Genomic DNA, 144,179 nt, shown 5'->3' on the forward strand with positions numbered 1-144,179 from the left:
AGGAGCAAGTGCCAGGATCCCTTTTCTGCATGCATCTCCCTGGTGCTGCTCCAGCCACAAGCCTATTAAACCTTGCCTGAGAAGACTTCCGCTTGGCCTGGTGTTAATTTACTACTTACACGCGAGCCAAAGAGCTCGGGACTCAGGGTATGGTGACAGAAGAACTCCAAACCCAGCATCCAGCAGTCATATTCTGGGAGAGAAGAGATCATTTACTTTTAAATGAAGCCATTTAGCTTTCAGGATGTGAAGAAAGGAAAACAAAACAATAAATTAAAAGCTTTAATATCTTAGGGAAATGCTCAAATAAACAGTTGCAGGGAAAAAAAAGGCAAATGAAAGGTAGAAAGGAAGAAAAGAAGGGAGAGTGAAAGGGTGGTAGAAATGGGAAAAAAAGAAAAAGATGAACGGAGAGAGAAAAGAAGGGAAGGAGAAATAATGGAATGAAAGAAAAAAAAGAAGTTTAAAGCACATGTGATCCACCACAAACTAGAACTTCTAGCAGTGAAACCGTAGACAACTGTGACTAAAGATTATTTTCAGATAATGAAATTAAATGCACTAATCTTCTGCGCCCATGAGGATCATACGTTCTGGGAGACCTTGGTCTATAGTGTATATAATTTTGATAATTGCCGAAAAACTTAAAGAGCAATGCTGTGCATACAGTGGGTGTTACATAAATAAAAGGTTGACATTGATTGATAGTCCCTTCCCGAAAGGAAATTGATCTCCAATTCAAATCTCTACATAACACCAAGTAAGGTTAATCTTCATATCCCCACAGATGGAGACTAATGGGATGGGTCTAAATAGGCAGAAATGCATCAGGAAACCAAATTGGGAAGTGATAGCTATTGTCATCCAGGGAATTGCCAAAGGTGGATGTCACTTGTGGCTCTCAACCTTAGTAACTGACCTTTTTTTCCCCAGAGTTATGAATAGACCAGTGAAAGAAGACTGATAATGAAAAATATGTGTAAATAAAGTTTCAATAAATTATTGAAAAATGGTCATGAGCAACTCTTAATTAATCGCTTTTTAAAAAGAGTAGCTGCTTCCATGCTTAAGGTAGGGGAAGGACAGATACTTCTCTACGTCCTCAGACCAAGTCTCAGACAAAATGTTGCCATATATGCAGGTCTGCCTTAAACCAACATGCCCTAGCAAAATGGCCCAGGTACTTAGCAACCAAACGTCCAGTAGCAAGCTGACGCTATGCAGTTACACAACCTGTTCTGTAAAACTGAAGGAGTCCCAGCTTTCTGGCCTTTGAAGTACTCCTGAATATTTTAACCAGCCCACATCTCCTAAATAGCATTAATTTTACCAGTGACAGCCCATTTTGAATGCCAATTATGCTGATTAGAAGTTACCAGTTTCTACAATAAAATTTATTTCCAATATTCATTATGCCGGTTAACAAAACTACTGGTGTAAATAAGAAATACAGATTAAAAAACATGCCTTTAAGAGTTACCTCTGAAGAGTGGTCGTTCTCATATAATGCTGGATGATTACTCCCCAAGTGTGAATTTCTATGTACAACAACTAACTGCTGCTAAGTAGTAAAACCAGCACATGCATTCACCTTACACTCGTTATGTGTATCATAAAGTATGTAACAAGCATCACAGCGTGAATGATGAACCATATTTAAATACTTTTCTCTTTTAAAATAATGATTTTAACAGTTGACAAATAAATGCATTTGTATATATAGAGAAAACATATTCAATATCCTCTTTTTACTGAATGTGAGAGAATGTAAAAAACATAGTTGCTGATTTTTCACATAAACTTAAGAAAAACCAGCCACTCTGAGATAACTTCATACCCTGAAATATGATTGATATACTATTTTGAGCTGCAACTATCATGCTTGTCTTTTCATTCAAGAGAACACATCAGCTGGTCACCCTGCTCTCTAGTTTCTAGGTGTTTGGCTCAAACTCCAATTCCTTAAGCCTTTTGTTCTCCAGATGACTGCTAGCAGTTCCCAGAGGGTCTAAGAGTCACATGTCCACTCAGGTAGAAGGCACATGAAGCTCTAATCCTGGGCTCATCATAGTAGTTTATGGTCTTACCTTCCCATGTGCCCCAAAGCTTTCTCTCATCTTCTTAACCTCAATCTGGAATTTATTTCCTTTCACTGATTTTTCAGAACATGCACACACACTCACTCACTCACCCATTCACTCACTCACTCACTCACTCACTCATTCAAGGTGTGGCAAAATTGAGCACTTTATATTTCCAAATACAAGAATAAAAAAACTAAAATTTAACAGAAAATGAGTTATTTTGTCCATTCTGCCTCACAGTCAGTGGTCCTCCTGGCTGCTTGGTCGCCTCTGCCACACGGAGTTATTAGCTTCTTGTCATATTAGTCACATTACTTTGTAGAGCAGTGTTAGTTCCTTTCCTCCAGCATCTCTTCTTCCTTATCCCTGGTGCTTTCGAAAACTGCACAATTGAATGATTTCATTTTTCCAGCTACAAAGGCGTTTCAGAATTGGGAGGAACAATAAATGGCAAAGATAATCAATATAATGACCACTTTAAAGCCATACTGTGTGAAAGAAAGAAAGAGCAAAAGCACTTAGATCCCAGCACCATTACCTAAAAATTTCTAACACTCCTTTTCCAACTTTTGATTTCTGAGTCATTAACATATAAGAACTATTATCAGCAAGGGTTATTTCTCCATTCTTCTCTTCTAATGAAACAGTATATTATTTTTTTCCTACATCTAGTTTTGTGATATATGATCTTTCTTCAGTTTTCTAGAGAAGAAAACATGGTTTTATTTCCTCTATGATGGAGATCCTATTCTCCGAGAGACAACTTTTCTCATTCTATTTGACTCTCTGAAGATGAAAAACTGACCCTTTGAGATTATAAAAATAATCCATGGATATGTTTATGTTCCCCCTGAGGTCTGAATTGTAAGGTGCCAGAGAAAGAGGCTGGCATATTTATTACCAATAAGCTTCCCATGTTTGTTCCCTTTATTATTATAACAAAGATAAATCTGGAGTCCTTTTTGCCCATGCAAATGCAAATTAAGGAAATGTGGACCCCAGAGTCTCCTGATGCCTTACTACTGCAGAAGCCAAAGAGTTTTAACCAAAGTGGTCACATATATTCGCCTTCAGAGCAGTCCTGCGCAAGTGACATGAGGAGTTTGGGGAGGGTGGATTACAAAGACTTGCATTTTGGATGATATAAGTATGTATAAGGTCTGTGAAGGACAAGAAGCAGTGATACAGCAAATCCATACATATTTAATGTGTAAAGGAATTGCCTGGAATTTTATTAAAATGCAGTTTCTAATTCAACACATCTGGGATAGGACTGAGATTCCTCGTTTCCAACAAGTTCCCAGTTGATGTCAATGTTGTTGGCGCAAGGTAAGTAGCAAATCATTAGAGACAAGCAGAGGTTATTGTATGGATTCTACAGGATATTTCAAATACAGGATATTTTGAGTTTTAGATTCAATGTTACTTAAGAGTTCTAAATTATATATTTCTATAGTGCTGAATAAAGTCATATTGTTTTAAATTTCTTTTTGTTGAAGTATACAGTATATGTGAAAACTGAGAAAATCATGCTTCATAGATTTTTTTTTACAAAGCCATTTAGCCACCACATAGACTAAGAAGTAGAATATTACCAGCATCACAGAAGCCTTCTCACTCCTGGTCTAAATTGCTATGCATTTCTGTCACTTTCTTAAAGGCAACCACTATACAGACTCCTGAAAGCAGAGATTAGTTTTTCCTGTTAAAAATTGCACTTGTTTTGTTTCTGGTTTCCTTTGTTATTATGTTTTCTGATATTCAACCACATTATTGTGGGTCCCAGTTGTTTGTTTTTCACTCCTCCATAGCAAAGGTTGCCAAACTTTTTCTTTAAGGAGTTAGACAGCAAATATTTCCAGCTTTGGATGCCATAGGGACTTGATGGCAACTACTCAACTCAGCTCACATAGTTGAAAGCAGCCACAGACAATACATAAATGAATCGTCATAGCTCTGTTCCAATAAAACTTTATTTACAAAAGCAAATGTGGGTCAAAGTTGACCTGTGAGCCATAGTTTGCTGACCTCTGTTCTATAGTAATGCATTGTAAAGATGTACCATAATTTACTTATCCATTTTGTTTTTAATAAGCATATTTGTTTTATATTACTGCCATAACAAATTACTACAAATTTAATAGCTACAAACAACATAAATCTATTATCTCACAGCTATGTAGTTCAGAAGGCTGGGTAGGCTCACTAGTTTCTCTAGTCTGAGTCTCACAAGGCTGAAATCATCATCAGCTATCCTGGGATTTTATCCAGAGGCTTTGGGAAAGAAAACTGCTTTCTAGCCCATTCTGGTAATTGGCAGAAGTTAGTTCCTTGTGGTTGTGGGACTGAAAACTCTATTTCCTTGCTGGCTGCCAGCTGGAGGGTGCCTTTAGCTCACAGAGGTCTCGCTTGGTTCTTACATATGGTTTCTTCCATCTCAGGGTCAGCAAAGGCACATCAAATCCTTCTCACGCTTGGAATCTCTCTTCTAGAAGTGCCATTGTTTTATATTTAAATATACACTCCTCCTCAAGTGATTTAGGATATGGTTGGAGAGAATGATGATACATCATTCTTTTTTTATTTTCTTTTGAAATAGAGCCTCACTCTATTGCCCCAGCTGGAGTGCAATGGCATAAATGGCTCACTGAAACCTCTGCCTCCCAGGTTCAAGAGATTCACCTACCTCAGCCTCCCAAGTAGCTGGGATTACAAGTGCACACCACCCACCACCACACTCAGCTAATTTTTGTATTTTTAGTAGAGACAGGGTCTCATCATGTTGTCCAGGCTGGTCTTGAACTCCTGACCTCAGGTGATCCACCTACCTCGGTCTCCCAAAGTGCTGGGATTACAGGCGGGCACCACTGCTCCTGGCCCATTTTTTTTTCCATGCAAATATTCAATTGACCCAGCACTGCTCATTAAGATTAGTTTTTCTCTACTATGCAGTGTCAAATTGTCACCAATCAGTGGGAGATACATATGTGCGTATACACTCACACACGGACATGCACAAACACACACACATATGAAATCATGTTTGGACTCTGCTTATTCCATTGGCCTAGTTCTCTATTTTTACACTAATAATTTCTATAGCTCTATTATAAGCCATCGGATAGTGTAAGTCTTTGAATTTTGCACTTTACGATTGTGAGTCTGGCAGAGTTTGACCTGAGATAGATTTTGAATAATGTACCACATGGTAGGGAGGTTGCAAGAATGGAAAAATATAGCTTCCATCTGCCTCTAATTACTGAAACTACCAATGCTCTTTAAAAAAAAAAATCCAGGGCTCACTGAATGACTCAATTGGCTAAGGTCAGTTTACTATGCATTGCTAAATAATTTTGAACTTTATTTTGAAGGGAAATAGGAGACTTTGAAACAATTTAAGCAAGCAACTAAATTTTTGTATCCCTTTTCAGTAAAGAAACCAGGTGGAAGCAATATAAACAAGTTTTATGGTTAAGTCTTGTTTTAAACTGACATCACCATCATGAAGAAATGGATTGTGAATCTAGAGTTTATTGAAGTGGTCGAGGCTAGAGATGGCAGAGCCTTGAGATACACCTGTGATGATGGAGTTACAGAGCAGACAGTAGATTTTAGAAAGATTTAAAGGACGCTACTTGGAGATTAAGACACCTGGCGTGTTGACTCCCAATGATGAGTGGCTTAATATCTAGCAATACTACTGACGAAGAATACAGGAGGAGTTAAGTATAAAGATGATGAGTTCAATATTGAGATTAAGGTACCTGCAACTAATTGGAAATGTTTATCAGAAAGACAGAGGTAGAGGCTGGTGCTCAGCAGAGTAATCGGTGGTAGAGAGAGATCTGGAGGAGTTTTCTGTATATAGGAGCTATGACTGGATCTGGTCATTCAGGGAATGTGTACAATGCAAAAAGAAAAGAGTTCTAGTGACAGAATCTTGGTGAATTTCACCAAGGGATATTAAGAGAGAGAAAGAGAGAGAGAGAGAGAGAGACAGAGACAGAGAGAGACAGAGACAGAGACAGAGACAGAGACAGAATGACTTGTTGTAGCAATAGGAAAGGAACCAGCAACAAAAAATATTATCTCTTAGATGTACCTTATGTAATAGTTTACTCTGCAATAATAGAATTATCACCATCCTCAAATAGCAACTACTCTACTTAAAATATATAATGTTTCACAGAAAAAAATGTTAACCTTGTCTTTGCCCTTTTCTGTAAGAATCCATCAAAATTGTCTTTTCTATAGTTGAAGCATTACTTATAATGTTAATCAAATTATATGGCCACACCAGAGATTAAAGTAATAAGAAAGGCCTTCATAAATGATAATAATTTTCATGATGCAGTGAGGTAGCCTCATTTTACTTTAATTAAAAACAGGTAATGATAGAGAAATGGAAAGGAAAACGTCTCAGCTAGAATCATGTGCTCAGGATTACAAAGAATAAAGGGAACTTTCCTTGCATCGTGGAGATGCCTATGGTGACGTAGTTAGACCGAGAGGAAACTGGTGTATCTTGATCTTTAATCCAGGGTTCCATTGGCAGTTGTCAGATATTACCAGTTTCTGATTGCAAGGTTGGGAATTCCTAGTGATCTCCCTGCAATTTTCTAGCAGGATCCATACAGTGAAATGCCTTCAATATGGATAAAAGTGAAAAGCAAGGCATACTGGGACAAGAAGGCTTGGATCCAGTGTCAACCCAGCTGTCCTCAACCGGTGAAGAGCCTGTTGCCCTCTAGGCTCTTGAACACAGCAACCAAAAGCCATCAGTTCACTGATTCCATGTTCATTTTATCCAGTAAAAGAGTTGCTTCATCCACAGGGCAGCAAAACAATATAAAATTAGAGGAGGTAATCAAATCAATAGCTAGTCCAGCAGGAGACAGTGTGTGTTCTCCTTTGAGCTGTTAGCAGGTGCACTGGGTGAATACAGATACGGTGATAAATGGCTGATCCGATAGACTGGTAGCAAACACATGCTTTGCCAGAGATGACTTTTTAAGTCACCATACATCAAACAGACAGTGTCAGCCTTTGAGGATAAACCTATGAAGCCTTGTTGTGCTCTTTGAACTACCTCTGAGACCCAGAGACTGAAAAGGGGCCCGAGTGTTCCTCTGAATCCATTGGGAGGACTGAAAGCTTCAAAGAGGAGTGCTATCATATCCAAGGGGAAATACATTGATTGAAGGAACCAGTGTGAAATAGTCTTTAATAATTACCAGAAAGCTGGAATCGACTGGTGTTTTGCTGAGCTATATTTTATCTTTATTGGATTAACTGTGACACAGTAGGTTATGTCAAAAGGAATCTGCATGAATATTAAAAGTAAATGTGGTGTGAATAATAGATAACTAACATTAGATGCACCAGCATGCAGTAATTTTTATTCACCTACATAATTAGATTAAAACAAATCTGCTGAATAAAATACATTGTCTTATTATAATCTGGTTTGAAAACACCCAAAAGTTATGGCCATGAGGGTGTTTGCTAGTGCTTTACATATAAATACTTAATTCACCCTAAGAAATGTTTTCCGATAGGTTTCTGGTATACAAGAGAGGATGATTATGAATATTAACAGCCGAGAGCCAATAGGAAATAGCCTTAAGGTCAAATAAGACCGTACAATGTTGATACCATCAACATGTAAGTTTTATGCTCAACTCATGGAAATTACAAGGGACAGTAAATGACCTAGGGAAAACTTACCCACAACCTGAAAGCACACTGCGATTCTTTTCATTTATCTATTTTCTTTTGTCTATTTCAGTGCTGCAAAATAAATTTCACTTTTAAGATAAGCTACATTGCTCCTTTAGGCTGGGTAGATCTCAAAGCCTCTCTGTCTTTATCTTCCCACCTCCCACCATCACCTCCCCAGCTGCTGCTGTTTCCCATTGCTGAAGAAATTCAGCTAGAATCTGTTATAACAGGAGGTGGGTTCCAACACAGTCTAAATCCATCCAAGTATGGATGCTGGGGACTCCCCCATCCATATGTCTCTCTTCTCCTGGAGGCTTCTGAATGTTCTGGCCATTGACAGAATGTCCATGTGGGGAAATTTGAATGTGGCTCAGCAAAGTCTATGGGACGAGTGGCCACCACGGCTGCTGGATGCTGCACAGGCAATATGCTGGCAGATACAGGTGGAAGGCTCTCCTCAGAGGGCTACATGGCTCATCAGGCAGGTGACAAGTGGGGTTGACTCTAGTGTTGATGGATGCCCTGCTGATCCTTTGTGGTCTCCCACAGCCCTCTGGGGCTGGCAAGAGATGGTGCTGGGCTCTTTCTACTGATCCTGCTTTCCTCCAAGTCATGATCCAGGTTTCATTCCTCTCCCACATCCAGCTCCTGTTCCCTTTTCCCAGCCCAATGCACCTTGACTAGAGGGCCACATGTTCTAATTTACCCAGGTCAGTCCTATTCTACCTGTTAGGACCCAGTAAAATGATGTATGATGCTTCCTTTCACTCTCAATATGACCCATTTGTACCTTAGGCTATGTGGTCACCCTAATCCCGTCTATTCTTGGCAGGAAGGGCACTGTCTGAATCTCCCAGTCTTCTTTTGTGATCTGTTGCTACAGCACAAAATTGCTGCCTTCTCTCCTAGAGGGCTTTATGCTTGGATTCTTAAGAGCACTTCCCTTTTTTTCTCCTGATGTCACTCTTGCAAATGAAAAGTTTTGGCTATCAAAGCTGGTTTGCTAGTTTCTGAGGCTGGCATCCCAACATTATTTTGGAGGCCCCAGATGGAACATTAGCTGCTTTGCTCTCTCGCCTTATGTCCCTGCCTCTCCTCAAGACAGTGTAGATGACAGAACTATGGAAGGCGTCCTGTACAGCGATGTCTAGAAAGTAACCCCAAGGATTTGTATTCAATGCTATTTCCTCCGCATTCTCTCACTTCCAAGCCCCCATTTGCAACTTGCAAATCTCAAGGCATGCTCCTCACACCTTCTGTGCCTAGTGTAAGTTTTGAAGAAAAAAAAACCATGATTGTTATTAATCATTACTATTTAGTGGCATACAGGTCATCTCCTATACCCACTCATCCTCCCCAGTTAGCAGATATAGTGCTGGATGCGTAGAGAAGTTAACTCACCTGTACAAGATTACAAAAAGTGCCTGAGCCAGAATTTGACTCCAGAGCTCATGCATGTAAAACAAAAAGAGCTCCTAAAGGCACAAAACTTGAAGATCTGTAATTTGGCAGATTAATCAAAATGCAGTAGAAATTTTTGTTCCTGAGAGAGTGGAGGGATGGTAAATCCAATCAGAAATGGCTTATCATTTGTGTAGTTTTCCTCAAATGACTCCAGATCTTCCCAAAAGCAGCTTCCAAAGCACCTTTGCAGCGCTTCTACTGACAGGATGGGCATAAAGCCTCCTCTCAAGAATTGCTCTCTCTCCACACTTACTCACATCTGTATGAGTTTCAACTCTGAGGCAAGTTCTCTGCATAGAAAGAATCACCTAAAAGCACCCCTACGTCCTTCTGAACAGCAGTGTGAAGTGGTACCTGAGCTCCACCTACTGTGCTCCTCGAGGTTGCTTTAAACCCGGGAGCCCAGCTGTCCCAGAACCCAGATGGCTCTCCACTCTACTCCCTGTGTGCCAGACGTCAGCTCTGAGACCCCAGCTCAGTGACCGGGCCATCAGAGAGGCTGCCAAGATCAGACAGACTGTCTTCTTTCACTGCTCTTCCCAGGAAGCAAAGGAGTTAAAGGGAATAATGACAGGTAACCTGCAAATGTAACTAGAGGTATGTATTTTAAAGGATGAATAAAAACAAATGACTATGTTATAGAAATCTATTTCAGCATGTATGTGCATCAGAGTAGAAATCATTTATTTTTCTGGATCTCTCATGAGAGTTGATATTACAGTGCATACATAGAATAACTAGCCATTATAAATGTAGAGTGCTTTAGGACTGTCAAAGCAATCACGCCGAAATTACCCCAGTGATATCTAATCTCCATCATGCACTCAATATGTGCGTGGACCTATACTGATAAGATGGAATTAATATCTCAAAGGCAAGAATTTTTTCCCCTGATGGAGTCAGGTGTTTTGCAGTGATGGATGAGGTCAAACAGAATTTGTCAGAATTAACACAGATGTTTCCGCATGTGGTGTTTGGGTTGCAGTTCTCATTCGTGGCTTTTATTGTTCTCTTCTCCACATTTCAGCACAATGGCAGATGTTTTCTAAGTGTATACCCCTCGTATTACTTTATATCCCTTGCAGGATGATACTTGGCCACGGCCTCCCATGGGGTGACAGCTAGTGAATCTTGTATAAAATATTTTTCCTTGATCAATGTAATGTGTGTGTGTAGTAGAAAATAAAATACAATAGACTGGCTTATAAAATAAAGTGAGAGTCTGTCACCTCCCCACTTTCTACTCTCCAAGGGCAATCATGTTTAACTATTTCTGTGTCTAGTTTTTTTGAGTGTTACATACGGAGCTGGGTGATCTATTTTTAGGGCTAATTCTTGATGTACAGACTTTAGCTATTCTCAGTTTAATGTCTTGATTGAAAGAATACTTTTTAATATCTTCTTCCCCTCTTCTTAATTTTTGATGGCTATACCACTATGTTGTGCCTCAGATCATTACTTTTATAGCTAAAAATGAAATCCATAAGCCCTCATTTTGTATTCCGTACTTTTGAAAATATAGACTGAAATCCCAACTTGTAAAACAAGAATTTTAAATGCATCTTTCCTTCCATCTCTCTCCCATCTCCCAATCTATTTTAAACATTTAAGTGTAGCTCTTGTTTAAACTACATGTTGATGATAAAAGTTGACAGGCACTAAATATCTTAGCAGGATTATAACTATATAAATATTGCTCATTAAGAGGTCAAAGAGTATGTCACAGTCACATTTCATTGTCCATGGTTCCCATACCATCTCCCTTCCTTCTGCCATTTAAATCACAATGCTCCTAGTATCAGTTACTGTCTCTAGTAAAAATTACAGTCCCTGGTGAAATCCCTTTTTCCTTTCCCTGTACTTGCATTAAAATCATTCCATATTTTGGTTTGGTTTGTATTTGGGCCATGATCGAATATTTGTGTCCTGGAATTTCTTACTGCCTTTCTTTTATTATGGTTGAAAGAGTTATAACCTAGCATGGTGTACCTAATGCTTTTGCAGGCTCTTCTCACGCTCTTTTACTTTATAAACATCTCCATCTTTTAAAGATATTTTGCTTGCATTCCAGTAACCCCACATTGTAATTTGGACAAGCCATTTTGTGAACCTGCTGCTTAGCTGCTGTCTCGGGTTTCATTTTATTGGATTCATAATTGCCACTTTTCCCCCATTGGTGCTGGACTATATGCTTGAGTAATATCCTCAGAAAGAGTGAATAAAAAGTAAACTTTCAAAGTTTTTTAAATTTTGGTTTGCTTAAAATATGACTCTGTGTGCTTATGTGTGTGTTTTGTGTGCATGTGTGTATGTTTCTTAAATTCATCCTTATAGTTTTTTTTTTTTTTTTTTTTAGATGGAGTCTTATTCTGTCGCCCAAGCTCTGGAGTGCAGTGGCATGATCTCGACTCACTGCAACCTCTGCTTCTAGGGTTCAAGTAATTCTCCTGCCTCAGCCTCCTAAGTAGCTGGAATTACAGGCATGCCAACACACTCAGCTGATTTTTTTTTTTTTTTTAGTAGAGATGGGGGTTTCATCATGTTGGTCAGGCTGGTCTTAAACTCCAGATCTCATAATTTGCCCACTTCAGCCTCCCAAACTGCTGAGATTACAGGATTGAGCCACCGCGTCCAGCGTTTTGTTTTGTTGTTGTTGTTGTTGTTGTTGTTGTTGTTTGAGACAGAGTTTTGCTTTGCTCTTGTTGCCCAGGCTAGAGTACAATGGTGTGATCTCAGCTCACTGCAACCTCCACCTCACAGGTTCAAGTGATTCTCCTGCCTCAACCTCCTGAGTAGCTGGGATTGCAGGCGTGTGCCACCACACCCAGCTATTTTTTTGTTTTTAGTAGAGACAGGGCTTCACCATGGCCAGGCCAATTTCGAACTCCTGACGTCAAGTGATCCACCTGCCTAGGCCTCCCAAAGGGCTGGGATTACAGGAGTGAGCCACTGTCAAGCATTGGGGTTTTTGACCTGTTATTTCTCTAATAGTTTTCTCCTCTACATTCTCTCTGTTTGCTCTCTCTCTGGACTGATCTTCTGTATCTTTTCATTTTTTTTCCCTAGTATTCTCTTTCCATTTATTTTTGCTTCACATTCTGAAATTTATCAAACCTTTAAATATTGTTATACCAATCATGTTTTCAAATTCTATGAATATTTATATCTTCTCTGTTCATTTCTTAACAATCTATTCTTGTTTTATAGGTGACATACCCTTTTGGCTTTCTGAGAATCCCAATCACATTTTTTTTCAAGAATATTTAAAAATTAAAATCTTCCAAAATAATTTGGATTAATCTGCAATTGTAAGAAATGAAACAAAGAGATCCCAAGCACACTTCATGCAGTTTCACCCCAAAATATTTGCAAAACTATAGTTTAATATCACAACCAGGACACTGACGATTCACTCATCTTGCTCATATTTTCCCAATTTTACGCGAATGTGTGTGTGTATCTTTAGTGTGCCTTTAGTTCTGTGCAATTTTAGCACATGTGTGGGTTTGTGTGTCCACTACTACAGTCATGGTACTGAATCGCCACAAGGATCCCTCATAGTACCTTTTTCAATCTCCTGCCTTTTTCCCAATCCCCTCCACCCCTACCTGACAACCACTGATCTGTTCTCCACTCTATAACTTTGTCATTTTTAAATGTTATATGAATGAAAATTGCACATTTGTATATTATGTTACATTTTTGGATTTGTTGTCTTTTTCCCCACTTAGTATAAATTTTGGGGAAATTCATTCAAATTATGTATATTAATATTTTGTTCCTTTTTGTTGTCAAGTGATATTCCATGGTATGTATGTAACAGTGTGTTCCTTTTTATTGTTGAGTACTATTCCACAATACGTATGTAGCACAGCTTATTTAACCATTCACCAGCTGAAGAACATCTAGGGTGTTTCCCATTTTTATTATTGTGAGTAAAACTGGCACAAACATTCATGTACAGGTTTTGTGTGAGCATGTTTATTTCTTGCATAAACACCTAAGAGTGCAATTGGTAGGTCATGTGGTACTTGCACTTTTAGTTCTGTAAGAAACTGCCAAACTGTTATGAGTGATCTCATCAGCATTCTGTCTTGTCACTCTTTTCTTATAGATGTGTAGTAATATCTCACTGTACTTTTATTTTGCATTTCCTTCATGGCGAAAATGATGTGGAACACTATTTTCTTGTGCATATCTGACATGTGCATATCCTCTTTGGTAAAATATCTCTACATGATTTTTGCTCATTTTCTAATTGGATTGTTGGTTTTTTTCCTGCTGAGTTTGAGAGTTCTTTAGATTTTCCAGATATTAGTCTTTTATTGGATAGATGATTTGCAAATATTTTCTCCCAGTTGGTAGCTTCCCTTTTAGCCTCTTTGTAGGGACTTGAGAGAGCAAAAGTTTAAATACTGATAAGGTCCAATTTATTAGTTTTTTTCTTTTTCCCTTTTTTTAAAATGCTCTTGGTGTCAAGCTTAAGAAATTACTGCTAGCCCTAGATCTGGAAGATTCTCTCTTATGTTTTCATTTTTTTAAAGTTGTATATGTCTACATTTTACATGTAAATCCACCATCCATTTCGAGTTAATTTTTTTTTAACACGTGAGGTTTCATTTGAGGCTTTTGAGGTAGGGGGAGGCCTGGGGGGAAGACCATACTTCTTTTAGTGCATTGCTTTTGAACCTTTGCCAAAATCAGTTGGACATATTTGTGTGGGCCTGTTTCTGGATACGCTATTCTGTCTCACTCACCTCTTTCAATGTAATACTATCTTGATTACTGTAACTATATAGTAAGCCTTAACATGTGACAGAGTGACTCCTCCTACTTTATTCTTCTTTGTCAAGGTTGATTTAATTATTCTAGGGCTTTTACCTTTCCATATAAATTTTGGAATAAGCTCGTCTATATCCATAGAAACACTTGCTTGGATTTTGCTAGGAATTACATTAAATGTATAGATCACTTCAGGGGAGAACTGACATCTTTACTATATCTAGTCTACCAATTCATGGGCACCGCATGTATCTCCAATTTTGTAGATCTTCCTTGATTTATCAACATTTTATAATTGTCAGCGTACAGAGCCCGTATATGATTTGTTAAGTGTATTTCATTTTCTTTGGAGTGATTGTAAATGATATTGTACTCTCTATTTTGATTCCTACATGATCATTGTTAGAATATAGAAATACCATTGGTTTTTTGTGTTTATTTTGTATACTGTGACTTTACTGAACTTAGTTGTACGTATTCTTTTGCATATTCCTTAGAATTTTATATATAGACAGTCATGTCACCTGCAAATAAAGACAGTTTTACCTCTTCCTTTCCATTCTGTATGTGTTTTGCTTCATTTTCTTGATCCACTTCAGTATCAAGAACTGTCAGCACTATTTTGAATAAGAGTGGTAGAAATGAACATTTCACCCTATACGTGAACTTGTGGGAAAGCATTTATTCTCTTGACATTAAGTCGCATGTCAGTTGTAGGATTTTATTAGTTGTTCTTGATAAGGTAATTCCCCTCTGCTTTTTAACTTACTGAATATTTTTATATCATTGCTCTGTGTTGGATTTTGTCTAATAATTTTCTTCCTCAATTGGTATGATCATAGGCCTTTTCTTATCTAGCTTATTGATATGATATATTACATTGATTAATTTTTGAATGTTGACCAAGCTATACATACCTTCAATTGAAGGTATTAGAATAAATTCAATATTCAATTGAATAAGTTCAATTTGGTCATGATATGCAAGTCTTATTTCATATATATAGTTGGATTCAGTTTGTTAAGTTTTTCTCTTTATAGAGAGATTAAGAAACACCTTCCTGGCCGGATGCGGTGGCTCAAGCCTGTAATCCCAGCACTTTGGGAGGCTGACCCGGGTGGATCACAAAGTCAAGAGATAGAGCCCATCCTGGCCAACATGGTGAAACCCCGTCTCTACTAAAAATACAAGAAAAAAAAAAGAAACACCTTCCTTCTTTTGAAAAATTTCTTCTTATTATTATTTAAATAGCTATGTGGTCTTGCTATATTGCCCAGACTAGTCTCAAACTCCTGGACCAAGTAGTCCTCTCATCTTGGTCTCCCAAAGTACTAGGATTACAAGTGTGAGCTACTGCTACAGCCTTCCTTCTTTTTAAAGCACTAATTGGTAAACTCTTCTATTACTTCATTTATAAATCACATGACACTTAAAACTTTACCTTTATCTCTGTTATTAAGGTCCTCCCTTCCACTCTACCCATGGGAATCTAGTGCCATAAGCCTGTGTAGTGGCTGTGTTGGACAGCTAAGTCAGTCCAGCCTCAGCCAAAGGTAAAATGAGACTCAGATGAGGAATGTGATGAAACTCGAAAAGGGCCCGCAGCAAGGTTTTCAAATGCCAAAAACCTCATCCATCAGATAGGCTCACAGGGCAGGCAGGACACAAAGAAGCAATGCCATTTTCCTTTTCATATCAAAAGGCTTTCTATAGTAGGCCAGGCAAGTACCTACTGTGTAAATCTCAGGAAGGAATCTACCTTGTGTAATGGAGTGTCAGGTCAAATTTCCTTAAAGCATATCCCACAACAGGGATTTAAATGCATGTGATGAACTGAGGGAGTGCTCCTAAGGAAAACTCCTGCAAAGCGGAGGTGAAGCAGGATGAAGAAGGGGCAATGACTGAGGACGGATGTGGTCTCACATCCACAAGGGCTCTGGGGCATAAATTTTACAACAGAGCCATATTTCCTAATGCCAAGGCTGACCTTGTGTGTGTACTGTCATGTCACTCAGCCATTGGTTCTGACTTTCTTTGGGCTAGAGGATGATACTTAAGACCTTGTCAAATAAAATCCATTTTGATAGAGTAGAAGGCTATCTGTGAGTTGTTACAGCTGACATTCACAGCAGCCTGCTGGAGGACGTTGCGTGGGCACCAAACAATGTCTAACATAGTCCACCCCTTGTACTGCTCGGATCTGCTTCTTTCCTTCAATCCGTTCTCTCCAGCCAGCATCCAGGCACAACTGTTCCAAGATTCTGTGTTCACAATTCCTAGGGTAATTGACAGCAGGGGGATTTGTGGGTTAAAACTACCGGACTTGATGGTCCAAACAGGTCCTTATTAAACTACTAGGACCCAAGACCCAAAACCATAGTTGGACTCAACACCAATAATAGTTGATATTATTATTTCCATTCCCTATCACCTATTCTAGGTTTTTCTCTCAGCTCAGACTTCAGCCGTTCCAGTTCACTTTATTTGGTGGGAAGATCCAGATAATCATCACTGAAAGGGTCTGAGGCATTTAAAGTCCATGGTTTCTGCACTTGACCATTTACAGTTAACAGTGAGCATAGTAGTACCAAGAGATGTCTTAGTAGACTATTTTAATGCCAAACATATTCTCTGCCCCGTTATTTATCAGCATTTCTGCTACTTATGCTAATCAGAGCCAATTACCCCTGCCTGTGTGATAAATCTTTTCTGTGCCTTGTAGCACCATGTGCTCATAGTGAACAAGCAGCAGATTTCATTTTAAATTGATTTAGACTCCGTGTCCTCTGGTAGAAGTGTCTCCCCATCTGGGAACTGGCACCATCAGACTGACAGTCTATAAGTTCTAAGAATGAGAAACACAGATTCCCCCAAAAAAGGTCTCTGGAAATCATGAAGAGCAAGATGACTTCTACTTCTGCTCTTTGGTTCACAAACCTGCGTAATCTATCTACTTGGGACTCAGTTCCACACAGGAGCCCCCTCCGTCTGTGCCTTGACATTCTGAGAGGCAATGGAACTCAGATTCAGTGCTGGGGAAATTGTGAGCGGGAGTGTCTTAGGCTGGTCCCTGAGATAAGGATCTGAATGTAAGAGGTTTATGTGGGTGGCGAATATAGGAAGCTCGCATAGAGGAGTGGGGAAATTAAACAGGGAAAAAGGAAGCCAGTACACAGGCATTAATGAACATGTTCATTCTGTGGGCAACTTTCAACCAATCCCAATAAGGACCTGTGGATAAAGTGGGGGTATACGATGGTGTTTCCAACCTGCGGGATCAGCAAACTGGAGTATGAAGTGTACAATTCCAACCCAAAATTGGTTGAGAGCTACTCTTTAGCACCTCCATTTTGCCCTGCATGAAGGTGAGAGAGAGAAAGCCCTCAGGTAGAGTTGTAGAAGTTGGCCATAAGACACTGTTGGTATACCTAGGAATGGTGAATGGCAAGGGGATGTGGTGGGGGCACTTACAGTACCTACTATAGGTAGTTACTCTAAATACAATGAAATTATGTTTCTGTCACGCTATGCAACAGGAGCTCGTAAGATATTTTGCTTGGGAGAAAGAAAGTTACATATCTTATATACTGAATTTTGTGGATGGACATTTATATACCTTACAATTGCATTCATAGTTCACTTCCCATTTTCATTTGGGAAAATCAGTTCAGAACGTTGCTATGTACACTGCCGGAGCCATGCAGAGAATGACTGGTCTGGAGCTGAGGAGTCACAATACAGCTCCCATTGGACCCTGTTTTCTTTCTTGATAAAAAGGCAAATACATAATTCCAAGTTCAGTTTCTTTAAAAAGCATTAAAGTTCTAGGGTAAGAGGAACCATAAAATGACACCATAAAAGTTGACAGATCTCAGTTTACCGGTGAAGAAGGACAAATGGCAAATACCAAAACAGTATTAGACAGGATCATGTAATTACAGATATTTAATAAAATTAATTTAATGACCAATAATTTAAAATTTTAAAAACACCTGTGAGGATCAAATAAAATGGTATGCATTCAAAGAGTGTTTCAAACTTTTAAGAAAATTATGGGTAAATGATTTCTGCAGCAACCATACAACAAGCAACCCCAGACCTCATAAACACTCTGAACAGAGTCTGAAACTCTAAGGCAAACTAGACACAGAATATTCCATGTTTAAGGGCACATTAATAATTTTAGTTTGCTTATTGTAGAGGAATAAGCACAAAGAGCTCCAACAAAGACAGCGATATGGTATAATGGAATGAATATAATACTTAGAAGATCTGGGTTTTTGATCCTATCTTCAGCACTTACATAGCTAGGATAACTTGAGGTGGTTTCTAAATCACTGAACCTATTTCCTAGAAATAACAATGATACCTTTCTATAAACACGTATTCTCCCATTCTCACATTTCTATAAAGAAATACCCAAGCCTGGCACAGTGGTTCATGTCTGTAATCCCAGCACTTTGGGAGGTCTAGGTGGGCAGATCACCTGAGGTCAGCAGTTTAAGATCAGCCTGGCCAGCAAAGTGAGATCCCATCTCTACAAAAAAAATATAAAAATTAGCTGAACATGGTGATGGGTGCCTATAGTCTCAGCTACTTGGCAGGCTGAAGCAGGAGAGTTGCTTGAGCCTGAGAGACGGAGGTTACAGAGGTCGCACCATTGCACTCCAGCCCAGGTGATAGAGCAAGACTCCATCTCAAAGGAAAAAAAGAGGTTTAATCGGCTCACGGGTCTGTAGGCTTTACAGGAAGGAAGCATAGCAGCATCTGCTCCTGGAGGGCCCCAGGGGGCTTACAATCATGACAGAAGGTGAACAGGGAGCAGGCATGTCACATGGAAAAAGCAACAGCAAGAGAACAAGGGAAGAGGTGCTACACACTCTTAAAAGACCAGATCTCATGAGAACTCACTCACTATCATGAAGATGGTACCAAGTAGGATGGTGCTAAATCATTCATGAGAAATTCACCTCCATAATCTGATCACCTCCCACCAGGCCCCACCTCCAACATTGAGGATTACATTTCAGTATGAGATTTGGGCTGGGACACACATCCAAACTGTATCAATGCATATTGAAGAGTTATATAAACTCAGATAATAGATGTAAAAGTACTTCATCAACCATGTATGTTCAATATTACTAAGGCCTCAGTTTATGTTTCAATGATGAAAGTACAGTGTGGGGATAATTCCCCAGAAACAACAAATAAAATTTTATAACATGCAATTAGAAAGCAAAGATGAGTTCTGAGTAGTAAAGGTAATTTTGTGTAGACTCTTAATAAAAGGAAGTTTGGTTTGAATCACTGAGGTAGAGACTTCCAGTGCTTACATCTATCCCTTCTCCTCCTCTCCCAGTCACGTAGGAAGATTACCTTTCCCTGATGTTTTGGATTGAACAGAGATTTGTGGCCAGTTATAGGCCAATACGCTGTTAGCGATATGACATCTAACACAACTAGGCTGCAGTTTGAAATACCAGTGCACAGCCTCCAGAATTCCTTCCCTGCTAAGGTGACTGAGAAGACCTCAGTTAAAATGGAGGGAAAATAAAAAGATTCAGGCCACTTGGATAACTGAGTTCCTATATGGAAGAACATTGTCCTAGAGAGTCACTTGGACCCACGATAGATTTACATGATCAAACAAGAAACCTCTATGACACCCTGACTTTATTTTGTTTTTGGATTTTGTTACTGTAGCATAACTCAACCTGTCCTGACTAGTATATTCATGGAGATTATCATCAGGATCTCCTATGCTTCTACATATGACACAGTTACAGAGTTTTGCAGACTTTGGGCATCTAAATATCATAAATGCTGCTAATCAGCACGACTTTTGCTATATTATTTCATTCAATCAATTAATTAACTTGTCTTTAGGCTACGTCTTCACTATGCTAGAAAAATTGGTTTGTTTAGTCAAGTCATTAAACAAGAGAAAAAGTTACTTTTCTTCACTCCCACGTGTGCTTCCACAGATGCAATCACAGTCACTACCAAATGTTTCCACTTTCCAAAATTTATTCTAAATTATTTATTAAATATGTATGTGGTAAAATGCACCTGGCTAAATTGCAGTGTGGTTTTCCAAGACAAGAAGATGGCAATGACTTTGTCATTATTTATTTATGATCCCATGTTCTTCCAAAAGAATTTGGAACACAAATGATGAATTTTTCTCCAATTTCCTTAACTGGTCTTATTCCACAGCAAACCACATTGCTATGAAGCTATCACAAAAATATTGGAGTTTAGTATAGTGCATTGAATTTGTCCTTTCATAAATAATATAAAATAATGAATTATATGTCAGTGAAATAAGTACCCAGAAAGATATCTCCACCATTATCACAAAACATCAATGACTTTGGGCAGATAATTTACATTCAATTAACATTTCTGTATCTTTATAATTGGGAATGTGTAGGTCATTTCAAACATACTATATTGGGAAAAATAGCATTGGGAAAGGGGAATTTATTTAGGGAATAAGAAACTCTGAAAGGCATTAAGCTCACTGGAAAAAAGAAAATAGAGATGCAAAATAAAATAAAGAATATAAATTAAATTGCACTAGTGCATCAAAAATCTACATTTGATTTTTAACATATTATGTTTTTAAAGAACTGACTCAGAAAGAATAACCACCACGTGGAGAGAATTCACTTGGTTGGTTTCTAAAGGGGACACTTTCCTGTGTGGCTTTGGATCCCCTCTTATAAATAAAAAGCACTGTCACTAATTTTCAAGACACAGTTCTGTTGCTTGGAGTTTGTTTTTGATCTTTGTTCACAGTAAAGACTAAAGGAGTTGTTGTCAAAATGTGGTACCCATACCACCAGCAGCAGCATCACCTGGGAATGTTTTAGAAACATAAACTCAGCCCTCTCCAGCCTATTGAATCAGAAACTTGGGGTTGGGTGGGGCAAGGCACAAGGCCATCTGTTAGAACCAGCCCTGCCTGCTGTCCTAACACATGCTAAAGTTTGAGAAATACTAGACAAAACTCTTGCTTTAGAAATACACACACACACACACACACACACACACACACACACACACACGAAACAACGAAAAAAAACAACACTTTGATCCATTAAATGTAAACTTAACATTCAAGGACCAGATATAAACAGAACACCTGTAAGACCTTTCCTAACATTGAAAATCTATATTTTCGGACTCTCTTAGATCAGATATGACACCCTAAGTTTCCAAATGGAGCCAGTTTTTATATTCAAGTAATAAACCCTTGAAAATATGCAATTTATATTGAAAATCTGGCACAATCTTAACGATAGCATTGCAAATGGCGATGCTATAATTAAGCTTCGATCTCCTTTGGAAAAAAGGGAGAGAGAACGTGAAGAAGGAGGTTACTGTTCAATGAACTGCTCTGTCATTTGCCGCGGTGATTCTTAATTGTGTCTCATTACAGCAAGATGATCATTACTCTACTTGTCTGTCTGATTTAGAGACCACTAAAAGTGTCTTGTAACACACAGCCGTCTCCCTTGCAACAGTCCTTTGGCTCTCACCCTCATTACTCAGAATCTGTCCAATTATTTGTCATTAAAGTAATAAAAAGGACTGCAGCAGAAAATGTGGGAGGTAACTGTTGGAGGTCTGCCCAGAGAGGAAAAAAAATGCAAACTGTTTTCAAGGCACTGGGAAGGTGACATCGTTAATTAAGTGTTAGGGAATATGCAAATCAGTCCCACTCTCAAGAGACTGTAATAAAACTGAGAAAACATTATTATCAGTGCAAGTAAAAGAAGGCCGCATTACCCCATCTGCAAGGCTGTGTCATTTTCTGGTGGTGACTTCAGCAAGGAGGGAAGGGAGCTGGGAAAGAGATAAAGAAGGTGGAGTTTTTCAGGGCCATTGAGTGTGCTCAGGCTGTTAAGAGTTCAGAATTAAGGTGTCAACATGGAGGGCCAATGGATTACAACTTTTAATGAGGGATGTTTGTCTGATCTCAGGATTTGCACACCCAATTTCCTCTGCAAAATGACTTACAACTTATCGGCAGTCAGTGTTTTTGTAGGTTACAGAAAGGGGAGAGGAAGTAAGGGGGAGGCTGGCAGCTGGCGTAGTAGGCATCTTGAGTGTTGTTTTAAAGGTGGTAATGAAGCAAAGCACTTAGAGGGACATGGACGCTTGTTTATTGATTACAAATATCCCGAGCACAGAGACCTCTAGGCCTTTGCTCAAGCTGAAACTTCTGCATGGAATGCCTTTCCCCACTCCTCCATCTTCTTAACCTGACCAACTCATTTCTCATCTTTTGAGGTTGATAGTGTCAATTCCTCATTAAAACTATCACCGATTCCCACCCCAGATAAGTATACCAGAATAAAAAATCATGTGCTTTCTATACAAACTCAGCTTCAAAGCAAGTTCTCTTGCTTTCTTTTTTTTTTTTTTAATTGTATTTGAGCTCTGGGGTACATGTGCACATCTTGCATCCTGCAGGATTGTTGCACAGGTACATACATGACATGGTGAAAAGGAACGCTTTTACACTGTTGGTGGGAGTGTCAATTAGTTCAACCATTGTGGAAGACAGTGTGGCGATTCCTCAAGGATCTAGAAATAGAAATTCCATTTAACCCAGCAATCCCATTACTGGGTATATATCTAAAGTTCTCTTGCTTTCTTATTCCATCTAGGTTACAGATATTTATATATAACCTTTCTACATAAAAATATTGAAGCCAGCTGGGCATGGTGGCCACACCTGTAATCCCAGCACTTTGGGAGGCCAAGGCGGGCAGATCACCTGAGATCAGGAGATTGAGACCAGCCTGCCCAACATGGCAAAACCCTGTCCCGACTAAATATACAAAAAATTAGCCGGGCTTGGTGGCGCATTACTGTAGTCCCAGCTACTCAGGAGGCTGAGGCAGGAAAATCACTTGAATCTTGGAGGCAGGGGTTGAATTGAGTTGAGACTGTGCCACTACACTCCAGCCTGAACAACAAGAGTGAAACTCCATCTCAAACAAATAAACAAACAAACAAAAAACATACTGAGGCCATAACCAACCCTGAAGTTTCTCAGACTTTTTTTTTGGTCACAAGAAAATTACTCTTCCTCAATAACCTGCAGAAAAAGTCATCTTGCATACTGCATCAGCTAATAATTAGTGCTAAACAAACCTCCCAAAAGTTAGATCCTTAAAATAATAGCGATTTATTATTACCCTCGAGTCTGTATGTTTACTGGGCTTACTTATGAACTTTGATCACCTGGAGGTTGACGTTAAGTAACTCTGCTGTTGGGTAGACTGGGCTTGGGCACATACTTGGGTGTCTATTGCCTCAAAGTTGGCCTGGGAAGGCTTTGGTTTGTACATCTTGGCTTTCCTTCATGGGGTCTGAAGCTCTCCAGTAGGCTATCATAGGCTTGTGCATGGGCTGGTGACAGGGTTCTCAGAGAGAATGGAATCATGCAAATCCTCTTAAGACAACTTTTACAACCAGGATATGCTGAGAATTTCTCAAACCATTGAGTGTTGTTTGCTTTTTGTCTAACAGTTTCTTCCTCAATTCTTTTCCCTCTTGTAATTTACTATAAGAAGTGAGATGAAGCCAGGCCACACTTCTTGGAAACCTCCTCAGCCAAGTATCCAAGTTCTATTGCTTTAAAGTTCTATATTCCACACAACTCTAGAAACCTCCTCAGATAAGTATCCAAGTTCTATTGCGTAAAAGTTCTATATTCCACACAACTGTAGAACATAATTCAGCCATGTTTTCTGTTGCATGTTTTCTGTTACTATGCAACAAGCATTGCCTTTCTTCCAGTTTCTAGTAACACATTTCTCATTTCCCTCTGAGACCTCACTAGCAGAGTCTTAACAACCAGATTTCAACCAATAGTCTATTCAGGACAATCTAGACATTTTATATCATGCATCTCAAAATTCTCCCAGCCTCTACCCATTATCCAATTCCAAAGTCACTTTTGCAGTTTTTGGTATTTCCTATAGTCGCACCCCACTTCTAGTACCAAAATCTGTATTAGTTTTCTGAGGCTGCTCTAACAAATCAGTACTAACTCCATGACTTAAAACAACAGAAATTTATTCTCTCATTGTTCTGGAAATTAGAAGTTCAAAATCTAGCAGGGCCATGCTCCCTATGTGGTTTTTGGGGAAGAATTCATTCTTTGTGTCTTCTAGCTTCTGTGGTTCCAGGCATTTCTTAGCTTGTGGTCATATCACTCCAATCTCTGCCTCCATGACCACAATGCTTCCTCTTCTGTAGCTTATAAGGACACTTATCACTGGATTTAGGGCCTACCTAGATAATCCAGGATGAAATCTTCATCCCAAGATTTTAGCTTCATTACGTTTGCAAAGACCTTTTTTCTTTTTTTTCCAAATAAGATCACATTCACGAGTTCTGGGGATCAGAATGTGGAAATACCTTTTTTAGGGCCACCATTTATCCCAAAATACTCGCCATCACCTCATGGTTGTAGCTGACTCAGCTGTAATGCTGGTAATAGCTGCGTTCCTCCTTTTATGCAGATGGAAAAGCGTAAGTCTGGGAAAATGGTAAATGGCAGGATTCCAAACCAGGACTGCAACGCATAGCAGCTTGGTTGCTCATTTCATGTTCTCTCCCATTCCTGCCCTACTTCATTCAATGGCTTGAACTGGGAAAGGATATAAGGAAGCTGAACTTTACTGCAGTGTTCTGAGAACTCAAAAACCATGGGCAGTGAGTGACTTTGAAATAATTAAATCTTGTCCCACATGGCCCAGCCCACACTAATTCATGTAACATCCATTTTTGTTCTCTTTTGTTGCATAACAAAGCAATGAAAAACTTAATGACTTAAACAACAATTTATTATTTCCCATAAATTGTTGACTATACATTCTTGTATTTCACTTGGTGTCAGTTGGTTGGCTGTTGACACTGTCTGGGAGCTCAACTAGGGCTATGGCTAGTGGCCATGGTTCTTCATTTGGTCGACTTCTTCTCATAGCTGTTGGCCTTCCTTACAGCATAGTGACTTGGTTGCAAGAAGAAACATCTCAAAAGGAAGAAAGCAGAAGCTGATGGGTCCGGTAAGGCCTGGGCTTAGATATGTTGGACTATTAGTTCACATATTAGACTAATTCACAGCATTCTACTGGTCAAAATAGTCAGAAGACCAACCCAGATTTAAAGGGAGGAGAAGTAAACTCCAATTCTCAATAGAAGAACAATATGAATATACAGAGATTGGAAGAATTGCTGACAGCTACCTTTGAAGGCCATTTTCCACAGACCTCCTATCTCTACTCTACCAGCAGAGCTACTGTGATGGCTGCCCAAGGACCTATGGCTGGCTGAAATCCAGTTCATGTTCTGCTTACCAAGCCCTTATTTGGCTGGGGCAGGCTGGTTCCATTCAGGAAAAAGAATGCCTTTTCCGTATTTTTCCTGTGGAGTCATTGTAGTTCTGTCTACCAGCAGATCCATAAGTTGGCACTGTAGCATCCACTATTATCATTTGATAAAAACAAGATAGCTAGTGCAAGGAATCTGTAAAAGAGATGCTGGCCTTGAGTCCAGAAGTCCTTTGTTTCAGACCTTCATGTATTACTTAATAGCCAAGGAAATCTAGATAACTCACTTAACTCTTTGCAGTGGAATTTATTCAACTATAGAACAGAGAATAATTCTCGCCCTTTATCACTCCCACAGTGTGGTGATGGTCAGATTAAATACATGTAAGACTACTGTGTAAAATATAGGGTACCATAGAAATGTGAGTATTTATCTATAAAATATGCTCACTCCTACCTTCTTTTGCTGATGCCAGCTTCTATCTTCACTTGGGAACTGAAGCACAGATCAAGGGCCATGTCACATGGGCCCAAAGAAATCTTCCTACCAGGAACTACTCTACTAGAGAAAATTAGTAAGAATAAGGCATATTTTTGTGATGACAAGAACTTCAAGTTGAAACAAAGATCATAAGATACTATTGCTTCTTTACCACATGTACTGGGTCCTCTTAACTATCAAAAATGAGGAGTTAAGAATCTGTTCTTGTTCCTACACTGTTCTATATTTATTTTCCAAAGCTCTCCAGGAAAAAGAATATCACCTGCCCACTCCAAATGAGTGCAATGCATGTTGAAAACACAAGGCACAGGGTAAATGACAGATAGTTACCAAGTGCACATTGGCATTCTGGCATTTTTTGGTTCTACACTCTGATATTTTTTTGTGCTACAGCCTATTGAACTGCATCACTCTGATGACCAAATAATGAATTACAGTCCATTTATGAAATTTTAATGCTAACCTCCTGTATCTCCTTAGCACCTTGACCATGACAACTTGTGCAAGCACAAGGTGGGGCTGAATAAATACAGTTTCCCATTTTTATAGCTAATAAATATGCTTTGTAGAATGATGCCTCCAAGAATAGTTTTATAATATTTTTTCAATGCAAAAAGAATTTATCACAGAGTGGCCTTGTCATGCATTCGTGTGGTAGAGAATGAATATAGGTGCCAACAGAGAGCTACATTTACCCTTGTGGAGTAGAGATAGAATCTGTTGTTCAGCATCACATTAATGCAACATGACAGGACCTGAAATACTGCAGTGTTGTGCTTATTGTCTTTTGTTATTAATAATAAGCTGCTACTTACTATTTACCAAAACCTGTGCCCTCTATTTATTTATTTATTTATTTAATCCTCACCTTAACCCCTGCAAGGTAGCTGTTTTATAGATGAGGAGTTTAAGGCTAGAGAGGTCACCTAGCCTGTCCAATGTAACTCAGAAAATAAGTGCTGGAACTGGGGTTTGAATCCAGGTCTCCCAATCACATGTCCTTATATAGCTCATTCTATAGTATTGGCTTCTGGAAAATAATGTTAGTTATCCCAGTAAACTTTTTTTATGGATTGGTAAACTCCATGATCTTTGGACCAAAGGAAGTAGTAAATCCCATTGGTCCTATCACTCCACACCCCATCTCCAGAGGAGTTCTGGCTTTTACCTTTCATATGAATTTCAGAAAGTAAGCACCTGTGACTTAGACTTTACAGTCCAAAAGTACAGAAAATTTTTCAGAGAAGTAGTGAATGTCTAAAATGTGCCAGCCTATTGGAGTTGTCTTTGTTTAGGCTACTCAAGCCCACTTTCAAGCCAGATTCTGTAGTATGTAATATACCAGAACAAGCAAATCTAAGTCCTAAAGTATTAGCAAGTTGATGTTAATTTTACTAATTTTTATGGTGATGGAAAATTCACATTTCACGTCAGAGGGCAATAACACAAAAATTATTAGACATCTTTGTTTCCTCCTTATCATCCAATTTATGCCTACCTTCTCTTTTCTCCTCTGTAATCTCTTCAAATCCCCTTTGTCAAATTGGTTCTTCTCACAGTTTGAATACCCAGCTCAGGAAAATAAGACTTTATTGGAAAGGGGAGCTGGCAAATAAATAACAATTTTGATTTGGTCTCTCTCATGTAAGTTAGTGACAGTCTCAAGGCATTCCAGAAGGCACATTCACATTTATTGAGTGCGTGCTATATGTTTAGGTGTTTTTGTGTAAATCAACAACTAAAAACTAAGATACAAGATCAATACTGTATTGCTAGCCTCATTTTTACATGCGATGGAATTGAATCTCAGAGAAGTTAATTTGTTCGTGTTCACACAGTTAATCAGTTGAAAAACCAGACTAGGCTCCATCAGCATACATTTTTGACTTAACACAAAGTCCCCTATAGAAAATCAAAATATTTACTAACTAAACTCATACTTGGTACAAATGAACTTAAAACCTGTGCTAGAGTATTACAATCAAGACCATCACTTAAGTAAGTAGGTGAGTACTTAAGGATAATAAGAAAAACTGCATTTGGGCTGGACACAGTGGTTTATGCCTGTAATCCCAGCAACTTGGGAGGCTGAGGTAGGCAGATCACCTGAAGTCAGGAGTTCTAGACCAGCCTGGCCAACATGGCAAAACCTTGTCTCTCCAGAAATTAAAAAAAAAAAAAAATTAGCCAGGCGTGGTGGCAAACACCTATAATCCCCGTTACTCAGGAAGCTGAGACATGAGAATCACTTGACCTTGGGAGGCAGAGGTTGCAGTGAGCTGAGATTGTGCCACTGTACTCCAGCCTGGGTGATGGAGCAAGACTCTGTGTCAATAAGTGAATGATAAATACATAAACAAACAGAAAAAGAAAAACTGCAATTATAGGGATAAGTTGTGTAATATTTGGTAAATGCAAACTCCTTTAAGAGAATTTGAAGGCCAAAACTTCAAAGGGAAAGAAGTACAGCAAGTTTTAAATGTGCAAATAAAGTAAAAAACATAGCCCTCATTTTGAACACTTCGAGTAACAGTAGTTATCTCTGGCCTTTCTCCATCACGGACAAAAGGGGTAAGTTCTGTTTCCCTCCTGAAGATACTGCTATGAAGAACAGCCTGAAACTGGGTAATTTATAAAGAAAAGAGCTTTAATTGACTCACAGTTCTGCATGGCTGGGGAGGCCTCAGGAAACATTCAATCATGGCAGAAGGGGAAGCAGGCATGTCTTACATGGTGACAAGTGAGAGAGAAAGAGTGCATGAAGAAGGAAGAGCTCCGCACTCATCAAACAAGCAGATCTCATGAAAATTCACTCACTATCAAGAGAACAACATGGGAGAACTGCCGCCATTATCCAATCCCCTCCCACCAAGTCCCTCCCTCTACACATGAGGATTATGGGGATTACAATTTGAGATGAGATTTGGGTGGGGACACAGAGCCAAACCATATCCCTTCTCCATCCCTGTTTCTTTTTCTTTACGGCTGTACAGCTAGGCAGTAGTTCTCAGATTCCCACGTGATTGGGAGGGGGAGGCAGTGATATCTGCCACTTCCAGGTCTGCCCATTGACATCTCCCGTACCGTTCTCCACACTTACATCTTCTCATGGAGGATTTAGAGGATAGAAAAGCTGTAAGATGGAGTGAACCTGTATCTCTGGATGTCTTAGCTTGGGTTTCCTGGAAGTGTAGCCTCTGAAAGGGACTTCGGTACAGGTTATTTAACCAGTGATTTCAGCCAACAGAATGAGGAAGCAGAGATGATAACATGTGGATGAAGGAAGCTACTATAAGGGTGAGTTATTCAGGTTGCTGCTCTGAGCAAGGAGCGCATAGTACCTGAAATCCTCTGAAAGGCACACTGAATATCCCGGGAGGGTCTTCCTAAAGATGGAGGTCAGAGCATCTGTGCATCAGCTCTCATCAGCAAAGGGCTGCTTTCAAGGGTGTTAATCCTCCTGTCCTTCTAAACTGCACAAGCACTAGGATTGCATGGACACCACCCATGCCTCCTTGGGGAACTATGGAGTCCAAGGTGACCCAGGGAGAGAAAGAGGAAGAGAAGCATTGTGTGGCAGAAGGTGAGATGCTGCCAGCAAGAATTGTTCATACATGTCATAGCTGGAAATCAGAGGCCAGGTCCAAAGGATTTAAATTGGGGCTCACAATGTATCTGCTGAGAAACAGTGTGAGCAGAGCTCTCCACCGAACCGCTACTTGTCAACCCAACCCACAATGGACCATGACATGAGTGAAAAACAAGCTTTTATAGCAGCAAGTCGGAATTTTAGGGCTTTTGTTTTGTCGTGTTCTGTTGAAATGTCTAAGTTAGCCTGATTAACGTTAATGGAAGACTGGACAGCGCAGAACCTATAAAGTTTTTTGTTTTTGTCTTAACCATGAAAAATGTTTATTCATCATTATTAGACATTAGATATTCAGAACCTTAGAGGTAAACTTAATAAAGTAAAAATTATTTTTCTAAACTCGTTGGCAAATTCTAAATATAATATAAATTTCAATTACATGGAAATTTTTATTTTCCAAATAACCAAGATTTTTAAAGAACAATAATATTCACGATACTGAAAGAAGGATGACAAAGTAGTTGTATACAACAAATGTTGTGGGAAGGATAAACTGGTAAACTTTTCCATAAATTAATTTGGAAATACATGTCAAAAAATTATAAAAAATCATGTTGATATTCTTAGATTCTGAAGGTACTTAACTAACTAAGTCTTGCCTTACCGAGGAAAGTATTCAAAATTACTCCTTTGAGCCTTCCAGTAAGCATTTCCTAAGAAAATAGTCATAAATTCAGACAAAGATTAAGGCATAAAGAAATAATGCACCATTATTTATAACAGTATACAATTGGAAATGAACTAAATGTCCCACAATTGGAGATTCATTAAATTGTAGCACACCCATATAACAGACTATTATGGGCTCATCATAATTCATGACTTCAAAAATACTTAATGTCCTTGGGAAGCGTTCATGCATAATGTTAAATGAAAAAAGATACAATTTGCATATGCAATACAGTATGTAATGCAAAATATATATATATAAATTAACAATTGGAGAAAATGTATTAAAACATTAATAATATATCAACATTTTAACAATATACCTGCTAGCAATAGAATTAGACTAATTTTAATTGTATTGCTTTGCTTTATTTTCTAAATTTACTATTTATTAGTATATATTTCCATTACTATTATAAAATTTTTTAAATGCCTTAAATTGCATTTCTGAAGTATATTTTATATGTAATGATGGGTCTACTTTGGGTACAGGTTAGGTGTGTTAAAAGAGTTACCCTGAGACAGCTGGAGCTTTTTGCTAGCAAAGTTTGCCACTGGTGGACAAGGTTGTTTAGGCCTGCTCTCCAGCCACAATGATTCTCTGGCAGCTTTATGCACACGTAGCACTACCTCAATGCCCTCAGATAGCTGTTTGCTGTGCTTAGAAGAGAACAGGAGTGAGTGAACAGGAAGCATGAGACAAAGGAGGAAGAACAGCCAATATTTGGGTGCGTCATCATTGTTACTGTCCTCAGCCACGACACTTATTACCCGGGTACCTCCTGAGAAGCCTACAGAAGGTCTCCCATATTTTTCTACCCAAAGGACAAGAGCAAAAGCATTTAGCCTTCACTCTCCATCTTCTTTTGGTTAAGGGTGACCCCGGGGATGATAACTCCCTTGCATGTCTAAAGTGCACACCCACTGGAGCTGCTTCCTTTCCCTCTGAATCCTCTGAACTTATTCCTGCTTACCATTTAGGATTCACTTCATAGTTTGTTTAGGAAGATTCTGCTGATCATCCTTCACTCAACTCTCCAACACTTTTTAGGTACCCCTGTACCAAGCACCCTTACCATAATGCCTTCCTGTAATAAAAATAGCATTGACTGCCCATCCTGTAAGTACTGGTCTCCTAAGCTTTCTCTCCCACTATCAGCACTACAAAGGAAGGAAATAGGTTTTTGGTGTTTGTTTGTTTGTTTGTTTCCATTTCTGTATTCATGACTGTATTCTGTATCTACATAGGACCTGGCAATGATAGGCACTAAATAGATAAATGTCAGTTGAATGAATGTAACAGACAGTGATATTCTTTTAACTAAGTGTAAATATTATGGCAGTGTCTCTTATATTGTCTTCAGATGGCTGAGTCATTGCTGACTTCCTGAGCCACCATGTCTTTACAATCTCTACTCTTATAGAACATCTCACTGAAGTCTTAGATAAGCAGAAAGCAGAACTATATGAAAACCTGTGTCACCTTTTATTTGTGTCCCAAGATGAACCAAATCCTAAAGAGAACTTAAGCAGTAGAGTATGTAATTATTATAAATTCATTCCAAATCTGCCCCTCTTCTTAGCTTTACAATTGTATACACACACACTCACACACATCTTCTTTCTACCAGCTTAAATTTGTTATCTCAGTCAGTCCTGCTCTTTGACTTCATCAGTAATAATCCTTTTAGATCCCTAACTCTTCAATTCCAAATTTTAAAAGCTACTTTTTTTCTTTTCTTTTTTATTTTTTTTCTGAAACGGAACCTCACACTGTTGCCAGGGCTGGAGTGCAATGGCACGATCTTGGCTCACTGCAACCTCTGCCTCTCAGGTTCACGTGATTCTCCTACCCCAGCCTCCCGAGTAGATGGGATTATAGGCTCGCACCACCGTGACTAGCTAATTTTTTTGTATTTTTAGTGGAGATGGGGTTTCACTATATTGGCCAGACTGGTTTCAAACTTCTGACCTCGTGATCTACCCACCTCAGCCTCCCAAAGTGCTGGGATTACAGGCGTGAGCCACCACACCTGGCCTACTCTTTTCTTTTCTTTTTTTTTTTTTGACCTCCTGGTGCTCTATAAGGGCCTCTGCTCAAAACAGTCTGAGATTCACTTTAACTTTCTCAATATGCTTTACATATTTTGTTTATTAAAAATCCAAAAAGATATTTTTCAATGTCATATCAATTTTTATTTGTAAAATGAGAAAAGGCAATGCTATGTTCCGGATTTTTACCCAGAGTTATTCAGTCATATTCTTAGCAAAATCTGTTAAGTTTCTGTCAAGAATTCTTAACAGGGACCTATTCTCCTCCTCCACCACATAGCACTCAATCTTTCTTCACAAAACATATTAAAAGCATAGTTAAAGAAGATTAATTTGAAAAGACAACAAGTTCTTAGCTTTTTCAGAGTACCCACAGTTGTAGTTCTGACTGAGCACTCTAGCTATACTATGTTTTGGTTTTCAGTTAGTTTCTACTTTCTGTACATAGAGGCATGACAAACTATCCTTGCAATCTCATACATCTTATAGGTCATTGATGACTTATAGAAAGACAATTGCAAGTATCCAATGGCTTTTGATCTTTGAGAAAATGAGATCAAAATTGGAACCATTGAATGCCAATGATTTTCTTAATCCATTAAACATTCTTTGCTCATAAACACACTGCTACAAATGACATTTTGTCATCTGGACCAGGGGTCAGCAAAATTTTTCTGTGAAGCCTCAGATAGTAAATATTTCAGGCTTTGTGGAGCATATAGTCTGTTGTAACTACTCAACTTTGCTGTTGTACAAAAGCTACAACAACAAATGAAAGGGGCTGTGTTTCAATAAAACTTTATCTATAAAATCAGATGGTGGGCTGGATTTGGCTATAGACTGCAGTTTGCCAATCCCTAGTCTAGACAAATAGCTACTATTCTAAAAAAATCTAAAAAGTTAAAAGCAAGACTACTATTTTCAATAATTAAACTTATTTACAAGGATGACATTAGCATGACTATTTCTTTCATCAAAGCCACTGCATAAAATTAACTTGACCTCCTGCTGTAATATAGAGTGGCCATTGAAATGCATACAGTATTCAGGCTGCTTGGCTCTTTTGCAGTTCTACTGATTGAGCTCCAGGTTAGAGTGTGTGTGTTTGTGTGTGTGTGTGTGTGTGTGTGTGTGTGTGTGTGTGTGTGTGTGTTTTCCAGAAATACCCAGCAACCCACAGCAAAATTTATGCTAAGTAAGGAAATCTAATTATGTTCAAATAATCAGAATATGTATATTTTGATTAAAAGTAACAGGAAAAACTAATTTTATTTCCTAATGTGATACACAAAGACAAACTTCCTGTGTCAGGGACTCTCTAGTAATCCTGCTGAAAGGCTGCGCCACTCCAATTTGACATCTGCTTAAAGTAGAAGGAAATGATCCTCCTGAAAAATACAGCCAGCAGATTGTATAAGTATCTGCCCACCTCTACCTTTCCTTGTTCAGGTCATTTCTTGCTGAAACTGGATTTGTACTGATTAGAGGATTATAGGATTATATGTTATAGTTTTCAGAGAAACCAGGATAGAGGCTACCATGCAACCTTACAAGGAATAAAGCTATTTCCTATTCAGAGTTTGGTTTCACTTGAAGAAAAGCAAATTAAACTATGACTCAGAGAAACTTGAGTGCATGAAAAAATTATACCAAAGGATGGTAGATTGGGGTAACAGAGTATTTGAAGACTTAGTTACTCAGAAGTACACTCAATCATGACAGGTGGGTTCCTCTAGGCCAGATGCTTTCACTTGTCAAAATTCACTGGAATCAGTCCGATTTACAATCTTTTCCAGACAATGGTAAGGAAGAATTAATCTTTTATATCAACTGACACTGAAAACCAGTTTGCAAATGTAGTTTACTTTAAACAGAAGTAATGCATCTGATTCTATTAGAGTAATTCAATTTTAGATTTGCTCTCTAAGTTAGAGGTTTTTAACCTTGTTAGTAGTCTGATGATGACTATGGATCCTTATCAAAATAAGGTTTTTAAATTCATAAAGTAAAATACATTTAAAAAATACATGTGAATGCAAAGGGAATCAAATTTATTGAAATTCTATTGTTGAAGTGTGTTAGCATCTTTCTCCCCTGCTGTCTCCACTTCTTCATCTCTACTTTTTCACCACCTTGCCATTCATTGTTCCCTGATTAAATAGAGACTGGATAGCTAAAATTAATCTTTTAAAGAAACCAAGAGCTTCTGCCTTTCTATGATCCCAAGTAGCTTTGAAGTGAAACTTCCAGTAACAGAAGAATGCTAATGAGGTGAGTCCATGTTTTACCTAGAACTAGATTAGGTGAAAGCCATTTAGCATGTTCTCACCTAACATTCTTGGCACAGAATGCATCCTGTTAGTGTAGACTGTAGGCATTATTTTCTGATTCTTCCAGCCAACACACCGTATCTGAGGACCCCTGCCCACAATCTGCATCTCAGCTCAGATAATGCAACACTTCTGGGAACTGTCACTGGCTCCCAGGATTTTGGGCAAGATTGCCATCCTCTGTATGCCAATTGTACATTGAACATCAGAGTGCTCTTCAAGCTTTATAATAATTCCCTATATACATGTAAACATGTCTATCCCATACATTGGTTTTCTCTCAATTCCTTAACATGTGCCAAAAACTTGAACAAATAAAAACTATTTGTTGAAAAAAATCCTAAAAAGGCAGCCCCCAGCCTTAGCCACCTCTTCATTATCATTCCTTGCTGTTATACCAAATGGATATTCCCCAAAAAAACTCTACAAGGTGGGTGGTGTAAGATGTCTTTTTTAGGATAAGAAAGAATTCACATTAATGACTAAGTTGCAAAATTACTGCTTGAAGCTCCAAGGTTTTCTTTTATAGTATATTATCACCAGTAGTTGGCCTTATACTAAAGCTGGAGTATAAGATAGATTTCAGTCGCCCAACAATTAATGACTCAATGAATATTCATGCCAGGAGAACTCATAATACCTCCAAACTAGACACTACCTAAATGCCCAGTGAAGGTAGAATGTGTGAATAGATTATATAGATTACAATACATTAATTTAGCAGAATACTAGAGAGCCATGAGAAAAAAGAAGTTGCTTGCAAAGATATGGATGGATCTCACAATACAATTTGAGTGTAAAAAGCCAGCAAAATATGTACATACTAGATGAGTTAACTAAAAAGAAGATAAGTGGAAAAGAATAGATTTTCCAACAAATGGTGCTCAGATTACTACATATTTACATGCAAAAAAGTAAAATAAAATAAATTTGGAATGGAACCAGCTCCTCTTTGTACATCTGGTAGAATTTGGCTGTGAATCCGTCTGGACCTGGATTTCTTTTGGTTGATAGGCTATTGATTGCTGCCTCAACTCCAACCCTTGTATTGGTATATTCAGGGTTTCAACTTCTTGCTGGTTTAGCCTTGGTAGAGCGCAAGTGTCCAGGAATGTATCCATTTCTTTCAGCTTTACTGGTTTGTGTGCATAGATTCATTTGTAATAATCTCTAGTGGCAGTTTGTATTTCTGTGGAATCAGTGGTGATATCCTGTTTATCATTTTTTATTGCATCTATTTTATTCTTCTCTCTTTTCTTTTTTATCAGTCCGGCTAGCAGTCTATTTTGTTGATCTTTTCAAAAAAACCACCTCCTGGATTTCTTGTTTTTTGAAGGGTTTTGTGTGTCTCCATCTCCTTCAGTTCAGCTCTGATCTTAGTTATTTCTTGTCTTCTGCTAGCTTTTGAGTTTCTTTGATATTGGTCCTCTAGCTCTTTCAATTTTGACGATAGGGTGTCGATTTTAGATCTTTCCTCTCTTCTATGCTGGGCATTTGTTACTATAAATTTCCCTCTCGACACTGCTTTAAAGGTGTCCCAGAGATTCTGGCAGGTTGTGTCTTCATTCTGATTGGTTTCCAAGAACATTTTTATTTCTGCCTTCATTTCATTGTTTATCCAGTTGACACTCAGAAGCAAGTTGTTCAGTTTCCAAGTAGTTGTGCAGATTTGAGTAAGTTTCTTAATCCTGAGTTCTAATCTGATTGTGTTGTGGTCTGACAGACTGTTTGTTATGGTTTCTGTTCTTTCGCATTTGGTGAGGAGTGATTTGCTTCCAATGATGTGGTCAATTTTAGAGTAAGTGCAATGTGGTGCTGAGAAGAATGCATATTCTGTGGATTTGGGGTGAATCGTTCTGTATATGTTTATTAGGTCTACTCAGTCCAGCTCTGCATTCAAGTCCTGGATGTCCTTGTTAATTTTCTGTCTCATTGATCTGTCTAATATTGACAGTGGAGTGTTGAAGTCTCCCACTATTATTGCATGGGAGTCTAAATCTCCTTTTAGGTCATTAAGAACTTGCTTTATGTATCTGGGTGATCCTGTATTGGGTGCATATATGTTTAGGATTAACTCTTCTTATTGCATTGATCCTTTTACCATTATACAATGCCTTTCTTTGTCTCTTTTGATCTTTGTAGATTTGAAGTCCATTTTATCAGAGACTAGGATTGCAACCCCTGCTTTTTTTTTGTTCTCCATTTGCTTGGTAAATCTTCTTCCATCCCTTTATTTTGAATCTATGTGTGTCTTTGTATGTGAGATGGGTTTCCTGAATACAGCACACCAATGGATCTTGACTTTTTATCCAATTTGCCAGTCTGTGTCTTTTGATTGGGGCATTTAGGCAGTTTACATTCAATGTTAATATTGTTATGTGTGAAATTGATCCTGCCATTTTGTTACTGGCTAGTTTTCTTGCCCATTAGTTGACTCAGTTTCTTCATTGCATTTTTGGTCTTTGCCATTTGGTGTGCTTTTGCAGTGACTGGTACTTGTTCCTTTCATGTTTAATGTTTCTTTCAGGAGCTCTCGTAAGACAGGTCTAGTGTTAAAGAAATCTCTCAGTAATTGTTTATCCATAAAGGATTTTATTTCTCCTTCACTTATGAAGCTTACTTTGGCTGGATATGAGATTCTAGGTTGAAAATTCTTTTCTTTAAGGTTGTTGGATATTAGTCCCCACTCTCTTCTGGCTTGTGGGGTTTCTGCTGAGAGATCTCTGTGAGTCTAATTGGCTTCCTTCTGTGGGTGACCTGACCTCTCTCTCTGGCTGCCCTTAGCATTTTTTCCTTCATTTCAACCCTGGTGAATCTGATGATTATGTGCCTTGGGGTTACTTTTCTTGAGGAATATCTTTGTGGAGTTCTTTGTATTTCTTGGATTCAAATGTTGTGCTTCCTTGCTAGGCTGGGGGAGTTCTTCTGGGTAATATGCTGGAGCATGTTTTCCAGCTTGGATTCATTTTCTCCATCATATTCACATACACCCATCAAGCATAGACTAGATCTTTTCACATAATCCAATATTTCTTGGAGGCCTTGCTCATTTCTTTTCACTCTTTTTCCTCTTGTCTTGCCTTCACTTTTTATTTCATTGAGTTGATCTTCAATCTCTGATATCCTTTCTTCTGCTTGATTGATTCAGCTATTAAAACTTGTGTTTGCTTCACATAGTTCTCAAGCTATGTTTTTCCAACTACTTCAAGTCATTTGTGTTCTTCTCTAAGCTGGTTATTCTCATTAGCATTTCCACTAACCTTTTTTCAAGGTTCTTAGTTTCTTTGCATTGGGTTAGAACGTGTTCCTTTAGCTCAGAAAGGTTTGTTATTATCCACCTTCTGAAGCCTGTTTCTGTCAATTCGTCGCACTCCTCAATCATGTTGTGTTCCGGTGTTGATGAGGAGTTATGATCTCCTGAAAGGGAAGAGGCATTCTGGTCTTTGATGGTTTCACCTTTTTTGCACTGGTTTTTGCCCATCTTTGTGGATTTATCTAGCTCTCATCTCAGGGAGCTGCTTGATGAGGTCGCTTGTTTGCCTGTGGAGACACTACTGAGTTTCTAGGGACTACTTCAGGTTGCTAGGTAGGCTTCCTGTGTCTTTTTTGTTTACACTGGGAGGTTAGGCCCACCTCTTCCACTGACGTGGAGGCACTGCTGGGTGGTCAAGAACACTGTCCCATTGCTACCTAGGCTTCCTGTGTTTTTTGTTAAAACATGGAGCCTTGTCCCACCTCCTTAATGGTGGGTTGCACCTTTCCTCCATGCGGAGCTGGATCATTCAGCATTCAGCTCAGACTGAGGCACTGGCTGCAGAATCCGGTAGAGTTACTGCTTCAGCCCTCTAGGGTTTGTGGGGGAGGGTAGAGACCCACACTGCCCCATGGTCTGTCTCCCCGCTTTCAGCTCCCTTTCTCTCCAGTCATGGGGGAAGGGCCTGTCCAGCTGCTCAGACTGTCTTCCCTCTTTCAGCTCCCTCTCATTCCAGGCAGAGGGAGGCAGCCATAGCTCTGTCGGCACCCTCTCTCAGGCAGCTTATGGGCTTATGCTTTTGCTTAGATCTGTGCAACAATCCAAGACACCATCCTGGATTGTTATTCAACTCTGCACTTGTCATTCCCAGCACTTGACTGGCAAAGATCCCCTGTTCTGTAGACTGCTGAGGCTTTGGGTGAAGTGCTGTATCTGGAACTGGGTACTGGAGGGGGAGCCTCCAATCCACCAGTTAGATGCACTTTCTGGGTGAAGCAGCACCCCTACCTGCTTTGGTTTCCCCTGTCTGGGTTGCTCACCATCCAACCAGACCCATTGAAATGCACCTGGTACCACAGTTAGAGCTAGGAGATCTCTCAATTTCTGCATCTCTCTCACTGGATGCTGTGCCCCAGCGTTGTAGCTATTTGGCCATCTTGTTTCCTCCTGTTTCACAGTTTTTTGAAATCTAAATTTTTATACACTGTTGCTTGCAATATAAAATGGTGTCACTACTTTGGAAAACATTTTGGCAGTTCTTCAAACATTTACACATATAGTTACTACATGATCAGCAATTCTTCTCCTAGGAATATGCCCAAGAGAAATGAAGACAATGAGAAAACACATGTACACAAAACCTATTAATGAATATTTATAGCAGCACTATTCATAAAATTCAAAATGTAAAAAGAGCCCAAATATTCATTTATAGATTAATGTATAAATAAAAATGTGATATCCACATACAACCGAATATTATTCAGCAACAAAAAGAACTGAAGCATACTATGACATGAATGAACCTTGAAAATATTATGCTAAGTAAAAGAAGGCAGTAATAAACAGCATATATTTTATTATTTTATGTATATGAATTGTCCAGAATAGGCAACTCTATAGAAAATGGATAATAGATAAGCAGTAACCTAGGGCTGAGGGTAGGGTGGAAGAAGGGGTTGAAGGCTGATGGTTAAGAGGTATAATGTTTAAGGTTTTAATGGAGATAATGAAAATGTAAAATTGATTGCATAACTCTTTGACTGTACTAAAAGCCATTGGATTGTACACTTTAAATTGTTGAATTGCATAGTTTGCAAATTATATCTCAATAAAGCTGTTTTTTAAAATGGTTGAAACTAATTCATGATGTTAAAAGTCACGAATGGTTACCTTTTGAGGAAGCCAGTGGTGACTTGAAGGAAGCTCAAAAGAGATTTCTGGGATGACAGTGATGTTCTGTTTCTTGATCTGAGTCCTTGTTTAAAAGTACATGAGTATGTTCACTTTGTGAAAATCCATTGGTCTGTACCCTTACCACTGTGTGCCTTTCAGTATGTATGTTTTCATTCAATATTGTTTTAATCTGAAAAACCCTGGCCAGATGTGACAGGCAACAAAATAGTTCCCAAAACTGTCCACCTCTTAATCTCAGGAAGATGTGACTCTGTTACCTTATATGGCAAAGGAAAATTAAGGTCGCTGATGGAATTAAGGTTGTTAATGAGCTGATATTAAAACAGAAAAAAGGTCCTGGATTATTTGTGTGATGCCTATGTGATCACAAGATTCGTGAAAGTAAAAGAGGGAATCAAAAGAGAGATAAGAGTGATGTGATGTGATGTGATGTGATGTGATGTGATGTGATGTGATGTGAGAAGTACTCAACCTACCACTGCTGGCTTTGAGGATGGAAGAAGGTGCCACAAGAGAGGAACATGGCAGCCTCTGGATGCTGAAAAGGCAGGGAATATATCCTCTCCAGAGCCTACAGAAAAACAATGCATTCCTGCCAACACCTGACACCTTGATTGTAGCCCAAAGAGACCCATATTAGACTTCTGACCTGCAGAACTGTAAACAAATAAGCTTGTGTTATTAAAGCCATTAAGTTTGCGGTAATGTGTAAGGGCAGTCATAGAAAATGTACATACTGGTAGACATCAATTTCTGAATACCTATTAAACCAGAATGGGGTAGAATTAAAAAAAAGAAAGAAAGAAAGAAAAAGATAGACTTTAAGCAATATAGAAGAATTGCAGACAAAAATCATATCCCCTAACTATGCAGAATAAACATGCAAATGGGCACAGCCCAGCACTGATGCAGAAGTCTCATGTGTCCCATCCATGATCAGTGACAGCAGACCCCACTAAAGCAGAGAGGCAATGGCTAATGTGTCCCCAGGTGACCCAAACCTTGGCAGGTGGCCAGCTTAACGAGATGTTAATAAGTAGGCAGATAAATCTGGAGAGCTATAAAAGGAAGGAATGGCAGCCAGAAAGGCAAATGAATGCAAAAGTCTTGAAAGTTCTTGAACTCACAGCTTATGACAATGGGTTTAGTTGTTTTCTCCAACTTTATTCAAAACTGAAAAGCTGAAATCCTTGACGTAATCTTTAATAGCCAGACTCTGGTCCACAACACCAAGGAAAATTAGAGGGACAATTCTTCGAGTATAAGTATACTGAAAACTTGACTCTGGTTCCACTTTACATATGCAAAGATAGTGACTTGAATACAAAATAAGCCTGAATAAATGGTAAGAAAAGATAGTAAAAGGACAGTCATGAGAAATGAAAATGATTCGGTGACCACAATTATTCAAACAATGCTCCTAAAATCCTAAGACTCACCTCTGCATCATTTTCCTTTCTCTTTAAATAAGAAATATTCAAATTATCCAATAAGGTAGAACTCCTCTCATTCTCTCCCATTCACGAGACTCAAAAAGGAAATGTGTGAATGCATTCATGGGCACAGTCTCCTCCTTGATTTTAATGTGTAACATTTTACCTAGAAATTAAACAGGATCCCCTATCATATACTCACTATTAGGAGTAAGTAACATTGCTGTTTCTCCCCTCAAATTAGAATACTCCTCTTCACATTATGAAAGTGCTCCTCTGATTCAGAACATAATATTTCATGGTAAAATGAATTTCTAGATCCAATGTGTAAAGTTATTTCTTATTGCTACCACTCTGTATTCCACAAGAGAATGACTCAGTTTCATCTTGAGACATTTGTGGATACCAGAGCAAAGCCCTGGAACCATAAACTTTCCATCAAGGTCAAACCACAAAACTACAAGGGATTTGTAAAAACTACAAGAAAGAAAGGCCTCTGTGTTTTTTTCTTCTTGGTTGGAGATATAAATTACCTCCCTCTGTGCCCTCTTTAATTTTCTATCCTCATATATTCAGCATGAGGAGGGACCTGAAAAGGTTAACTGAAGAAGGTTAACCCACACACAATATGCATTACCCGTTGCCCTTTTCTGGTTTCAAATTAAGTATATAATTAGTAAAAAAGGAAATCCATGCCTTCTGGTGATGAAAAATTAGGAAATCAATAGGTGGTTGCCTCAGTGGAGACTCCAGGGAATTTGGGGTCGTCATTTGGGGATGCCAGTTATAATATCTAAAATGGCAACACGGGCATCTTCTTCAGGCCTCAAAGCACTGAGCACATGCCCCAGTTCTAGGCTGGCTGGCTCTGAAGATTTGCAAACAGAAATGCAAAGATGACATTGATCTGTTAAAATGTTGGTAACCATGCAGAAGAAATAAAATTGCCTTTTTTACTGCCAAAAGTTTGGAAAACAGAAGATTTTTATACATTTTTTAAAGATTCCAATTAAGTGTTTTTCTCTGATTTTTTCTCCAACCACTACAGATGATGCATTTCTGCAGTTGTCTCTGCTTCATACACCACAAGGCATGTCTAGGAAGTTGCTATGTGGCTGCCCTCTTAGGTGTTGGAGGATATATGGCAGTTTTTACCCTTAATTGTGTGTTGCATTGATTTTATGACCTGCTTGCACAACCCAGCATTCTTTTAGTGCTGTTTGGGGGATGGATGCATTTATTGATGTGCAGAGCTTTCTGTGTTCATAAACTCCTACATATGGGGACTTGAATCAACCTTTTTGTGTAAATTTCTTCAGTGACACTATTCTTTTCTAAACACTGGAAACCCACAGCCAACTGAAGAAATAAACAGTTGGGTTCATGTGTTTGTATTCAGTCCATCCCCTGTGTTGTAGGTTATGTGTAGTGTACGGTTTCAGCTCTACATAAATAAACCATTGTTGTATTCATTCTCTTAGGTTTATGAACAGCAGAATTCTAGAATTGTTTTGTTTCAATCCAAGCCTCAATTATTGCTTTTAGAGAAATACACTGTTTAATTAGCACCATTGGATTTCCTCCCCAAGATAGATGTAACGTCTCATGTAGCAATTAGTATTTTGGAATTGTGTTGTAATTTGTGCTATACGAAATTAACCTAGATTGAGATCACAGGTGTTCTCTTGAGGTATTTTTAACCTGATTTCTTTAAAGTTAAACATAACTGCTATTCTTTTCAAAAAGCCTACCAAGAAATGCTCCCCCTTTAGCTCTAGCTGAGCATTTAAAAGCAGGAGTTTTGGAGGAAGCAGGGCTTGGATTCTACTCATAGTTCACTCTGTGTAACTCTGAGTGGCAATTTCACCATGTATAAAAGAGGATTATTTTTCCTACACTTTAGGGTAGTTGTGAGGATTAAGTATAGTATACTTTGCCAATAGACTGACTTATACTATCCCTCACATTTCAGATTTATCTAGAAGCCTTTCCATGACGCCATCCCTAGGCAAGGTCCCCACCTATATGCTCCCATTAAACATTCTGTTTCCTTCATCATACTGCTCTGTATTGTTTGTACACATCTGAATCTATTGCCCACCACTTTCCCTTCCCTTCCCCTCACCCCTCCACACTCTACTGACTGTAAACTTGCTGAGAACAGAATGAGATCTAGATCTAGTTTGTGATAGTCATTTAAGCAAGTGACCAAATGGGTCCATTTATTCACCCTTCTGACCACATGGTGGAATAACATTTCTTGACACTTTGCGGGTGTGGTGGACCATGTGGCCATTGGACTAATGAATTGTCAACATAAATAACAGGTACTGCTGTCAGGGCAGAGTATGACATTGCTGGTTTGGTATATTACAAGGTCTTTTTCTTTCCATGACTGGAAACTCTCAAGATGGCAACCACTCAGCCTGAAAGATGACAATGAGCAGAGCCCTCCATGTGTCTCTGATAAACATATAAAATGAATGAGAAATACACCTATGTTGATTGAGCTACCTTAATTTTAAGCTTGTTTGTTATTGTAGCATATCTCAGCCCATCCTGACATAAATAGATGTATATCCGGTCCTTAACATAGTGACTAGTTATAGTAGATTCCTCATAAACTATTAGTACACATTGTTCCTCATCAAACATGGTGATACTAAGCAGGGTGCACATTCATTAGCATGGTTCATGATACAACATCCTTGCTTTCCTTGCATTGCAAGTTCTCTGGAATTTAGGAGGCTCTTATAGCTTCAAGAATGAATGGTCCATCCTCATTTAGAATATGGCCAGTTCTCCAGGAATCATTGTCTATAGAAAATGTCTTGTGGGTCCTGCCTTCAACATTGCAGCAGCAAATCAAATTAGGCAAAAAGTGGTGAGATGAGATGAATATCCAATTACCTCTTGTAAAATAAACTAATATTGCCTAAACTTTATGCACCAAAAGGGAAAAACCTGACAAAAGTTAAGAAACAAATTCACTAATGTCACCACCAAAATCTGAATAATGCATTTTCTTCAAAAACCCAACCTATCAGCCAGGCATGGTGGCTCACACCTGTAATCTCAGCGTTTTGGGAAGCAGAGGCAGGAGGATTGCTTGAAGCCAGGAGTTTGAGACCAGCCTGGACAACATAGGGAGGCCCTCTCTTTACAACAACAACAACAAAAAATTTTAATTAAAAAAAAATTAGCCAGGCCTGATGGCACATACCTGTAGTTTCAGCTACTTGGGAGGCTGAGTGAAGAACGGCTCTTGAGCTGCAGAAGTTTAGGCTGCAGTGAGCCATGATTTCAGCACTGCAATCCATGCTGGGTGACGGAGCTAGACTGTCTCAAAAACAAAACAAAACTAACCCCTCATGACGCGTGTAAAAGTATTTTTTTTTCTTGATTGCCTGTTGTTTTGAGGATCTTCATGGGTCTTTAAGCTGCTTAAACACTTGATATACTCAAGTATATTATTGCTAATGATAGAGACTTTAATTAACTATAGTGATTTTTCTTTATTTTATTTCAAAGGTTTTATAAACCAATAGGCATACAGATAGATGGAGCACTAAATCCATGCAAGAGGCTTTGGGACTGTCATCCTGGTGGTCCTGTATACATGACCAAAGGAAAAAATTTCAGGAAGAAGAAAAGAGGGAAAGAAAAAGAAAATAATATTATAGAAGAAAAAGTAATGGCTTTGGGAAACCAAAGCAGAAAACAGGAAATCTGGTGATGAAATTATTAAACAAGTGAGCAATGAGATGGAGCAGGAAATGAGCCATATCCCTTGGATTCTTAAAGTGAACTCTGTTGAAGGTATCAGTTTATGGTGGTCAAATAGGTCAGGTAAGTACAGAAAAAAAAAAAAAAAAAAAAAAAAAAGCTCTATTACTGAAGGCCAAAGCTCAATGATAAAGAATAAAAAGAAGGTAAGTATTACATCCCAGTTAGAATGGTAATTAAGGCAAGAGAGGAGAGAATTTTTGCATGAGTTGTACTGAGAGTTTGCTTAATTGTTTGGTTTTACCCGTGTAAATCTATCCCAGAATATAGTTATCCCCTCCTCTCTCTCTCCCCCAATGCCCACGCTCATGGAATTATATTAATACATCTTTGTCATCTTCTACTGGGGATATGCTCTTTGCCTTTGAGCTTGGACTTCTGAAGCTCAATGTCTGTTGACAGACCCAAACTATAACTCAGTGAAAGAATCAATTGAGAAAAAAGAGGAAAAAAGATAGCAGGGTGCAAGGAGGACCACATACATTTCTGGCTGCAAGATCTTGCCTCCCACTTCCCCGCTTTTGAAGATTCACAAGCAGTTTTAGAAAAATAAGCTGCCAGGATATTTTGGAAATTCCCAAACCCATGAACTTCACCAGGAGAGTGAGATGAAAGAAGAGAAACAAGACAAATCAAGGATGGTGTGAGTTAAACAGGTTTTCCTTGAGGTGCTCCAGGAGGGAATGCTGTTTGGCCATAAAACAAAGACAGTTCATCTTTATGTATGACTACTCCTGAGCAGAGCAGAGTGTTTTTCAAAATCTTTTGAAAGAATCTTCAAAAAAAGAAAGAAAAATTTTTAGAAAACTCAGTCACATTGACTCTAAATGGTAGAAGATTAGGTTAGCTCAACCATCCCCACATTTTGGTACTTTAACAAGAAATTATGACAAAATCCAGTTCTGTTTCTTTTTTTTTTTTAATAATAGTGTATGTATGTGTTTGCATGTGTATGAGTGTGTGCACACATGTATGTGTGTGTATATGTGTATGTGTGTGTATACATATACATATACATATACATATGCATATACTTTTTTTCCCAGAATAGATGAACCATTTTGAAGAACTGTTCCTCTCGGACCTTGAATAACATATTTCACCCAGAAAGAAGCACACATAAAAAGTTTACATTTACAATTCACAAAAATAAACTTGCTAAAGTGAGCTTCATGCAATCAAGGACATTTAAAACAGTACCCAATAAGTGCACAATAATAATTTGTTGACTAAATAACTGGATTACAAGTTTATGAAGGGAGGTAGTGGTTAGTTATCAGCTGCTTACGCAGTGAAGGACTTAGGTGTCTTCAGCAGTCTTTATTTGCTATTTTCATGATCTTCTATTGAAAAGTCATTGTTATAATTTCCAAATTAAAAATTTTAAAAAAATTGAAAAGACAGGTTGAAGAGAAAAATCATGGATTCAAAATTATCTAGTAGTGATAAAGCCCAGAGGTGTGTGATATTTGAATATTTGTCCCTGGCCAAATCTTATGTTGAACTGTAATCCCCAGTGCTGGAGGTGGGGCCTGGTGGAAGGTGTTTGGATCATAGGGGCAGATCCCTCATGGCTTGGTGTCTTTCTGATAGTGAGTTCCTGTGAGATACGGTTATTTAAAGGCGTTGTGGCACCTCCCCCTCTACTGGCTCTCTTGCTCCTGCTTCCACCATGTGACATATCGGCTCCCCCTTCACCTTCTGTCATGACTGTAAGCTTCCTGAGGCTTCCCTAAAGCTGAGCAGATGTCAATATCATGCTTCTTGTAAAGCCTGCAGAACTGTGAGCCAATTAAACCTCTTTTCTTTCTTTTCTTTTCTTTTTTCTTTTCTTTTTTTTTTTTTTTTGAGACAGAGTCTTTCTCTGTTGCCCGGGCTGGAGTGCAGTGGCACTATCTTGGCTCACTGCAACCTCTGCCTCCCCAGTTCAAGTGATTCTAATACCTCAGCCTCCAGAATAGCTGGAACTACAGGTGTGTGTCACCACATCCAATTAATTTTTGTATTTTTACTAGAGACGGGGTTTCACCATGTTGGCCAGGATGGTCTCAATCTCTTGACCTCATGATCTGCCCGCCTCAGCATCCCAAAGTGCTGGGATTACAGGTGTGAACCACCGCACCCAGCCAAACCTCTTTTCTTATAAATTACCCAGTCTTGGGTATTTCTTTAGAGCAATGCAAGAATGGCCTAATAGAGTGTGATTTCTGATGCCTGTAAGTATATTCTTTGTTCTATTCTTCTGATTCTTGTTTGGCACAAGAGCAGCTTGTAACCTCACTGAACTTGACTTCTTATCTGCAAAGTAAAATCGATGACTCCTTTTCACTTTCACCCGAGCCACCTGATAGAAATGTCAGAAGAGGGAATTAGAGGGATTGGAGCTCAGAACACAGGGACTGAGCAAGCCAATTCTATGCCATTTCCTCAAAGCAAAACCTTCTAACTGTGACTCTCCAACAGGCTATTAATGGTTACAGTATCCCATCACACACCAGATATTGAGGAGTAGACACAAACTCATGGAGAAAGCAAAAGAAGGACTTCATAGAAATACCAAATGAAAGCTCCTTATTCCATCCTTTTGGGTGGAAAGCAGAGTATTTCTGCTTTAAAGAAACAAATCAATGGGTCTAGTATCATCTCTGAATAAAATGATAAGGGACATCAGAAATATTTGTGAATGAAGCATTGGGGCTGTTTGTCCTCAATAATTAAAGACAATGTGTCCCTAGCATTCTTGTTAGAGAGAGCTCACAGCATGGAGGATGGGCAGGGAAAAATGAGAACAAGAATCAGGGGATCTGGGATACATCCTGCACCTTGAAAAGGAGCCAGGCTTCTAAGATGCAGATAGGGGCTAAGGATGATATTCCAGACAGAATAGTCAGACTAAGAAAAGGTAATAAAGTGTGAGATGCCTTTGCCATGTGTCAAAAGTGGTATTTGAATTATCCACCTGGTTAGAACTCATGGACCTTCTGAGAATGGAGTAGGCAGAGACAAGGCTACAAAAGCAGGGTCTTATAGGGATGATACGAATGCTAAGGTGATTAATTTATTTTTAATTGGCAGAGAGAAAGTCAAGCCATGCAAAGCTCTCACAGACAAACTCCTAGTCCTGATGGCAATGACTAGACTGCAAGTAATATAGCCAGGATCCAGCTAAATTAGTTTTACCTATATCATTACCTTGAACTACTCTCTCCCCTAAAAGTGTGAAATTTGGAATTAACCGAAGATATTGTGTGATGGCTCGATCCTGAGCAATGAAAGTAAATCCATGGACTATAACACATAGACACACAGTTTTTTTTGTTTTTGTTTTTGTTTTTGTTTTTGTTTTTTTTTGAGATGGAGTTTCGCTCTTGTTACCCAGCTGGAGTGCAATGGCGCGATCTCGGCTCACCGCAACCTCCGCCTCCTGGGTTCAAGCAATTCTCCTGCCTCAGCCTCCTGAGTAGCTGGGATTACAGGCACGTGCCACCATGCCCAGCTAATTTTTTTGTATTTTTAGTAGAGACGGGGTTTCACCATGTTGACCAGGATGGTCTCGATCTCTTGACCTCGTGATCCACCCGCCTCGGCCTCCCAAAGTGCTGGGATTACAGACACACAGTTTTTTTAATGGATTAATTTTCATTGCAAGTGCACATGTGTTACAGTACTACCGCTCATCAAAATTCTACAAGTCATTTTAATATAACAGAAACTAATTGACCCTAGAAGACTGTGCAGGTAGAAATGGGCACAGGAAGTGGCAATGACACAGACGTGTCATCTTCTCTTCCCCCTTGGAAGAAGGTATCATTTACACTGTCAAATGAATGATAGGAAAGAATGAATGGCTTCTCAAGGAAGATAAACCAAATGTTAATTTTATATAGTCTAAGATGTATGAGGCTTGTAAAGTGTCTTCGTTTTCTCAAAAATAGAGCTCTTAAAGTCAAACCCAGGGAGGATGAGCTCTAAGGCTGCTTAGAGTGCTGATGCCCTCATGTGGGAAAAAAAACACAGTTAACACAGATCTCAAGCTCTAAGAGGTATGTAACACCAGGGGAAATTCTACATGCTAACACTAGAGAAATAAAGGGATAGTTTATGAAATGATTATCAAATGTGCATCTGGAGTTTTCCTTTTTCATTAATGTTCTGTAAGCATCTTGGTTGAACAGTAGAGACTGCTAGGAAGTACATGCTTTGGTGATACATCCTTCTTATAATCATATGTATAAGAAAGTTTCAGCTAACTTCCAGTTAACAAAAAGTGTAATATTTAAAGGTTTGGAAAAATGGTATTAAATGTGTACTGTAAGGTACTGTATTCATTTATACCTGTCTAATAACATCAGTTCCAAAATACTGATTTATTAACGCAGGACTGTACATAATCTCAAAAGCTTTGCAAACCTCAAGCTATGTTACAGCCTGACGTGTCTATAGCCTAATGACCTGAAAGAAAATCCGTCTGTAATTAAGCAAATTGACCCTAAAATTCAACCTGTTCCTTTCACTGTGCAAAAGTACTATCACAATTTGCTTCATTGGTGAATATTCACATTTAGGGAGGCTGGAAAAAAAATGAGGTGGCAACAAAGTCAAAAAGGGAAGGTTGGAGGAGTAGAGGGAAATCCAGACTATTTCTAGTAATCCTGTTTAGTTATAGACACCCCCACCTAGTAATATACCCCAGTGTGGAAGGACCCAGAATGTCATACTGATGTTGCAGGCAGACACTACCTTCCCTAGGCCTGCCTTCACACATGCAGACAAAACTTTGGAAGTGTCATGAGAGAGGGAGTACAGCAACTGAATGTTCTCTACCCAAAGCCCAGTGGCAGCCTCTGCCAGAATGCATGTTTGTTTTATCAGAGTTGTTCTAAAACCACACCTTGAATTGTCATTTATGAGTGCTGTCAGTTTTTCTGTCTTGAATCACCTTCTCAGCTTTGTCATCTCCTGTTCTAAGAGCCTCTTTCAGTTACGTATGCCCCTCACCATGTAAAACATACTATTCATCAATGATAAACTGTATTTTTGCTGTAGACAGTTCTATATGGTCTCTTTGTTATTTTCTGATTAGCCATCTTTGAAGGAATCGTATTTTTCTGGACCTGCTATTTGCTATCAAAAGCTTTAAGAAAATAGGAAAGTAGGAATATTTATTTAAGGAGGTATAACCCAACCAGGGCCCACTAACAGCAAAAATAAGGGAAGAATGTTTGTTACCACCATTATTATTTCACCTTTTTGCAATTGCTAACTAGTTAAGAAAAATAAAACACTATTTAATTTTTTAAAAGGCAAGGCAAACATTGTGTTATTTTTAAATTACTTTATTATACACCTATAAAATCCCAAAAGAATCATCTGAAAAAGCGACACAAATAGAAATAATTTGATAAGACGTCTAATGTTAAAGAGACTATGGAATCACTATATATAGCTTCCCAGTATGTGGAAAATATCCAACTAACACATTTAAGGAATTGTGCAAATAATGTTCATTATTTCAATGTAAAGAGAGCAGAGGGTTTTATTTCACAGTGCAACCAATAGTCAACTAGGAACAGATGTCAGTGGCCCTGTGTTGAGAAGGATTCTGAGGTTACATCCAGTCTCATTTGAAAAATATACCGGAACTGGATAATAATGCCTCTTATGAGTATATGTGTGTGTGGCTGTGTAGGGTAGGCCAGGGTAGAGCCTGTAGCACTAATGCAGTTCAGATTTTGTTCCTCCGCAATATACATGCAAGGCTGCACCATTCTCTGATGTTGCCTTAGTCTTTCTGTTTCCTAGTATCTTCTCTTCCTTTCTTTAGCTGATTTTTCACCCTTTGAGACTCAACCCTAATGCCCCTGCATCAGTTATTCCCTCCTCTTTATTCTCATAACATGCTGTTTATATAAGTATACTTTTGCTCAAAATTATAACTTTTGACATATTTGTATTTATATGTCTTATGAAAGTTTTTATCTCTAGAGGTTAAAACAGTGTCCGTTGAATAAAAGGCACCAAATCTTCCAGGAAGAAAGGAACAGAAAGAATGAAGAAGATAGAGGTGTTCTCTCTCCCAGGAGTATGTGCTACTATGCTTGGTATATGAGGAACCAAACTTCTATTTCCCATGAAATGAATTTCAAACATCAGAGAAAATGGGATAGTTCAAGAAAGAAGCACTTTCTCACCATGGGGTATATTACACTCAAATCCCTTGATCAAAGTGATATGGTCTGGCTTTGTGTTCCCAACAAAATCTCATCTTGAATTGTAATCTAAACTGTAATACCCACAAGTTGGGGGAGGGACCTCGTGGGAGGTGATTAGATCATGGGGGCAGTTCCCCCATGCTGTTCTCGTGATAGTGAGTGAGTTCTCTTGAGATCTGATGGTTTTATAAGGGGCTTTCCCCTCTTCGCTCTGCACGTCTCTCTCCTTCCATCTTGTGAAGAAGGACATGTTTGCTTCCCTTTTTCCACGATCATAAATTTCCTAAGGCCTCCCCAGCCATGCTGAACTGTGAGTAAATTAAACCTCTTTCCTTTATAAATTACCCAGCCTAGGGTATGTATTTATAGGAGTGGGAAAACGAACGAATACACAAAGCAAGACTGTCTTTCATTTTTATTTTTTCTCAAAATTTTGGCAATCCTGTATTGGTATGAAATCATTGATATATGTCATATTTGCCTCCTTACCCTCAGATCATTCACTGCTTTCCCTTGCTCTGGTTGGAATTCCAGAGAGCTGACACCTACAAAATCATATTTTCAGTAGGGTTCAGCCAGTGAGAGACACCAGCAGGAGATCAAAGCAAGAGGAAAGAAGATACCAGGTGCTATGAATGTTTATGTCTCCCCAAAATTCACATGCTGAAATTCTAAGCAAGGTGTTGGTGTTGAGAGGTGATTAGTTCATGAGGGTGGAGCCCTCATAAACGGGATTTGTGCTCTTATGAAAGTAGTGAGAAGGAGCTCATTCAGCCTTTCCACCATGTAAGGACACAGCAAGAAGGCACAATTCTATCAACCAAGAAGTGCAACTGTAGCACATGCCGAATCTGCATTTATCTTGATCTTAGACTTCTCAGACTTCAGAACTGTGAGAAAGAATTTCCTGTTGCTTATAAGCTACCTCAACTTAAGGTATTTTGTTATAGCAGCCTAAATGAACTCAAGACACTGGCATATTTCTCTCTCTGCCTTTCTCTCTGCCTTGGACAGTGTACCCAGTAATGGCTGTGGCTCCACATGGACCCTACTGGCTCTGAGCAACGCCCACTGTGTATCTACCTCCATGAATTGGCTTTTCCTGGTTCCTGGACTCTAATCCTTCCACCTCGAGGGTTCTGCCCAGGGACCAAGGAAACAAAAAATGAAAAGATGTTATTTTGATAAGATTAAGGAGTAAGACACAAGGAAAATATGGCACCTTAAATACATATTTATAAAAATCTTCCTATGCTCTATAGGACAAAAAGTTGGGAGAATGAAACAGAAAGGACAAAAGACAAAAAAAAAAAAAAAACTTTATTTGTGTAAAAATTTCTCAAGGCCCCATCCTCCTGCTACAACTTTTGAGAACATTGGCTTATTACAACCCAAAGTGGACCACATAGGGGGAACTCCAGAAGCATCACAGACCTTTCTCACTTAATTGCACAGTGCCCTGGTGCACAAAACAAATACCAGAAGGAAGTCCTTTATGTGTCTCATGTTTTCCCGCTTGTTTCCAGATCTCTGGGCAGAGGGTCCCTCTGTTGGGAATGAGACGGAGACAGCACCTGTTGCTGTGTAGAAGTTGCATAAGGAGAGGGAGATAAAACAACTTAGAGTTTCTGCCAGCCCCCATCTCAACTGACAGTTAAGACAGGAAAGGAGAGAAACCCTGCAGCAGACAGCCTGAGCCCTATTTGATTGCTCATACTGGATTTCTAGCTGAAGGGGCAGGGTCTGGAAACAAATGTAATTTGCAGCTGCATACCAGTGGTGACTGAAAGGCTCATGCACAAAATGAAAAGCTCAAGAGCTTTAGAACCTCAGTCTAACTGAAATTATCATCAAAATTGCCAACCAATTCAGGAGCAGTGCAACCACACAAAATCAGAATAACAGAATTTTGTTTTCTTTTAAATAAAACCTCAACATCTCATTCCACAATTTTTATTTTTCCTATATAATAGTATTATTTCTAGCATAGCTGTAAGCATGCTAATCCGAAGATTCATTCTTCCATCTTTAAAGCAACATTTTTTCTCATACTTTTTATTTGGGGGGGGGGGTCCTTCATTGGTCCTCTTTTTCTTTTTCAGACATACCCAGTATACATGTTTTGGGTTTCTGCATTGTTTGTTATAATCTATAATTTCCTCCAAAATTTCTTATATATTTTTATTATCTTCTTGCTCTTATTTTCAGTTCTCTTACACCTGCATCCACTTTGCTGATTTAAGTTTTTTGCCATATAGCTCCCTTACTACTTCTAATTCATTTTTAAGTTCTGTTAAGCAACTATTTTCTATTTTTTTCTCTTTTGGTTTCCTCCATGTCTCATTCTGCTGTAGTTTTGCTATAGATAGTTTTATTTGGTCTCTTTGTTATTTTCTGATTAGCAATCTTTGAAGGAATTAAATTTTTCTGGACCTATTTGCTATGAATAGGAAAATCAGAATATAGGAATAAGAAAATAGGAAATACAAGAAAATAGGAAAATAAGAATATTTATTTAAAGTGGTATACCTCAACCAGGGTCCATTGACAGCAAAAAGAAGGGAAGAATGTTTATCATCATTACTTTACCTTTTTTTGCAATTATGAATTAAGAAAAATAAAAATATTTAATTTGGAAAAGGCAAGACAAGCATTGTGTTATTTTTTAGATTACTTTAGTATATGCCTATAAAATCCCCAAAGAGTCAACCGAAAAAGTAATACAAAGAATTTGATAAGATGTCCAATGCCAAAGAGATTATGGAATCACTATATATAGCTTCCACAGTATATGGAAAATATCCAACTAACACATTTAAAGAATTATAAGAAGAATCTTCATTATCTCGATCACATTTATTTAGTAGTAGCATATGAAAGAAAAAACCAACCTTAAACTTGACTCATATACTCAAAATGTTCAGGAGTAGAGCAGCCTTCAAGTGATGTTCAGTATAGTGGCATAATGATAACAATTACCCTGTTTCTATCTGTTGGTTTCCTTTTTCTTTTATGCCCTACAGGCAACAAAAAACAAAAATTGGCAAGTAGAATCTAATTAAACTAAAGAGCTTCTGCACAGCAAAAGAAACTATCAACAGAGTAAACAGATAACCTATAGAATGGGAGAAAACATTTGCAAACTATGGGTGCATCTGACAAAGGTCTAATATCCAGAATCCATACGGAACCTAAAGTAACAAGCAAAAAAACAACAACCCCATTAAAAAGTGGGCAAAGGACATGAACGACACTTTTTGTTCATGTTTGGGGTAAATTTCAACTATTAATATTATCCTATTAATTCAGGGGCTCTTTTAAACTTTCAAGCATATTTTAGAAACTGACCTTTTCAAAGTTGTAATATTTTACACTCTTATTACCAGTGTGATAGTCCTTTTTGCCAAACCTTCCTCAGTATTGGGTCTTAGTCCTATTAGTCCTACTCATTAGTCTTAGTCCTTAGTCCTATCCATTCAGCATTCTACAGCATTCACTTTTCAAAATTTTTCTACAGTGACTACGCTTATTACCTAGGTTATGAAATAATTTATACATCAAAGCCCTGTGACCTGAAAATTACCTATGTAACAAATCTGGACGCATTCTCCTGAGCCTAAAGTTAAAGTTTAAAAAAGAAACACAATGAATACCTAAGATAAAAATTTTAAAATTTATGATGGCCATAAGAAGGAAGGAAGTATTGAGTTATGCTACAACTTGGATGAACCCAGAAGACATTTTGCTAAGTAAAAGGACTTTAAAGTTCATGCTAATTAAAGTCCACATATATTATTTTATTTACATAAATGTCCAGTACAGGAAAATCTAGACAGAGTAGGTAACTGGTTACTAAGGTCTGGAGAAGAGGGTGGGGTAAGTAGGAGGGTAAGAGTTTAAGGGTACAAGGTTTCCTCTTGAGGTGATAAAAATATTCTAAAATTCAGTCTGATGTTGCCTGCATGTACATGTGAGTATATAAAAATATTGCATTGATCACTTGGTATACACAGATTGTAAGGTATGTGATTTACATCTTAATATATATTTTTTTAAAAATATAAAAAACTTTAAAAAAAGATCAAAATATGATTTTGCTAAAATCACAATGAAATTCCCAGTGGGAGTGTGTCTGCACGTGTACATGTGTGTTTGGTGTTTTGTTCTGGGAGTCTAGGAGGAAAGTGTAAAGCTCCTCAAAAACAGTGTTTAGTCCCCTCCACTCCCAGCTCCCCTGAGGTGAGGTGTGACTAGGTGACAAGTTCTGGATCTCTGCTGTTCCATAAGGTAGCCACTAGCCACCTGTGGTTATTTATTTTGAACATTAAATTAATTTTTCCCCAAACCTAAAATTCAATTCACCAGTCACGTTAGTCACATTCCAAGCATTCAATAACCACACATAACAAATGGCTACTGTACTGAAGAATGCAGATTCTAGAACATTTCCATTATGGTAGAGAGTGCTGTTGAATGGTTCCATGGTAGACAATACATGTGTCTCTTTAATCCACGCACAGTTCTCCAACTGCTCTCCCACTACTCTGGTGACCAGGGCACTGAGGAGGTGACATGTTCTGGGTGGTGGTGCTATAGAGTGTTGAAGCCTAGGTCAGCCACCTGAGTAACTCTGTGGAGAGATCTGTCTTGCCCTACTCACACCCAGCCACGTCGGGCATAGACTTTGAGAAAAAAATTAACTTTTGCTGTGTGGACCTGCTTAGATTTGGGAGTTGTTTGCTATCACAGTTTAACTTACCCATTCATGGCTAAGACAGGCAGCCAGTGGTCAGATGGATATTATTCAAAAGTGCAAGTATAAGCATAAGAAATGATACCACTAAAATTCTAGAAAAGAAGAATAAAGATATTTTATTCTGATATTTTAGATATGAAAATACGCTGTAAATTTACAATAGAAAAGATTGTAGGAAGAGGCAGACAGATCAATGAAAGAGAAGGGATGTGAGAATAAATGAAAATTTAATGTGACATAAATGTGTTGTGTCTAAGTACCTGCATTCCTATATGCTAGCCAGAGTCTTAGAGTGTAAGATGGAAGCACTGTCTCTGTTCTCTCCCAGAAGACATGCCCTGATACAGCCATCTAGGCACTGGGTACACCAACACAATGCACCTTTATAATTTTGTAATCCCTTGGTCCCATGCTCAATGAAGTCTGTCACCACCCTGTTTTCTCCTTAATTGTAATTGCCCCAGGCATTCTATTAACTTATTGTCTGTTACCATTTTTAATTCCTCCGAGCCCGACCCACAAGGCCAATCCTATCTTATCAGCCTCACAGTTGATACTTTTTGAATGAAGATGAAACTTAATGCCTCACTTAGCACATGCTTAAATTGTAATTTATCCTCTTAAACCTAAATCTTCCTGTCTGTGGTTGCTCTCTTGTCTATACTGCGGAAATAGTTACCGTAGTCCATAGATAACATGGTCTAGAGTTTATTAATCTTGTTAATAATTTATAAAATCTAAATTTGATCTCTTCTTTCCAGCTATTTCTCATGACCACACACATCTAATAATAAATATTATATACTAATAAATTCTCCATTACCAGGTAAAATTATGTTCACAGTCCCATTAATGATGCGGCTCCTCAGTTGCTTCAGGCATAGTCTAAATCTGGCATCATCTACTAGTTTAACGATATTTTTCAGTTCAAATAATACCTGAATGTGCGTAAGTCTGCTTCTCCAGTGTTCTTCAGAGACAAAACAACTAGCCTTTGGTTGAAAAACTTTGAATTTTCACATTTTTCAGTATACCCAAACAAGTACTAGATATATTAATTTCAATGTTAGAAAATAAGAACACTAGAGTTATTAGAAGAGTAAATGAGATAATATTTTTATAATCTAGAGAAAGACCTTCCTGTCACACTGACACTAAAAGCAGTCAAGGAAAGCCTTAATAAATTTGACTGTGTAAATTTAAAATATAAAGAACACCAGCAAAAACAATACAACCAAAAAACTCCATAAAGACGTAATATGTTTTAGTATATAAAAGTTGAATCATCCTAAATAAAAATGAGAGAAAACAATTTAAGTACATATGAAAGAGGTTAGATATTTTGTAAAAACAAAACAAAAACTCAGAAAAAAAGATGATCATTTCCATAGATTTCTGGACAAAGGACATAAATAGCCAAGACAGAAGACTTATAAATGACAAGAAAGAAAGAGAGAGAGAGAAGGAGAGAGAGAGAAAAGAAAGAGAGAGAAAGAAAGAAAGGAGAGAGAAAGAGAGAGAAAGAAGGAAAGAAAGTCAAGTACTCAAACAATCAAGGAAACGCAAATTTTAAAAGTGATGAGGCATTTGTTTTTTCGCTTTTCTGCAGAACACCGTCGAAAGTTAAATGGATAGGACTAAGATCCAAGGTTGAGGAGGATTTGGTAAAAAGGACTGTCACACTGGTAATAGGCGTGTAAAATATTACAACTTTGAAAAGGTAAGTTTTTAAAATATGTTTGAAAGTTTAAAAGAGCCCCTGAATTAATAAGATAATAATAATAGTTGAAATTTACCCCAAGGAGATAATCCCAGAAGGGTGCGGCAGTATTGTCTACACTGGCAGGAATTTGGACCCACTCTATCTGTACATCAGAAGGGGGCTGGAACATTAGTGCTAAAAATTTACAGTGCGCTATTTTTGTCATCATCTAACATGATGATACATGCCTATTTTCATTCACATGGAAAACAAGCCCAGAACATATTATTGAGAGAAAAATGGGTTGGTTATGTATCTGGATGTTTATGCAAACCTCTTTATGTAAAATTATATATTGAAAGCTATGTGTTGTATATATGCATAATAAGATGAATAAAGGAATGTTAGATGAGCTTGTAATTTTTATCTCTAGATGGTAGGAGTTCAGATGAACTTTACTTTCTACTTTTCTGTATTTTTTTTAAATCTACAGTGTATCTGTATCTGCTATAACAAAAATAATTTCACATAAATAAAAAATAAAATGACATTTATAAATATTAATATATAGCAAACTGGGAAAATATCCATAACATTTTATGAGAAAACAATCACAAAAGTATTACATCTACGCTATGCTTGCATCTCCAAAATAGGCTTACTGGCAAGGAATAAAAAAGAACAAAAATAAAAAGAAATAACTGATACACTGTTGAATAGACACAGTTGATTTTTCTTTTCTTATAAAAGAGTCAGCTATTGTTTTGTTACCTGCTCAATAAACATATTTTAATAAAATGTAAGTATCTTAATAGGATAATGTTAGAGACCAGAATATGTCACCCTAAAATATGCTAAATACTTTGGTATCTTGATTGTCTTAAGCCAAAGGCACTTAAAAACAGCAAATGCAGGGAAAGGTGGCTTTCTCTGGACTTCTCTATCTGCCTAAAGACATATCCTTCAAAGGAAATAAACTTTTCAGGAGTTTCGTCAACCAGGGAAAATTAACTCATATTACAGGAGAAGAGACTAGAAGTATACACCATATCCAAACTTTGTCACAAACTGTTATATCTCCCACTTATTCTTCTAAGGTTCTATTTATCTTTCCTAAAACTCATCCATTCTCTCCTAAGTGCCCTGCATTTCTTTTCCCTTCCCTAAATAAGATGCTCTATAAACTCTAAAAACTTATTATTTTGGGAGGTACTCATTTTTCCCTTGTGATGTCCCTCTCAATGTACTATTAAAAGTTAATAAGCTCTAATACCTTTACTCCTGTTAATCTGCCTATTGTCAGTTCACCTCTATGGACTCAACTATCAAATCTAAGAGAGGAGAGGAAAAAACCTTTTCTACAACAGATAGAACCAATAAAGGAAGAAAGACAGACTAAGAGCAGGAATTGGTGGTATGGTTGTTGAAAAGAAAAAGCTATCAGAAGAAAGTTGCAAACTTCCAGAAATTTGGAAGAAAGATGTGGCATAGTTACAAACCATAAAGCTCTCACCACACCCCCAAATCGGTCTACAGGAAAATTTCATTCTGAGAATATTGTGAATATCATGGATATAGAGCAGAAATGGTAAAAGAAAATCCCAACTTTGTAACCTTTATCTCAGCCTCTTAGTAGAAAATATTTCCAATAATGGGCCGGGAGCGGTGGCTCACACCTGTAATACCAGCACTTTGGGAGGCCAAGATAGGCCGATCACTTGAGATCAGGAGTTTGAGACCAACCTGGGCAATATGGTGAAACCTGTCTCTACTAAAAAAATACAAAAATTAGTTGGGCTTGGTGGTGCATGCCTGTAATTCCAGCTACTTGGGAGGCTGAGGTAGGAGAACTAGCTTGAACCTGGGAGGCGGAGGTTGCAGTGAGCTGAAATGGCACGATTGTACTCTAGCTTGAGTGACAGAGCAAGACTCAGTCTCAGAATAAGAAGAAAATATTCCCAATAATAAGATGACTGAACATAGAATAAACACTGCATGTACTCCTTTAAGTTTATGTTAACATGAAGCTCTTCAGCATAGCCTTGATTTCACAGCTTCCTACAAATTAGTTAAAACACACCATGGATTTTTCCAGTCGAATTAAACAAACCCTGCCAGGGTAGTCCCCTGTATGTCCACACTGGGTCACTTTGCTAAGGAATTCGCCACAGAATGTCCTTACATTATCTAGCAGTATTTTGAATTCCTTATGCTCAAAGGTGCCTTGGGATAGGAGGAAGAGCTTCCAAATTCTCATTGAAAAGATTATCTTGAAGTTTTACAGTCATAGCCTTCAGAAAAGGGTTTGTCCTGGGCATAATAATTCCTGCATATTTTAGTCTTAAGAGCCTGGGAGGGTATCTGAGGATGCATCAGAAAGAATTCCAGGTTCCTAACCCAGAAAGATGCTCCTAGTGTCATGGGAGCCCAATGAATTGCTGCAGCAAAATGCTAGCAAAATGCATTCATCTCTGATGGCTTTGTCTTTTGCCTCCAAATGTGAAAACCAGAAAATTGCAGAATATTAGCTATGGAAGCAAGGAAAGATCATACAGCCTGCACAGTCCTAGGAGCTGCCTCAAGGGCAGCTGTGGGTGAGCTTTTTTGGAATTTTTTTGGTGGGTTATTGAAGCAAATTGACAGGAGCTCTCTGCCCTTCCACTGCTTCCATCAAAGCAGTAACACTTTACCTGTCTTATATATTGTACTTCCTGTGGGACTTGGTTTAAGGTGTGAGGAAAAATTGTGAAGAACTGAATTAGACCAAAAGATTACTGAATAGCTTCAATGGGAAACAAGGCATTGTTTAAAACACCCTCTGAGTTATCTGATTCTGTAGGGATTCTGGGCCTTTCCTTATCTTTGAGCTATTTTCCAATTTTGTAGGTTGCAATACAAATGATATTTATACACACATGCAAAATCTGTCCATTGGAGGAGCAATTCAACAGACCTTCCCCCAAAAGAAAAATCCATTTCTGCATTCCTGATTCAACTATGCAAGTGTGATACTTTCAATTCTTTGAACTAGTTGTAACATCTTACTAGTTTTCTCATAATTTATTGAGTTAAATAAAATCTTTGACAAATGTTCATTTTATGCTTGTATGAGAGTCATGATTTTACACTTAAAAAATCCTTTGAAAGAAAAAATGAATATATTGATACTGAGTCTCACCCAAATCCACGAATTTGACAGATGAGAGAATTGAGGCCCAGAGAGGTGAAGTGACGAGCCCAGATTCCAACTAAACTTTTCTCACAAAAGATATATTCCCTGTTAAATGAACATGAGTACTGTGTACCATATTGCTATTACCATATTGCAGCTTTATAATCTATGCTAGTCCAAGGCACCATTTGCCTATAGAGAAGTTGTATCTTGAAATGTACTAATATAAAATGCACTGTTTCTAAGAATGTCTACATGTGGTTAATATTATGAATTATGTGACCACATGGCCAGATTCTAGTGTAATTTCATAACAATTTGGTAAAATCTAGAAAATGTCATTAATTTTCATCATTAAAATTTATTTAATAAATCAGGAATAACATATCTCACCTTTCACATACAACTGTGATATTTAATCACTATGTATTTTACTCCATATTTCACTCTTTAGCATTCCCTACCAGCTTCCACCAGTGGTAATACAGAGTAGGTGTTCAATAAACATTGTAAAGTAACCTAGAAACTGTACATGGCATTTGGATACCTACTGGTAACCATATGCAACTGTGATCTTAAAATGAGAACAGGATCTGAGCATTTGTTTTTCATGTGCTCAGGAATGCCTAGTGTTCACTTTTAGTTCTTTCATTATTGTTCCTCTGCCCTAAACTCTCATTGACTCTGCAATTCTAGGATGTTCTATAATTAGAAGCCAGTAAGGCATCAACTACTTCCTCTGGGCAAGTTTTTGCCTTAACACCTCTCAGTGACCTTCTGTGCTAATTAAACTACGTGTGAGAATAAAGAACATTGGTACTTAACTGAGATAAAAAGCAATTAAGTGGAAACATTTCGAGATGATTGTATGTTAATAAGAAATCTTAATCAATGTGTATACCTATGAGACTAACTGAAGCACCTTTAAAGAATTCACATTTTCTAATCAAACAAAATACAAACTTCCTTGTTTCCTAAGATATGCATGTGTTCACAAAAGTCTGATTTGTTTCACAGACAGAAGGGAAAATTACTGTGCTCTGTTGTTCTCTTTGTAGTTTTCCGGAAATCAGTGAGACATTCCTGAAGCAATTTATTTTCTCTAACATATTAATTGAGAATACTCCAAATTTTATCCAAGAAATCTAGGCTTGGTTTATGATCTTTCTAAATCTTCAAAGCACATTAGTAATTTATATTCTAGGTGAAGAAATACAATACATTAAACACAGAAAGTTTAGATCTGGGGTGCAATCACAAGCCAAATTTGACACTGTCTCTTTCTGTACAGCCCAAGACCCAGGAATGTCTTTCACGTTTTTAAAGTACTGTGTTTAAATTAAACTTAGGGGGCAAAAAAGTGTTATAGGGACCTTATGCAGCCCCAAAAACTAAACTATTAACCATCTAGCTCTTTTTAGAAGAAGTTTGCTAATCTTCCATTTCAATGATAGTTCAATCTGATAATATTAATGCTAACCAAGTTCATAAAACCATCCTAATTCCAAACACATGAAGTTAAAAGCCTGGATTAAGGAAGTTAAAATTTAATTTAATTTAATTTACTCATTAAATAATGAATTAATTCAATTACAGATTTTATTTGAATCATGTGCCAAGGAATTTTCACAGAGTTAAGTCACTTACTTCTCAAAAATGCCCTAAGAGATACTCCTTATCCCTATTTTTATATGAGAAGACTACAACCAAGACTAGTTAAGTAACTTGCCCTATGTCACCCCAGGTTTGTGTTACCAGTTGGAAAGTCTTAACTGTGAATTTCCCAGGTTCATGGTGCATTGAACAAAGAATTGAACAAAATGCACAAACAAAGCAGCAAAAGAATGAAGCAATAAAATCACAGATTTTTTGAAGCAAAAGTGCACGCCATAGAGTGAAAGGGGGCTCAAGCGAGTAACTCAAGAGGCCTGATTGTAATGTTCTTTAGGGTTTTTATCAAACTAAAATAATTTGGTAAACACCTGTAAGTACCCTTTAGAGGCTGCCAATTGGTTACACTCTATGCAAATGAAGGCTTGGTTCATGACCAATCAGAGGCGGAAGTGGAAGCATGGCCCACAAACAATTAGATGCATTTCTCCTTTGTGATGTAGGGGAGAGGGGGTTTTGTAGAGGGAGGGGGCCTCTGACCTCTTGTCACTTGGGCATTCAGAGGTGGGGTTTTCCTTTTGGTCCAGTTCCAAGAAGTAAGCCATGGGTTGGCCTGAGGGTCCCTTTCTCCAGACCCTATTCTCCTGCCTCCCCTGAAGCTGATGGGTCTCTGATTTCAAAGCCTGGGAAATTTTAATTATATTATACCAGCTTTGCTACTAAAAATAATATTCAGGAATGTAGTTAATAACCACTGGTGTTCAAAGACCTCAAATGCATTCATTTTATATTTAACTTTTAATATAAAATGAATGCATTTGAGGCACTGAAAATAATTTTGTTTCCTAAATAAGACAATCTCCACAAGTTTTATACATTATGAATTATTTTCAAATATTCTCCCTCTTCTAGTCCTCAAACACTGAGGGGTATACATCAACCCATTAGACAAGGGTCAAATTAATGCACAAATTACTGCATTTCCCGAATTATGCAGTCTAAATTAATGAGGCTATTCAAATGGACCACAAGAATTTCAGCAACTTTTTCTATTTTTTTAATTTGTGCTTTGGTTTAAATCTTTTCTCTTGATCTGTCTTTTAATTCATTACCCCTATTTTCTGGTGTGTTTAATCTGCTGTTAAATCCATTTATTGAGTTCTTAATTGTGGATATTGTATTTTTTCAAGTCAATAACTGCCATTTGATTACTCCAGATTTAAACTCACCAATAAAATAATTTATCTTCTCTATTTTCTTGAACATAGTAATCATAGTTATTCAAAAGTCATTGTGTAATAATTCTAATATCTAGCTCACCCGTGAGATTGTTTACATTATCTTTCTTATTTTTGGTCTTGAGTTTTGGTTATATAGTCCTATCAAATCACAAAACTAGTCATTTCTGATTGAATAATAGACGTTGTTTGCAACAATTGTAAAAAGCTCTGAATGATGTTATCCTTTTCATCTAAGTTCATTTTTTTCTTTTCTAGACAAAGTGAGAGCAAATCCTCTTAATTCAATCAAGGATTGAACCAAGTCAAGGCTGAGTGACTTTTAGCTAATGCTCAGTCCATTTCTAGCTTGCTCTTATATCTACAGTCTCGTGCCCGAGGGCTTTCAGTTCAAAACCTAATTTGTTCACCAGGATCCCAAACCCTGGAAGGTCCTGAAATCTAACTTCTGTGTTCTGTGAAGCTGAAACATTCTGATCTGCATTTCAGATGTTTTCAGATTTGAAATTTTCAAACATGGAAAGTGTCTTGGAAATAAAAGTGATGTGGGTTTGGAAATCCTCAAGAATCTGGTTTTGTCTCTTCAGCCAGCTTAGAGTGACAAATGGTATGATGCCTTTGTCCTCCAGAAAGGCTCTTCTCCTGCACAAAGCTTACCTGTTCTCAGCCCCTTGCCTGTGTCCAGAATCAGCAAGTTCTGAGAACACTAGTTACAGATTGTCATTTGCTGACCTCTCTATAGCTATATACCTCTCTGGAATCTTAGACCCTGTACCCTAATTTCTTCAGTAGTTCACTGATGCTTTAAATATAGAAGTTTTACATTTTGTCTGGATTTTTTAATTCTTGAAAAGATCATTAGTGTACAGAAAATTACTCCATCTTATCCAGATACAGAAGTCCCACATCTGTGGGCTCTTAAACAAGAGGTTGGTAGAATAAAATTTCTACTTGCCAGATGGATAAAAGAAAAGAAACAAACTTGGCAAGATGGAAGAGACCTACCTCTCCATTGCCCTTGCATTATACAATGCACATACATTTCCATGTTCCAGGTTTCTTTTGTGCCTTGGCACTTAAATATGAACAAAGAAAACCAGTTTGTTCCATTTTTTTCCATGGACTATTTGTTAGCTTGAATAATAAACTAAGAATGTGTATTTATTGCAGTAGTTTCCTATCGGGGGTCTTCAAAGGCTTCAGGTCCTCCAGAGTCTTCAGATATACTTCAGAGACGGTGCTGAGTCGAGTGTGGGGTAGGGTCAAGAGTGTGGGAGTATGAGAGGAAGTCAAGTGAGAAGATCAAGACTCCAGGAACCTCATCTCAGTTTCCAAAAGAATAGTTTAACTTTCATTTGTTTATTATGCTGGGCTGCCATGAAAGCATACATTTAAAGAAAGAGTTTCCACTATTTAAAACATAAAACTGGCAGGTTAAAAATTACTATTTACTATCATCTTTCCTGATTAGGCAAATATTTAGCAAGTTTATTATTGTACAAATTATTTTATTCGTGACAAAAAACTGTTTAGTCCGGAAAATTTTCTCTCTTCCTAGTATGAAAGCCACAATCTAAGAAACACAATTCAGGGTTATAAGGCGTTAAGCTGGGAACTAGCATCTTGGGGTCAGAGAACTTCTCCACAGAGATGCTCAGTTTAGAAATTCTGCCATCCCTTTTAATGACCATTCTTTTTGTTATTTTAGAACTTCTAAAGTCTGATCATGAGACAACATGGGAGAGTCTCCTTTTCCTAAAATGTAATGCACAAGATTTCTAAAGTCTTAAGTCAGATCCAATGAAATCTCAATAATTATGGGTCAAATACTAAGTGAAAATCTGGATAATAAAAAACTCTTCTATTAGCAAGAAAACGTTTGCTCTGCCTGATCCTTCCCAGAAGTTGCTTTCATCAGCTTCAGAAACAATCAGCTCCAGTTGCCCATCTGCTGACTACACACTGTAGTGCCTGTCTTGAACTATCCTATGGTCATTATGTCTTTAATCCTATTTTACTGCACCACTCATAGCAAACACCCTTTGGCTTCTTACTGGAAGCCCAAATTGTAACGTCTACAAGTTTACTATTTTGTAAAACCAATGAGGCAGTTGGAAAAGTTCCTGGCCAAAGAAGCTAGTTAAAAGAAACGATAATTACTAAGCGACTTTTTCTTATAACAAGGAAAAGCTAAATTCCAGTTGATAAATACCGCTTCTGCCTGGAATCCACTTGTATCACATGAAACCAGTTTCTAAGAATTTAGCAGTATTTTTGTTTTAATATTCTGTGTACGCAACAAAAATAAAGCCCAAGCATAGCATGCCTCCCGGTGTACTATGTCGTTTGCAGGAGGTAGTGCAAGATCAAAATAAGGAACCCCTTGTTTAAAATTATTTAAAATTCCAAGAACATGATAGCAGAACATTAAACTAAGCACAGGCAGTTCTTCTAAGTGCAGGACCATGTGTGACTGCACAGGCTCAACGCTGCGAAGGGCCTTCCTATGCTCACACCTATGCCGAAAATATTGGAGGCCACTGTCAAGCTCACAGACACGATGGAGCTTTCCTGATCATCTTACTTCCTTATCTGCCATTTGGTGAACTCTTTCACATTCTCCGTCTCAGCCACTGTCAAAGTAGACATTTTTTCCTATATTTCTCCAAAATTTCCATTTTGCATATCAAAAAAGGATTTTCATTGGTCTCATCATGATGGTCATGAGAACTAGCAGTCAGTTCACTTTTCAGGGCCCACCACAAAACCAGGTGGGTGGAAGGTTCATTCTTCTCCTGGACACCTTGGTGGATTTGGGAAAGCAGGACTGAGGGCCAAACTGAGGATGAGCACAACTGCTCTGTGTGAAAAGGGAGAAGAATTTGACATTTGAGGGATGATGTAGGAAGGACAGATCATGGAGAAGACAAGAGGGAGAAGAAGCAGGAAAGAAGCTCTGTGATGTCCATGTGATATTTTCTTTGACCTCCCAGAATGACTGGTAAAATCTGTGTGACTGGGTGTTTTGAGAAACTCAAGAGTGCCACCCTGGGTCTTTGGCCCAGAAGAGCAGGTACAAATGCAAAAGGAACGGAAGGCGGCAGAGGTGGGAGAGCAGGCAGATGGCACCTCAGAAATCAGAATCTTAGATGGCAAAGTGGAGAGGGAACTTGAACTTCACAGGCCATGGAATTAGAGAAGCAAAGTCGTATTTCCTAGTTCTGGAGGCAACGGGTGTTCCTAACTCCCAAGCTGTTCTCACATTAATAATAATGAGTCTTACTACAGACCAACTACTGTGGTCACTATTCCCACATATGAACTCATCTGATTGTCCCAATAACACTATAAAACAGGTATTGTTTTGCAGACGCTCAAAATGAGATACTAAAAGATTCCAGGACTTTTCCAGGCTCCTATCTACTAAATACTGGAGCTGAGACTGGAAATCAGACAGTTTTCAAAACCAGTGATCATGAGCACTCTAAATTCTGTCTTCCTAGATTATCTCATGTAACCCTGTGGTCCAGGAAAAGTATTTCAGACTTTACAGTGAGAGAACCAAAGGTCAGAAACGTTAAGCCATTGATAAAAAAAAAAGAGAGACTCGTAAGTGGCAGAACAACAATACAAACAGAATGGAACCAATTCCACATCTTTGCTTTACCTCTAACCCTTATTGCCTCCTCTGAAAATGGAGCTAGATTCGGATTCTAGCTCTACCCTCTACTATCTATATTACCCGAGCAAATCACTTAACCTGCTGGCTTCTTCATTTCCTCATCCTCAGTATTGCAATTATAACTACTTTGAAGCATAGTTCTAATGAAATATGAGATACCACACAGGTGAGCTGGAATACATTATGCAAATATAAGGTATATTTACTGCTGTTATTTTAGAATGCAAGGACTGTACTTCCCATGATGCTTTTTCCTCTCCTATTTCTTAATATTCACCAAGGAGAGAAGGAAGAGATTTATCTTTGGAACAATGTTAATTTCATCCTACGGCTTTTGATTATTCATCCCTCTGAGTGATCCAGTCTCATTACATTCAGTCATTCGCTCTAAATGCTTGGCAGGCATCCAAACAGTTATTTGTTCAACTCAATAATCTAAGTTTATTGTCTTAAATAAATCACACCTGACAAATAACTCATGTTTCAAAATGATCTTTAAAAGTGGGAGCTAAAGTGACACTGTCAATTCCAAAAATCATGGGTGATGTTAAGGCTTTTAACAAAACAACTTAAAAGCTTGACATTTTAATTTATTGCTATACTGCTTTCTTTAACTGTACTTTGATTGGTTTCCATTCCTTCCTAAGCAGTAATTTTTTTCATGTGAAATATAATTTACACTTTAAAAGAGATCAGCTATGAGCAGTGCATATATGAGCAACACGTAAATATAAAACTCTTCTTGAAGGACCAAGGATTTGCTTCATTAAATTTCATATTTTTAAATGTTATATCAGTGGTCGCAAACATATAAAAAGCTGGATGTACTTAATTTTCATAAAGTTATATTGGAAATTCATTTGTATAATTTTGGAAGCACATTGAGGAATGTAAAAAATAAATTTCTCATATATTATAAAAATGAAAGAAAAGCAGATTAATAATATGATCCCAATTATCCTTAAGTTCTGCACTTCAAAAGCTATACTGCCAGGAGATAAAATAATAAAATAATGTCTAATCAATATACTTGAATAATGGAAGATTAAATAAGTCAGTAAGTATTCAGGAAATGTTTATCACTTCAATCAAGTCAAAGTTACATGTTTTAATGAAAAATGTATTGGCGCGAGTAACCAAAAAGTATATTATCCAAACAATTTATATTAAATATATTAATGTACATGTAAATTTCGGTTTATGTGTATATTAATAATATTAAGTTCTTGGAGCAATTACATTTTGTATATGTATATTGCAACTAATGAATGAATATGTGCCAAAATGTCCAGTTAAGGAGAATTTGTAAAACTGAAGCAATTTCCCATTGTATTTCTCAGCTCACTGCTCAGCTGCCTCTATAATAGGAGAGAGAGCAGGGTATGGTTAAGCCAAGGTATTAGCTTAAGACAAGCCTGGCTTCTCCCCTAGATTTCATGCTAACCATCTCCTTACCTGATTAGAAGAGGTCAATATAAAGCTTGGTAAGTTAGTTTAAAAGGTTCTTTCTTTGATCTTTCTTCAAATGATCATTACCTTCATGCCCACAAAAGATAGAAATAAAGCAGATTTAGTAGCAATGTAAAGACATTGAAAATAAGATATTTTGTAGCTTTTAAACCAGTAGATAATTGGAAACAGAATGTATTGTAATTAAACATAACACATCCATATAAAATGTTATGTTTCACTAACCATATTTTTTAAATACACCAACTTGATGCAAAATGGTAGCCATTAAATTATTTAGCAACCTACTAATAATATTGAACTTTTTTGTTAGCATTCAGATTGTGATAAATTGACTTATACTTTATATTATATTAAAAGTCTAATATTAACAAGAAAGATTTTCAACATCTTTCCCCAATCAACATTTAATAACTAAATTATCAAATACTTAAATGTTTATATAATAAAAATAATTGAATGTTACTTTAATATATCTATCAACTATTTGATTATTCATATTCAATCACTAACAGGAATGTCTGTATTCTTTTCAAAGGCATAAATGCACTTCTGCCACTCAGGGATATTTCGGGTCACCCTTCAAAAGTCAAATTTCAGCAGATGACACAGTTACCTGGTACTTTGGGGACTATCTACCCAGAAAATTGAGATAACTTAGACAAAGACATGGATTTCTTCTTTATTTTAAAAAAACTTTTTAGCTTGAAATTATCAGGTCAGCTAAGTGCAAGGTTCTAAAGGCATCAGCTAATTAAGCAATATTCTGCTTCCCTAGGGCTGTCTACAGATTGCATTTAAAAAGTAACCCATGGATCAAATCACATAAAACTACACACATGCACACAACACGCACACACACATATGTACATTTGAGTAAATGAGCACATGTAAAGATGAGTGAAACTGAATAAAATATGGAGTCTGGTTAACAGTATTCTATTAATGTCAGTTTTCTCATTTTGATATTATACTGGAGTTATATAAGATGTCACCATTTGGGAGAATGTGGTTGAAGGGCACATGGGACTCTATCTACTATTTTTGCAACTCCCTGTGGATCCGTAATTATTTCAAAATAAAAAGACTTTTTTTGAGAAAGTTACCCATAGACAATTATGCCTCAGGGAACTGATGCACTGCTGTGTGTAAAATGCTGAATCAGTAACACAGAAGAAACTTCAAAATAGAAATTATTTTAAAATAATGAGACATTAGTTTGTTGTAATTCCCACCATAATTTGATCCAAAAACTTAAAAAAAAAAAAAAAGTTTAGGTTAGGGTAAGGGTTATAATTAGTGGTACGCTAGTAGGCGTTTCACAACCAGTTCTTGAGTGTGGAGCTCTGATTGTAGTATTGGCTAATTTGCATACTGTAAATCTTCTGACAGTGGCAACTTTCAAGCTGTAAATGCAACATTGACACCTCAGAAAATTCCTGATAATTTAGCCATCAGTTTTCACATGGAATCCATTTCATGAAGGAAGGGAAGGGACTCTGAGTGAGTATACTTGTATGGCCCACCTCATAAGGAAGGACCCAGCAGAACAAGACCCAGAGTTGGGCCTCTAGGATTTAGGTCCTCTCTTGCATGGCTCTAAATCCTCATTCTATATGTCAACCTCATTCAACTAGCTTTCTTTCTTCCATTCACTTTCTATTTGAGCCGGGATTCAGCCAAAATCGGAAAGAGCTGGAAAGGGCATGCTTTTGGGTTAATTCTCATTTCAGTAGTTTTCCCTTCACATCATATACCCAAATCATGCTATAATGTACCAATTTGTTTATCACTGATTTTAGAGCAGCAAAATGTCTTCTTTTATTAGCACACAGTATATTTCAATAATCACTCCCACAAATGGATGATGGGAGCTTATTTGGAGAATCTGTGCTCCTAACTAAAAATCCCTTTCTCTTCTCTGGAAGAGGATCATGAGTCTCCTTTTGGGAGTGAAACAGCAATGGAGCAGTGGAAGAGAATAAGGCTACTTAACTAGGGAACCAGATTCTTGTTCATATTGATCAATGGTGATTGGTGCCATCTTATAACCCAATCACAGCTGACTGGTCCAGTATATTTAGTATATTATGTTCAATACAAAATAGAATAACATTGCCAAAACTGTAATGCAGTTCACAATGATTAACTTGATAACACATTTTAAACAATAACTCTGAACTTTAAGATAGCAAATTTTAGGATAACTGAGAAAGATGGGATTACCTTAATTTATCTGGACACCTGATTTGCTTGCAGTCATTCTAAACAATACTCATTAGACAAATTATAAGTGGCCTTATTCTTAAGAAGAAGATCCCATTTGATATAGTTGGGATATTTATCTCCTCCAGATCATGTTGAAATTTGAATCCCAGTGTTGGAGGTAGGGTCTGGTGGGAGGTGTTTGGATCATGGGGGCAGGTCCCTCACTAATGACTTGCTGCCATCTGCAAGGTAATGAATGAGTTCTCACTCTATTAGTTCCATAAGAACTGATTGTTAAAAAGATCATGGCACCTCCCTTCTCCCTTGCTTTCTCTCTTTCCTGCTTCCATTTGCATTGTATCATGAGTAGAAACTTCCTGAGGCCTCACCAGAAGCAGATGTTGGTGTCATGCTTCTTGTACAGCCTGCAGAACCGTAAACCAAATAAACCTCCTTTCTTTATAAAGTACCAGTCTCAGAAATTTCTTTATAACAACACAAGCAGATTCAGACACCATGCCTATTCATAACCGGCCTAATTATTTTTGAATTATCCTAATCAAGCTCCCCACCAGTGTATGAACTTTGCTTAAATCACCATGATGGTTTTATATCACTCATTATTGATTCAGTTCAAGTTTCCTGTGGTTTCTGATTAGATTGAGATAAAATTTAAATCCATTTTCATGATAAGATCATAGATTCTTTCGTTCAGACTGTTGATAAAATTAATTTAGTGAATTACAACTGACATTGTATTTTAGAATGCAGTTGAGTGGAATGGAACGGAATGGAATGGAACACAATGGAACAGAACGGAGTGGAACAGAACCGAATAGAATAAAAAATAGTAGAGTGTCTATTTATTAATACTAAGTATTATGCAGGAAGCTGTCACTCAGAGTTGCAATCTAAAAGGTTTTTTTTTTATTTTACTACACTAATAAGTAAAAAAAAAAAAAAAAAAAAAAAATTAAGTTCCACAGCTCTAACGGCCTAGCCCCCGCTCTGCCCTCATCACCCTCCCTTGTGAAGCAAGGTCTGCCACTTTTCCTTCCTTTTCCTAAGTACCTCAGGTTCACTCTGGCCTCAGGACCTTTGCCCTTACAACTTTGTATTTCTGGAAAGCTCTAGGTGCAGAGGTGTCTCATCCCATTTTAGTCTGATTTTCCTTGGTAGTTAATGATATTGGGCACTTTTTCATGTTATGTTTGTTGCTCATTTGGATATCCTTTGAAGGTAAGTGCCCCGGTGAGTCTTTTGCCCATTTTGTTTTCGAGCTGTTTGTCATCTCTAATGAATTTGTGGGAACTCTTTACACATTTTATATATGAATCCTTTGTCGAACATTTATATTGGAAACTTCTTCCAACTTACCTTTTAATTCTCTTCTTTTTTTTTTTTTTTTTTTTTTTTTTTTTTTTTTTTTTTTTTTTTTTTGAGACGGAGTTTCGCTCTTGTTACCCAGGCTGGAGTGCAATGGCGCGATCTCGGCTCACTGCAACCTCCGCCTCCTGGGTTCAGGCAATTCTCCTGCCTCAGCCTCCTGAGTAGCTGGGATTACAGGCACGCACCACCATGCCCAGCTGATTTTTTGTATTTTTAGTAGAGACGAGGTTTCACCATGTTGACCAGGATGGTCTCGATCTCTTGACCTCGTGATCCACCCGCCTCGGCCTCCCAAAGTGCTGGGATTACAGGCTTGAGCCACCACGCCCAGCCTTAATTCTCTTAATTGTGTCAATCAATAATGAAGCCGACACTATTTATTTATTTACTTTGGTTTGTACATTAGCATCTTCTTTCAGAAATTTTTGTCTACTTAAAGTTACGATAATTTTAACCTATGTTTTCTTCCAAAAGCCTTATTGTTTGCCTTTTAATTTCAGCTCAATTATGCACTTCAAATTAATTTTTACATGAAGTTTGAGGCAAGGGCCGATTTACATTTTGTTTTTTTCCACACGGATATTCTACTGCTTCATGCTCAATTCTTTCCTTTCTTGGTAGTGGCATCTCTGTCTGACCTGAAGTGACTGTATATGTGTGGGTCTATTTCTGGGCCCTCTAGTCTGTTCCATTGGTCTACTTTTCTGTTGCTATATGAACAACACACTTTCTTAAATATTGTAACTTTATTAAAGTAATCCTTAACAACATCATTTTTCAGTAATAAAAATAAATGAACTATTAATGTATTCAGCAACTTGGATGGATCTCAAGAAAATTATGCTGAGTGGAAAAAGTCAATCCCGAAGATTGTATACTGTAAGATTCCATATGACATTTTTGAATTGACGAAATTACAGTCAGGAAGAATGAGTTCAATCACTATAACCTACTGATTGCCAGAGGTTAGAGATGGGGGAGGAGGTGTGGGAGGCAGATGTGAGAAAGAGGCAGACAAATATATGGGATCCTTGTGGAAATGAAAGTACTCTGTATCCTTACAGAGGCGGTGATTACATAAATCTCCATGTGTTAAAATTGCATCAAATTAAATACATAAACACACATACAAACATATACATACACATACACGCATGCACTAGTACACTTAAAATGGGGATATCTGAATAAGATTACTGAATTCTGTAAATGTCAATGTCCTGATTGTGATATTGTACTAGATTCATATGAGATACTACCATTAGGTTGAACACTGTATGAAGTATCTACAGTATTTCTTACAAATGCATGTAAATGAACGCAAATGAAAAAATGTTCTGAGTTGTTGTCCATGTGAATAAAAAACATTTTATCCACAGTCTGAATATAGGATAGCACTCCATTAGTTATTTCTTTAAAATTTTCTTTCAGACATATTTTATAGTTTTTACTGTAGAGATGTTGCACATTTTTGTTAACTTTCTAGGAATTTGAAGTTTTTGATGTTACTGTAAAGAATACCATTTTAAAATTTTATTTTCCAATTGTTCATTGCAAGCATATGAAATACAACTGATTTTTGTATATTTATTTTTATATCCAGTAATTTTGCTACATTCACTTAAGTATAATAGTTTAATTTTAGATTTTTTAACATAATCACATCTATCATCTCTGAATAATGACAATTTTAGTATTTCTTTTCAAAGCTTATCAGTTTTCATTTTGTTTTCTGATTTATTGAACTAACTAAGATCTGCAGTACAATGTTGATTAGAATTGGTAATAGTGGATATCTTTGTCTTGTTCACAAACTCATAGGAACATGTTCACTATTTCAAAATTGAAAAAGTATTAGCTATAAGTTTTATCAAATGTTTTAATCTATCACTTTAGATGATTATTTTATTTTTCTCATTTATTTTATTAGTGTGGAGTGTTGCACAAGTCTCTTATGCAGTCATATGCCACACAACACCATTTCGGTCAACAACAAACCACATATACAGTGGTGAATCCATGATATTATAATGGAGCATATATAGAAACCTGATATAAGACACATGATATTAGCATTGCAGATGAAGTAAGGGAAATGATTAATATTCGCTCATGGTAAGGGGGCATTTGATTTTCCCCTGTGAACTGTATTGTGTGAGTATGCTCTATGATGTTCACACATGATGAAATTGTTTAACAGAACATATCCTTGTTGTTAAGTGACATGACCATATTTTGTTTTGATATTCCCTGTTGAGCAGTTGTTGAGTTTGCTCAGCCTGTCTTCTGCTATGTTCAGTCTACTCTTAATCTATCTAATAAGTTCTTAATTTCACAAATTATATTTTCCAATTGTTGATATGCATTTGATTCTTTTTTAAGCAGATTCCAATTCTTTTACAAGGTTCTCTCAATTTTCATTCATTTTGTTCAAGTTTTCCTCTATTTTAATATACACTTAATAGTTGTATTGAAATACTTATCCCCAACTCCAAGATTTAAATTATCTTCTATTGAGTCCTATTTTTTGTTTTATGAGTCATATCATCCTCCCTTTTTAGGTACCTAGTAATTTTTTATTGTATGCCAGAAATTGTGAATGAAAGAATCATAGAAATTGAAAGTGATGTGATTTTCCCACAGGAAGGGTTCACTCTTCTCTCTGTAGGGCAGATTGAGTGAAGAGCTACATTACCTTAATCCATGAGGAGTTGAGCTGAATAAGAATGGGGCTGAAACTTCAAGAAGACTCCCTCCACTTCTGGTCTTATGTGTCTCTAGCATGTACTGAGACTCTAATCTGGGTCTCTCTATCTAGTGGACTGGAGACTGTGAGATAGTTGATGGTGACTTTCTAACCTCTATCCAGCACCCCATCATGCTTCAGAACTAAACAGATTTTCCACAGAGAAACTTGGCCAAATGTTTAGGTATCCTCTCTAGTTCGTAATGTCAGTTGACACAAAAATCTCTGTTGGTCTTACTTTCTCCTATTGGAGTCTCTATTTTTATGGCAAGGTCAGTCCTTAGCCTGTGCTTAGACCTGCACATGCCCCAAGGCATCCAAGTCTCAGCTGAACAAAGGAGGGATCTTCAAACAACTGGACTAAATAGGCAAAGGACTTCAATAGACATTTCTCCAAGTAAGATATACAAGAGCCAACCAGCTTGTGAAAAGATGCCCAACATCATTAGTCACCAGAGAAATGCAAATCAAAACTACAGTGTGGTACTACTTCACAGTTAGGATGGCTGTAATTTAGAAAGAGGAAAATAACAAGTGACAAGGATGTTTAGAATTTAGAACCCTCTTCCACTGCTGGTGGGAATGTAAAAGGTCTTAGCCACACTGAAAGGAATTAAATGTGGGCACTTAAACAAATACATGTGGATATATGTACATAGCAGCACTACTCACCATAGCCAAAATATGGGGACAGCTTAAATGTTTGTCAGCTGATAAATGGATGAACAAATTGTGATATATGCATACAATAAAATATTATTCAGCCTTAAACAGCAAGGAATACTTACAAGCTATAATGAAGATGAACCTCAAAACATTATGTTAAGTGAAGGAAGACAAATAAGGAAAAATTAGTCTATTCATATAAAATATCCAGAATGGGTAATTTCACAGAGACAGACACAGATTGGTGATTTCCAAGAGCTGGCAAAATAAAGGGATGGAGAACAATTGCACCGTGGGTATGAGATTTTCTTTTGGAGTGACTAAAATGTTTTGAAACTAGGTAGAAGTGGTGGTTCTGAAACATTATGAACATACTAAACACCATTGAATTGTTCACTTTTAAAAGGTTAATTTTTGCTTTGTGAATATTACCTTATTAGAAAAGGAAGGACTTTTTTTCCCCCAGGAATGTTTAGCTTATATGTCCTTCTGTGTTTCCATAACTCTATCTTAAACAATTTTTTTTTTTGAGACGGAGTTTCACTCTTGTTACCCAGGCTGGAGTGCAATGGTACTATCTCGGCTCACTGCAATCTCCGCCTCCTAGGTTCAAGCAATTCTCCTGCCTCAGCCTCCCAAGTAGCTGGGACTACAGGCATGCACCACCATGCCCAGCTAATTTTTGTATTTTTAGTAGAGAGGGTGTTTCACCTTGTTGACCAGGATGGTCTCAATCTATTGACCTCGTGATCCACCTGCCTCGGCCTCCCAAAGTGCTGGGATTACAGTTGTGAACCAACTGTAATTGGTTTACAATTGTAAAATTGTGAATTTACAATTGTAAAATTGTGAATCTTAAACAATTTAAAATATATCCACTTCTTTCTAGTTGTTGCAGTGAAAATAATGGCCTATCTAGAAGTAAGTTCCTATGAACATTATATTTTTGAATATTTTAAATTATGTATTATTCTCTGAAATTATATTGTTGATTTAATTCATTTCCTTCTTCACTGTCTAGCTATGGGGACCCTCAACCTATGCACAGATTCTGCTATGGAATCTGTTATAAATGCTCCGAAGAGTAGGGACTTTGTCTTTCTTCCTCACTGCTATATTCACAACATCTAGCACAGGCCCAGTTTACAGCAAGCTCTCAACAAATACTTTCTGAATATATAAAAAGAAATGTTTTCAGGAGAAGCAATGTACCTGTTCTCTTCTAATAGTAGTTCATGGAAAACTCCTATCTTTGTCCTTTAGTTTACTGATAAGTCTGTGGTTGCTGAGGGTTTATTCCTTTATTGTCTCTTAAGTAAAAACCAAGGGCAGGAAAGGAGAATAATTTTTCAAGCCTAGGACACAAAATGAGTCATAAAGGGAAATTCATTAATACCAAAGATTCACACACAAATCAAGTATGCTGAATAGCTACCAAATGCAGCTGCAGCAAAGGTAATTTGCTATTGTGATCCTAAAGTATAAGATCCTTGTAACCCGTGAATACTCATCTTTAAAAGACATACTGCTCTGTTGACTAAACCTCAGCAAAAATTAAAGAAGTCCAATCAGGTAGCATCTTTACCAAACAGTTCTTGAGATCAGAAGATAATGGACAATATTTACTTAGCTGTTCTCAACAAACTTACCAAGGTCTGAAGTACCAAAAAAAAAAAAAAAAAAAAAAACAACAAAGACCATCTCAGTCAATGAATCTGCTCTGAGCCGTGGCTTTCAGTGACTTCGCAGTGCTCCTTTAGATCAAACTGCAAAATGAAAACAGCACCAGTGTTATTCACCCAGCTCTCCTGCATTAAATGTTATCACCAAATTTAGATCTCACTTCCAGTGTGTAAACTCCTAGGTTTCTAACCAACCTTGACAATTTTAGAATTTATGTAACAAAGTTGCATTGACTTAGTGGGAAATAGTACTTAATATTTTAAAATAGGTAAGACTTAGTGGGCAAGAAAATGGCTAAGAAGCCTTCCTGGAACTCAAATTGCTCTTTTAAAAAAATGAAAACAGCTTGCATGAATTTAATCCACCCTTGAAAAAGTGGCTGTAATATAAAAGTTTGGTTTTTCCCAAAATCAGAATTCAGGTTTCTGATCTTTTTTCATCTTTCTATCTTACACAGCCAATGAAAGCTTAACCAGGAAGCAAAGACTTTGAAATTGTCTCATATCTTCCAAGATTTGATCTCTATGCAGCTCACACTAAATACATTTTTCTTTATTTTCTCATGCTTTCAGGAATATATTTTACCATTCTCTATGCCAGTTTCACTTACTCCAGGTCTTTTGTACCACAAATACCCAGCATCACAAATATATGTGCCCTCAGAACAGTATATATAGATTACACATGGTTATTTATATCAGCAACGATTCTTTTAGAAGGTGTGTTGCTTTATATGTAACATTTTACACATGAAATACTTACAGTAGGTCAAACAAAAATGTATATTAAGCATGACAGTAATATATTTACTCTATGATTTTAATATTACTCATTTCTTTATAGAGTTTATTTATTTCACTAAAGCTAGAATTATGTCACATGTATAATATGCATAAAAGTTATATCTGTTTTAATTCAATAGACTAAGTTCAATTTCTTCACAGGCTAAGGACCTAACATTAAATTAACCCTTGGAATCCAATAATAATGATAATCATAGAAAATAATAAAATGATTTAGCTGTTTCTTTCCTTTTCTTAAGAGAGACACAACTAACTGCTTCCCCAAATGAGCCCAATGTCTTGTAATCAATATATCTGATTTATAGGTCCTCTCAAACCCATATTCTTCAAAATAAGAAAGTACCTTCCTAACACTGGTACAATTATTTTCTCTTTAACTCCCATGTTTTCCTGGTAATCTTCACTGTGTTAGAAAAAAAGGTATTGATCTTATCTACAGCTTCAAAAAGAAGTACTTGTAAAGTCCCTCAATTTAACCCCTTTTGACACACATTTCTCATTTTAATTTCTGAATGGCCTTTGCATGTGTATAAGCATTGGAAGAAACTAGTTGCAAACTTTGAATATTCCTGGTAGCACCAATATACTGGTGGAAACAGATAACTTATAATATAAAACATTATTAAAATTATTTATAAAATGTTCAGCTTGGAATCAGCTTCCAGTAAATTTTGCGTGGACAGAAGACCTCTCAGATGTCTAGGGGCTTTGGAGAACAATGATCAAGAGGAGTATTTTTCACTTCAAGTTGTTCTTAGGTGGGCAGATACTGCAGGAAAGGAGTTAGTGAATACATCATTCACCCAAGGGACCACTAAGAGGCCACTGAGACAGAAGGAACAACCATTTCTGCAAAACAGCATGTCATGGGTGGGAGGACTTCACTAATCTAATGCACTAATTTTCTCCATTGAACCTGATAGTCTGTAAAAGGCACTGCATCCCCTCTAGTAAACAGCAAACTTGTTTCTCAGGCAAAGAGGCAGTGGGTGCTGAAAATCATGGAATGCGGTCCCTGAACTCATCAATCATGAGCCTTTTAAAGCATACGCTGCTGGAAATTGTCCCCCTCTAAACACATGTTGATTTTCCGTGTACCTTTATTTCATCTATGGAGACAGTTTCCTCCTCTGTTCCCTTATATTTTTCATAATGGGTTGATCCAGAAAAATGTTTTCTCCTCCTCCAGAGTTTAAATTTTTGTTCTAATTTCTCTTCTAGAAGCTCTTTTCTTATTTCTGATTATCTATTTCTTGTGACACTTCTGTTCTTTCAGTGCAGAAAAAGCAATATATTTGATAATAAGGGACTTCCCCAGACTTCCCTATGGGTGCCAGGTAATATATATTTTACTACCTTTCTAAAACTGGAAAAAATTATAAGTTTCAAGAACTTAGGATACATGGAGTCTTCTGCTGGTTTGTTTTAGCCTTCTGTCTGAGCAATAAGGAAACCTTTACTTTATTCACATAGATTTACATGTTGTTCCCATCCTAACAGATGTGGTTCCCAATCCAAAATCTTAATTTGTCAAAAAACACTTGTTTTTTTCATACATTATTAATTCATATCAACTAAATGGCATGTGTTAACTTTGTCGAACAGGCTAAGTTTAAAACTATTTGTTGCTCTTATTAAATAAACCTTAAAATGAATTATTTAAAATATGCTGATCCAAAATACTTTTAATTAAAATGATCTAACTTAAAAGGGGATTTATGCATTGTGTATTACTGGGGAAAAAAAGGTGAAAGGTGAGTTGATGGTCCCAAAGATTCCTTGCAACCTTGGTAGTCTAGATGCTGCTCTTTGAAGAATGCCCTGGGTAAAGGGTGCCCTTAGCTGGCCTTAATCTAAGACGTTTGTAAAAAAAAGACCAGCTGGGAGCTCCAAGCATCAGTTTTGTTGCATCCTAATAATTTGCACTTCAGTGATCTGCCAATGTTATACAGTAATTCTTAAGAAAATTACCACCTGCCTTAGCTTATAGCACACAGAAAATTTAATGGTGGATGGATTCAAAGAGGATTCTCTGTGTAGAAATGTCATTGCAGATATAAGAAGTATTTATTAAGAAACATCATTGTGCAAATTTAACTACTTCCTTTTCAAAGTGATTATACTGAATAAGACAAGGTAAGTGGAAGGTCTTTTTTGCTGAAACAGAGTAAACGTGAGATCAAAGGGGTGTTTCAATGCACAGGTATATTGGCCCACTGATTTCCTTTCCCCTGAAATCCTCACTGCTGAGTTATGTCAAGTTCACAAGTGTTGAGTCAGCTCCTACTACTTGCTCAGCCCTACAGGGTAGTTGTTTTGAACACTGCCAAAAAAATTTGGAAGGCAAGTTTTAATTAGATAGCAATAATCATAAAATATTCATAACTATACAATTTCATGGCTAGAACATTTATTACAATAAAATAAGCATAGATGAGTGCGAAGATTTTACTATCAGTATTTTAATCACAGTGTCATTTCCTTTTTAACAACAGCAGTGAAAAAACTTAGCATAACTTAAATATCCAAGAATAAGAAATTGCTTAAGTTAATTTTCAAGTGAAGCAAATGCAGTCAATGATAACAGTTAAATGCAAGACTTTGGAGCAAAATTTAGTAGGACTGGAGTTGCAACTCTAGTATTGACTAGTTTTACAATCCTGGGCAAGATTCTTAACTTCTGTAACCATTATTTCCTCATCTGTAAGCCGGAGATAATAACTGCTTAATATAATGACAATTTGAAAAAAAATCAAACTATGTAATGTAGGTATACTATGTAGCACAGAATCTGGCACATAATAAGTATTCATCATATAATGAATGGTTATCATGGTAGCAATAAAACTATATGCATATATTACATATATGTTGCAGAATATTTTGTTATGAGTAAATGCTCATGATTTATTGTTAAACCAGAAAAAGTAGTAACGAAGTAGAAAACAGTGAATAATCTTAATTTTAAGAGAAATAGCAGTTATACAGGTGCCTGTTGAGGGGTCGGGGGGAGGGAGAGCCTCAGGATAAAGAGCTAATTTACACAGGACTTAATCCCTAGGTGATGGTTGATAGGTGCAGCAAACTACCATGGCACACGTTTACTTGTATAACAAACCTGCATGTCCTGTTCATGTATCCTGGAACTTAGAATAAAATTAAATTTTAGAAATAAAAATAAAGAGCAAAGATCATTCTAAAAAAGAATAAATTACAGGAACAAAAGAAGAAACTTTAGTAGTATCTACTTCTGGTGACAGAATTATGAGTAATAACTTTTTTTTAATTCATGTTTTGTTTGAATGATTATATTATATATTGAAAACTATTCATATTTTGCAAACATGTAAAAAGGTGACTGCTGCTGTAAAAATAAAAACAAAATAATTTGCTCTAAAAGTCAGGAGACTGCTAAGCATTGTGGCTCATGCCTGTAATCCCAGCTCTTTGGGAGGCTGAAGCAGGAGGATTATTTGAGGTCAGGAGTTCATGACCAGCCTGGGCAAACTGGTAAGACCCTATCTCTTTGAAAGATTTGTTTTTAGTTAGCTGGGCATGGTGGCGTGTACCTGTAGTCCTAGCTACTTGGGAGACTGTGGTAGGAAGATAACCTGAGATCAGGATTAACAGTTATAGTGACTTTGATTGCACCACTGCACCCCAGCCTGGGCAACAGAGCAAGACCCTATGTAAAAAGATCAAACAGAAAAGATATTCCTTCCAGCTGGGTGGATTAGGGGAATCTGCACAGAAGATATCACATATGAAATGAACCCCAAAATATATGCAAGATTTGGCTATGCATGGATAAGAGGGGCACTTCTGAGGAAAAGGATAGGAAGAGCAAAATGCAAAGATATCAATGTTTGAAACTTGTTTAGGGAACAACACATAGAAGTTGAGTTTCCCTGAACTGCAAGGAAGGATTTTCTGCATCCAGATCGGAAACAATTTGAAGGCCCAGGCTAAACATTTGGACATTGTTCTAAGCCCAGCAGCCTGTTAATAAAGCTCCAGGAAGAAATTTTTTTAAAGGATTTATAGTCAAATAAAAAAAAATTCATGTTTTACCCCCTTCAGAGATTCTCCATGTGATTTAGTGTATTTAAAGCTTGGCCAAATTGTCCTTTTAAAAATTATTTTAAAATTTTTATTACATTTTATTTTTAAATTGACATAATAATCATATACATTTATGGGGTACATAGTGATGTTTTGATACATAATGTATTATATCAGAACAGGTAATTAGCATATTTATCATCTCAAACATTTATCATTTGTGTTGGAAAAATTTAATATCCTCTTTCTTGCTTTTTAAAACCACATAATATATTATTGTTAACTATAGCTATCCTATAGTTATAGTTATATAAGATATAGTGTTATAAACATTTAAAATTTGTTCCTCCTATCTAGATTTATTTTTTAATTCTTTTTTTTTTTTTTTTTTTTTTTTTTTTTTGAGGCAGAGTTTCGCTCTTGTTACCCGGGCTGGAGTGCAATGGCATGATCTCGGCTCACCACAACCTCTGCCTCCTGGGTTCAGGCAATTCTCCTGCCTCAGCCTCCTGAGTAGCTGGGATTACAGGCACGCACCACCATGCCCAGCTAATTTTTTGTATTTTTAGTAGAGACGGGGTTTCACCATGTTGACCAAGATGGTCTCGATCTTTTGACCTCGTGATCCACCCGCCTCAGCCTCCCAAAGTGCTGGGATTACAGGCATGAGCCACCATGCCGGGCCTTATTTTTTAATTCTTTAACAAATTATACTTTTAAAGACAGAAAAACAAATCATATTTAATATTGGTTAAATTTTACATAGATCAAAACATTATATCTCTGTGCTACCTTAAGAATGGGACAAAGGACAGATGAAAATTGTTTTTTATTTCTTTTTTAACTTTTAAGTTCAGGGGTACATGTGCAGGTAAATGTGTGTCATGGGGGTTCATCGCACAGATTATTTTGTTGCTCAGGTATTAAACCTAGCACCCACTAGTTATTTTTGCTGATCCTTTCTCTCCTCCACCGCAGCACCCTTCAGTAGGCCCCAGTGTGCTGTTCCCCTCTCTGAGTCCATGTGTTCTCGGACAGATGAACTATGATAGAAGGGAAGGAGAGGAGATTCAGGGCATGGCAACCCTGTCCCTGGAGGAAAACCATGACTGAAACATTTTGGGAATGTTTTGGGAACACAAGAAGCAGAATGTTGGAAAGGAACATGCCAACAAATGGAAGGGAGAGTGCAAGACCCACTTTTCCTCCTTCTCAGTGCTACCTGGGCTGATCTTGTCTGCAATACCATGATCCAAAGACTCAGTGGTGAGAAACCAAGTGAGAAACCTTCATGGAATAAGGTACAATGGGAGGCTTCGAGGCAGTGAGTCTAGGATGATGCCGCACACATTCTGTTCCCAGTTCATCTCCTCATTTCTAGTCACTCACTAAAGGTAATGAAGGAAAGCAAGGTCAACAGCCCTTCCACTGCTGACCAAGTGCTAAGAGGAAGCTGTGGCTGCTACAACCCACAGAGCTCTTGGTGCCCCTTTCCCACTGGGCCCTCTTTATACAATTACTTTTATTTGCATGACACTTTTCACACGTGTTAATTCATTTAATAAACATAACTCCATTGAAGAAGGTAGAGCAGATATCCACAGTTTACAAATGAAGTTTATTGAAGTTATAACTATAATCAATATAGTCCTAAGGAGCCCTCTATCACACATGACCACAAGGCCCCAATGTAGGTCATAAAATACTAGAAGCATTTACTAATTATAATTAATAAATACTAGCAAGCATAAACATCCAATATGAAAATACAAACTTAAACGCCAGAAAGTATAAATATTACTTTAAAGAGTACCCGTGTTTAACTCTAAGATGAGAATTCTGGGATTACATATATAAAATGTTTAGAAATCGAGTATAAAAAGTACAGAAAAATTTGGCACACATTAGGAGCAATCAGAAAAACGTGTGCACTGATCACATCAAAATCAAATGATTTCAAAAATATGCTTAATTATATCTTAGATTTAAAAACATAGTAAAAATGACTATTCTGTAATTACCTCAAATTATAGAAACACTTTATGCATTTTAGCTTTTTAAATCACAGCAACTACCACTGTTCTAACAAATCTTTCTGGTTTATTTCTTTGCATGATTCAACAAGGTCAAAATCCATTTAGAGAAAAAAGAGTGACCTGAGGAACCTAACAGTCTTGTATCCCATGCAATATCCTTCTCTAGAGATAAATAGCAATTTATTAGGTTAGTATGTAAATCATAAAACTGTGTAAGTACTCAAAGAGTCTTTGCTGAACTCTGTGGAAAGAAGCTAAGGTACTACTTTGACTAAGACATAGGGGAAAGAAGAATTTAGAATTTGAATTCTGATTCGTTAAATTGTTAGAGAATTGCTTATTGCTCCACGGAAGTTATAAAGTTGAATTTTGGCCAATTAAAAACTAAATTTTGCCAAATCCACTTCTAAAACATTATACATGCTAATCCAGGGCAAGTGACTATAAACTAGAAACACTTTAGTAATACTTACAGATAAGGAAACCAAATTTCTTAGGTCTCATCATAAGCACATTTTGTAATGACTTTTATAAAGAGCCCACTAGAGTTTAATGGGCACTTTAAGACGGGATTAATTATCTAACTTCGGGTATCTTCGACAAAGAAAATGGAAAGCTCTCCACAGCTAAAAAATGAAATTCAGATTTCTAGACTTTAATCTCTGGATGTGTGTGTGTGCAGGCATGAGTGCATGCATGCATTAAGAGAGACCCAGAAAGAGAGGGATGGAGAGGGAGAAGTGAAGATTGAAAAATTGATGGGAAGAGTAAAGATGACATATTTCTTTTTCTTCAAGACACTATCAAAAATCAGTTCAGAAATATATTTAACAGGTCATTCATTACTTCTAAATTTACTCCATCAGTACTTGAAAATAATTCCTTAAGCCCGAATATTATAGCATCCATTTTTGTCAGAGTTCGTAGAATCTCAGGAGGTTTTAAAAACTCATTAGCTAATAGAGTTGCACTAAATCGGGAGGCTCACTAATAAAATAAAATTCTCTAGTGTTTAACTAGCAAATTGTATTTGATAATTGGTTCTTTGTAAATTGCGCTTTCATGGCTTTTGTCCATAGCTTATTTGATGGAGGGGGAAAATATGTGCGTGTGTGTAAATTAAAAATCCAATATCTATATACTTATACTATGAAGTTGCTAAAATACTGTGTCTTCCAGACATGGCAACATTTTAAGTAAAGTAGAACTATACAGCACTCAAGTTTGCCTATGTGAAAATGTGTCTTTTAAATATTTGTATGCCAAGTATTTCTTCTCTTAATTTGTATTTTGGACAATTTACATCTCTATTACTTTGGTAAAGAGTCAAACACAATGGCCTAAATCACACTGAATGAAGTGGACCTAATTTGATTCTCCCCAGTGTACCTCCAATTCTGTCATGAAATCAAGAGATGATTCCTAGACATTTACAAACTTTTATTGACTTAGAGGAAATAAAGCTACCTTTTTGCTATTAAAGAAAATTTGATGTGGTCAAAACACAATCCCCACCCACCTAGCAAGTTTGAGTCTTCAATTTTGAGTGCTTGAGAGATAAACATGTCATTTCTGGTTTTTTGTTTGTATGTTTGTTTTGAGACAGAGTCTCACACTGTCGTCTGGGCTGGAGGTCAGTGGCGCAGTCTTGGCTCACTGCAACCTCCACCTCCTGGATTCAAGCAATTCTCCTGCCTCAGCCTCCAAGTAGCTGGGATTACAGGCACCTGCCACCACACCCAGCTAATTTTTTTTTTTGTATTTTTAGTAGAGACGGGGTTTCACTATGTTGGCCAGACTGGTCTCAAATTCCTAACCTTGTCTTCTACCTGCCTCAGCCTCCCACAGTGCTGGGATTACAGGCCTGAGCCACTGTGCCTGGCCCATTTCAGTTTTTTTACTTTCTCACAATGCACTCTATTTTAACTTAACTAATTTATACAGATTTATCACCTATCACCGAATAGTCTTGTTAATTTTTTATGAATAGATTCTTTTTATCATAAAAAAGAGAGTGTGTTTCTCCAGTTCAACATTTACCAAAATTTATTTTCATAATTTCCAAATAATTCAAGGGAATCCATATGTGGAGAACCATTTAAATCATGAGAAAATCCTATACTTAGAAAAATCTAAAGGATGATATTGATATGTGTCAATATTTATAGTTTAATAGTTATATATATACATATATAAAAATACATGTGTACACACATAATTACATTTATGTATATATGTACATATAATAATCACATGCTCACTCACTGATTAGCAATAAAATGTTTATTTTTAAAGATAGAAATTGAAAAGCTTTTTCAGAGAAAATGACTAGCCAACAGTAACATTTGCTTTTTGTTTTTTGTTTTTTATTTCCTGTGTGCAGGCAGGAGGAGCAGGTACAGACTGGAAAAGGGAAGCTGAGGAGATGTAGATATTTAATATGCATCTTGAATTCCATTCAACAAGCATTTATTAAATACCACCCACAACCAATGTAGCAATAAGCATTATTGTTACAAAATATATGAAGGAGATAATATAAAGATTGGTTACGCAAAATACTTAGAAGACTAAATCATTCTTGACATTTAAGATGACTATAGTTTAATCTACTTAAGGCCTCAAATACATTAACTTTGGTCTTTTTTCTTTTAAAATGCAAACAAAATTTAAGATTTTGTTTAACCTGCCATTATGAACATACTATCTTGTAATTAGTGATGTTTTCGGGATTTATTGATACATTCAAGAACCATCTGGCTTTAAATTAAACAGTCCAAGCCCTCTAAAATATTTGTGTGTGTGTAAGCGTGTGCTCTCGCACATGCACGCGGGCTTCTTAAAGTTTTTCTGTCTCCCTTCCTACTTTCAGAGTGCTAATTATCATCTTTTACTGCTGTGAATATTCCTGCCTGTGGCAGTCTTTTTCCTGCCTTTTACTTCTTTTACTTTTTACTAAGTGGCTTTGGAGACCAGGTAATAAGACTTGCTAATGATGTTTCTAAAATAAAGGTAAACAGGCTCGAAGGAAGCACGCAAGGTTCTGTTTGATGACACTAAAATAAGTGGAATTGGTTGTCAGATTGGGTGATAAGCAGTAAGAAAACTACAATGAGAAGCTGCAAAAATTTCAATCGATTATATTTATTGGCAAAATTTTAATAAAATCACAGCTTTTTGTAAACTGGAAGATATAAATTATTTCTAATACACTTTTGGAATTGAAAAGGAAGCTTTCCAGACAGAATGTTGAAATTTTCAGCTGGTTTTTACAAGAGGCATACAAAGATAATAACAGAATAGAGAACTCAGAAATAAAACCACATACCTGCAACCATCTGATCTTCAACAAAGTTGACAAAAATAAGCAATGGGAAAAGGACTTTCTATTTAATAAATAGTGTTAGGATAACTGGTTAGCCCCATGAGGAAGAACCAAGCTGAATTCTCCTTTCATCATATATAAAAATTAACTCAAGATAAATTAAAATTTTATATGTAAGACCTCAAAGAATCCTAGAAGAAATTCTAGAAAATACTTGGGCACGGGCCTTGCCAAAGAGTTTATGGCCAAGTCCTCAAAAGCAACTACAACAAAAACCAAAAATTAGTAAGTGGGATGTAATTATTCTACAGAGTTTCTGCACAGCAAAATAAACTATCGACAGAGTAAACAGACAAACTACAGAATGGGAGAAAATATTCTCAAACTATGCATCAAACTAGGTATAATATTCAGAATCTATAAGGATTTTAAACAATTCAGCAAGCAAAAAACAAATAATGCCATTAAAAAGTAGACATCACACCTGTAATCCCAGCACTTTGGGAGGCAGAGGTGGGCAGATCACCTGAGGTCAGGAGTTCGAGACCAGCCTGGCCAACATGGTGAAACCTTGTCTCTACTAAAAATACAAAATTAGCTGGGTGTGGTGGTGCACACCTGTAATCCCAGCTACTGGGGAGGCTAAGGCAGGAGAATCACTTGAACCCCGGAGGTGGAGTTTTCAGTGAGCCAAGATCGCACCATTGCATTCCAGCCTGGGCAAAAAGAGTAAAGGTCCATTAAAAAAAAGAGCGAGAGAGAGAAAGAGAGAGAGAGAGAGACATCTCTAGACAAAAGATACACAGGCTCTTTGTAATTTAGAATTGGTAAAAGTGACTTAGGCTGTGTGTTTTTTAAAAAAGGATCCTGGCCTCCAAATTTCCTACAGGTAGAAGTACTATTTTAAAAATTGCTCAAATGGTATATTCTTTAATGCCCTCTTTCAAATTCATACTGGAAAAGGAAGACATCCCAGAGATGTGTGGGCTGTGCCGCTGTTAGTCAGCCTAAAAGACCTTACAGTAAAGTAATAAATTGTAGAAAATATAGATTAGATTCAACTGGAACATGATTTGGAAGAACCTCAAGATGTTCATCTGGTTAGTTTTGTAGCAACAACAAACAACAACAACAACAACAACAACAACAACAAAAAACAAGTTGTTGCAAGCTAAAGAGCTCATTAGCACCATACAGAAGGTATTACTCTGGGTGTTCTAAAAGAGAAAAGGTAACATTACCACCCAGTTACAAAAACAGATTCTTCAGTAAAATTAAACTTTAAATAGCTTTGTTATTTACAGGCTAAAAAACTGAATGCAACTGATTACATTTTCTTCTAATCAGCAGCACAGCAAGTGCCTCTATAGACTGTAGACGGAGCATCACCAATATCCCTACAATAACCATTGAAATGATGCTAAATCCTTTATGAATGTATTGATTATTCTCTTTGTGTCAAATTTAAAAAGCCTTGCTACCCAGCTGCCAGAAAATGTTACTGTAGCAAAACATTGCAGAGAGAAAGATGGCTCTTAGCCACAAAGTCAAAATCTTCATCATTTGCTCATAGACCTGTCAGAAAAACAACAGTAACAAAAGCAGAAATCTTTTGTATTACTTTTCTTCTATCCGATTTTATTTAATTTGAGACTTTTAATTATGGACAATTAAAATCATGGCTTAGGGTTTAATTTCTCCAAGTACAGTGCCTCCCTTCTCTGGAACATCCTTGCTTATGCTTTGCTTACTAAGCCAGTTCAATTGGTTGAATATGTAAGTCATTTTATGTTGCCGGAAATTTTATGTTTCAATAAATTGAAATGAATTTGGGCTAACAACAAACAGATAAAAATAAAGTACCACTTCCAGACATGAATGAAAGTTTGTATTGTCCTAGTCTTCTGATAATTGTGAAAGAAAATGATTCTTGGGACCCCAAAATCACTAAGCCAAGAGAAAAGTCAAGCTGGGAACCTCCTTCCCATTTTATTCCTAAGTAAGATAGCTGCAAATATTAAAAAAAAAATACATACCTCCACAATTTGCCCACAGGAAAATTCATTGTCAACATGATGATCTTTACCCTACAACCGTTCTATTGAATTTCACCCTGGCAATGGAAACTGATAGCTTATCTTCACAGGTGTGAGACAGAAAGTCATCTTTCTGCTCACCTAAGACAAATGCATATCTGATTGCTTCCTCTGCCCTATTGTTTATGTAAAAATGCCAATTCACTGAGCCAGGCTAAATTGTATATTCCATGCAATGCTGATCAGACTCAAAAGAAAGCCACTTTTTGTCTCTACCTATGACCTGGAAACTCTTCTGCCTCTTCTGCCTCTCTGCCCTCACCTCCCTTCCCACTTTGAGTTGTCTCATGTTTCCAGAATGAACAAATGTACATCTTACACGTATTGATTGATGTCTCACATCTCCCTAAAGTGTATAAAAGCAAGCTGTAGTCTGATTACCTTGCGCACAGGTCAGGACCTCTGAGGCTGTGTCATGGGCACATTCTTAACTTGGCAAAATAAGCTTTCTAAATTGGTTGAGACCTGACTTAGATACTTTGGGATCACACTATAAACAACTAAAATACTGGATAAAATATGAAGCAGCTATTTTCTGTTTTAGATGATAGGCAGCAAAGGACTTAAATCTTGAGAAAAGGAAAACTAACAAGGTGAGCCTCAAGGTCTCCTAATTCTCTGCCCAAGAGCAATTTCCTAACCATAGCATGGCAATCTTTAGCAAAAGTAGAGCATGATGATTCCACATAACTGAAAAGCCAGAGAACAGAGCCTGAAGGCACTGAAGTGACTATTGTCTACTGAACGGGGCCCTGAAGACAAAGGAGCTGTGTGGAAAAGGGAAATTCAGGCTTCTAGGTAAGGTTTTCCTATGAGTCCATAACTGAGGACTGAGCTGGCATGTACAGGGCACAAACACCTACTGGACTTATCTGAAATCTGTCACCATGAGACCTAGAGTAGAACACTGATACTAAAGGCCAATCAGTGCCAGGAGATACTGGAGTTCTAGTACAGCCTGAGTAGATAGATCTCATTAACATCTTCAGCATCCAACTAAGACATCGGGAAGACTATTCCTTAGAAATAAAACTATAGCTGACTGTAAGGTCTACCCTATATCTGCCCTAAACAATCTTATAACCAATTTATATGTAATCCACATAGGAGATAGAATTAGGAGGTTGAGACCCACCAAGGTAGAAGAACTTGAGAAGTATTTTGAACTTTATGCAGATCCATTCTAATAAAATATAAATATATACCTTAACTTCACAGTTATAACACAGTAATTCAACTGACTACTAGAATAAAAACTAACACACTTTGGAAGAAAATAACAAAACACAATCCAGTATACACATAAAAAATTACTAAGTAGGCAAAGAAATAGAAAATGTGACTCATAAACAAGCAAAAAAAAAAAATAGCTTAAAGATGCCAACACCAACACGTTAGATTTAGTAAATAAAGATTATGAAGAACTTATAATAATACAATATATAACTTAAAAAGTAAATATGGCATTAATAAATTTATAGCATAAAAATAGAAAAAGATAGATCACATAAAGGGAATAATATCAATTACACTTGAATTCCTAGCAGAATAGAGGCATACCTTAGAGATACTGTTGAGTATAGTCCCTACCACTGCAATAAAGTAAATGTCACAGTTACATAAATATTTTTATTTGCCACTACATATAAAAGTTATCTTTATACTATATTGTAATCTATTAAGTGTGCAATAGTATTATGTCTTTAAAAAGTACATACTTTAAAAATACTTTATTGCTTAAGAAAGTGCTGACAATCGTCTGAGCCCTCAGCAACTTATAATCTTTTTGCTGATGGAGGGTCTTGCCTTGATGTTGATAGCTGCTAAATGATCATCATGGTGGTTGCTGGAGATAGAAGTGATTGTGGCAATTTTTTTTTCTTTTTTAAAAGTAAAAGCAAGTTTACTAGAGAAGTAACAAAAGAATGACTCCTCTATAGGCAGAGCATCCCAGCTGTAGCAATTTCTTAGTATAAGACAACAAAAATGTTTGCCACATTGATTAACGCTTCCATTCATAAAAGCTTCTCTGTAGCATACAAGGCTGTTTGATAGCACTTTACCCACAGTAGACCTTTTTTCAAACTTGGAGTCAATCCTCTCAAAACCTGCTGCTGCTTTATCAACTAGGCATATGTAATATTCTAAATTCTTAGTTGTCATTTCAGCAATGTTCATGGCATCTTCAACAGGAGTAGATTCCATCTGAAGGAACCACTTTCTTAGCTCATCCACAAGAAGCAACTCCTCACCCATTCAAGTTTTATCACATCTTCAGCCTCCACTCCTTACTCTAATTTCTTGCTGGCATCTGCAGTTACTTCCTCCACTAAAGTGTTTAACCTCTCAAGTTATCCATGACGTTGGAATCAAATTCTTCCAAACTCCTATTCATGTTGATATTTTGACCTCCTATGATTTACACATGTTTTTAATGGCAGCTAGAATGGTGAATTCTTTCCAGAAGTTTTTCAATTTGCTTTGCCCAAATCCAACATGTATTCAATTAATAAGACTTAAAAGTGTAATAATAATTCAACATTATTTGAGACTTGAAAGTTTAAATTACTTCTTAATTCATAGGCTGGATTTATTAACAGGCACAAAAACAGTATTAATCTCCTTGGATATCTCTATCAGATCTCTTGGGTGACCAGGTGCATTATCAATGAACGATAATATTTTGAAAGGAATATTTTTTTTCCTGAGTCTCAACAGTGGACTTAAAATATTCAATAAGTCATGCTGAAAATAGATGTGCTCTCATCCAGGCTCTGTTATTCCATTTACAGAGCACATGCAGAGTAGATTTAGCATGATTCTTAAGTGCCCTAGGATTATTGGAATAATAAATGAGCATTGACTTCAAGTTAGTCACTAGCTACATTAGCTCCTTAACAGAGAGTCAGCCCTTCCCTTGAAGCTTGAAGCCAGGCATTGACTTCTCCTCCCTAGCTGTGAAAGTGTTAGATGGCATCTTCCAACAGAAGGCTGTTTTACCTATGTTGAAAATATGTTGTTTAGTGTAGTCACTTTCATCAACGATCTTTACTAGATACTCTGGATAACTTGCTGCTTCACCTTGCACTTTTACATTATAGAGATAGCTTCTATCCTTAAGCCTCATGAACCAGCCTCTCCAGTTTCAAACTCTCTTTCAGCTTCTTCACCTCCCTCAGCCTCCGTACAATCAAAAAGATTTGTTTGGCTTGAGGGAATTGTAGCTGGTTTGATTTTCTACCCAGACCACTTAAACTTTCTCCCGATCAGCAAGGCTTTTTTGCTTTCTCATATTTTGTGTGTTCACTGTGGTAGCACTTTAAATTTCCTTCAAGAACTTTTTCTTTGCATTCACAACTTGGCTACATGTTTGGCACAAAACGCCTACTTTTTTCCCTCTTTCAGCTTTCAACATACCTTCCTTACTAAGTTTAATCATTTCTAGCTTTTGATTTAAAGCTCGAAATGTGCAACTCTCCCTTTCACTTGAACACGTTAGAGACCGTTAATTGGTTTAATTTCAATATTATGTCTCACAGAATAGGGGAGCCCAAGTAAAGGTGAAAGACAGAGGAATGGCCAGTCAGTGGAGTAATCAGAACACACACATTTGTCAATTAAAGTTGCCATCCTCTATGGGCAAGATTGTTGTGCCTCAAAAGAATTACAACATCAAATATTACTGATCACAGATACATAGCAGATACAATACAATAACAAATACCATAACAATGAAAAGGTTTGAAATATTGCAGGAATAACAAGGTGTGACACAGAGACACAAAATAAGCACATGCTTTTGGGAAAATGGCATTGACAGCCTTGCTCAACACAGGGTGGTCACAAACCTTCAATTTGGAAGAAGCACAATATCTGTAAAGAACAATAAAACAAGCTTTGCCTCTACATCAAGGGTCAGAAGACAATGAAGCAACTTCTTTAAAATTTTGAAAGAAAAAAGTGTCAGTCCAGAATGCTATACAGAGGTAAAATACTATTTATTTGTTACCAGCCCACCTACACTGCAAAAAAAAAAAAAAAAAAAAAAAAGCTAAAAGAGATGCTTCTAACTGAAGAAAATAAATTCCAGAAGGAAACATGAACATATGGGAAGCAATGAAGATACAAGAAATGCTAAATAAATTAATGACTTAAAAAGACACAGTGTTTCTTTTATTTTTTAAATTTCCTTAAAAGATCGTTTAAAGGAAAAGCAACAATATTTTAAGTTGTAATTGATAATACACAGAGAAATACAAGACATAACAAGGGCACAAAAGAGGAAGGAAGGACGTAGAATTATGCTTTGGTTGAGATATTACAGTATAAATTTGAAAGTGAAAGTGGAAACTGAAAGATCTGAAATGTAAAATAATACATGAACACTAACGAGGCTTTGATAAGTTAACGATCTGTATTGTTAGTGCTAGTTCAACCAGTAAGGAAAATAATCAAAACAGTTACACCTATAAAGCCAATAGAGGACATAAATGTGCATATAAAAAATGATAAACCCAAAGATGACAAGAAAAGATGACCATAGAAATAAAAACAAAATGGGCAAATGGAAAATAAATAGTATGATGGCACACTTTAACATGACTATGTCAGAAATTACATTAAATATATATATATATACATATATATACACAAGAAATATCCCTATTGAGATAGAGTGATTGTCAAACTGAATAGCAAACCAAGACCCAACTACATGCTTCCCACAAAAAACAAATTTTAAATATAAAGACACAGTTAGGGTGAAAGTAAAGGATAAAAAAAAATGTAGCATGAAACCAATAGATACAAGACAGCTGGTGTGGAGGATTTGTATAGGATGGATTAGACTTCAAAATCAATAGTATTACTAGAAATCAGGAAGAATATTTCATAATGATAACAAGGGAAATTTATCAGTAAGAAATAACAGTTCTAAATGTGTATACAACTAAAAATATGGGTTCAAAATACATGAAACAAAAACTGACAGAACTAAGGGAAACATCAAAACATTCAAAATTATACCTATAGATATTTTACACTCTTTTAGTAATTGATAGTACAATTAAATGGCAACTTAGTAAGAATGTAGACAAATGTGAACAGTATCAGCTAACTTTACCTGACACTTATAGAACACAATACTCACCACCTGCAAAACACACATTTCTTTCAAGTGCACATAAAATGTTCATCAAGATAGACCATATGCTAACCCACAAAATATGTCTCAATAAATTTCAAGGATGGAAATTTTGCAGAGTATGTTCTCTAACCACAATGGAATTAAATTCAAAAATCAGTAACAAAGTATATATAGTAATTCCCAGAATATTTTGAAATTCAATGGCAGATCCATAAATGGTAAATCATTACAAAAATGAAAGGATATTTTATACAAAATAATAAGAATATGACATATCAAAATGTGAAGAATACAGCTAAAACATTGCATAACAGGATGTTTATAGTCTTACAAGAGTATATTAGAAAGGAAAAGTCTAAAGTAAGTGGCTTACATTTACACATAAGATAACAAAAAGCAAATTAAACAGAAATAATTAGAAAGATCACATAATAAATATAAGAAGAGATATCAGAATCAAAAATATACTAGCAATAAGGGAAATAACAAAGTTGGTTCTTTAAAAATGTTAAGAAAATTGATAAAACATTTAAAATACTCATCAAGAAAAGGGGAAACCACAAATTTTCGAAATTAGTATGAGAAATATAATATCATTATAGATTCTAAAGACACTAAAAGTATAATAAATGAATAAAATAAATAATGTTATACCAATAAACTTGATAACATAAATGAAACAGACAGGCCAGGCGTGGTGGCTCAAGCCTGTAATCCCAGCACTTTGGGAGGCCGAGGCGGGTGGATCACGAGGTCAAGAGATCGAGACCATCCTGGTCAACATGGTGAAACCCTGTCTCTATACAAAACATTAGCTGGGCATGGTGGCGCATGCCTGTAATCCCAGCTACTCAGGAGGCTGAGGCAGAAGAATTGCCTGAACCCAGGAGGCGGAGGTTGCAGTGAGCCGAGATCGCGCCATTACACTCCAGCCTGGGTAACAAGAGCAAAACTCCACCTCAAAAAAAAAAAAAAAGAAACAGACAAATCCTTTGAAAATAACATTTAGTAAGACTAACTGAAGAAAAAGTAAAATGGCAAATAGTCATGTATTTATTAAGCATAATAAACAGAAATTCTTCTGGCAGATGCAACTCCAGGGTTAGATGGTTTTATTAGTGAATTTTATCAAATATCTAAGAAAATAATACTAATATTACACAAAATCTTTTAAATATTAGAAAAGATAATGCTTTTCAATTATTTTTAAAAGGACAACAGAACCCTGATAACAAAACCAAGGGCATTACAAGAAAATAAAACTACAAATCATTGTTCATCATGAATATATAGGCAAAAATCCTCAACAAAACATTAGCAAACGCAAGTTGTCAACATCAAAGACAAGACTCCATGATATGCAGTGGGGCTTATTCCAGAAATGCAATATTATTTAAACATTCAGAAATAAATCAATGTAGTTCACCATATTAAGGGAACAACCAAATTAATACAGGCAAGAGACTTCTACAGATATTTCAGAAAAAAAGATATGAGTAACAAGAATATGAATTGAAATAGTATTTCAGTTTCGGTTCTAACGTGCATTTTCATGATGAAACATTGTTCCATCAATTCTGCTTCTATTGTGCCAAAATTTTGTGGTTCTAATGTGGTTCAATAAAACATTGTTTCATTCAATTTTGCTTTTTTTAATAGTGGTAAATAGCTTTCATTTTTAGCATCTTTTTTTTTTATACTTTAAGTTCTGGAATACATATGCAGAACATGCAGATTTGTGACACAGATATGTCCCAGGGTGGTTTGCTGCACCCATCAACCAGTCATTTACATTAGGTATTGGTTCTAATGTGAATTTTCATCATAAAAATGTTTCATTATATTTCATGATAAAATTGCACATTAGAACCAAAATTGAAATAACATTTAACATCTACTAAAGTAACAAAAAGTAAAAGCATAACAATTCTAACTTTTGACAAAGACGTAGAACAAATTGAGCTCTCATGAAATTCTAGTGGGATTATAAAATTGCACAACTACTTTGGAAAGGAATTTGTCAGTTTTTATAAAGATAAACATACACTTATCACATGATTTGGCAGTTCCACTCCTAAGTATTTACCCGAGAGAAATGAAAATATATGTCTACCAAAAAAAAAATCAAGTATGTTCATAACACCTTTATTTATACTAGCATCAAACTGGAAATAAATTACATGTATATCAACAAGGAGATGAAATTTTAAAAACTATAGAATGACTATGAAGTGGCATCATAGTCAACAACAAAAAGAAGCAAAATAACTGCTATAAGCAGCAATGTGGAAGATTTTTTAAAATATATGTTAATCAAAAGAAGTCAGACAAGTTCTAGGACAGGAAAACAAGTTCTAGAGAAAGAAAGTCAGCAGTTGTTTGGTGCCAGGAGGGAGGTGGAGTCATAGATTGCTAGGGAACACAGGGAACCTTCTAGAACAACAGACGTGTGTGTTTTGAGAGATGTAATGGTAATCTAGGGGCATGCATTTGTCAAAACTCATTCAACTATACACCTACATGTAAATAGTTGTACATAAATTGTAGTCTAACAAAGTTGATTTAAAAAGAAAGAATCCCTCTAGCAGGTTTGTTGAAAATAAATAATCAGAGGGCAAGGATAGAAAGAAAAATGTCATGAGGCACACAATGACAAGATGGAACTTAGTTTACCTCTTTTGCAGGGGACTGGAGGAAAATGTTCTTGTTACTGGAATTCTCCATCCCCAGGTAACAACTGATAAGAATGAAAGAACCTTTCTTTTTTTTTTTTTTTTTTTTTTTTGAAACGCAGGTTTGCTCTTGTTACCCAGGCTGGAGTGCAATGGTGCCATCTCGGCTCGGCTCACTGCAACCTCCGCCTCCTGGGTTCAGGCAATTCTCCTGCCTCAGCCTCCTGAGTAGCTGGAATTACAGGCACACGCCACCACCAGCTAATTTTTGTATTTTTGGTAGAGACGGGGTTTCACCATGTTGACCAGGATGGTCTCGATCTCTTGACCTCATGATCCACCTGCCTCAGCCTCCCAAAGTGCTGGGATTACAGGCGTGAGCCACCGCGCCCAGCCGAAAGACCCTTTTTATGACCTCAGTGCAGCCCTTGGTAGAATAGACATTTTTACGTTTCTCATTAGAAATTAGAAGTAGACATGAAAAAGTAAAAAGTTCCCGCATTCTTATTCTGGTAGGCACTCAAGTAGAAGCAGGGAAAAGCAAGTATTAATTAGAACATTAATATGGCCCACTGGTCTCATAAGAAGTAGAATACTATTTCCTGCTTAAATTATGAGTGAGACTGTATAGATGTATTTCCTCTTTCTGTATTTTTTTTTGAAACAGGTCCAAAAAAAAAAAAAAAAAGAGCAAGATAATCAGGGATAATCCACTCTGTCACCCGACTGGAGTGTAAGATAGTCAGGGTCCCCCTGATGTCACCCAGACATGGCTCACTTCAACCTCAGACTCCTGGGCTCAAGCAATCCTCCTACCTCAGCCTCTTGAGTAGCTGGGACCACAAGCACAAGCCACTGTGCATGCTGGTTGTGAACACCTAGACTCAAGCCATCTTCCCAAAGTGCTAGGATTACAGGCGTGAGCCACTGTGCCCAGCCTCTTATATTTCCTTTTTTCAATATGAGTTTAGATTAAATTGTTCTTGAGAATGGGAGAGCTGTGAAGCTACGTGTTTAATGTTAAAGAAACAGATATTCTTGCATCTCAAGATGGAGGAGCATTGCCGTCTTGAGAGACTTCTAACCTGGAGACCGCGGAATTCCTGGAGGACCCCTAACCTGGGGGACTCCAGCAGCCCTGCATCAGTTTTCCCACGCCCACTCCTTTTTCTTCTACAGGTAGTAAGAGTGTATAGTCACCAGTGATCCCATCTCCCAAAGTTCAGACCAAATAGCCTAGATTTGTACATTTAGTGTGGAAATGGGAATATTTCCAAGTATTTAATTTCCTCTGAGCTTTGACATGAGGTTTCTAAGGAAGTGGGTTAAGATTTGTCAGGAGATGGGAAGCTCGGATCAGGGTTTACAAATGACCAGGTACCTTGGGCAGCTCACTTTGGACTCCAGGGTAAGGCATATTTAGCAAGAACTTCAAACTTATCCTCTGCCCTATAATTCCCATTGCAAACCACTGCAAATCCTCAGTGAATAGCTATGTACATTCCTGGAAAGTTTGATGGGTGATCTTGGAAACACTGAAGGCACAGTCATACAGGAGAAGTCTACCTCTTCTGAACTTCACGTGGCCTCTGATAGGGGACTAGCGTAGATCTAATAGGGGGGTATCTTGGATTACATGAGTTTCATAGCTAGCTCAGCAAACCTGAAAGGAAAAAGGATTAACGAGAGAAGTAGAAAGCATGAAAGCAAAGTGACAGCATGTGAAGAACAAAAAGAGGGAAGAAAGATATTCTCAGGCAATAAAAACCAATATATATATTGTGCTCTACAGTGCACCTGTACTGTTCCAAGGCCTCAGGGCATAAGGGCCTTTTCAGTTTTCACACTCGCCTTAGAAATCAGCATTATCATTCTACTTATAAGGAAACTGACGTTCAGAGGGTTCCAATAAGTTGCCAGAGGCTATATAACTTGTAATGGTTACGTGGAGTCAGGACTAAAATTCAAGCCTGAATGACTCTGAAATAATAATTAAAACAAAAAAAGAAAGAAGGTTACAGAATTGGAAGGGGAAAAGAACCGAAGCTCACAAAGCAGAAGAGAGGGGATAATTTCTGTAATATTGGCTCAGTAGTACAATGAAACCTCAGAGAAGGGCAGCTGCTCACTCATCATTAACATTGTATTTAGCTAGCTCTTCCACATCGTCCTGATTTGATCATTACACAATGTGTACATGGATCAAAATACTGCATTGTACCCCATAAACAGAATTATTATGTTTCAATTAAAAATAAAATTATTTTTTAAAAAGATCCTTCATTCTTAAATCTTCAAACTAGCTAAAACATTTTTTTTTAAAAATCTAGGTTCTCAAAAGTGCAGTCCCAGACTGACAGCAAAGGCATCATCTTCACCTGGGAATTTGTTAGACATGCATATTCTTGGGTCCATCTCCAGACCAACTAAATCAGAAATTCTGGGAGTGGGATTCAATAAGTATGTTTTTTGTTTTACTCAGTTTTGTTTTGGCATAAAACAACACAGACTGCTTATCTTACAGTTCTATAGGTTAGGTTAGAAGTCTGACATGAGTCTCACTTGGCTAAAATCAAGGTGTCCACAGGACTGCGTTCCTTTCTGGAGGCTCTAGGTGATACGCGTTTTTCTGTTTTTCTAATGTCTAGAGGCTGGTCTGCTCTCCTTGTTTCATGGCTCTTCCTTCCATCGTCAATGCCAGCATAGCAGGCCAAATCCTTTCTATATCTTATCACTTTGAACAATGCCTTCCTCTTCCACTTTTGACAATCCTTGAGAATGCATTGGGCCCACTCAGTTAATCCAGAATAATCTCCCTATTTGCAGGTCAGCTGACCAGCAGCCTTCCATCTGCAACTCAATACCCCTTTGTCATGAAAGATAACATATACTCTGCTTCTGCGCATTGGGGTGTGGACAGCTTCAGCAACTGTGATTTCACAAGCCCTGCAGGTGCTGCTGGCCACTTTAAAGTTTGAGAGCAAATGCAGTAGGCCACAGCACTTGCCATCAGTTTGGACCCCAGGTTTCTCCACACCACACACGTTAAAATACCAGGTCCCAGGATCTGAAAGAAATTAGGCCACTGCTAATAGTGCTGTGTACAAATGATAATTTTATTTGGGTAAAAACACAACCAACAGAGACGGCAACAAACTTTTCCAAGCTATTGAAGCTTGTCACCTTCAGAAATATCATCATTAAGAACCTGGATGGTATTCAAGAGCTAATATAGTTTACTAAGTACCTATTAAACAAGGCAGGCGTGTGGAGTTGTTCTGCCGCATGAGCATTTTTCACTGTAATGATTAAGCTGAGAAAGAAAAGAAACCAGCTCTCCTATCCAAATAGTTGAGCTGAGAGAGTTCTTTTCTCGGATACTTCTATATCCATGACAAAAAGCTTACACCTGCAATACGGGCCCTGGTTCCTGGGTCCCTGAATGTTCCTTTATTCTTCTAATGTTAGAAATGACAGAATTTGGGTATAGGAGCAGCACATTGAATTCACTGATGATGCTCTCTCTCGGTGGAAATGTTCTGCCAAAGATACTGTGCACATTTCCAACAATGAGATTTTTCTGATATATTCTTGGGTACTTTTCTTTCCTTGTTTCCCCACAAACTTGCATCTGACCTTACATTCACCTTGATATTCAGTTGACGCCGACTGGCTTTTTTCTTTCTTCCTTTTTTAATATACAGTGTTCATAAGAATGTGTTTTAAGAGTTACACATGAGCAAAAAGGTTAGTGGAGCCAAATTAAACCAAATTACAAGTAACAAAAGAGGAAATAAAATATTTCATTAAAACGATACATCGTTATTATGTATGATCATGTATTTAATCTACGACTCACTATATATCAGAAGTGTGTTATTGCTATTCGTATTTGGGGTAGGAGAATAATGAAAATAATATTTCATTCTGTAAAAGTAAAGTGGTTTTTATGAACAGAATTTGAATGGAAAACATTAAAATTGAAAAGCAAACCTGATAATCTTTAAAATAGTGTTAAGCTGGGAGGGTTGAGGGGTGGTGATGCTTGAAAGAGATAAGGAAAGAAAGAGATATGAGCTAGAAAAAGTAAGTTCCCATTTTCTGGCAGTAGGTCTGAGTTTGTGAGGGATCAAGCCAGCCAGGGGCTTCGTGTTATAACAAACCAGGGTTTACTTCAGTAGGGGAAGAAACAAACAACAGAACACCTATGGTCAACACATTCACCATTGGGGAAGATGGCAGTTATGGATAGAAAATGTATTAAAAATAAAGCAAGAAGGGAAGGATGACAGTCTTAAGGGGATTCAGAAGCATGGTGGCCAGAAGCTGCAAACTAAATGAAGGTGCCACATTGAACTCACCTCAAACAAAGCAAAGGTGTCTTGACAAAGCCCATTGCTTCTTCTAGAGCTCTGGGGGCTTTCTTTCTCTGTGCACATTGGAATAGCTTGGAAAGTCTGTATTTCCAGTGCGCCTGCAGATTTCTTTTTACTCGTAAATTAGAGCAAAAAGAGCACACACAAAATAGCTAAAGAAACCATAATACAACCATATTAAAGGTGTTTCAGACTTATGGGATGTGTGGAAGACACATAAACACACACAATGTCCGCATACCTTGACTAAAATCAGGCACTGACTAAAATCGCACCAAGCATGTTAAGCAGAAGTAAGGTATATTGCCTTCATTTGTTCACTTTAAATGACTAGAGTATAATTCACTCCGAAGTTGCTATGAAGAAGAAATGAGGATAGATTAACCTTTCGGTGCCACACCTGGTCTCCGGATTTCCCAACGTGTTAATGAATTTTCTGAGATGGGAGTGTCAGAGCTGCTGGCAGTACATTAATCTGAGGAAGCACGAAGCAATACATCCTCCAAACTCAAAGGTGGGTGAACCAATTTAGAAAATGTTAAATCAAATCCAAGCCATTCCCTAAAGACAGTTCCAACCTGTAAAGCCCAAAGACATCTGGAAAAGTCACTCTTGCACAGCTCACTCTAAGTCACCGCTGAGTTTCTAACTTCATGTCTTTATCTGTGTTCAGGAAATGAGGTCTATGCCCCTACACCTCCTGAAATTCCTTCTGGAGTAAAGACACTGGTCAGGGGACCTATAAAAATAACAATAAGCCATCTCTCAAATGTGCCCACCCATAGCTCAGCAGCACCTATTCTATTCCGTGTTTCTGCACAGATGCCTATGTTTGAAATGAAAGGACTGACAATAGAGAGGAATTTTTTTTTGAGAGGAATATTTTTAAAGGAGGTATTTTGTTGTTAGGAGTAACATACTAAGGGTGAAAACCCACTGGCAAGTACGCATATAAAATAATTTTAAGAGATCATTTTAGTGGTGGAGTTAACAAAATGTTTTAAAGCAAAGCTGGTAAAAATGATGATCACATAAGAAGGCTAGGGATATACAGAGGACTTTCATTCTAAAAATGTTTCCAGGATTCTTAGGAGTGACATGGCATGATGGCCAACTAGAGTTGCATGAAACTTGTCCCCCACACAAAAGAATCAGAACAAAAACTAAACAACTATAATTTGACTGGAGTGACCGAGAAAGTATGCTGAAGAGCACTGGGGAATGGTGAATTTCCTGTGGAGCATGACAACATAATCAAACAAGGAATACCCAGTACTGTAACAGTGCTACCAAGTAAATCTCTCAGTCCTCTAGAACGAAGGTTAAATGTTTCAAAATAGTCAAAACAACAACAGCTATAGTTAGTGGTTGAGGAACAGATAATTGATAAAGATGTAAATTAAGGTAATAAAAATATAAATTGTGCACTATAGGGGAAACGTCTAGGGTAGTACTTTAATGCAAGCAAAGTAAAGCAAAATAAACTTGTAATCAGCTTAAAATAGTCTACTCTACTACAAGACTCTTTTTGATAGCCCCATGGTAACCACAAAGAAAGAAGCCACAGCAAATACACAATCAAGAAAGAGAAAGGAAACAAAGCACCCAACAGCAAACAACAAGAGAAAAAGAAACTAAGGAACTATAAAGCAATCAGAAAACAATTACAAAATGTCAGGAGTACGCTCATACTTATCAAGAACTTTCATTGTAAATTGATTAAATTTTTCAATTAAAAGATAGAGAGTGGTTGAAGGGATAGAAGGAAAAAAAGAAAAAGCAAGACCCAACTCTATGCTGCCTGTAAGAGTCTCAATCATCATTAAAGATAAACATAGACTGAAAGTAAAAGGATGAAAAAGGATATTTCATGCAAGAAAAACCACAAGTAAGCAGAAATAGTCATACATATATCAGATAAAATAGACTTTAAGTCAAAAACTGTAAAAAGAAACAAAAAGGGTCATTATATAATGATAAAAAATCAATTCAACAAGAAGATATAACAATTGTAACTACATATGCAGTCAACACCAGGGCACCCAAATATATAAAATAAATATTATTATATCTAAAGGAAATCATCGACTGTAATACAATACAGTCTATTTGTACTAGGAGACTTCAGTGTTCCTACTTTCAACAATAGACAAATCATCGTAAAAGAAAATCAACAAAGAAACATTGGACTTTAACTGCTCCATAGACCAAACGGGCTTAACCTTCATTCCAACAGCTGCAGATTACACATCCTTCTTAACTACACATGGAACATTCTCTAGGATAAATTATATGTTAGGCCACAAAACAAGCCTTAACTAATTTAAGAAGACAGAGATGAGGCCAAATATCTTTTCTAATCACAATGGTATAAAACTGCATATTAACAATAATAAAACTTCAGAAACTTTAAAAATGCATGGATCTTCAGCAACATGCTCCTAAATGACCAAAGGTTCAATAAAGAAGCTAAAAGGAAAATTAAAGTTTTTTGAGACAAACAGGAATGGAAATACATAACGTTATAACTTATGAGACCCAGCAAAAGTAGTTATAAGAGGAAATTTTGTAGCAATAAGCAGGTACATCAATAAAGAAGAAAAAATTCTAATAAACAACATAATGCATACCTCCAGGAACTAGAAAAACAAGAATAAACTAAACCTAAAATTGATAGACAAAAGCTCAGAGCAGAAGACACAGAGACTGGAAAAACAGCTCAAAAGATCAATGAAATGGAGAGCTGGTTTTCAGAAAGATAAAAAAATTGACAAACCTTTAGCAGATTAAGGAAAAAAAAGAGAAAATAAAATGAGAGATGAAGAACATATTGCAGGTGACAGAAATACAAAGATAAGAAATTATTATGAAAAACTATATACCAAAAAATATGATAGTCTACAAGAAATAAATTCCTGCACACAAAAATGTACCTGGGTTAAATTGTAAATAAATAGAAAACCTGAATAATGGGGAACAAAATTACATCTATAATAAAAAGTCTTCCAAGAAATTAAAAAGCCAAGGACTTGATGCTTTCACTGCCAAATTTTACTAAACTTTGGAAGAAGAAATAATATAATTTTTTCTCAAATTATTGCAGAAAATTGAAGAGGATGGAATACTTGCATACTCATTTTACCAGGCCAGCATTATCCTGATATCAAGAGCAGATAAGAAAACAAGAAAATAAAGAAAACTGCAAGCGAGTATACTTGATGAATATACACGCAAAAATTCTCAACAAAATACTGGCAAATAGAATTCATCACCAGATTTAAAAGATCATTCACTATTATCAGTAGAATTCATACCAGGGCAGCAAGGATGATTCAATATATGCAAATTAATAAACGTGATACACCATGTTAACTGAAAAAATACTTTTAAAATATATAATCATTTCAATAGATGCACAAATGCATTTGAAAAAATTCAGCATGACAAAAACTATCAACAAATTAGGCATAGAAGGTATGTACCTCAACACAATAAAGGCAACATATGGCAGACTCACAGCTAACATGTTACTGAATGGGGGAAAGCTGAAAGCTTTTCCTTTAATATCAGAAACAAGACAAGGATGCCCATTTTCAACACTTTTATTCAACATAATACTGGAAGTCCTGGCCAGAGCAATAAGACAAGAGAAAGAAATGAAAGGTATCCAAATTGGATAAGAAGAAGTCAAATTGTCCCTTTTTGCAGATTCCATAATTTGACATATAAAAAATCCTAAAAGTTTTACAAAAATACTGTTAAAACTAATAATTGAGTTTAGTAAAGTTGCAAGATACAAAATCAACATACAAAAATCGGTAGTGTACTAGCTAATAGTGAACTTATCTTAAAAAAATCAAGAAAACAATTCCACTTATAGCTGCTTCAAAAGAAAATAAGATACCTAGGAGTAAACTAATCAAGAAGATAAAAGATCTCTCTACACTGAAAACTATAAAACACTGATGAAAGAAAGTGAAGAAAACACAAATACATTGAAAGACATTTCATGTTTATGAATCAGTAGAGTTGGTATTGTTTAAAAGGCTTATTGCCCAATGCAATCTACAGATTCAATGCAATTCCCATCAAAATACTAATAGCATACTTCACAAAAAGAGAAAAAATAATCCTAAATTTATATGGAACCACCAAAGACCCAGAATAGCCAAAGCCATTCTGAGCAAAAAGAACAAAACGGGAGAAATCACATTACCCTGACTTCAAATTACACTGCAAGATTATGGTAACCAAAACCACATGGTAGTGGCATAAAACAGACACATAAACCAATGAAACAAAGAGTGCAGAAATAAAGTCACTCACCTAAAGCCAACCAATTTTCAACAAAGGTGCCAAGAACACGCACTGGGGACAGTCTTCAATACATGGTACTGGGAAAACTGGATGGCTACATGCAGAAGAATAAAACTAGACCCCTATTTCTCACCATGTAAAGAGAAAACAACTCAAAACATATTAAAGATTGTAGTATAAGACTCAACGTTATTAATCCACTAAAAGAAAACATAGGGAATGCTTCATGACATTGGGCTGGGCAAGAATTTTTTAGATAAGACTTCAAAAACACAGACAACAAAAACAAAAATAAACAAATGGAATCACATGAAACTGAAAAGCTTTTGCACAGCAAAGTAAATAATTGAAAGAGTTCAGAGACAACCTATAAAATGGGAGAAAATACTTGCAAACTATACATCTGACAAGGGGGTTAATATCTAGAATATGTAAGCAACTTAAAAATTGCAACAGTAAGAAAAAAAAAACCCAAAATAGTAATTCAATTACAAAATGGGCAAAAACTTTAATATAATAGACACTTCTTAAAAAAACAGACATACAAATGGCCAACAGGTATATTTTAAAAATGCTCAACATTGCTAATCATCAGAATGTGAATTAAAAGCACTGTGAGATATACCTTATTCTAGTTACAATGACTATTATTAAAAAGTCAAAAAAAAAAGTGTGTTCAAAGTTGTGTAGAAAAGGAAACTCTTACACTCTGCTCCTGGCAAATTAGTATAATCATTACAAAAACAGTATGGAGGCTCACACAAAATGAAAAAAAGAAACTATCGTATGGTCCAATAATGCCACTGCTGGGTATATATTCAAAGAAAAGGAAGTCAGCATATGGAAGAGAGAGATATTTGCACTACCATGGAGATTACCACATAATGCACAATAGCTAATATAGGGAATCAACATAGTGTCCACTGACGGATGAATAGATAAAGAAAACATGGTATCTCCACACAATGGAGTACTGTTTCACCATAAGAAAATAAAATTCTGTCTTTTTCAACAACATAAATGAGGTTAGAGGACCTTACATTAAGCAGAATAAGCCAGGCTAATGTGTGGAATCTACAAAACTTTGACCTCATAGAAGTAGAGGGTAGAAGAATGGGGGGCCGGGCGCAGTGGCTCAAGCCTGTAATCCCAGCACTTTGGGAGGCCGAGGCAGGCAGATCAGAAGGTCAAGAGATCGAAACCATCCTGGTCAACATGGTGAAACCCCGTCTCTACTAAAAATACAAAAAATTAGCTGGGCATGGTGGCACATGCCTGTAATCCCAGCTACTCAGGAGGCTGAGGCAGGAGAATTGCCTGAACCCAGGAGGCGGAGGTTGTGGTGAGCCGAGATCGCCCCATTGCACTCCAGCCTGGGTAACAAGAGCGAAACTCCATCTCAAAAAAAAAAAAAAAAAAAAAAAAGAAGAAGAAGAAGAATGGTTGCTAGAGACTGGACAGGAGCTGGAGGGAAGGATGGGGAAAGGTTAGTCAATGCAAAGTTACAATTACATAGGAGGAACGAATGCTGGTGTTCGATTGCACAATCGGGTAACTATGAGTATCAGTAAGGAATTGCATATTACAAGATAGCCAGAAGAGAGTTTTTTTGAGTGTTCTCACCACAAAAAAGTGATAAATACATGAGGTGATGAATTTTCTAACTACCCTGACTTGATCATTAGGCAACATAAACATGTATCAAAACATCAAATTGTACTCCATAAATATGTACAATTATAATGTGTCAATTTAAAAACTGTTTAAATAACATACAAAATGTTTCACTGAATTTGAATATCTGAGGTCAAGTCCTGTGTGATAAAACTGAAGGCCCAGTTGGACTGTGCTGGAGAATGATTGGGCTGGAGAGCCCTCCCAGAAATTCAGTGATACCTGATGTAGAAGATGCCTGTCAGGTTGGAAATGGAAAGGAAGACAGAATCCTTGGGATTTAGGATTCAGATCTAAATGGATACACCCAGAGAATGAAAAGTGTGAGAAAAAACGTGCAGATGGTCCAGAGAAGATCAGAAATGTAACTCTCTCAGGCACTGCTGCAGAGCTTGGATAGCAAGCCAGGTAGTGAACAGCCCTCCAGAGCAGACTTTCCAGCCACATCACTTCCTTTCCACATCCATCCCGCCATGGCCTCTATCCATCATTAATCTGTTTCTCTATTACTATAATTTTACCATATTAAGAATGTTTTACAAATGGAATTACATAATACGGATAGAGGCACAAGGCAAAGAAATTCTAGGCAGACCAGGTGCAGGTCCCAACAAAACCCCACCTTCAGGCAGAAAAGCCTAAAACCTGCAGCCCACAGTGAGAACTTCTTTCCCCGTTTGCCTCACTCTCTCCCAATTGGTTCTTTCTGAATAAGGTCTTTTTACCAATCAAATGTTGCCTTTTCCAAAACTACCTAAGGTCCGCCCCATCCCCCTTCCTCTGATTATAAAGACCCCAGACTCAGTAGGGAGAGAGAGAGAAGCAGCTTGACTGGAGAGAGGCAAATTGACTTCAGAGGGACAGTTTGACTTCAGAGGAGAGATGGCTTAACTTCAGAGAGACAGCTTGACAACAGGCAGACGGCCAGACTTCAGGAGATTACCTGCCTGTCCTGTTCCCTCTCCAGCTCTCCTCTCCGCTGAGAGCCATTTCCTATCGCTTAATAAAATTATCTGTCCTCAGTGGATCCCTAGCTCTTGTCTGGCGTCCAAGAAGAAAGACGGCAACCAAAATCTTTTTATCAATTTCATACCTCTTTCTTCTTGGACGCCAGACAAGAGCTAGGGACCCACCAAGTGCAGGCACCCAAAAAGGCTGTTACACTGACCCTTTGCCCTTGCAAGGGGGATGGGGGAGCAGCCACCCCATGTGACAAGGCAAGGGCCCACTGAGCTGATAACACACCACTGTCCGCAAATGATGAAGATAAAAAAGCATTGTAACGTGCCCTCTGGGCTTTGGGGGTCACAACAGGCACCCCCACCTGGGCTCTGCTGAAGGCCCGCACAGCGCCTGCTCCTACTGTCATTCAAAGTGGCTGGCCAGATACTGCACTCACGCACCCATGTGTTTCTTCCAGCAAGGAGTTGAAAGCCACGGGCCAAGTAAATGGGGCACCCCAGTCACAAGTCTAATGAAGGGACTGAAAAAAATCCTGCCTCAATATGTACCCTTTTGTGATTGGCTTTTTACACTCAGCACAATTCTCTAGAGATTCATCAAGGTTGTTGCTTGTATCTACAGCTTATTCTGTTTTGTGGCTGAGTAGTATTTCCACAGAATGATCATAGTAGGAAACAAACCTCTCAAACACCGAACTGAGAAGGAAGTGATGATTTATTCTGCCAGAAGCAAGGTGGCTTAACTGCCTAACAGCCAAGCTTGTCTAACAGAGAAAATCCCTGCCCTTATAAAGGCTTACAACTCCAGAAATTACACGTCAAAGGGTCTTGAGTTTACAGATTTAGAAATTACATGTGCAAGGGTCTTCTGCTTACAACTCTAGAAATTACATGTGAAAGGGTCTTGGTCCAAGGCGTAGGTGTGGGGTATGTGGCTTAGGTAGGGGTTTGATCTTGTTTAAGTAAAAACAATGCCTTCCAGAAAGATTTCTTCATACCATGCCTGCGATCTCTAGGAGGGTGATCAAGGTGGCGCCTGGTCTGGCAGCCTTTACTTCTCCTATTGAAATGCAACGTGGAAGTCAGGGGAGAGGTAGGTGGTCGTAGATGCTTAGGTCTCCTTCCTCAGTACCACAATTTGTTTAGCCCTTCGCTCATTGAAAGCCATTTGGACCTTTTTCCAGTTTGGGGCTACTACAGCATACAAGGACAATACGATGTAGCAATTGCAATAAGCCCCCAACTGTAGGCTTATTGTTCACATAAAATTTATTGTTTACATACGAAAGTGTTTATGGAAGTTTTATTTGCCCCTCTCTGGAAACAACCCTTATGTCCTTCAAAGGGTGAGTTTTACTTAGAATTATTTCTTTATTCTTATAATATCTTTTTATCAATGCTCTGCAAGTTTTTTTTACTCCTCATTATTAAATGAGTTGGAATTTTATGGACCAATATTTGCAAGGAATTTCCGTAGATAGGGAGGAACAGGGATAGTGCTCCAGGCTGGCTGGTTTTGCATTGCAGAGATTCTCTTTTCTTCAGCTGCCACAAAGCAAGACAGTGTTTACAAATAATACTTACTCCTAATGTCGCTTGTGTAAAACTAAGCTTGTTTTTGCATCCTTTACAAGTTATTTTACATTCTCTTTTCTAGTTCTCAGAAGATGGAGTCTGTGTTTTTTCCCATCTCTTTGTTGCTTGCTTTTGGTGGGTTTCCTGGAGAAGATGTGATTAATAAATTCATATAGTCCTCATCCTGGAAGTTCTCCACTAGAAATTACACATCTTACTGTTAAAGAGACCGTATCAATTGTATAAGCCAGCCATTCAACTGCTGCTTGAATCCAGCACTGTTTTATTCATTTCTGTACCTTGGGTGCTGCAGAAATGTGACAAGGTAGGGTATGATTAAGCTGGGTGCCTCCAAAAAGCTCTGGGCCAAGAAAATGACAGACCTGATTTTTAGTCTTAATTCTACTACTGTATGAGGAAAAGCAAGACAGTTATCTGTGTGAGCCTCCAATTCCCAACTGAATTGGTTGAGATGATCACCACCAGCCCTCCTCTTTTGAAAGGTCAGCAGTTTTTGTAAATATTATGACAGATTTGAAGCACAACAGACTTCAGGAAATAACAACCTAGATTGTAAAGATTACACTATATGTAATAATAAATGATTTATGCTAAGCCAAACTTTGGACAGAGTCCTCAATCATTACCTTTTACTCCTTTATTATACATCTTGTTAGGCCCAAACTTTTAATTTGGCTTTTTCAACAAACATAATTTGAAGCTGTGGGGAAATGTTTTCCTTTTTGCCTGTATATGGAATTTTAATTATTAAATGCTTTTTTAAGTTAAATTTTGAGTTCACAAGTCATGTCACTGTCTAATAATTTAATCTGGAAACCAAATTAAATGTAATTTCCTTGGCAATCCAAAACCTGTAAACCGCTAAAGGGGACAATTCAATGAACAGCATGACTATTAACACTTATAAAAATAATTATATTTTCCACTGGAAATGTCTAAAACTCCATGATGATTCTTCATCTCTCTGCTTACTGACATTGGGAAGAGAAAACAAGTTCGCTGCAGTTAAAAAAATAATAACTGAAAATTTTTCTTAATGATCAAATCCCATTGAAAAACTGAAGGTTCTAATAGCAAATCTGTAAAAGGAATTGTCCGTCTTAATAAAACTGCTGAGGTTAAGACATAGAGTTGTAAATGTTCTAGATAAAAATGTGACTCTCCCAATGTAACTTAGAGATTTGGGGAAGTGATAAGCTTAGTTACTAGGGGACAACTAAATTTTAGTATACATAACCTGAACATTAGTTACTAAATCCTATTAGTACCTACTTTATATTTGGTTATCAGCTTATTGGCATCATAAGTGACTTGCTATGAAATAAAACTCTTTACTTTCATTTTACTTTTGATAAATAAAATGTTGTCGAATTCTGCTTGCAAATAAAAGGCCTCATATGAAACTTTAAAATGGAAGCATACTTGGAAAAAATATTCTTATTATAATGAATATGTTAGCCTAAAATGAAAAATGTAAAATTTAGCAGCCTGCTACTCCCAACGTTCATTTTCAAAATTCAACTTTGATTTATCTGTTTGACTAGTTTGTTTGACAAAGCAGGTATGTAGCATAAACAACTGGGCAAGTCTTCAATATTGTTTCTGCCACTTGTAAAGACCTTTCAATACAGATATATTACAGGTTGAGCATCCTTAATCCAAAAGTCTAAAATCCTGAATGCTCCATGATCCAAAACTTTCTGAGCACCAACATGATGCCACAAGTTGAAAGTCCCAGATCTGACCTCATGTAACAAATTGAAATCAAAACACTGACACATAATAAACAGGTTATTTGGCATCCCCAAAAGAAAAAGACCCTCCCTCAGCCTTGTTTAGCTGTGACATATCTTTTCTAAGCATGCCCAGATTCCCTCAGACAAGCATACCGCAAAGGATGATAAAATGGCACACGTGCAGGCTGGACACACCAAGAGCAGGGTCCTCACAATGCCTCACATGGAGCCAAAACCTGCAAGCATTACTTACTGTGGGTCTATTTCTCTGTGCATATTCTCTGCTTTGTGGTGTAAAAATATTGTTGAAAATGTCTAAAACACCTGCAGATGCTGCAATAGGTAACAGTGATAAGAAAAAGAGAAGTATTTATATTTCTCTACTTCACAGAAAGTCAAGCTGTTGGAGAAACTGGATAGTAATATAAGTGTGAAACATCTTATAGAAGACTGTGGTGTTGGAATTACCACCATGTATGACCTGAAGAAATAGAAGGATAAATTGTCAAAGTTCTATGCTGAAAGTGATAAACAGAAATTAATGAAAAATGGAAAATCACTGCATTAGGCTGAAAATGAAGATCTCAGTCATGTATTGAAAGGGTGGCTCCATCAACTTCTCAGTGGACACTTATGACTTAATGTTATGCTGATCATGAAACATGCAAAGATCTATGGCAATGAATGAAAATTGAAGGGAACTGAATGTTCAACAGGCTGGTTGCAGACACTTAAGAAAAGACATGGCATTAACTTTTAAAATATTGTGATAAAGCGGATCACCACAATTTGCTGATCACAAAGCAGTAGAGAAATTCATTGACAAGTAAACCAAGGACATTGCTGATGAAAATCTGATGCCAGAACAAGTCTATAATGCTGATAAAACATCATCACTGTTTTAGTGTTATTGCCCTGGAACAATACTGACTACAGCTAAAGAGACAACCCCTACAAGAATTAAGGATGCCAAGGACAGAATCACTGTGCCGGAATGTGCTGATGCAGCAGGCGCACACAGGAGTCAACTTGCTGTGATGGGCAAAAGCTTGCGTCTTCACAGTTTTCATGGAGTGAATTTCTTACTCATCCATTATTATGCTACCAAGAAGGCATGGATCACCAGGGACATTTCTTCTGATAGACTTCACAAACATTTTGAACCAATGGCACATGCTTACTGCAGGGAAACATGAAGAAATGATGATGGCAAAATTTTATTTTTTGACAACTGTTCTGCTCATCCTCCAACTGAAGTTCTCATCAAAAATAATGTTTGTGCCATATATTAATACTTTCCCCCAAATGCAACTTTGTTTATTAAACCAAATGACCAAGATATTCCTAGGTCAGTAAAGAGTAAATATAAAAACACTGTCTGAGCCGTGTGCTACCAGCAGTGAACAGATGTGGGTGTGGAAGGTTTTCCGAAGTTTAGCATGAAGGATGCCATATATGAGTTGGCCAACACTTGGAATATAGTGACTGAAGACACGATTGTGTATGCCTGGCCCAACCTCTAATCTGTGACTATGTTCAGTGATGATAAACAAGGTGGTGACTTTGAAGGATTCCCAATGTCAAGTGAGAAAAAGTTATGTTTGACTTGCTTACATATGCAAAAAATATATCTTCAAACTTCATCAGTCAGCTGGAAGAAGTGAATATCAAAGACGTTTATCCCATTGATAATGAGGCTCCAGCTGTTCATTCTTTGACCAATGGTAAAATAGCTGAAGTGTTTCTGAATCAAGGTGATAATGATAATAGTTATGATGAACATGGCATTGTTAACACTGTAGAAAAGGTGCCTGCAGACGATAGGGTGGGAATGTGTGATGGGCTTATTGGAGGCCTAGAGCATCATGCATTCATAACAGAAAAAGAAATTATGTCAGTTTATCAAAGAGAGACTTATATGATAAAGACTGTTTTTTGTTTTGTTTTGTTTCGTTTTGTTTTCTGAGACAGGGTCTTGCTTGTCACCTAGGCTGGAGTGCAGTGCAGTGGTGTGATCATGGCTCACTGCATCCTTGACCTCCCAGGTTTAAACAGTTCTCCCATCTACACTCCTGTATGCCCAGCTAATTTTTGGTTTTGTTTATTTATTTGTTTGTAGAGACAGGGACTCACTTTTTAGCCCAGGCTTTTCTTGCACTCTTGAGCTAAAGCGATCCTCCCACCTTGGCCTACCAAAGTGCTGGGATTACAGGCATGAGCTACTGCATGCAGCCCCTGCAAAAACTGTTGTTAATGAGGCAGGTGACTCTGAAGGAAACATTTTTTAAAAGCCAACCAGCAGAATGCCTCCTCAAACCTGAAGGACTCACTTCTGGGTCACTCAAGGCTTCTGAGGTTTTTTTCAGATAAAAAATAACATTTACTATACAGTAACGTTTTAATCAGAACACAGCATTGTAGGTAGAGACCAAGGGCCTGCTGCTGCTCGTTGTTGCTGTTTAACAGCGGGTGCAGGTGTTCTGAGGATGCCACTGTGCTCACTGTGCTGCTTAGTTACCTTGAACACATTAGTTCTTTGCTGTATTTTGGTATGTTATATTTTCCACTGTTATTTATGTGTGAAAAAGTGTGAGAAAATGATTGCCTATCGATAGCATTTAAGTTCAGAGTCAGGAATGATGGCAATGCCGAACAACCACAGACTATCCAAGTGGGCGGCTAAAAGAGTGACACCTTGCCTTTCTGGTAGTTCAATGTACATAAGCTTTGTTTCATGCAAAAAAAAAAAAAATTAATGTTTTATATAATTGCCTTCTGGCTATGTTTCTAAGGTGTATAAAAACCATAAATTAATTTTCTGTTTAGATTTGGGCCCATTACCAAGATATCTTATTATGTATATGCAAATATTCCAAAATCTGAAAAAATATGAAATTTAAAATACTCTGATCCCAAGCATTTTGGATAAGGGGTTTTCCAACCTATATCCCATTTTATAGATGAGCTATTCAAAAGTCAAAGAGAAAAGATAGGAGCTAGAAGTAGTGGAGCTCAGATTTTAATCTAGAGCTGTCTGACTTACTCCAAGCCCCAGATCGTTCTATTTACCTTGGTATGCACATTTTTAAGCATTTTCTTAGGAGATCTTGGAAATGCCCTTTCCCAAAGTGCAATTCTACAATTGGAATTCCATCATGAAACACACAGGTGAAAAGGGAAGCTAGGTAGATTTTAACTTTCTGTCAATAGTGACAGATGCCACTTCCTCACATGGGTCATTCACCAAAGCAAGTCACACCTACCTGCCGTGTGTTTAGAAAAAGGAGGGATGGAAATAGGTGGCTGGCAGTACTAATGCCTGTGGTATTTCGTCTGGCGGTTGTGTGTGTGGGTTATGAGGCTCCTAAAGCCAGTTTGTCTATACTTTAGGACATCAGAAATCATTGAACGTTTTGAGACAGAACATACCATAATTGGTTGACCCACAGTCTGAACTCACTAAACAGATATGGACTGCCAGACTCCCAGGCTCATTCCTTGATTATTGTTGCAAACCAACACACCATTCATGCTTTTTCTCACTTCCCAAAACAGAACCTGCTGCACACTTCCTCAAGCCAGCTTCTCACTCCTAAGAACGCCGAAGGATATGCTCTTTTAACACTAAAAAGAGAAACTATTATCTGGCACCGGGTGAAGAGTCCTGCTGACACCACTTCAAGTGAATTGTAGTTGTATCCAACAGGAGGAATATCGAAGGCTCTCCAGAGGAGAGCAGCCTGCCCCAGGGAACAGGTACAATCACACAGTTGTATAATTGAACTTGTTCCTTTTATTTAGTGGCAAAACTTTAGAAGCTCCCTGTCTAAAACGGAAAATACATACAGACTCACACAGAGACAAAAAAAAAAAGTCTTTACCACAACTTACCTAGTTATTTTCAGGGCAAACCCAAGATTCATATTTATCACTGCAAAATGCAGTTGTGTCCACATCCTTGAGTAGCCATGTGGTTGCCGCTTTATGTACTTGACAGAAACATTACTTAGAAAGTGGCTGTACACACAGTTTCTTTTATAATGTCTAAGACAGCACCATGTCAAATAAGATGCTTAAGGCTATGAGACAATAAGCATATATATCTGCCAAAGGATTTGTATGTAAAATATATACAGTCTTACAAGTAAAAAGAATTAATACAATAAAAATGGAAAAACAAGACGAAAACAGACACTCCATCTAGGAAGATATATGAATAGCCAATAAGTGTATTTTTTAAATGCTCAATATCACTAGTTATCAGGGAAATGTAAATTAAAACTAAAATGCGATTCAAGCATACTCACAGACAGATTTTGAGACTGGCAGTATCAGTTGTTGCCAAGGATGTGTAACAACTAGAATTCTCATCCACTGCTGGTGGGAGTACATAAGTGTACAACTGCTCTGGAACTCTGGGCAGTTTTTTATAAAGTTATTTACAGCCACACTATCATCCACTCTAAGCATACTAAGCAAATTAAAACAAATATCTGTAAAAAGACATACACAGTAATATTCTACTGGGATTATTCAAAACAGCCCAAACTGGAAACAACCCTGATGTCTATGTATTAGTCAGTTTTCATGCTGCTAATAAAGACATACCTGAGACTGGGAAATTTACAAAAGAAAGACGTTTTTTGGACTTACAATTCCACATGTGTGGGGAGACCTCACAATCACATCAGAAGGCAAGGAGAAGCAAGTCACATCTTATGTGGATGGCATTCACTATCACGTAGAACAGCACGGGAAAGATCCACCCCCAAGATTCAGTCATCTCCCACTGGGTCCCTCCCACAACATGTGGGAATTATGGGAGATACAAGATAAGATTTGGGTGGGGACACGGAGCCAAACCATCTCAGTCCATCAAGAGATGAATGAATAAACAAATAATGGTATATTTACACAATGGAAAACTACTCAGCACAGTAAAAGAACAAACGATAGCTTTTCCCAACAGTATAAATGAACCTGGACTCAGAAACATTCATACTGTATGATTCTGTTTATACAAAGCTCTAAAGTAGGCAGAGTTACTGTATGTTGATAGAACTCTGAATAATTATTACCTATGGCAGAGATGAGTGCATATTGACTGGAGGCATTATAAGTGAATTTTCTGGGGTAATGGAAATGTTCAATATTGTGATTAGTGAATCAGTTACACAGGAAATATGCATATGCAAAATTCATTGCACTCTACACTTAATAATATGTACATGTCACTGTATAAGTGTTCTTCAAAATATTAAAATTAGATGCTTAATAAAGGTGTCTAAATAATGACAGCTGGAATTTCTTAGAAAAGCAGAAACCTTGATACAACTGCTGTACTTAGACTTACTTATTTTGGAAATTTCCAACATGCCATGTGGTATAGTGCAGGAATCACAAGTTCGAAAACTGCAATAGCCAATAAGCTAATGTAAATCAGTGAAATAACTTGGATACATGACAGGAAGGAGTGGCAGGGCCTCTGGTGAACTGCAGAGAGAATGCCACATCTTGTAAAAGTCGTCAGATATTTTTTTAGTCTAGTGAATTTTGCTTCTTGGAGAAGCTGACCCAAAGTTGGCAGATGTCCTGGTTTTTTGAAATAAATTAGAATTTATAAATGTAAGTGAAATATTTGATATTTATATTTTGGCAATTAATTTTTTTAATGGAAATGCCAAGCCAGCCGAATAGTGTTATATGTTTTTAAGATGACTTAAAATGACACTAGTTTCCTTAACTCTGACTAGACCACAGCTATCTCACTGTGCGTTGCTTTCCAAGAGCAAAGGGTACATGGGGAAATAATCATCACTCAAAAACTTAATGGCAGGCACATTTCCTTAACCCAGTCAATCCCAGGTTCTTTCTGGTTGGTAAAAGAGGGAGAATATCAGTACAAAAACAATACCTGGATCTCATTTCCAATTTTTATTATTCAACATTTTTTCTTCATCTTGCTAGGCTGAAATCCTTGAATCGGGCCTCACTAAAGTATATAAAGAAAAAAGAATATACGGAAAGACAATCTCGTGCTTGAGTTTCAGTTAACTGAATCTGTTCCATTATCTTTGGTTTATGCTCTTACAGGCCACTGCAGCTTTCACTAGATCTTACACTGTCCTCCAGATCAAAAGCAGGATGACCCGACATCCAGGGTTTCTTGGGATAGTCCTAGTGTATGCCAGATTTCTTGGCATAATTATTAATGGCTTCCCCTTTCACTCTCATCATTGCCCTACTTTGAAAGATACATTTTATGGTCACCCTAGTCAAAAGTAACCTTTTGCTCAAAGCATGGGATAACTCTTGAATCTAGACTGGAAGCCTGCAACTCCGAGTAAAGAAAAGTCCTTCTCTACTGTCCAAGGCTCATCTTTTAAGCCACATTTTATTATCCAATGAATCTTCAGAAAACAATTCCACTTTGTATCTGAAATGATTTAAAATTTCATGATAAAGTAGTATTGAAAGTTGATGGACATGTGTTTTTTCAAAGCTAAGCAAAGCTTTAGTGTTCAAAACCTTGATTTTAACATGACTAAAGTATATAAAATTTAAACTATAAATAATAAATTTGGGGAGAAACTTGATATTGTAAAAGCAAGTTTTCTGAAACCAAATGAAGTGGAGTGATAAAATGAAGCAGAAGGGCTGAAGAGATGAAAGCATCGTGGTGTTTTTGAGAAAGGATATCTTGTTCCACCTACAAAGTCACAGCCCGGGGTGAAGTTAGTTGAAGGTTAATGAAAACATTACATAGGTTTCGGGAAGTACCAGATCAGAGAGTGCCTATGCCTCATATCTCAGGGCATAGCCAATGGAGAGCTACAGGCCTTAGAGAGAAACCTTATATATCCACTGTAGTATCAGAACTGTAGAGTATCAAAGGCTAAGTGAGGGTCCAGGTAGGCTGGTGTGGGCAAACTTCAAAGTCTTAGACAACCCAGGGAAAGTGCATAGAACATCAGAAAACCTCCAGGACCCCACAAGAGAGGCTCACATATGGCTGAGAGATGGCTCGTGAACCAGCAATACCTCATGAGTAGCTCAAAGAAGAAACAGATGACCTGACATGACCAGAGGCCATGGCTGTGAAGTCATCACAGTGGTTATCAGTCATAGACAGAGAACAATGAACAAATGACCAGCCAACATAAGACATTCCTCTGTGGACAGAGGACAATCGTGAGCCAGGTGCCCTCTTTTCTCAACACAGTGAAGCACCAAAGCCCCAAGAGCTTAGCTGCCATGCTGGGGAATAGAAATGGGAGTGTAAGAGCCCTGGCTTTGAGCATCTTTCTCTAAAAAGGCTGAAAAATAAAGTTGACAGTTTGTCTTAAATCAGCACGACCAAGTTTTCTGCTTTCAGCCAAAAAGGGGTATGAATTAGATGCTAAATTTCGTTTTTTTTTCACATCTGAGTCTGTGGCCTGTGAAATTCATACCCCCTACATTTTATTTCCCCAGATGTTCTAAAGGCTGTTTGCTGTTGCTTTCTGTCTGACAAAAAATAAAAAGCACAAAAATCTTAAAGAAAAGCAGGTTAGCAACCAGATTTCACTGAAAAAAAGGTATTTCAATTCTATAGAACACCTAAAGAAGCCATAAATCTGGGCTAGGTGTAGCATTTCAAGTATTTGACTCATTATCAATAACAATGGTCCCACAATCAGGAAATCTGATTTTTGTCATTTTTCATTTTTCAAACTTTGCCCCCACCAAAACTTTAACCTGAACCACCAAGAATAGCAAAATTGACAGATTTATGATTCAGTTCTCCATTTCCCTTTGTTTGATGGATGTGTAGATTAGCAGTGAAATGGCCCAAGACTAGCAAGAAAATGAGGGGAAAAATCTGGTTGTGGCTTCATAACAGAACTTTGCCACTAGGCCTTGCAGCCCCCTCCATCTTTATCTTTGTTTTCAGCACACATGTTTGCACAGGCGTGTGTGCACACACACACACAAACACACACACACACACACATATACACACGTGCCCACTGGCTATAGAAAGAATCTGTCATAGAGCAAGACTCCGTCTCAAAAAAAAAAAAAAGAGAATCTGTCATATTATCTGTCTAACATTTTTAAAACAACTCCAGTTTAAAATGGGAATAAATGATTTATACTTTTAACTTTATTTACATCCACCCACTTGTTGTTGCTGCTGTTGTTTCATCTCAGGAAGATTCACCTAAAGAAGAATTATCTTTGGCCTCCAAAACCTTTTTCAACCATGTGTCCACACTGTTCTCATGAAGACCACATATAGAACCACTTCTGAGCCCTTTACCTTCATGCAACAACTTCTCTAAAACTGTAGAGATCTTCCACCCAATCAGTCTTCTTTCTTTCCAAGCACCCACATCAAGTAGCAACCTTACACCTTTGCCATTGCCTTTTGCATGTCATAGTGGATCCTGGAATGTAAAGACCTCCCATGGCAACTCTGCCATCTCTCCTAGGGGCTCTCTTCTGGACTCACTTGACTCTCTGATTGACCTTGACCCAAAGACCAGTCATTTTTCCAATCCAATCATCACTATAATAAAATAATCCCTCCCTCTTCTGATACTCTACTGCCTTACCTTCAAACACACCCCAATATTTTGCTTCCCCTCAAGATACACCCCCACATCTGCTGACAAGCATTTTATAAAATGCACTTCTATAAATGAAACTCGATTAACCTGAAGTGAGTTCCCAAAGCTGCCTGAAGATCTCTTTGTCCACTGTTGGATCTTTTACATACTCCTTGGACAGGAATTTAAAATTTCTTTATTCTCCTAAACACCCACATCTAACCCCGTCAGAGACCCCTCAATTTCACCTTACCAAGATTAATTCAATCAAATAGGAGCTTCATCAACTTTCCTTTACTTAATCTCAAACTATTTCTCTAATATGCCGTTTAATTCATCCCCTCCTGTTATTCTCAAGAACGTTTTTCCCTCTCTGTTTGTCATTTTCAACCCATCTCCCAAAGCTCTTTCAACGCAGTTTAGTATCAGGCTCAATTTTTCCACATCCTAAAACATTTCCCTCCACTCCAATCAAACTATCATTTCTTGTCTTGCTTTTTACTTGCTCTTTAGTTTCACCTTCTTTTTTTTTTTAACCTTTTCTTTTTATTTTTATCTTCTCTTTTTAATTATGCACAATGTGAACCCAGAAAATCTGAGACAAGTTTCAATTAATTTAGAAAGTTTATTTTGCCGAAAATGAGGATGCACCCATAACACAGCCTCAGGAAGTACTGACCACATGTGCCCAAGGTGGTTGGGGCACAGCTTGGTTTTATACATTTTAGGGAGACATGAGACATTAATCAATATGCGTAAGAAGTACACTGGTTAGGTCTGGAAATGCAAGATAACTTGAAACAAAGGTAGGAAGACTAGAAGCCAGAGGGAAGCAATTAGGTATGTATCTATCTCAGTGGGCAGAGGGGTGACTTTGAATAAAATGGGAGGCAGGTTTGCTTTAAGTGGTTTCCAGATTGAGGTTTTTTTAGCGATTTGTGGGGTGGGGGGGGTGGACAATGTATTTTTACTTTCACAACACATTGTTGAACAAGTATTCTAGTTGCTGCCCTGCCTTCCCGCTCACTCCTAAACCCTTACAATCTGGCATCAGCCTTCTCTTTCAATGAGCTAATCTCACTGCCTGCCGTCTATCCCTTCTCTGTAGTATCTCACATTGTTGACCGCAGTCTCATTGAAGCTTCTCTCTTTTCACCACTGAAACTGGCTCTCCTCATACCTCTCTGCTCAATCTCTGCTCCATTTGTAGCTCTACTTTTTCCTTCCACTCCCTCAAGTGCAGGCAGCTTCCTGACTCTGTTCTCACCCCAGGACTTTGCTCTTTACAGTCTTTTCTTCTGTGATTCCATCCCTCCTAACAGTCTCAATAACCTAGATCTCTTCATCTGAGCGAATCTTCATTTACACCTCAAAATCAGTAGTTGCAAAGTTGAACACAACTGCTTTGCTCCATACACGTTCTTTCCCAGAATTTTCCATTTTGTTAATATTCTTTACCATCTTTCAAGCCGTGCAAAGGAGTTGCCAAGCTGTATATCATCTTTTCCTTCTAGGTCCAGGCTTCATCTAACAGCCATTATCTTCCAAATTCTATGGGTCTGTGTGAAGTGACACTTGCAATCACTCCTTTCCATTATATTTCAAACTTACTCTCTAACTCTTAGAATTGCTGTATTACCTCCCCTCTCATTTTATCCTTCTCCAAGTAATCCCAAATGCTTCTACTGGATGACTCTTGCTAAAGCGTAGCTCTAACAATGCAACTTCTCCTACTCAAAATGTTCAATGGTATCCCAATGTCTAGCTCATTACCTGCAAACTCTCCCATCAGCACTCAAAAACTCCTAAATTATGGCCCCAGCCTGTTGTCCAGTCATCTGCTCTACTTAATCCCATGCTCCAGTAATCTGAAGAAACTGGAAGGGAAATCCTGAGACAAGTTAAAACTGAAAAACATCTTTCTTTCCTTCTGTATTCCTTTAAAGGTTACTTTACTACTTAAAGTTACCTACTTAAAATATCTACGCTAATAGATTGTTTCATATTTCAATCTCCTACTCTCTGGGAGGAAGACGCATAAACACATTTCTCAAGAAGCCGATACACTCAGTTCCTAAATAATATTAGAGCAAAATTGTGTTACAAAAAAAACTTAATTGGGTTAAAATTAATTGTGTTAAAATTATAAGGCAATGCCAGCCCTAAATAAATGGTAATCATTATTATGGCTATTATTTAGTCTAATCTTTCTGTCCTCAAGAAGTCGCATACTTTGCCTTTTAGTAGGTTACCATCTTGTTGGGGTACAAAGACTGGCAGATGAATTATTTACAACCAGTTGTATTTTTCTTTTTTTTTTTTTAATGTAGAACCTATATATTTTATAACTGAAAAAACTTCCCTCCTTGCTTTGTTTACTAGGAAACCCAGTCAAATTTGTGGCTTAACTCAGCAACTGTATAGGACCCCATGTATTATATATTTGTTTGTTATTTTTATTTATGTAGTTATCACATTCTTGGCCTTATTTTTTTATCTGATTCTTTCAATAATTTGTTTAATCCTCTTATTTTATAAGTTGCTTTCAATTCCTTGGGTATAAATACTATTAAATACCAATAAACCAATCTATGAATAATCAAATTATACTAGAGAGTTTGGTATTAAGGAACTGTATCAGATAAAACAAATTCAGACTCTGGTAAGCAGAGATTTCATTTTAAAAGACTACTGCAATGGGGAGAGGGGAATTATTATGATGAAGTGATGGAGGCAAAATTGCAATAAGGAGAATGCTCCTTTGGGAAGATGTGCAGGCAACTCAAAGGTTACAAATAAAAAGCTTTCTTTAAACAGGGAGGAATGAACAGGCTGGAAAGAATCACATGTGAGGGTCTGAGCTGAGCGGGTGGCATTATCAGCTAGTTGATACGAGAGTATTTTTTTCCTGAGGACAATAGGAAGTAACAGCTCTGGAGAGCGGTTAAGGAGATGTTGCTCTGTGTCCCATGCTCAGGAATAAACCAAAGTTCAGGGATGCAGGACAAAGAATGGCACCTAACCAAAGTTTGGTCAAGTCATATTAGTTTTTTGTCCAGATTGGTCAATGGGGACAAATAGTTCAGCTAATCATTTATGAGACAAAGAACAGGAATTTTGAGAGCCTGTCTGGCCTTGTCATGAGTAGACAAGGGCTCATTTGCAAGTATTATCCAAGTCATATGGGGAAGAATCATTCTTTGCTGTTAAGTTATTTCCTGGAACACAAAAGATTAGGGAAATCTTTTAACCATTGCTATTTTTCAAGAGCACAGGGCTCAGGTAAAGTTCAGCACTGTCAACAGATTGAAAGTAAAATAGGAATGCAGAATAAAGGGAGACTGGTGATGGAATCTTGGAAGAAATATTATCAAGGTATTTTGCTTAAAGGACTATTAGGATTTCAGTGGTTGAAACTATCGCTTAAGAAAACTCGGGCTAGAGTGGGAGCACAGGCTAAAGCCCAGAGAAAATGAACATGTGTGTAGAGAAGTAGGCACTGGACAGAGTGACTAAAGCAGAGGCCTCGTTGAGGAGGGGAGGGTAGAGGTCACCTAGCGAGTGAATTCAGCATCAGGATTCCTGAGAGTTCAGTGGTGTAGCTGCATGCAGTGCATCCCATTATTTCCAAATCTAAAGATGATTAATCAAAGCATAACTGGATATCCTTTCAATGGAATGTCAGAACACTCCAGGTATTTTCTAAACATACAGGGTTATGTGCCTTTGTTTTTGACTAGGCTGTTCATAATTCCATAGAGATTAAGTTTAACTCTTAGAAACCAATAGCAATGCAAACAATTCTTATCTATAGACACACAAATTAATTTAAATCCCCCCCACTGCAGTTTTAAATGCATTTGCAAATTCATTTCAATATCCCTGACCCATAAATGCATCTGTTCTTTGGATTTTCCTTTGAACTAGTCCTAACATCTTATTAGTTCCCTCATTTAATTAATGACTTAAAATCTTTGAGATGTGTTCATCTTTTATAGGAATGCTTTTCCCTCTTTTTGAAAAGCATTCTTTTGTTAATGAATGTACTTCATTACTCATACCACAACAACCACCAGAGAAGAAAGCTTTCAAATCTGGCTGCCACCAACAGAGAACATTAGCAGTCACTATGAAATTATAGAAATAAAGCCTACTTAGCCTTCTGGCACCCATTATGTTTGCAAATAAAGGAGCTCCTGTACTCCTCGTTTCCTTGGGAGTTACAGGGGCGGGGAGGGGGGGTTACGTCAAGTTACCCTGGAGGTAAATACAATATTTAGGAGGGACTCTAGCAATATAACCAAAGGCCATATCGATGTCCCAGGAATTGGCACACAGTGTTTCTGCAGCCTCCAAAATGTGTGAAAGGAATGACTTATACTCTGGGAAGAATCTAACTCAATATAAGGAAAGACTTTACAGATAAAAAGGACTGAATTACAAAAATAAAAATAGTGAGTCTTGCCAACACTAAAAAGCAAGCAGGTGCGAGATATGGAGTGGTATAGGCTTGTGACTAGGAATGCCCAGCACGAGGTGTGCAGGCCATGTGCTCCACCTGAGCCATCCTCTAGTCTCACTGAAGCCAGCAAAGATCAGAAACACTCACAGGGGGAACCCACTGGTCTTTCCAAAAATAGACATCTATTGGGAAGAGCTGCTGCTACAGCTGAGCAAAAAAATAAGAAGCCCTGCTCCACCAAGCCTGAGCAAAGGCTGATCTAGATGTTAGTGCCTCCCATTCACCAGTCAATCCATTATCACTTCCATCACTACCCTGGGAAGCTAAGGGACAGGAAGCATGTCTGCAATTGTTCCCTGTATGTCTAAGGGATTTTCTAAACATTTGGCCAGAAATGGGCTAAAGAGAGTGCTGTGTGCCGGCCACTTAAGTACCTTAATCTTTACCGTATCAGGATGACAGTGCTCTGGGTACAGCTCACACACATGGCCTCATCTAAATTGGACAGCTGCTAAGGATGCTGTCAGCAAGTCCAATTTTAGAAGTTACCCCAGAATGATAAAATTCTACTTTTCTTTCATTGCACGTCTCTCAGAGTCACTTAATTTCCCCTTTTTCTTATTAATTCACATTATAAAAACATTGTTTTAGTTTAGGTAGAATTTCTTTTCTGCTTCATTACGCTCGTCTTTTTTTTTTCTTGGACTTCCCTCCCTGGTATGTGCAATGAGTACACACCACCTCCCTTGCAGCCGCTCTGCTTTTAGCAATAATTTGCACATAATGGAACAGCCAGAGGGGGTTTGATCAATGACCTCTGTCTCAGAGATGCTGTTCCTAGGGAAACACATCTGCCAACATAAAGTATTGGAGCAATCACAGCTCAGTGAACGCCGTAATAAGCAACTGTTACCCTGGCGCCATCAGTCATGTTCAGTTACAGACCTGAAAGGAAATGGCACCTCAGGGAGCAATGTCCTTCCATAAATTTGGGCAACAATGAAGAATGATTTGCAATCAAGTAATAAAAGGCCCAAAAAAGGTCCACCATGCATACTAACATCCAGTACAGCTGACAAAGGAAATAAAAAACCTTGGCATTGTTTGCTCGTTATGTAAACTACACAGCTGTCCAAGCAATTAAGATATGATTTTGGGAATTCTCTCGTAAAAATTTGCTAACAGTGCTTCCACTTGTGAAAGTGACATTCTTCTTTATCAGTAAAGTGCATTTCATTAAGGTAATGCAATTTCATCAAGCTTATTAGTAGAAATTGCTTAACCTTATGGCAAGAGTATATAAACAATATAAAATTAATGTCGCTCCTCATGTGGGAGATAGATTTGCATTAGTGACAGTGCTGATCGAGTTATAAAGAAAGCCTATATAGATTGTTCAGGTCCAGGGGCAAATAGCTTCTGTGTAACTCACATGTTGGGAAGCTGTGCTGGCAATAAAACAGTTAAACATTAACTTCCATGAAAAGCATTGAGCTATAAGGAGAAAACAGATCTAATTACTGAAAATGTGTTAGAAAAGTGCTTAACTTTAGGACAAAACAAGACACCTCCCTTACTGAGAAGGAGCATGGGTTTGCTTAGCAAGCAAAAGAAAAGGAAAGCTAACTCTTGACCCAAGCCCCAAACTTCACTGGCCAAAGACAAGTGACCTTGTCAATCTACTCTACACCCCATAACCATTATGTTTTATACGGGAGGTCTTCTCTGGAAATAGGGTTGTGGCTGGTAGAAGGAAGTGCTCTCTAAGCAGAGTTGCATTTGACTTCTTTTACTTTCTACCATGTCAAGCCAAGCCAAATTTACCCTCACTAAAACAAATGCTATTATAGAGTTCTCATAGAAGAGTTAGTGCTCAAAAGCCACTGTCATTGGAAGAAAGAACATTTCAATTTCTATCTCGACTCCAAAGACATCTTTTATCCTTGACAAGTACTAGCCTTATCAATATATGCTTTCATCAGAATTGTTGATGATAAATGTAATTGATATATTTCAAATCCCTTCCTCTAATCTTGCATCCATAGCAAAGGAGTGGGGAAGGACAGCAAAAGAAAATAGTTTAGACTATCCCATATAGAATTATTAACCACCAAACAATCGCATATTCATCCTGCAAGCAAGCCCATTCGTCAGTTGAACACACAGTCATTGCTCCCTACCTTGTGGAGGACTGGTTTCCAGACCTGAGCAGGAAGGAAGCCCCGCCCTCGGTAGCAGCAGCCTGATAAGGAAGACAGGCATGCAAATAAGAGGAGCGAAAGTCAAGTGAAATAAGCAATGCTTCAGCATTTAATCGGGTATCAAGAGCAGTGAGGAAGGCGAGTTTAATTTTGACCCTGGGGTGGGGTCATGAGTCTACATGAACAAGGTAGCATATGTTGCCCTTGAGTGATGAGAAGGACTAATGAGTAAACCCTTTCAGAGTGTGACTCCATCATGAGGTTTCTGAAAAGAGGGTAGAGACTGTGAATGAGCTTCACTGACAGATGTGGCTGGATTAAGAGTTTAGAACCACGTCATGGAGAATATTGAATGACATAGGGGCCTTAGAAAGTCAGATGATACATTCAAATGAAATAATCAAGGAAAGTTTAGTAAAAAAAATATTTACAAAGTTGTGGGTAGGATTAAGGGAAACTAACAAGGGATAGTACTGTAGGACTAGCAACAATGCAGAACTTTATCATCCTGAAGATTGGGGATGGGGAGGTTCAGAAATCTAGAGAAAAAAATGGTAGCTGTGGCTTTAAGATTGGGCCACCAATATGAGCTATGGTTTCAGGTAGAGGGATACAGTCTACACCAAGAGAGGTACAGCCCAGCAAGGAGGGAGGCAAAGGAAAAAATACTTTGATCTCTCTTTCCCAAAGGGTAAACTCAACCAGAAGGCAAGGTAACCCTTTGATCCAGTAGTAAATGTCAGCCCCAAGGACACAAAAGTGGGGAGTGGAGAGGGGTAGAAGAGAGGATGGATGTCAAGGAGCAAACAGAAAATACCTAGCAAGGCTAAATCACCATGATAAGATGCCTAGACATGAGTTAACTCTTTGGTTATAAATCTGGTAATAATTCTATGGATAGGACTGTCAGATTCCCCATTGAGATTATGAACTACTTGAAAGCAAGGAATGGGTCTTTACCATTCTATTGTGCCTTGCCTACACTAACTGTATCCCCTGTATCTAGCATAGATAAGGCAAAAGTAGCAATGTGAGAATTTAAGGGTCTAGCAGTTAAACAATATTAATATAGTTAGGCCTCAAATCTCATGAAAAATTTTAGATTATGGTTTTTGGAAACATACATCTGTCCCTTCAATAAGAATATCAGGAGATGGATGTCAAAGTGCATGACATGCTAGTTTTGAAATCAATACAATTTTAGGTCAGCCCTGAGTATATGGACCAAATCTTGAATGAGACTGGAGTTTCACCACAGCTATAAGACATCTAGTTGCAAAAGAAAACCTCAAAATGTGTCACTGGAGCTCAAGGGCCACTGAAATTTTAAAATCTATTCTATGGTGTGCCGAGCATAGGTTGGGTTCACCAAGAAAGGATAAAGCACACCATGCTGGCTTCCTTTGCCTGCAGACAGCTGGATACGGGAGCAAATTTTTCAGGGGCACTTTACCATGGGGATAAAAAAGAAGGAATTCGGGTGGCAGCCGTGTAAGGAAACGAGCCCTGGGCTTGGCATGTGCGGACCTGGGTTTGAGGCCCAGGCACTCTATGCATGGCCGCTGTGACTGGCGACAAGTCTCCGAACCTCAGTGAGCCTGAGCTGTCCATGGGCTTGGGGGAGAGAATTTCTATATCTCGGGATTGGTATAAATGAAATACTGTATGAAGAAGTGACTTATAAAAGGCAACACATACAAATATTAGGTGTTATTCTTGCTGCCACTTCCTGGCATTCAACAATTGTTCAGCCCACAATGCACACAGTAGCATCTTTGAAAGTGAGCGCTATACAATTCTCTTTTCCCTATAAGACATAAAAGGGTAAATCTGAACAGTTTGAGGGATGAACAAGTTATTTTATGACTCATTTTTCATAAATTTTACAGCACATATGGAAGAATAACCAGCTTTTTGAAAGCAAATTTAATTTTTAAATCTATAGTAAAGCCAGGAAGAGCTTTTATTTGTTTATTTGCTTATTGTTTGCTGTATTCAAATTACTGCGTCAGCTTTGCAAAAGTTTTTTTCATCAAATGCACACTGTCACTGAATAATCATCTCTTTTAAGTTGATATAATCATCTAAGTATCTCTATGGAATATATGACATTAACATCCTATACTAGTCTTCTCAAGGCAGTCAGAATGTTGGAGGTAGACAATAAAAATTTAGCCATGGGAGATAATTACACTGCAGAAATTTCATCAGGTATGCTGAATGATGAGTGCACTAGAATGTTAAAGCTTTGGTGGTTCTTTGTCAGGAGTCTTCAGTCAACTGTTTTAAATTCTCTCCCTTTCATAAACTTCTATCTCCACCATGGCCATAAGCAGTCAACCTTTGATAATGGCCAGATCTGTTGGACTGTCTTTCTTCTTGGCATCTGTCTTTGAGAGACAGCATAATGTAGTTTTAATAACATGATCCCTGGACAAGGATGGCCTGGGTTCAGATCATAGCTCTGCCATTACAAGTGATATGACCTAAGGAGAAGGTTACTTAACATCTTTATGCTGTAGTTTTCTCTTGTGTAAAACAGAATAATGTGTACCAACTTCATCGGGTGTTACAATGCCCGGCACAAGACTTTATAAGTTTTTTTAAGTTAGAAATTAATGGTGATTTCAGAAAATAAACAAGCCTTCTATTTGACAGTATTCTTGACCTCTATGAGCAATTCCTTTTTTTCCAAATAAGAACTTGGAAACCACACCTTTTCTTTCTAAATCAGTGGTTTAATGGGTAGTTCTTCAGATAATGTTGTTTCAAGATCTAACATTGCTTCTAAATCTGTCTGCAGATTTTAATAAACATCATAAAAGATTATTTCACCAAACCTACAAACTACTCTGTCAAAAGATCTAGACTTGAGTGCCAAGATTTCTGTAACAGGATGTTGGGCCACTAGCCATTTGAGTTATATGAGAAATGTACATTTGAATGTCCCTAATGGAGCTGCAAGAGGACATGCTGGGATTTGGGAACACAACTCCAGTGTTTTAAGGGATAAGGACATGCATAAATGTGTCCAGGGAAGCCAATGGGGTTTTGGAATTCCTTTATGCACATTCAGGAAGACATTCCTGCATTGCCGAGACCTGCTAGGTAGAACAAGTAGTTCAGCCTCATGCCCAGGAATTCAAAAAGGAGTAAAGAACAGAGGGTGAGGAAAATGGCCTGAAGAGCCCTCAGATCCTTCTTTGGGCCTCAACAAGCAAGGAGAAACTATTCATTATGAAATAGATCTCATGACATCCCTCTCTGAAGATCCCTACTCTTTAAAAGAATAGAGAAGATCCCAAGAACAGTGTAACTGCTTTCATTGATGAAAGCACTAATGTAGAAGGATGCAAAAACCAGAAACTAAGAATGAACACACCTAGGTATCTTCAACTTTGAGCTTCAGCATCTATCCACATTAGCACTTAAGATACCTCTCACCATAGACTCTTGTTCCTGGGCAGCTCCAGCCCACTTAACAAGCAATCATGATTTAAGAGAAGGGCCACTGGGCCAAGGCTTAGAAGACCTGGATTTGAGGCCAGTCTCATAAATTCACGTAGTGGAAAAAGTATTTGTTAGAAAATTGAACTGTAAAGGGTATGAATAGACAGACCCAGATGTGAAGGTTATGCAGCTGCTTATATCACAAATATGCCTGAGGATCTGTGATCCTTGCTGGCTCAGTTTATTCAGAGGAATCCGTGATTTTGCTAGTCCCACTCTTAATAAAAAAAAAAATGAAAGAAGGAGACACAGAGGTGGGACAAACTACAAGTTCCCTATCACTGAAACCCTGGCAGAGGTAAGAGGCACTCATGGGCTTCTTGTGGCAAGGGGATTCAGGCTTCCCTGGTTTTAAGGAGGCTTGTGAACAATTTTTTTGCATCAAATAGGACCTCCCTCTGGACAGAGGACTTAGATCTGTGCCTGCAGGTAGATGAGACGTCTTGAAGTTGCCCACACAGTGGCTACCCAGTTGTGTTAGTTTCCTGTCGCTTCCGTAACCAAACTGCAACAAACACATCAAAACAAAACAAGTGTGTACCTTCTAAGTTCTGGAGGTCAGAAGTCTAGGATCAAACTGTTGGCAGGGCTGTGTTCCTTTTGGAGCTTCAGGCAAGGACACAAGGCCTTGCCTGTTCCAAGAGGCCTCCTGCCTGCCTTGACTCATAGTCTCTTCCTCTATCTTCCAAGTGCTTCACTCCAACTACTGGCCTCATCACCCATCACATTTTTTTTCTGACTTAGCCCCTCTTGCCTTTCTCTTGTAGAGACCTTTGTGACTGTACTGAGCCCACCTGGATAAACAAGGATAATCTAGTACTCCCGAGAACCTTAATTTAATCACATTTGTAAATGTCCCTTTGCCATGGAAGTTCTAGTCACATGTTCTGAGGATTAGGATGTGGACACCCTTGGGAGACCATTATTCTATCATACCCATGGTGTTTTAGGTTGATGGGGACATTTAATTATCTATCATAGAAGGTATAAGAACATCCCCAGTGGGGTTCTCTTCACAAGTCAGGCTACCAGCAGGAAATAACTCTCTTGCATAAGGATCCACCAAGTGGCTCTCATATTCCCAGTCAGGACTCCCAGAACCCTACTACTGGTGAAGAATACCAAGAATTCCTAACAGAAGGATTCAGAGAGATTAATATCCTGGAGGTGATAAATCAGGCCACTAGCCTTAGGGGCAAATATTGAATTCGGTTTATAGAAACTGATGAACTTAAATGACACCTCCTAGGAAATGACACTAGACAAGATAATTCAAGAAGATAATCTAGTCCATAATGGACTGGATTCAAGACTATTCCCTTAGCCTTGTGGTGTCATTGTTAACACCTGCTTTCTTATTCAACAGAAACTATCAAGTGATATCAAATCGATGATATCCCATAGGGTCATCACAGAACCAGAACTCAATACCCAGTGTTTAATAGATTTTCAATAAGTATGCAAAAGATGCTGAGTCAATGAATGAATGAATGAATGAATGCTATTCTGGAACCTTGCCACTCATAATTACCCAAACAATTATAATATTTTATTTTATATAATATTTTTAAATTTCCAAAAGTAGAAACTTGATTTAAAATGGAGATCAATGGCCATGTGATAAAACATATGCTATACACCAATAAAGTTATATGTTTACATCATGGGATAATGTATACATGTATGTGGGATGTGTGTGTATACTTTTTGGTATTTTATGATATCATTATCAGGAACTGAGGAATGCCTAATTTCTGTTCTGCTCTATAATAAGTGACAACCACATCTGCATATAGACCAGGAGTTTAAAATCACACACCTACAGAGGGCAGACAAGCAACAAACGAGGGAATCAGGTAAAATGGAAAGTCAAATTGGTAAGTGATAATTTCACAACCAGGACCAAGCTGGTCTCAATAGTATTCACTTCACAGGCTTGTGGAAAGCGTATGCAACCATTTAAAATGCTCTGGTAGCCAACTAAAATAGCCAAGAGAACATTTCCATGGACTCTATAATAAACAACACTGCACTGTTTCCTTTATCCAGGTCAGGAGAGGGTTGATGTCTGCGATCCTCCCCAGACGTTCTGTGATACTAAAAAGTAAAGAATTCTATCCATGTGGAAGGCAGCAGAGTTACAAGGGAAGCTATAAGACAGGTGATTAATTCTTTTAAAAGCAGTAAACCCACAAATCTAAGGGAAAACAATCCAATCTGTATTACCTAATGGCCCACTGCTAAAATGGTAGTGATCTATTATATGGGAGTGGAAGTGGAAAATAATGAGACTTGTTTTAATTATGACAACATAATTTCTACAGGGTAATAAAGACCATCGAATAAAACAATTATCAAGGCATGTGTGCACACATACTTGGTGTCATTAATTTGTATAATGATACAACACTAAGAATTACACTTTTGTTGAGGACAGAGACATTTGGTTTTTTTCTGTAATTTTATAATTCAGGATATTTACAATCTAGGTTCTGAAGTTAAGGTTTTGTGCTTGCTTCGGCAGCACATATACTAAAATTGAAGTTAAGGTTTTAAGCTATGGCCAATGCTTCTGTAAATATTTCTAGGCCATATAAATCATAAAGTCACATATCCACTAGTTTTGTAAAATATGTAACTAGAGACCAAAATTTCCCAGGCCTGTGTGTCTACATGAAGGAAGATAGCTGAAGGGTAGGGCGGTGAGGGAGGATTACTGCAAATTTGCCCTGAAATTATTCATTCACTGACACTTAATTTTGAGCTACTACTCTGCTTAAAGAATTGAATTTAACCAAAAGGTGGACTTTCTTCCCACAGTATTAGCAATTTTCCTATACTATGTCTTTTTATTAGAGACAAATTAGACTGTAGAAAAACACAGTCCACTTTACGTAAACATTTGATCCTTCAACAATGCACATGAGTTTCTAGAGGCCTCTCCTTCAAGTACAATGCAGTGTTTTCAACTAACTTGGCATCAACATAAGTTGTGAGACTGGCTGTTGGTTTTTTTTCCTGTGACAAATTAGCAAAACTTGAAACAGGAAAGTTCTTTTGCTGAGATCCCATTTTGAATTTGTTTGCATTGTGCCATGAGTTCCTCTCCTCTGAACTCACAGCTATATTCAAAGTACAGCATTTGTAAAATTTTTAAATTATTATTTATATGTTTTCCACCAATAACTGCTTATGACTCCCCTTATCCACGATAGGGCTTATCCTGAAAGTAAACAAGAGCAAAAATTAAAACGAAATAAAAAAAAACCAAGCGTGATGTGTTAGAAGAGGCAGCTTAAAACACAAAGCTTAAACACACACACACACACACACACACACACACACACACACACACACGAAAACAATTAATACATCAGAGAATTCTGCCAGGGTTTTGTAGCATTACAGGGTTTCTCGGCTATAAAGAAACATATTGAATGTTTAGAGCACAGCCCCTTCGTTGCTGCTTCAGTTGTTTCCTTTTGTTTACAAGTCTCTGCCATCCTTCTTTGTGAATTGAATGCTAAACTATCTCTGGAGAGATGTTATATTGCTTACAGAATGCTTCAGCAGATGGTGCTTCCTGTTGTAACAGAAGGCTGTGATTATACCTGAACTCTTCAAGAACTCTAACACTGAAAAACAAGATAAATGAAAGTCTTCAAAAGTTTTATCTCTTCCCTTTCCAGCCATCTAGATGTTCAGCTGCCCACTGGCCCCGCTCTGTCACTACAGCCAATAGAGGTGATTCTCCCCACCCTATCCTATCTCCTCCCAACCAAGGACTTTTTAAAAAATGGCTTACGCATCCCATCAGCAGAATTGGTTTAAGAATTACTGAGCGTATTGCTCATTCGGATGCCTGGTCACTGTACATTCAGATATCCGAACGCCCCATTATAAACAATAAAGAAAAGAGAATAGATCTTCATCAGGAAGTGTCTATAAAAACAAATTGAAATACGGAGCAGGCCACCTGGTGCCAAAAATTCAGGGTTATAGAGAAATTTATCTCCACACATTTTGAGAGAAATTGTCCTTTTCAAAAGACCCTCCACGCACCCTTCACAGCATTGCCATCATCTTTGAGGCTGAACAGCGCCTCTTGGTGAGTCTCAAGCACTTGCCACTTTATCCTTGAAGCTCTTTTCTACTTTTTGCTTCCTAAATGTCTGTCCTGCATTTCCTGCTATGATCTGTTTAGTTCACTGTCCAAAGCAAAGGGTAATTCCTCGTTTGTCTTATGTTCTCTCTGCATACTAGGGAAACGTGTAACGGTATAACGGAAGAGGTCACAAAAAACGAAAAAGAAAAAACAACACATACACACCTAGTTCATAAATATAAAAGGGAAAATAGGCAGGGTTCCTCTTTACAGCCCCACCATGACACATAGCATCCTGAAGCTTTAAGTCCTTACTTTCTGTGATCCCCAAATCCGCCCTCCAATATCCCAGTGATTACACAGAAAGCCAAAACCTCCCTCTTGTTTTAATATGCTCAGCGCTCAGTCCTCCCATCATACAATAATGGGTGATAAAGTTTCAAGCAGTTAATAGCCAAACTGATATCTGACCCTCAACCTTTTGAAGAAATCCACAGCATGGAATTTTAGAACCAGACTACTCAAACTATCCTCTAGTTTAAATCCCTCATTTTTCTAGATAAAACTAAACTCAAAACTTTCCTTGATCTGATTAAAAACCATTAAGCCAAGAGAACCCTAGAACTCGAGTCTAGTTATTAAACACATTATCAGCCCTGTTGTTAAATATGCAAATCTTATAAGCACTCAAATAAGTAAAATACTAAAAACTTCATTTAGTCTCTGGACTTGATCTTGGTTGGTTGCATCACGATGTCTAGCCACAATATAGCACACAGGTGCTTAGAAACTCAACCAGTGGCAGGTATTTATTAAGTGCTTTATAACCTACCCTGCATCCATGGTCGCTGTCAAGGTTAGGCACTGGGCTACATCTCTGTTTTGGTACTGATACCATGCTGTTTTGATTACTGTAGCCTTGTACTATAGTTTGAAGTCAGGTAGTGTGATACCTCCAGTTTTGTTCTTTTTGCTTAGGATTATCTTGGCTATGCAGGCCCTTTTTTTGGTTCCATATGAAGTTTAAGGTGGTTTTTTCTGGTTCTGTGAAGAGGGTCAATTGTAGCTTGATGGGAATAGCATTGAATCTATAAATTACTTTGGGCAGTACGGCCATTTTCATGGCATTGATTCTTCCTAACCATGAGCATGAGATGCTTCACCATCTGTTTGTGTCCTCTCTTATTTCCTTGAGCAGCGGTTTGTAGTTCTCCTTGAAGAAATCCTTCACATCCCTTATTAGTTGTATTCCTAGGCATTTTATTCTCTTTATATAAATTGTGAATGGGAGTTTGAGCATGATTTGGCTCCCTGTTTGTCTGTTATTGATGTGTATAAGAATGATATAGACCAATGGAACAGAACAGAGGCTTCGGAAGTAATGCCATGCATGTACAACCACCTGATCTTTGACAAACCTGACAAAAACAGGCAATGGGGAAAGGATTCCCTGTTTAATAAATGGTGTTGGGGAAACTGGCTAGCCATTCGCAGAAAGCTGAAACTGGACCCCTTCCTTACACCTTATACAAAAATTAACTCACAATGGATTAAAGATTTAAACATAAGATCTAACACCATAAAAACCGTAGAAAAAACCTATGCAACACCATTCAGGACATAGGCATACACAAGGCCTTCATGACTAAAGCACCAAAAGCAATGGCAACAAAAGCCAAAATAGACAAATGGGACCTAATTAAACTTAAGAGCTTTTCCACAGCAAAAGAAACTATCATTAGAGTGAACTGGCAAACAACAGAATGGGGAAAAAAATTTTCAAACTACCTGTCTGACAAAGGGCTAATATCCAGAATCTATAAATAACTTAAACAAATTTACAAGAAAAAAAAACAACCCCATCAAAAAGTGGGTGAAGGATATGAACAGACACTTTTCAAAATAAGATATTTATGCAGCCAACAAACCTATGAAAAAATTCTCATCACTAGTCATTAGAGAAATGCAAATCAAAACCACAATGAGATGCCATCTTATGCCAGTTAGAATGGTGATCGTTAAAAATTTTGGAGACAACAGATGCTGGAGAGGATGTGGAGAAATAGGAATGCTTTTACACTGTTGGTAGGAGTATAAATTAGTCAACCATTGTGGAAGACAGTGTGGTGATTCCTCAAGGATCTAGAAATAGAAATACCATTTGACCCAGCAATCCCATTACTGGGCATATACCCAAAGGATTATAAATCTTCCTATTATAAAGGCACATGCACATGTATGTTCACTGTGGCACTATTTACATTAGCAAAGACTTGGAACCAACCCAAATGCCCATCAATAATAGACTGGATAAAGAAAATGTGGCATATATACACCATGGAATACTATGCAGCCATAAAAAAGGTGAGTTCATGTCTTTTGCAGGGACATGGATGAAGCTGGAAACCAAACATTCTCAGCAAACACAAGAACAGAAAACCAAACACTGCATATTCTCACTCATAAGTGGGTGTTGAACAATGAGAACACATGTACATAGGGAGGGGAGCATCACACACTGAGATCTATTAGTGGGAGGGAGCTAGGGGAGGGATAGCAGAGGTTGGGAAGATTGGGGAGGGATAACATTAGGAGAATTACCTAATGTAGGCGATAGGGGGATGGATGCAGCAAACCACCACGGCATGTGTATACCTATGTAACAATCCTGCACCACCCTGCACATGTACCCCAGAACTTAAAGTATAATAAAAAAATTTAAAAAGGTTAGGCACTGGGGATAGAGTGGTAATCAATTTAGATACTGCCATTATCCTCATGTGGCTTACATTCTAGTAGGAAACAGAGAAAATAAACTAGCAAGCAAGCAAGCTAATTTCTCATAATTGTAAATGTTCCAAAGAAAATGAAATTGTGAAATCGAGTGACTGGGAAGTAGGCAGCACTGAGCTGGGGTATACAGGGAAGCTTCTATGAAGAGATGACCTTAAGCAGAGGCAATAATGACAAGATGGAGCCTCCCACACAAAGATCCAGAAATCAAACAGGCCAAAGAGTCATTCATATTATTAATAGTTTGCTCTTCTCTTTTTAAGCCCAAAAGAAATTGTGTGTTTCATTTAAGAGGAGCAAAAATGAAATTCCTCAGTTATCCTTCCTCCAGAGAAATTGATTTCTGGATCAGACATGCAAAGCAGCCCAGCCAAACTCTCAGCCCTTTCTTAATATTTTATCTATATAATAACATTTTCTATATTTATATATGCATAAATAACCTTATAAATAGTACATACTCATATATAAACATAAACCATGTGATAGCTATCAACTTTCAGCTTTCAGATTTATCTCCACCAGCATTGTTCAAGAGAAAGAAAATGTGAGTATACATGTAATTTAAAATATTTTAGTAGCCACATTAAAAACTCAGAGAAATCAGGGGAAGCTAATATTAATAACATATTTTATTTAATCCATTACATTCCAAATATTAATATTTCAACATGTAACAATATAAAAATAATTGAGATGTTTTACTTTTTCTTAACTAAGCCTTCAAAAATCTAGTGTGATTTTAACATTTACAGCAAATCTCAGTTCAAACTAGCTATCTTTCAAGGACAAAATAGCTGCATTTGGCTAGTGACTTCTGCATTAGACAGTTCAGGTCTGTAGTTTGAATAGCATATTGCCTAAAAGTTACAGCTTTTCTTTACAATACATTCTTAGTTAATAATAAAATAGCCAAATATTTTTCTCATGTCTTTTCTCTTTTCTTTGCTTCTCCAGATATGCCCTGGTCTTATGCCACTTCCTGTTTTAATACCGTATTGAGAATATTTAGAAATTAAATTATTTATTATTTCATGATACAAAAATGTTGCTCCCTTCTTATTATTTTTACCATCTCAATAAAATGGAAGGCTTTACATTTCTAATATGGGGCATTTTACACCTTCTATCCTTAAAAATGTATAGGCCAGGTGTACCTGTGTTGTCAAGCAGATTCTGTGCCATTAGAGACAGAGCCAATAAAAAGAAAGTTTATTAAGAACAAAAGGCAACATGGCAGATGGCAGAGGCTAGGTTCATCCAACTTGGAAACTAAAGACCACAAGGGATGTCCTAAATGTCTCCAGACTATACAAGTGGACTTCCTTCTGCTCCATGGTTCACGTGTGCTGCTGACTGGATGAAGAAAACTCTAGAGTTGTGCATAGTGAGGGAGGGTTAAGCTAAACTACCTGCATTCATCCAAACTGCAGCATTCTAGAACAAGATGCTTTTAAATATTTGTGTAGTGAAGAAGGAGCAAGCGGGGGCGGAATATGACAAAGAGAAAGGAAGTGAATAGGAGAGAAAGAAAGAAGGAGAAGGGGAGAGAAAAAGAGGAAAGAAAAGAAAAAGAAGAGATGTAGAAGGAATCATGAATCATGAAGCAGACACAACTCTAACTTAACCTTTAAAAAAATTCTCTTTCTAGTACTGCCACCAGGCAAGTGGAGGGTCTGCCCTAAGCCCTGATGTTTAGAGGCCCTGCTCTGTCACTTCTCCAAGTGTGACATCTCTACAGGGTAAAAAGTCTGAGGGTCCAAAAGGATAGCCCACCCCACCTGAAGCCTGTGCCCCCCTTTCCCTGCAAAGCATGCTGTGGATACTTGGGCCCCTGGAATTAATTCCCTGCCAATAGGATGCTTGCTGGTCTGCCAGGCTTGTAAGTACCTCTTCTCCTGCCTACACTTGTGAAAATATGCTGAGCCACCTGAGGAGTGTCCAAAGAGCAGCTGACTGGCATGGGGGAACGTAAAGGGAGGTTGGCAATTGCAGGCTGCCATGTCCATCAGCATGCATTGCAACGCCCCTCACGGCTTGGGAGAAAGTCAAAAGTGGGGAAAGAAGGGGGATTTGGACAGAGAGCCTCCTGGCATCTTCTAGTTCCAGGCTCCACAAATGTTAGGGTGTGGTGGACTTTCTCATGGAAGGCAGTCGGTTCAGTCACCGCGGCTATTCTACAGCTCACAATGGGCGCCAACATGTTGGATTAGGACATCTGGTAACATCCTCCATGGAAGGGTCATTCTGTCATTATGGCACTTTATAATCAGTGGTTGCCTAATTCATTGGGATCGCTATTTTTAACTTCAATACACCTTGGGAATAGTGAGCACCAATTTCCTTGCTTCTCTAGTCATTGTTAGTGCTAGAATTTATGCAGAAAGCAGGAGCACAGCCAGGAAGCATTTGTGACTTGAGAACCTGAAATCATAATCAAAGAGCTATCTGAGGTAGAAGAGCCCAATCACAGTAGTCAACACTCCTCGAGGCTCCATCAGAGTGGAGCTGGAGGGGAGTAAAAGTCAGAAGTCTATGAGGCAAATCTGGAGAAACCACTTAAGAGATTCAAAAAGAGAAAGGACTCTCAGAATTAGACTGAAAAAACTTAAAGACCCTTTTCACTTGGTAAGTTACTTTGGCTTTAGGATACAAAAGTAATCAGAAAAAGAAGCCTTGGTGTCTTAAGCATAGGAAGTCCTGAGACATGCCTCCATTTTAGAGTTCCCCCCCATCGCCCCCGAAGTTTTGGAAAATGTATCCTAGCAATTGCTTGCTCGATGGAGATATGAATTATGCTTGCTGAATAGTGATGAGTACATTTAAAAGGGTTCAGGGCTGAATGCATGAATACTCAGACAGTCAGCTTCTTCTTCCTAACTCATAATTCCAGCTTTCCCAAACATTAAAATCAAACGAGTAGGCTTGAAAGAATAGGAATGCATAAAATAGACTCAAGACTTCATTCCAATTTGGGTTAGGCCAGACATATCCCAGAGTAGCATCATAAAACAAAAGATCAAGGCAAAAGAGACCCTCAAAAATATCTCAGGTTAACAAAGTTAAGATCACTGGTTAATTTTTTTTAAAATAAGGATATTAATCCCTAAGAAATAGCAGATATTTTAAATCTACAAACTATTTTGTATGAAACCACTAAAACAGTGTCTAACATTTTCACTTAGTTACTTATTTTTTTCTCCTCTAAGTTTCATATGAATTAAAGAAAAACAGAGGTCAAAGGGAGTGAGAGATATCAATTTCTTTAAATGCCAACTTCAGCTTTTTAATCCAGTTGATATTCAGTCCAAATCGTCCTTACCTACAAAAGAAAATGAGCTTACCCCTTATTGGCAGCCTAAAGACAAAATTTTGAATGTCATTTGTTATCTCTTTTATTTTCTGGCAATGTATGCTTGTGTGCACGTGTGTGTGTGTGTTTGTGTGTGTGTGTGTGCATGCACACATGTATTTTATGCATGTTCCTCTACAATCACTTTTTTGTTTCCCATTTTTCTTAAAGTCTCCAAGAAGGCATGGATGCATCACTGCAATCAGAAAGCATTATACATTCTACTTCCTGTGTGTGTGTGTGTGTGTGTGTGTGTGTGTGTGTGTGTGTGTATTTTTAATAGAGATGGGGTTTCACCATGTTGGCCAGGCTGGTTTCAAACTCCTGACCTCAAGTGATCCACCTGCCTCAGTCTCCCAAAGTGCTAGGATTTCAGGCATGAACCACCACAGCTGGCCAAATTCTACTTCTTATCTTTACACTAATATAAAGGTTTTTTCCATTAATTACTAAGTGCTCCAACAACCTAAATGAACTCAAGTTATATCTATACTAACTCCAGGCAACTAAATGTGGACAAACGGGTATTATTGTATGTGTTAAATGACTGACTCCAGTCAGACAGGAAAGAGAAGTACTTGATTTAGAGAATAGAGACAGAATTAAGTAGGCATTACACACTTCATGGAGTTTATTTGGTTTCATTATACATATCTACAGTTAGTCACCCAGGGAGAAAGGAATAAAAGAAGAGTGTGAGTTAGGTGTTTAAATTTGTTCAAGTATTACAGTAATGAGTTCCACAATTTACCCAAAAAAAGTACAGTAAAGTACTGCTCTAATAGCACAGCAAGCCCCATTAGTCACTGTGGGGAAAGCAAAGAGCTTTAATTTCTTCCCAACTGTCAAGAAGACAGGGAAGAATGAAGCTGTTGAGAGTGCCTTTGTCAAGGGTGTGATTGTTAACCCACCTCATAATAAAGGTGACATTGGCTGGGTGGACATCAAAAAAGAACCTTTTCTTTTGTACTTCATATCACCACTAACCCTGACCCACGCACACGTTGGGACACTGTCCAGAAAGTCCTCACTTACCATCATTCATACATTCATAGGTTGTTAGAAGCGGCAACTTTAAGTGAAACATCTAGAGCAGGTCCTCAAAGTCCTTTTGTTCAGCGTTGTTTAGTTATAAACAATGAGAAAAAGAAATGGTTTTGTTATACATTATTTTGGTTGACGTTGTAGTTTCCAGGAACCCATCCACGGTGTTCAGTGAGGACTTAACTATATTAGTTTCCTACGCCTGCTGTAATAAAGTACCACACGCAGCTGGGTGTGGTGTCTCACGCCTGTAATCCCAGCACTTTGGGAGGCTGAGGCAGGTGGATCACGAAGTCAGGAGTTCAAGACCAGCCTGGCCAAAATGGTGAAATCCTGTCTCTACCAAAAATACAAAAATAAGCCAGGCATGGTGGCGCGTGCCTGTAATCTCAGCTACTCAGGAGGCTGAGGCAGGGAATTGCTTAAACTGGGAGGCAGAGGTTGCAGTGAGCCCGGATTGTGCCACTACACTCCAGCCTGGGCAACAGAGCAAAACTCTGTCTCAAAGTACCACATGCTTTAAAACCACATAATTATTCTCTTACAGTTCTGGGGCCAGAAATGTGTAATGGGTCTTACAGGGCTAAAAGCAAGTTGTTTCCAGGGCTCCCTTCAGAAACTCCAGAAGAGCATCCATTCCTTTCTCCCTGCACCTTGTAGGCACTGCAGGTTTTCTATGGGTGACCACCTCACTCCCATCTCTGCCTCTTCTTTTCTTTCTCAGTGTGTGTGTGTGTGTGTGTGTGTGTGTGTGTGTGTGTGTCTGTCTGTCTGTCTGTCTGTGTCTCTGTGTGTGTGTCTGTGTGTGTCTGTGTGTGTGTCTGTGTGTGTGTGTCTCTGTGTGTGTGTGTCTGGGTGTGTGTGTGTCTCTGTGTGTGTGTGTGTGTGTCTGTGTGTGTGTGTCTGTGTGTGTGTCTGTGTCTGTGTGTGTGTCTGTGTGTGTGTGTGTCTGTGTGTGTGTGTGTGTGTGTGTGTGTGTATTAAAGCTTCCTCTGCCTCTGTCTTATAAGCACTTGTGTTATTGCATTACATTTAGGGCCTACCTGGATAATACAAGATAATCTCCAATCTCAAGATTCTTAACTGAATCATATCAGCAAAGACCCTTTATTTACCATATAATGTTTGATTCACAGGACCCAGAGGTTAAAATGCAGATATCCTTTTTTTGTTGTTGTTGGTGGGGGGATGCATTTTCAGCCTATGCAGACACAATTAAATTGTATCAATTAGTTCTGAGATTAGTTAATGTCAATCATCATCAAAGTATTAAAGATAAATGGAAAATAATTACCTTGTCACTGAACCACAATAATCTTAACGGAAAGGATAACATAGGAGAGGGCAAAAACCCAAATCCTTGCTGGCCCCATCCTGCTCTGCTTGGCCCAGTGTGGTATCTCATGTGGCTCTATTGGGTTTCAAACAAGTTCAGGTTTTCTCAACTTGTAAAACCACCTCTTGCAATGATGCCCCTTCATGCCACCGTCTTACTTCAATCCTCATTTTCAGGGGTTATATTTTGGCATCACTCACACCTCCTGAGTCTCTAAGCATGTCTTCCCCTTGCCTTCATCCCTGTACTGAAATGCTTCCTTCTATGTCTGTGTCCATGAAGAGTGGCAGCTCTTCTCCCTCTCTTCTTTGCACAGCCCTGATCCCTCCTCATTTCTGAAGCTGCTCTTCCCTTTTCTACACTCCTCTCTGGCTCACCTCTCCAGTGTGAGTTGAGATCTCACAATTCTCTTGGGCTACTGTTTCCCCTCTAACAACTCAACATTTTGTG

This window comes from Saimiri boliviensis, chromosome 2 (assembly GCF_048565385.1).
Source record: "Saimiri boliviensis isolate mSaiBol1 chromosome 2, mSaiBol1.pri, whole genome shotgun sequence".
NCBI classification, from domain to species: domain Eukaryota; kingdom Metazoa; phylum Chordata; class Mammalia; order Primates; family Cebidae; genus Saimiri; species Saimiri boliviensis.